Here is a 110,157-nt window from a genome sequence, read left to right as displayed (position 1 = left end):
GAATACAACACGCCATATGATTCTAGTATAAAGATAGTAGAAAATACTAGTAGAGCAATTGCACAATTTGAGTATGCTAGTACAGTAGGAAGCTTGATATATGCTATGCTTTGTACTAGACCTGATATTGCATTTGCAGTAAGTAAACTCAGTCAATTTACAAGTAATCCTAGTGCAGAGCACTCGAAGGCAATTGGCAGAGTTCTTGCGTATCTCAAGAGAACCTTTGAACTTGGCTTGTTTTACTATGATTATCCAGCTGTTCTAGAAGGGTACACTGATGCAAGTTGTATTACCGGTAATGGAGATAACAAGTCCACCTCTGAATGGATTTTCATCCTTGGTGGGGGTGCGATATCTTAGGCATCCAAGAGACAAACTTGTATATCTCACTCAACCATGGAAACCGAATTCAGAGCCTTAGCGACTGCTGGAAAAGATGTTGAATGAATCAGGAATTTATTATTGGATATAAAACTTTGGACTAGTCGTATGCCTTTAATTTCCATTTACTGTGATATTGAGGCAAATTTGTCAAAAGCCTATAGTGGTACCTACAATGGTAAGTCCAAACATATAAGTCTGAGACATGAATTTCTTAGGAAACTGATTCAAGATGGAGTCATCACTATAACCTATGTGAGGTCAAGTAAAAACTTGACTGATCCTCTTACCAAGGGCTTGGCCAGAGAATTGGTAAGAATGACAAACAAAGAGATGAGATTAAAACCCTTTACTTAGTCACCTGTAATGGTAACCCGACCTGAACTGAAAAACCATCAGTATTGGGTTTATTGGGTAACAAAAAGTTACAACAATGTGATTGATAGCACTGACATTGAGAAATTTTCCATCACAACATAAATAGTGTTGTCCGTTATGATGAGAGGTTGAGTTAAACTCTTAATGAAGTTCTGAAATGTGTTAAATAATGAAACACATAGTGGAACTTCACCTATGTGAACATAGAAGTAGTGCCGCCAGGAAAGAAGCACATGGCCATAACAGTGCTGAGCAAAACTTGAAACTCTTGTAGAGACTGGACATTTTTGTGTGTATAGGTGTTTCCGGTCTGTCTTGAGAGTAATTGGTTTAAGGTCTTACCACCAATAACTTTGACAAGGTTCTGAGATATCTATACTAACAAAAGGTTTAAGTTGATAAACACATTTTATATGCATAACTGTGTCATAATAGTTTGGATTGAGAGAGAACTATGTAATGGTCAATCAATGTGGGGGATTGTTGGATTTTAATCTCATAAGAGATTAAATCCAATGGGTTTGATTGGTCAAGTACATGAGAAACTACACCTACACTTGTTTGGAAAATTATAAGTGTTGTTTTCAGTATTTTAATAGGAGTTGATTTACACTCCTTAGAAAAAGTAGAGGAGAGTATGGTGGTTTGATACCGTGAAACGTGCGCGTGTGTGTGCGACGCAAAGAGGCGCTTTAGAGGCACAATTTGCTCGCACCCGCGTGGCTCGCGAAGGCGGCTTTGGTTTTTGGTGCAATGCTAACCGTTGATCACCGTTGATGAGATCAATAGTCATGATTCGATCGGGTGTGATCAAGAGGAACAATTCAACGTTAACAGTCATTAAATGTTAACTATTTTTTAAACAGTCACAATGTTTGAAATTGTGACTGTTCAATGTGCCTTCTCTGAATCAGCACCTACCTTTTCTTCATACCTCTTCATAAACTATTTAAGGAGCATGAATTAGATTTCAAAAACACAGATTTTCAAAATCCACTTTCTCTCTCTCTCTCTCTCTCTCTCCAGTCTGGTCTACTACAATCTCACAGAAGGTTTTTTTGGAGTTTCTTCAACTTTGTTGGTTACAGATTCTCACTCAAGGCTCTGTTGTATCCTGGGAACGGATTTGCTTGTAACCCAACAACAAACTCAGTGAAACTGAGTGGGGGCAAATAACGTTCTAAAGACAGTGTCTTCAGACGCGCCTCAGAGCTTCTCCTCCAAAGTTATAGTGACCCCATTTCCCAACACCCCTCATGTTGGAGAGTAGATTGTGATGAAGGAGAATTTGGCCCGACCTCGTGACAGGGAGACACATGGATGTGACTCAACGTAAGCGACAACTCGACGTGATCATATTGGCACGTGGACATGACTCAACACAAGTGACAGCTTAGCATGAATCAGCTTGCTACAAAGCGAGCTCGTGTAGGCAGGTACCCCAAACTAAAGTCACTTCGAGCTAAGATCGTCTTGGCACCAGATCGCGACAAAACAAAACCAAGTTTGTTTCAAATCGTACCCGGACCGATGGATCACCTCGGTCCAAGGGCACTTCGGCATACCGTTGAACAGCTTGAGGAGTTCGCTACCAGTCGGCTCGCCATCGAACAACTCGATATCCAACAGGCGAATTGCCTCCCGTTCAGACCTCCGAATGGCAACCTCAAGGAGCACACCACAGTACTCTGTATTCTACAGGGTCGTACCTCATAACGGTCACATTAGTTCACCAACTCCGCGGTTCTGACGGGAAGGGACAGTATTACCGTTGGACAGCGTGGGACAGTATTACCGTTTGACGACGTATGACTGTATTATCGTTGGACGACATTTCGCCCACCTAACACGCAAAGAAGTCCCATCACAGCTGGGATCTAATAACTGTTCCTCCAACCCACATGGACCCCAGTATATAAAGACTCTGCCCCTCGGAGGCCAGGTACGTTTTATGATTGTTGTTGTGTGTGTAATCTTCACTCCCTAGCTCTCTCACTGTTATCACCATCAAGCTCTCTACTATCATTGTGCTCTAACTTAGCCATCGGAATATCCTCACTAGGTGAGCCATCTCAGGTTCTCTGACTCATTTCTTTCAGGAAACCCAGTTTTCACTGTTGCTGGCAACCAAATCATATCCAACAGGGAGCAGCCGGATTACGCCACATCAATTGGCGTCGTTTGTGGGAGTTTGTTACTAAAAGCCTTTTTATCTCCATTTCTAAAAACCCCAAACTAAAAAATCAAACCTATGGCTTCTTCCAGCGACGCCGGACAACATAGAGGAGCAAACATCTCCGGGGGGCAACCTCAGTTCCCAACTGTTTGTGTAGGCCAGTTCACCGTACCGCTCCCCGCGGGTGGGAGCCCAGCACCTGCCGTACCTTAATTAATTGAGTTTGTGAATGCCCCACTTCCCCCTGTAGCGGGTGCAACCTCCATTGAACCATCCATAGTTCCCCCTGAAGTAGGACAAAACCAACTAAACAACCTAGTATACTGCGTATGGGCTATCTAAGCCCAAATGTAGCAGGTCCAACAGTTCCAGCAGTACCAACAACATGTTCTGCTGCACATGTACCAGCAATAGTTCCTGCCGCTGTAGTAGAACTAGCAACTTACCCCACCTCAGTGTCCAATCAACCCAAGCAAGCCTCGCCGCCAAAGCAGCTGTCCTGGCCGGGGAGAGACCTCCCAGGTCTCGTCTCGCGGTAGGAGAGAAAGACAAGTCCCTCCCATTTCTCAAGAAGTAAGCCGGTCGAGAGATACTCAACCCACCAAAATCAGTTCGCCTCGACCTTTGTGACCTGAAGGCACTCTCGTGGGAAACCAGTTCGAGGTCTTAGCTGAGGACTCCAAGCGAGTCATCTCATTCCGTAGTAGCCGATAGTTCGAATCACTCCCGATCAAAGCACCATTTGATAGTGCAGAGGTCAGCAGCACTGCTACGGAAACAGTCGTGCAGTGGCAAAGGAGGCATGCCGGAGCACCCCGGGTGGTAAATACCGGCCAGCTCACGCGATCTAGCCGACCTGAGCAGCCTAAAGGTAAAAAGGAGGTAAGCTAGGGAGTCACAAAAATCGCTCCCCTCCTCTTTGTACCCTCTCCACTATCCCCCGAGCTCCTGGCCTCCCCGATGCCAACGAACTTCAGGGTCCCCCCGGACAAGTATGACGGGTCTTTCGACCCAAATGACCACGTAGATTCCTTTCAGTCCTAGATGCACCTCATTGGGGCTGACGAATCTTGCATGTGCGTCACCTTCTCCACAACTTTCAAAGGGGTAGCCCGCGCTTGGTATAGAAACATCGCGCCTGGGACAGTTGAAAGTTGGGCGCAACTCGTACAGTTGTTCACCTCGCACTTCATCACTAGTAAGAAGTGCTCGACGTCACAAGAAAGCCTTCTCAGTATAGTCCAGAGGGAAGGAGGGTCGATCTGAATCTACATCAAACGTTTCAACGACTTGCCTACTAATCCCGAACTTAGACCCGACCGTGAGACTCGTGACAACAAAAAAGGGGATCATTCACCGAGAATTCAAGTGGCATGTGGTGGCGAACAAACCCAAAGACATCACAAAATTCCTGAAGCTCACCGATCAGTTCATTGGGATCGAGGAAGAGATGAACCAACGGACTAAAGCCCTAGCAGATAAAAGAAAGAGGGAGGACCACAACCCGAACAACGGAGGCGGCAAGAGAAAGAAAAGCAAGTCCCCCACTAGGGGAGGGAACAGGTCGGATTTTCATCCCCGAGCTCCCCCGGTTGGAAGAATAAGCTTCACACCCCTCAACGCAAAGTGAGGGGAAATTCTCATAGCAATCAAGGACGCTTCCTTTGTGAAGTGGCCACCTCGGTTGAGAAGCGACCCGACCCATAGAAATAAAAATATATATTGTCATTTTCATACAGACCATGGTCATAGCACTGAAAACTGTAAAAACCTTTACGATGAGATTGAAGAGTTCATCCGTCGTAGGTACCTGAGAAACTTTGTATAGAAAAATATTAAAGGCCAGACAGATCAGTGAGGTGAGAAAAAGAAAGACGGTCCCAAGTCCAAGAACAGTCCGAGTGAACAAAGACAATTGCCTGAAGAAAGACCAGTTCGCAGGATAATTAATACGATCACTGGCATGTCGGTTGTCGCGGGTTGTTCCACAGCAGCAGGAAAGACTTCAGTCTGTGAGCTAGAATGCGAAGAGCAGAACCCTCCAAAGCAGCCACAGCCTGAGGATCCTATATTCTTCATCGAACGTGCACGAGATTCAGTACCCCCATGATGACGCACTGGTCGTAAGAATGAAGATCAACGACTTCAAAGTCAGACACATCCTGGTAGATTTAGGGAGTTCGACTGATATCCTGTTCAAAGGCACCTTCGACAAGCTACAGCTCCGGGAAAGTGACCTCCAGTCAGCAAGTACTCCGTTGGTGGGCTTCAGCGGAGAAGTCAGACTTCTCGGGTGAATCTCTTTACCCATGGGGGTCGGTACGTGGCCCAACATCGCGAGGTTTGAATATGTCTTCCTAGTAGTCGCAATGCCTTCCCCGTACAATGCCATTGTGGGACGACCCATCACTCACGCACTTCGCACAGTGGTATCTACTTACTACCTGACCATGAAGTTCCCCCCTGACTTCGGGGTAGGAGTAGCTCGGGGCAACCAGCTCTAGTCCTGAAAGTGTTACGTTGGCGCTCTCAAAGGGAAGACCAAGCTGGAAGATGACCTTGAGTTAGAATGACTTGTGGAATACTTTGAGGAACGAGCTACGCCAACTGAAGGGACGATCCACATACCTGGTATAGATGCTAAGGTTATAATTCACAGGTTGAACACTAATCCTTTAGTTAGGGCAGTTAGATAGAAAAAACGCAACCTAGCCCTGGAACTCTGGAAGATAGTCGATAAGGAGGTCGGGAAACTCCTCGCAGCCAATTTCATCAGGGAGGTTCACTACCCGAGTTGGGTGGCTAACCCCGTTTTGGTAAAAAAGTCCAGCAGTAAATGGTGCATGTGCATCGATTACACCGACCTAAATCGATCTTTCCCAAAGGATTGTTTCCCTCGCCCTAAGATCAACTCTCTAGTGGACGTGACCTCGGGGCACGAGTTGCTGAGTTTTTTGGACGCATACTTGGGCTATAACCAGATCAAGATGGACCCCACCGACAAAGAAAAAAACAGCATTCACAACTGAGCTAGGACTGTACTATTACAAGGTTATGCCCTTTGGTCTGAAAAATGCCGGGGCAACTTTTCAAAGACTTGTCAACAAAATTTTTGAGCCGTTGATCGGCAATAAGGTTGAATGCTATGTAGACGACATGGTCGTCAAAACCCAATTTTCGGACTATTTAATAAGTGACTTGTAGTGTGTTTCTATAATTCTACGCAAGTATAGTATGAAGTTAAACCCTAGCAAGTGTGTCTTTGGTGTCACCTCGGGCAAATTTCTAGGCTACATAGTTAACCAGCGTGGAATCGAGGCAAACCCCAAAAAAATCAAGGCTATCCTAGAAATGAAGCCACCTCGCAAGTTGAAAGAGGTTCAAAGGCTGAATGGCTGCATGGCTGCCTTAAGCCGCTTCATATCCAAGTCGGCAGATCGCTGCCTACTTTTTTTAAGGCAATCAAGAAAAGCAAAGACTTCGAATGGACTAAAGAGTGTCAGCTCGCCTTCGATGAGCTAAATAAGTACCTAGTTAGTATCCCGATTCTGACCCAACCCGAGGAGGGCGATGTTTTAAATGTGTACTCTCCGCGACTGATGAGGTGGTCAGCTCGATACTGATAAAAGAAGTAGATCGGGTCCAGCGATCTATCTACTATGTGAGTAAAGTTTTGTAGGATGCAGAAACCAAGTACCCAAAGATTGAGAAGCTGGCGTACGCATTGGACACGGCGACCCAGAAGCTTCGCCCATATTTCCATGCCCACACTATCGTAGTCCTCACAAACAAGCCTCTAAGGCAAGTCTTACTCAAGTTCGAGGTATCTGGCAGACTGACAAAGTGGGCCATCGAACTCTGTGAATATGATCTCCAGTACGAGCCTCGGACGGCGATTAAGGCCCAAGCCTTAGTCGACTTTGTTGCGGAATGTACCTTCACCACCACAACCCCCGAATTGACGGAGCTCGAGCACAAAGAGGGGGCTTCGACCAGTATGACACCGGTCCTGGTTGAAGAAAGGCCAACTTGGGACGAGGAGCCTTGGATCCTCCATGTAGACGGCTCATCCAATCAACAAGGAAGCAGAGCAGGCGCTGTTCTACATGGACCAAGCGGGGTGAAACTGAAGTATGCACTTTGGTTCGAGTTTGTGGCATCCAAAAATGAGGCAGAGTATGAAGCACTACTAGCCGAGCTCACATCGGCAAAAGAGGTACAAGCAAAACACATTGTCATCTGCAGTGATTCCTAGCTCGTGGTCAACCAGGTCATTGGAGATTATGAAGCCCGCGACCCCATCATGGCCGCTTATTTGGCCAAGGTCAGGGAAGTTCTACGAAGCTTCCAGTCATACTTCATCAGGCAGATTCCAAGGTCCGAGAACGCTGAGGCCGATGCCCTATCCCGGTTTGCCAACACAAGCAGCAACACCATGAGGATCGTGCACATAGAGAGCCTACCTCGGCCCAACATTCTCGGGGGGCAAAAGAGGTCACTTCCGTTGCACAAACAAAGCCGAGCCGGATTGACCCACTCCCGAGCTACCTACTTCATGAAATTCGACCTACAGATCACAACACAACCAGAAGGGTAGAACGGCCGGCAGCCAAGTACATCATGATAGACGAACGATTGTACCGAAGATCCTATACGCTCCCCTACTAGCATTGTTTGCGGCCATCAGAGGCTGAGCTCGTCCTCCACGACACCCATGAAGGCCTATGAGGCGAACACTTGGGGGGCAGGGCTTTCACCTAGAAAGCACTACGACAAGGATACTTCTGGCCCACGATGAAGGCAGATGCACTTGAGCTCATCATAAAATGCGACAAATGTCAGAGATACGCCAACCTCCATCACCAACCTACTGCCGATCTGAAGTATCTCACCAGCCCATGGCCCATCACATAGTGAGGGATCGACCTCCTTGGACCATTCTTGCCGACGACATGATAGAGGAAATTATTAGTAGTAGTAGTATATTACTTTACAAAGTGGGTAGAAGCAGAACCATAGAAATAATCACAGCTCGAACCGTGCAGAACTTCTTTTGGAAGAATTAAGTGTGCCGCTCCAGACCGCCTTGAGTGACAATGGTAAGCAGTTTGAAGACATCAAGTTCAAGAACTGATGTGCTGAGATGGGGATACAACATAACTTCACGTCGGTATCACACCCCTAGGCGAACGGGCAGACAAAAGTCACGAATAGAGCCATACTCCGTGGATTGAAAGCCCGCTTATCCCAAGTTAAGGGGCTATGGGTAGAAGAGCTGCCCATCATACTATGGGCTTATCGAACTACCATCAAGACCGCCACGGGAGAAACCCCCTTCAACCTCACCTATGGCATGGAAGCGGTAATCCCAGCCGAAATCGAGGTACCTACATTATGCCTGGAAGCCTACGACAATGAAGGAAACGGTGACGAGCTCCGCACCAACCTCGACCTAGTAGAAGAGGTACGAGATCTTGTATACATCCGGATCGCAGCCTACCAGCAAAGAGTAGCCCGGAATTATAATGCCCGAGTTAGGAAGCGACACTTTTGTGTAGGGGACCTGGTCCTTCGGAAAATTATGGTACTTGTGCCCGGTGTAGGTAAGCTCAGACCAAATTGGGAGGGACCGGAGAGCAAGATATTCGGGGAAGGTACATACGAGCTCGAAACCCTAGAAGGAGAGCAAGTACCTCGGGTTTGGAACATCAGCAATCTAAGGCGATACTACATCTGATTACGAACTGGAAAGGCACCAGCCCCAAAAACAAGTAAGCAAGCTCTAACTCTCAGATTGTGATTTATAGCTCGCAGTCTACTATGAGAGTACTAACTTAGCCATCAGAGTGACCTCACTGGGTTGGCCACACCAGGTCCTCTCACATTTAGTTCCTTACAGGTCTCTAAGGAGCAACAAAGTTCAGGAGCGGACTACGGGTCCCTCCCAAATCATAAGGGCCACAAGAAGACCTAGTCGCTTCTACGACATGGGAAAAAAGTTTAGGAGCAGACTACGGGTCCCTCCCAACCAAAGGGCCACAAGAAGACCTAGTCACCTCTACGGAATGGGAAAAAGTTTAGGAGTGGACTACGGGTCCCTCCCAAAGCTTAAGGACCAATATTGCTGAAAGACCCAGTTGCCACTTCGGCGTGGGCGAACTTCGGGAGCAGACTACGGGTCCCTCCCAAAGCCTAAGGGCTACAAGAAGACACAGTCGCCTCTACGACATGGGCAAAAGTTTAGGAGCGGACTACGGGTCCCTCCCAAAGCCTAAGGGCCACAAGAAGATCCAGTTGCTACTTCGGCGTGGGCAAACTTCAGGAGTGGACTACAGGTCCCTCCCAAAGCCTAAGGGCCACAGGAAGACCCAATCGCCTCTACGGCATGAGCAAAAGTTCATGAGCGGACTACGGGTCCCTCCCAAAGCATAAGGGCCACAAGAAGACCCAGTTGCAACTTTGGTGTGGGTGAAGTTCAAAAGCGGATTATGGGTCCCTCCCGAAGCCTAAAGGTCGAAAATGCCGAACTGACAAGGACCTAGGCACTGCATAAGACCTGGTTACTTTGCTGGCATAAGCAAGTTACTTCCAACACCTAAGGTAAAGACAGCTTGGGTATAAACCCTACGGTGTTTATTCCACCCCGGTTATCCTTACTAATTTCCAGATCGGCACGTCGACAGGTCAGGTAACCTACACATTAAAATTGCCCAGCTCGGAGCTCACTCACACTTGGAATTATTTTGCACTCAGGATTACTCAGAAAACTATATATTTCATTAGTAAAAAGGTTTAAGTACAAGAATTTTACTAAAACTCGAGCTCAACGGCTCGGGAGAGTACATCCACAGTTCAAAGAAGAAAAAGATGAAGAACAAGAAGTCATCACACAAAAGGGTCCACCACTTCGATATCTTCATCACTCTCCTCCCTTGGAGAGTCGGGCTCCTCCTCCGCCGCCTTGGCCACCTCAGGGTCTAAGCCTGTCATCGAAATACCGCCGAGGTCGAGGTCGGAGAACTTCTGCTGAACCAAGTATCGGCACAACTTGATTCCAGATCGATAGGAGTCTGAGCCATATTCAACCTGCAGGGCCTCGAACTCCGGGGACTCCTTAAAACTCTCGATGGCATTGTTTCTTTCTTCCACGATGGAGGCCTCAAGGTTCGTGATCTGTCGCTCAAGCTGCGCCTTCTCCTCAGTCAACAAGGAGATCTGCCCTTCCTGGGTCAAGATCAGCTCCTTCTAGGCCTCAGCCCCCTTCTTTGCTCTGAGCACCTCGCTCGGAGTCAGGTCCAGCTCGCGGTGGAGTCTCTGCATCTTTGCCCTAGCATCGCGAGCTTCCTTATGCGGATCGACAACTGGTAGGCTGGTGCGTGGCCAGCAGAGTTTTCCTACCAAAAGAAAACCAGGGTCAGTAAAAAAAAGAGGGAGAGGGGAATAGAAAAGCGGAATTGTTACCACCATGCTGTGACTACTGACTAGCCCCAAAAGTCAGCCTGGGGACATCTCTACCCACTTTGTGATTTCATCCTGAAAGACGGCACCCCGGCTCTTGCGCATGGCCTGCACATGGTCCATGATACTCCCTTTCACGATAGGAAGATAACCCTCCAGAGCAATATCCACCTCCACGGGCACGAAAGAACTTTTTGGCTCCTGGGGGTGAGCTCCCTCGTGATGAACCTCGTCCTTGACCGCCTCGGGGGCAGCAGATCGTGCCTCTTCCTGGGGAGGCACAATGGAGACTGGCTCCACAATTACAACTTCAGGAGAGAGATCGGTCTCCTAGCGCAATCTCTTTGCGGTCCTCTTCTTTCCTTGGGAGCTTCTCAAAAGACTCTTTGCGTTGACTGGCATGGTAGTTGCAAAAAAACAAAAAGTGAGATTAGCCACGAACTAATCAGAATCTTGAAAAGGCAAAAACCAAGGCGTCCTACCAGGACTCAAGCTGGCCTGCACGAGCTTGTCTTCAATGAGGTAGTCCGAGCAGAGGAAGTCGAGCTCCACCCAAGACTTGAGCATCTCCCTTGTCTTCAGGTCCAGTCTAACACCTGGAACCTGAATTGCCAGCCTCCAATGGGTTGGGAAAGGCCACCCCTTGGAGCTACGGACTACGAAGTAATCCCGTTTCCAGGCTGGGATCTAGTTGGGGAGTTCATGTAACAACTTATAGCCCGGGAAAGGAGATAGGTAATAGGTTCTCCTATGCTCAAGAAGAGCACATGAAGAGTTTTTCTTTATTGAAAAAATGGTAGAAAAGATATCAAGGTCAAGGGGAAGACAGTACTCATAAAAAAGAGAAATGGTCCCTACTACATTGCGAATGGAGTTCGGGTGTAACTGGTCTATGGTGATATCAAAAGACCTCAAGACCTCTACAATTAAGGGATGCAGTGGAAGACGAAGACCAGCCATGAGCTGCTCTCCAAAAATCACGGTCTCGTTATGATTGTGTTCCCAGGAGAAGTTACCCGAAGGAAGACTATAAGAGAATTCTCTCGGAAGGTTGTGCTGGTATACTAATGCCTGAAGCCAGTCGAAGGTCATTGTCGAAGGGCCAAAGTTGTCCGACACCCGACTTCGGTGAAAAGTGGATGCCTGACTACCCGAGATCTCTCGTGCCTCCCAGGGTGCCTGTACCTCGGAAAGGACCCAAGCCACCTCTGAACCCAAAACTGCCCCACCTCGGCTTCCGACCTGGACCGAGGTACCCGCCTTAGCCTCATCAAAAAGACTATCAGAACTGGAAGAAGACATGAAGCTTAACAGAACTGAAAAGAAAGGTGAAGGGAGACTCATCAAAGAAAGACGACTGGACTGAAAGAATGTGGTGAACTAGAAAACCTTAGCTAAAGAAGCTAAACGCAACCTCGAAATCAAAGGCTAGTAAGTTTGTGACGAAGGAAATGAGTCTCGGGCTCCCTATTTATAGCCACTGTACCGGAGAAGCAGTGGTCAAGATCAAAGCAATTAGACGATTCCTAAGAAAACCAGCTGCATGACCCTCGAGATCGAAATTAGTTTAGCGCATTTTTTGGCATCCGCAGAGCCTATAGATTGCTTGGGATCCGCGTGTAAACCGCACGCAACCCATCTAATAGAGCACCTAGACTTCGAGCCAAATCCACTTGGCGTATCGTGAACTCCCCGAACAAGGTCAAGACCCCTAGCTCGAGGAGTGGGGGGCCATTGATGAAGGAGAATTTGGCCCGACATCATGACAGGGAGACACATGGACATGACTCAGCGTAAGCGACAACTCGACGTGATCAGATCGGCGCGTGGACATGACTCAACACAAGTGACAACTCAGCATGAATCAGCTCGCTACAAAGTGAGCTCGGGTAGGCAGGTACCCCGAACTAAAGTCACTTCGAGCTAAGATTGTCTCGGCACCAGATCGCGACAAAACAAAACCAAGTTCTTTACAAATCGTACCCGGACCGATGGATCACCTCGGTCCAAGGGCACTTCGACATACGTGTCAGGGCAAGTCTAAGGAGCACGAGCTCGAGGAGCTCGCTACCAGTTAGCTCACCATCGAACAGTTTGATATCCTACTGGAAACTTGCCTACCGTTCAGACCTCTGAATGGCAACCTCGAGGATCACACCACAGTGCTTTGTATCCTATAGGGTCGTACCTTGTAACGGTCACATTAGTTCACCAACTCCCCGGTTCTAACGGGAAGGGACAACATTACCGTTTGACGGCGTGTGACAGTATTTCCGTTTGACAACGTATGACAGTATTACCGTTGGACAGCGTTTCGCCCACCTAACAAGCAAGCAAGTCCCGTCACAACTGTGATCTAGTAACTGTCCCTCCAACCCGCTTGGACCCCAATATATAAAGACTCCCCCCCTCCCCCCATGGGCGAGGTACGTTCTGTGATTATTGTTGTGTGTGTAATCTTCACTCCCTAGTTCTCTCACTGTTATCATCTTCAAGCTCTCTACTATCACTGTGCTCTAAGTTAGCCATCGGAGTATCCTCGCCGGGTGAGCCACCCCGAGATCTCTGACTCATTTCTTTCAGGAAACCCAGTTTTCATCGTTGCTAGCAGCCAGATCATATCCAGTAGGGAGCATCCAGATTATGCCACATCAGATTGTATGAACCAACTTGTCAGCATGCAATCGGAATCTTTCACAACCTTTGGGTTTGGTGAACACATCTGCGATTTGATGAGTGGAATGAAGTTTGGAGGAGGCTGGACTGAATCTTTTCGCGTATGAGGTGACAATCAATCTTGATGTGTTTCATTCTCTCATGAAACAAGGGATTATTGGCGATGGAGAGAGCTACCTAACTGTCACAGAAGAGGCGAGCGGGAGAGAATGGAATACCGAGACCATTGAGAGGGTATGTGAGCCACTGAATTTCGCATGCAGTGGTGCCCATAGTGTGGTATTCTGCTTCAGCAGATGACTGGGACACAATGGCTTGTTTCTTTGATTTCTAGGAGATGGGGCTATTTCAAAGAAATATACAATAGCCGATGATTGATCATCTGGTAGAGGAACAACCACCCCAATCGCTATCATAGTAGGCATTGAGAGTGAGAGGGCTAGTGGAAGAGAGTAGAATTTCAAATCCGATGGTGCCCTTCACATAGCGTAGAACATGAAGTACGACAAACCAATGAGCTTCGTGTAGTTGTTAAAGGAACTAGATAAGGTGATTCACAACAAAGACTAAATCGGGTTTGGTAATAGTGAGGTACTAGAGGCGACCGATCAGACACCGATATTGGGATGGATCGTCAAGAAGAGGACTGTCAACTTGGTCTAATGTGCTATTATGTTCCATAGGGAAACTAGTAGGACGAGCATCGGAGAGGCCGATGTTAGATAAAATGTTCATGGCATATTTCCTTCGACGTAGGAAAATGCTATCATTATTTCACGCAACTTCGATGCTGAGAAAGTATTTCAACTGGTCGAGGTCTTTCAGGTGAAACTTGGAGTGAAGGAAAGACTTTATCTTGATGAGTGTCGTGTCATTGCCGACAACGAGTATTCCATCTACATAAACAAGAATATAAGTAAAAGAAACACCAACGTGTTGAATAAAAAGTGAATAATCAGCCTTAGATTGAGTAAAACCAGCTTCAAGAAAGGCAGTGGAGAATTTAGAAAACCAATTGTGGGAGGTTTATTTGAGACCATATAATGATTTTTGGAGCCAACAATCTTTGCACTCCCCCTCAGTGGTAAAATTGGGCGGCTGATGCATGTTGGCCTCTTGGTCGAGGTCCCCATGCAAAAAAGGCATTATTGACATTCAATTGGGAGATGGACCAGACTTTAATCACAACAACGGCCAGTAAACACCTTATAGTACCCATTTTTGCAACAGGGGCAAATGTTTTATGATAATCAGACTTGTACTTGTACTTATAGCGTTTGATGGAACCGTCAATGGCATGTTTGCAAGGAGGTAAATGAGTAACGCTCCAAGTATGATTGGTCTCTAGAGCTTGTATTTCCTTAGCCATGGAATCACGCCAATTGGGGTCTTGTACTACCTTAGAAAAGGTTGTACTTTCATGGTGAGAAGAGATGGAAGAAAAGAAAGCAAAATGAGGAGGTTAGAGACGTGAGTTGGAGAGAGAAAGGAGGGAGTACTTGAAGTCGGTGATGGCACTGGTGAGTTGGCATGACAACAATATCACTAAGATAGGTAGGTGGGCGATGATCTCTGGTGGAGCGACGTGGAGTAGTAGCGGGCGGGGTAGGTGATATGGCGGGGTCTGGTGGATATGATGGAAGGGGTGAGACAGCTGGGTTGTTGGTGACGGACCTGATGGTGGAAGGAGTAGCAGCGATATCCACCAAGGGTTTGGTTGGATGGTCATATATGGGGCACTAAAGCATTGGAGGAGGCGATGAAGGGGTAGGAGATGTTGAAGAGAAGAGAAAAATGTCGTGAAAAACAACAACGTTGAGAGCGGGAGATGATTTATCAGGGACCAAACTTGTTTGGTGGCAAATGGTTAGTAGAAGTAAAACAAAGGCAGCCAAAGGCACGTAGATGATTTATCAGGGGGGGGCTTTCCAAAACGTTTTTCATGAGGTGTAAGGCCATGAAGAAGAGACGTAAGGGTGCGATTGATGAGATATGCGACTGTGAGCACACATTCCCCCAGAATTCTAAGGGAAGGTGAGGCTGGAAGCGCATTGCATGAGCCACATTGAGAAGATGGTGGTGCTTGCGATCCACAATTCCATTTTTCTGTAGTGTGAAGACGCAACTATGATGGTGAGAAATACCCTTAGAAGGGAGTAAGCATTGCATGGGTTGGGAGAAAATTTTGACGCCATTGTCAGTTTGGATAAATTGAACATTTGTAGAAAAAATGATTGTGGATGTAATTAAGAAAATAATCAAAACAAGAAATTGTTTCAAACTTGAAATGCTTGAGGACAACTCAAGTAAAACGTGTAAAATCATCAACAATAGATGAAAAATAGCAAGTGCCAGAAAAGGAGGGAAAAGAGTATGGTCCCCATATGTCGTAGTTTATTAATTCAAATGGACGAGTGGTGGATATCATATGAGAGGGAAAGGGTAATATGGTTTGTTTAGCTAAATGACAAATGTCACAATTATCATGTAAACAATTATTTGAATTGTGAGAAAGAATATCCGATCTAAATTTATTAAGGGCTCCAGTAGATGGATGGTCGAGCCGCCAATGGTAGAGATGAAATGAAGGATAAGTGCTGAGGAGAGAGGTGGGTGATCACGAACGAAGTGGTCAGGATAGAAGGTAACAAAACAATTAAAGTGGAAGTTAATTTACTAACAGAAAGAAGATTGAATTTAAAACGAGGTGAATAAAGAACATTGGAGATAGAAAGATTGTTGATGAGGGTTACGATGCCAATTGAGGCAACCGGTGTAGTACTCCCATCACGAAGAGTAATGGGGGTGAGGTTGGTGGGAATAGGTTAAGTGGTGGACATAAGTGTTGGGTTAGCAGTCTTGTGTTCTGTGGCACTTGTATCAATGACCAAGAGGCATTATTCCATGACAATGAAGTAATTCAAGAAGGCATACCAGCCAGGTTTGTAGATGGAGAAGGAGATTTAACCTCACTGAGTAGCTTAATCAATTGGTTATATTGATCCATAATCAGAGGTAGTGGGTGCTAGAAATTGGGGTCACTCAAACTTGGAGGAGAAGCTTTGTAGCGCTTTTGAAAACACTGTCTTTAGAATGTTATTTGCCCCCACTTAGTTCCATTGAGCTTGCTGTTGGGTTACAGGCAAATCCATTCTCAGGATACAATAGAGCCTTGAGTGAAAATCTTCAACTAATAAAGTTGAAGAAGTCTCCAAAGAATTTTTTTATGAAACTGTAGTATATCAAACTGAGAGAGACAAATGTGATTTTTGAAACTTGTGTGTGCAATTGTTTGATTCACGCTCCTTAAATAATTTCTGAAGATTCATGGAGCAGAGAAAGGTGTTGGTTTAGAAAAAGCTCATTGAACAGTCACAATTTCAAAAATTGTCTGTTAAAAAGTTAGATAGTGCCTCTTGATCACACCTGATCGAATCATGGCCGTTGAAACATCCATGGTCATCCTCACACCAAAAGTCAAAGCCACACACACGCGCGCACATGCTTGCATGTGCATTGAATGGTAGCAAGCCTCCATACTCTCCTCTTTATTTCTAAAGAGTGTAAATGAGCTACTATTTAAAAACTCAAAACAAGTTTTGTAATTTTCGAATGTGGAACAAGTTAAAAACTGGCTTTAGTAAGAGAAAAAACTATTTTTCAAGAGATGTGTGCAAGTGTGTTTTTTCATGTAATTGATCAATCAAACCCCATTGGATTTAATCTCTAATGGGATTAAAATCCAACAGTGCCCCACTTTGATTGATCGATTACATAGGTCTCTACTGATCCAAACTACTATGACATAGTTAGGCATACAAAATGTGTTTTATAACTTAAACCTTTTATTAGTACAAATATCTTATAACTTTGTCAAAATTATTAGTGGCAAGACCTTAAACCAAAAACTCTAAACACATACTGGAGATACCCATACACATAAAAAATGTCCAGTCTCTACAAGAGTTTCAAATTTTGTTTAGCACTGTTATGGCCATGTACTTTCCTGGTTTCATGAACAATCCTAAGAACAAAACCAAGCTCTCATGATAAGTGACACCACTTCTATGTTCACATAGGTGAAGTTCCACAACGTATTCCATTATTTGACACATTTTAGAACTTCATTAAAAGTTTAATTCAATCTCTCATCATAACGAACAACATTGTTTATGTTGCAATGGGAAATTTGTCATAGTCAGTGCTAACAATCACATTGTTGTAACGTTTTGTTACCCACTAAGCCCAATACTGATTTTTCAGTTCAAGTCAGGTTGCCATTACAGATGATTAAGTAAAGGGTTTTAATCTCATCTCTTTATTTGTTGTTTTTACCAATTTTTTGGGCAAATCTTTGGTAAGAGGATCAAACAAGTTTTTACTTGATCTTATATAAGTTATAATGATGATCCATATTGAATCAGTTGCCTAATAAATTCGTGTCTCAGACTTATATGTCTGCATTTAACATTGTAGGTACCATTATAGGCTTTTGACAAAGTTGTTTCACTATCACGGTAAATAGAAATTGAAGACATAGGATTAGGCTAAAATTTTATATCAAATAATAAATTCCTAATCCATTCAGCATCATTTTCAACAGCCGCCAAGGTTATGAATTCAGATTCCATGGTTGAGTGAGATATACAAATTTGTATCTTGAATGCCCCAAGAGATCGCACCACAACCAAAGACAAAAATCCATCAAAAAATGGATTTGTTATCTCCATTACCGGTAATCCAACCGCATTAGTGTACGATTCTCTCAATATAATGTGATTGGTTGAATGCATAACCCTTACTTTGCTTTTTAACTTTTATTCAAAAAATAGTAGTTAATTCTCCTAAATGTTTAATTTTGAAGACAGGGGATAAGTAATTTTTAGTTTTATTTATACCAACCATATTAGTACCCACAATAAGCTTGTCATCAACATCATACAATTACACAATAATTTTAAGTAAACTTTGAATAATGCATGTATCAATACTATTGTGTTTAAAACCAAAAGCTAGAATGCAAGAATCAAATTTCTCATGCCATTGTTTGGGTGTTTGTTTTAAATCATATAGTGATTTAATCAGTTTACATATTTTTTCTCATTTTCAAGAAGAACAAATCCCTCTAACTGTTTCATATAGACTTCTTCATTTAGATCACAATTTAAGAAAGTAGTTTTAACATCCATTTGATGAACAAATAAGTGGTAAATGGATGCTAGTGCTATAAGTGTTCTAAAAGAAATTATTATGGCCACTGGCGCATAGGTGTCAAAGTAATCAATCCATTCTTTTTGATTGAATTCTTTAGCTACTAATCTAGCCTTAAAAGTTTGTGCAATTCCATCGGTGTTGTATTTTCTTCTAAACACCCATTTACATGTTGATTGGTTTTGATATTCGGGGAAAGTCTACTATAGCTTCCTTCCAAAAAGGCTGCATCTCTAGTGCGCTAGGTGAAGATGTCGGCAGGAATGTAACACCCTTCATTAAGGGCTGTTGATATCCTTTAGGTTGATGTCGGTAGGAATGCGATCTTTAGAAGCCATGCTCTAAGTGAAGATGCTCTAATACCATGAAACAAAGAATAATTCTTGCTGTGAATTCTTTATAGGAGGGAAAGAAAATAAATACAAGAGTTGTCATACAAGATAGAGAAGAGTAGAAATAGAGATAAGTAAGAGAGAGAGAGAGAGATGCATTGGTTACAACAGAGGGAGAGAGTCCTATTTGGACTCTAGTTACAACAGTAGGAGAGTCCTATTCGGACTCTAGTCGATGTGTGCATGGCGCATGCACGCTATGTGAACGATAATAAAAGGGAATTGTGGTTTTGGTATGGTGTGAAAATAATTGAAAATCCAGACTAAATTCTATGGTTGGATGATATTTGATTGAATTGAGTTAGGATCTTTTATAGGAACTATGCTCAGGTCAAGAGTTTGTAAAGCTATATAGGGTAGGGGGAGAAGAAAACTCTAGATTTTATGAGTTTGCAAAGTTATAGGATCTTTGTTTCAGTCGCATATATGTCTCTATTTTCTTGATTTTCTAATGCAGCGGGTTTGCAAGTTTATTATGTTTTTTCTTCTATTTATTTAATCAGAAATTATTAATAATTACAAATGAACTATTGTTTTTTTTCTTTTAATTAATAGTTAATAGTAAATTATCAATATTTATTGAAAATTACCAAAAACTAGTAGTAATTTTTTTAAAATACTCAGAAATTATTATATTATTGGGAATTTTCTTCTATTTATTACTTAATGGTAAATTATTTGTAATTACTATAAATTACATTTTTTTAAATTACCAAAAGTTACCTTAAATTGGTTAAGAAAGAAGAATAGAAGATAGCAAAAAATAAATTACTAGAGATTACAAAAAATTTAAGGAAGTTATTTGTAATTACCATAAACTATCTTTCATTATCAGATAAAAAATTATTTGTGATTTATTGTAATTACTAGAATTACCAAAAGTTTGTGGAATTTTTTTGTATTTACTTGAAATTATCTGCCGTCTGAACTTTTTTTATTCCCCTATCAATATACAATTTATAGAATATATTTGTCGTTTTCATTTTTAAATATTTTCTTAAATAATCTTTTTTAATCTTAACAAAGCCCGCGTATCGCATAGGTTCCCACTAGTATCAGGTATAATAGAGCAACTTAGGAAGAATGAGACAAGTTCCTTGTAATGCATGAATCACGTTGGTTTATCATTTACCACACAAATTTCCATATGTTGAAACATAGAATTGCTTTAAAGATGAGAGAATGGCCCATGCTTCCACACTTTTAACATCACAAAGAGTAGATGGAGAAACACCTGCCAATGCACTCCAGTAATCACCCACCCATGTAGTAGAATTGAGTTCATCTTTCACAGCATCATCGGTGTAAATAATTACATCTGTCTTATAAGGCAATGTTTGGTTGCAATGCAAATAAATTTGCTCTGATGCAAAATCATGGCAGTGCAAATGATTTGAATTTAAATTCTGACCAATTTTTGTTTCAAAATTTAGCTTATTTTGTTTGATTTCAATATAAATGAAGTAAATTAAGACATAAAGTAGAATAAAAAAAAATCCAAAACAAAATTAAACAAGAATTTTCATTTTTTACAATCGCATTCTCAGGCATTTGTACTAGTGCAAATAAATTTGCACTGCAAGCAAACACAGGATAAGGGACACAATTTGCCTCCACACTCCTAGGCTTGTGCTGAACCACCTCTTCCTCATGTGTTGCCATTTGTTGAATATTACGCGCCAATATCATACTTTCTCAATCTCTTGCTCCCTAATCCCCAATTCTCAATTGTATTCAAGTTTCAACAAGAAGAAGGCTTGTTTAAGTATTTTAAATTAGAAATTTGGGAGGCTTAGAAGATGTATCATTTAAAATCAAGTGGGGATTTCAGACTAGTTGATTAAGTAAGGTGCTATTAATTTTCATTTTTTAAGGTTTTATTACAAACTTTCAAAAATATTCGATTCCTCTGAAGCCACCCCTAGTGTTGTTAATAGGGGAAAGAAAAAAAATCCAACCTAGTATGGGAAATGTTTACCATAAAAGCTCTGGAGGGGAAAGAAACAAAGTTGTTTGCATGAGATTTAAGAGTGGTTTTAGTTATAGTAGCAAGCATGGTACTAGATTTGGCTAAACATATGGCCACTCATCTAAAAAATAAAAATAATAAAAATAAAACAAAAATTGGGCATGTATTTTTTTGTAATTTTGAATATTCCCAAGAAAAATGAGACAATAATTAGCTAAATATATTATACATGCTGAATAATCATTTTTATTACTTGAATAACATAGGATAGAAATATTTTTAGAACAATCAGTAAGTTCTCAATTTAAAAAGTTTTTAGAAATACAATTAGAGAAGTTGCTTTTAAATTTTTTTTATTCATATAAAAAAATTAATTTCTAGTTTATCAACTCTTAATTCTAAAATTTCACTTACATCTAATATTTATTCTTGAAAATATAAAATTAGTTATATTTGTGTTACAAATATTTTATTGATGGAAAATTGGTTTTCACAAAAAAGAATTTTAAGTTTTACAAGACTTAAATGGCCATATACTGGCCCTACAATCGCTACTAGTATATTAAACACTTTATATTCTTATGAAGTTGAAAATAAAGTTTTTTCTATTTAAAATATTTTAGAATCTCAATTAAAACCATTTTAAATGGTAAATTATTTCATAATAGATGTGTTTGTTACATCTTAAATTTTTATGTACATGATGATTTAAATATTACTTCTATTCACATGTCTAAAATTAAAAATTGTATTATGTATCTTATAATCTCAGCTACAAGAACATAAATATTTATGTAAAAGTATGCTCTAAAATATGTACATTTTGTATTAGATGTTCAATATATAGGTGGAATTCCTCCTCTTTATGTTATAGAGATGTAAATCATACAAATATATTCGTACTACTTTTTATAATGATAAAATGCCCTAAGTTTTTATAGATGTTGATGATTGAGAAATGATAATTTGTATAAAACACATTTTACAAATTTTTTTATAATACAACTAAGACATTTTTAGGTGTTTATTGAGGGGATGAGAGATCCATCATATGGATGGCTGAACCCTGTAGGAAGGTTGGGCGAAACCAAAAGGGATGATAAATCCATCATACAACTAAGATTTTTAGAAAACTGCACATTCAATGATCAATCTTGAACCTAAACCAGACCAGATATGAAACCAAAAGGTAGTGGAGGGTTATACCTGATACGAAGTAACAATGACCTCCAATGAAGGTGTTCACGCCCAAGGATAAATCCAAAGACTGCTTCCACCGAAAAATGACGGTGCAGGATGAAGCAGAATCAATAGGGTGGTTCTTCAGCAAGAATTTGATTCTTTAGCAAGAATCTGATGGAGGGCGATGAGCACGACTTCAGATCACCTTTTTTGCCAAAAGGTGATATCAAGAACCCTTTCTTAATCGCTCATAGAGTGGAGATTGAACTAGTATGGTGGCAAAAGTAGGAGAGAGAGCAGAAAACAGGAGCAGTCGAATTGCAGGTTCTTTTCTCTTTGTAACCTCTGAACTGAATTGTATGTTGGAGGTTCTCCCTGCTCCTCTATTGATAGCCTTTAAACAGAGCATCTCCTAATCCCATTAGGAATTTCCTAATCCAAATCTTGTATTTGGATCATGACTATCTTTAAAGATATAAGGATAATCCATTGTCTTATCTGTAGATAAAGATCAGCCCTCTTAATCTAATTAGGAGTTTCCTGATCCAAATCTTTATTTGGTTCTGGACTCTCTGAGTGGATAGGGACAATCCCTTATCCTATCTGTTGATCTAAATCACAAAACCGCCCCTTTTTAATTAATCTTATTAAGCCAGTTCGAATTGTGGTTTAGGCTCATTAAATCTATGTGCTCACTTAACCTCCAAATTGCTGCCCAGTTGGATATCCTTGAATTACGTGGGACCCAAATATTGATCTACACATCAGCCACATGGGTTCAACCCAGCCTTTGCTACAAGGCCTAGCCGAATTCACTGTAGGAGACAATGAACCCCTGAGCCCATCACCGTGGGCTCTTAATGGGCCCAATATTTCACTAAATGGTCCCTGGGTCAAGCCACCTTATAAAAACCCAAGGACTGTGTGCAGATGCAAGATTAGCCCATCAGGTATTACCCCCAATAGTCTTACACTTAACCTCTCAGCCCATAATGATCAAACACTTCCCGACAAGAGAGGTCATCTCCCTCGGCTACAAGGTACAATGTTGCACTCTCTACTCACTTGGATCCCGGGAATTAAAACCTTTTGCAAACATTTTGAAACAATAATATATACATATATATATATATAAATATATTTTGCAAAACAATTTTCAACGGTTGAAATCGATTGTCGGCAATTTTAGTTTCCATTAGATGGATTGCATACCCGATCATTCACTTTGTCCGACAAAGGGGCTGATCCTGTCACTATGATCACCCACTCATGAATTCTCAGACTGTCCCAACATACCCAGGTTTTGACCCCCTCTAAAGATGTCACTAATTGACATATCAAAGACAACCCAATCTGACACCTAGTGCAGTATCATAATCGAGTCTAGGGGTCAGGTGTAACATTCCAGTTTTGCCCATCTATCTCCAAGGTCTAGGGCAATACTGGAATTCTGGTATGGTTCAGGGTTTCAAGAAAACCCACACTGCATGTACCTTAGGTCTCACCCTGGCAGTTGAGACAAGCCACCCCAACCAACTTGGTGGCACATCAGTGTCAGATTTGGCAGGATAAATCTCTAAGATTTATCCAACGGCTGTGAAAATTCTAAACTAATACAAGTCTCATATGTGTCCAGTTTAAGGGTATTACACAAAAACACACGCAGATGAATTCTCTAAGGATTTCACTGATTGGCATATCAAAGACAGCTCAATCTGACACCTACTGCAGTATCATAATCGAGTCTAGGGGTCAGGTGTAACATTCCAAATTTTCCAAATTATTTCCAAGGTTCAGGGCAATATTGGAATTCTGGTATGATTCAGGGTTTCAAGAAAACCCACACTGCATGTTCCTCAGGTCTCACCATGGCAGTTGAGACAAGCCACCCCAACCAACTTGACGGCACATTAGTGTCAGCCTTGTTAGGATTAATCTCCCCAGATCTATCCAACGACTGTGAAGATTCTAAATTAACAGAAGTTTCATAAGTGTCCAATTTAAGGGTATTACACAAAAAAACACCATAATAACATGAATCAAATATGTACTTTATTCATTTACATTAAATGTCATAATGTACATCATTCTGATTGGAGCTAAGGGCATACACCATCTAACATTTATTACCCAATTTTTTATATTTTATCAAATCAATAATTTATAATTAGTGAATGTTTTTCAAGATATATAAATAATTTATAATTTAAAAAATATTATTAATATAATGGAAGTTAAGTTTAAAAAATATTGACAAAACATTTATCCTCTATATTGCTTAGCTGCAGTATTAGATCCTAAGATTAGAGATAACGGCTTAGATGTTTATTTGAATCTTAACATAAAAATATGAAAAGTGAAATTAGAATTTATAAAGATGAAAATAATCTTTCAGTATCTGAAACGTATAGTGTATACGGATCTCAAATATTAGGACATAGGAAAGCTTGTATAACTCCCACTACTAAAACCACTACTAAAACCACTAGTTCTAGTAGTGGAAAGATAGAGTTTGGTGGCTAATAAATAAAAGTCAATAATTTGTTGCCACTTCATCACCAAGTTATTTTGTTGAACTTAATTTTTATTTACAAGCTAGTTTTAATAATTAATAGATCCCGACAACTTTGATGAATTAAATAATTTTGATATTTTAGCATAGTGCAATGAGTATGAAAAAAATTGTCCAATTATTGCCAACATGTCATATGATCTACTAAGTCCTTTGGTGTCCACAATTCAATTGGAGTCTTATTTTAGTGCAAATACTATAGTTTTGGACTATATGAGAAACTACATGAATGATGAAAGCTTTGAGATATGTTTATATGTTTTAAGGATTGGCTAGATGCTGAATATAGGTTGCAAGACAAGGGACAGTATAACACTTACATGATGTTTCATGAGAAGCATATAATCTAAATCAAGATCAAGGAGGTCGAACTTGAAGAAAATATTGAAGTCAATATTTTCTTGTATACTCAATAATTGTACAACATTTTTAAAATTATTGTAAGCTTTGTTTTTCAATTTTATTTAAAAGTTATTTGTGATTTTTTCCATAGTCAATACGACTATGATTTTTTATTTTCAATTTTATTATAGTACTTTTATATTTTATTCCAATTCCATTATATATATTTTTTTCAATTTATATTTTTACTTTGTATTCATTAAATTCAAATGAAATAAAACTTCTAAAATTTTCTTTTCAATTTGTTGCCTATTTTGTATTTTGTTAATTATTTTTTTATTTTCCTAAGTCTGTTATCATTTTTTTAGCAAAACAATGAAAAAATAACAAAATAAACAAAAAAGACCTAGCTTAGTCCGACATGGCACGGGCCCGCTTGGGCTCATTCCATGAGCCTTGTTTGGCCTAACCTTTAAGGGGATTTTGGCTAGGTAGACATGACATGCTAAAGCAAGGGTGGCCCACAAAAGTTGGCCATGTCGGCCCAACCCGACCTACATTACACCTCTTTGTTTAAGTAATTTCAATACCCAAAAGTAGTCCACTCGCTAGCTTCAAATGCCAAATCATTGCAAATTAGACTAATATGGTTTGATCAGATTAAGCTGATTATGCAAATTTGAAAGCAAAAAGAGAAAATAAGGCAAATTTTGACTAAAAAATAACGACTAACAATTTTGTAAATAAGGTAAGATAGCATAAATAATTACTAACAATTTTTTTAATAGGCAAAAAATGACAAAGTAAGGAAATGTTTTGTAAAATAAAAATAACAAAAAGTTAGAAACTTAATTTTTGATTAACTAAGAAAATAGTTCAAAATTTTACTAAAAATACAATTTTTTAACACATACATTCAATGTAATATTTATCGAGAAAACATTAAAAATCAAAAAGTAATTGAAAAATAAGAAAATTAAAAATATCAACTTATTTTACACAATTAATATTAAGTAGCTTATTTATTAAAATACATTAAATAATTTAGTTTCATTAACTTGTTCTAAAATTAGTATAATTTATAAAAGTAAAAATTTAAATTATTAATAAGAGTTTACATAATAAAACATTAAAATTATTAATAAATAAATACAAGATTTAATGAAAATCAAATAAATTAATTTTTAATTAACTTGATAAAAATGTAACTCCCATTCCCTAAATTCCTTCTATATTTTTGTTTGTTTTAATTTATTAGACAATATATAAAGCAAGAATAATGTTAAAATGGATAGGTTCAAGTTTGACAATTACAAATGTGTTTTATCTCTTGTTTAAATGTCACTCAATAAAGACTATACTTCACATTTAAGAAATTAAAAGTAATAAAACTAATAAAAATTAAGACAAATTTATCTAATAACAAATAATCCAAAAATAGTATGAGTTGAAATTGATACTAATGAGGGGTAAATTGGCCCGACCTGTTAGCACGCGAACATGTGGAACGACCTGATGATTGGATGACAACTCGACATTTCTAGCCACCTCAGTAAGCCAGGTCAGCTCGGGTGCCTTGGGCACCTCGGCCAAAACTGAGGTCCGAGCAGCTTGTGGTGACCCAACCTGCCAAGGTGCCACATAGCCAGGGGAGGATTTGAGCCATGCCGAGCCGAATAGTACGAGGCTTGAGCTCAACTCACCAAGGTTGTACAGGGCTTGAGCTTGAGCTTGAGCTCGGCTCAAGCTAGAATATTGAGCTCAAGCTCGATTTGAGAAAAAGAAAGTTTTATAATATATATATATATATATATATATATATATATATATATATATATATATCAAATGTTTTTTATTTGATATTTAAAAGATTAAAATTATAACTCGTGAAGAACTTGGCTCGTGGCCACTCCTACGCGTAGCTCACTTCTAGAAGCTAGCCAGCTGTCTTCGACCTTTCCGGGGTCACGCCGTACGTCTGCAAGCCATATCAGTTCACACGAAGTCCATCTTTGGGTGCAAAACGAACTCCATGTAATGCGGGTCGAGGATCTCAGATGTGTTTCGTGAGGCCTACGGCAGCTTGCCTATATAAGGGCTTCACCTCCAACTTTACAAGGTACACGCGATATTAGCTCTCTTGCATACAAAGCTCTTCAGCTAGCACTACACTCTTCACTAATTTAAGCATCAAAGTGTCCACATCGGGTAAGCCACCTCGGGTCCTCTAATCATGTTCTCTTGCAGTTCGACCATCCACTTAAGCAGACCGACGTCTGAGTTGCCATCTAGGTACGAGCGACCAGATCGTGCACCATCAATTGGCGACGTATGTGGGAACCAGCAACAAAAGGCCAAGTTCTCACCTTTCTTCACTCCTACTAAACTCATTGACCTCTTCAAGCAACACTAACGTCAACAACAATGAGGTACCAGTCATGGGGGGCAAGAGCAGCCCACACTAAACCTAGAGGTCCCCTCTATCACAATAGGGTAGTACATGGTGCCCCTGACTCTCCCTGGAGTGGCAGCCATGCTGGACCTAGCCTTCTCACTGCCCCAAGTAAATGAACCGTTGTCGCATGTGAATGCCCCTCTCCCCATGGTAGAGCCATCAGTGGTTCCTTCAAGCATTGATGCGTGGTAGTTCTATGAGCTTGTGCAATATGGTCATAGCATGAACCTCCAAATGCGGGCATGGGAAGAAAGGTTCGACGCCTTCATGCCACCATTGATGTCGTAGCTGCCTCAACAGCCACAACGTCCATTGTCAACCCTGACCACTTGTGATCCATCAATAGTAGAATATTCAACAAAACAACCAGTAGAAACACCACCATCCATAGAATCATCATCAATAGCAGAGCTGTCAGAACAACCAGAACTGCCGTCAGCAGAACGACTAGCATCACTGTCACCAGAATGACCAACAGCCTAGAGACCAGTAGCCCAACGTGAGAAATTAGGACCCGATTTCGGGCCCATCTTACCATCTCAACAATCAGAACTAGGCCCTAGTGGAGGAAAATACCAAGGCCGTGACATTGGCAAATACAGAGGTGAATAGCACAACCGAGGAGTCGAAGAAGAGATGCTTCAGATGCACACATCATGCCACCAGAAAGAGCAGCATCACCCCCACTAACACTGTGGAGATCGAGAATGAAAAGAAAGGTGAGGTCAGCTCAATCGCTGCATAGCTGACCTCACTATCAGTAACTTGGCCCTCCCTATTAGCACTAGAGATCCTCACAACTCCACAGCCGAAGAATTTCAAGGCACCGAACCTGGAGATATATGATGGGACAACCGGTCCAATCGACCTTAGCGATAGTTTTTAGTCCCTGATGCAGCTCGATGGAGTAGATGATGCCTGCCTTTGCATGGATTTTTCAACAACTTTCAGAGGTACAACACGATTGTGGTACTAGGGACTACCCCTAGCTCCATAAAAAATTGGAACCAATTCGCGGAGCTATTCCCTACACACTTTGCCACGAGCAAGAGGTGTTTGAAGTTCATGACCAGCCTTTTGAATGTCATATAGTGAGTAGATGAGCCTCTCAGGGATTACATCAAAAGGTTCAACTTGGAGAGGCTCCAAGTTCCAAAATTTGACCCGATTGTGCAACTCACTGTGGCGGTGAAGAGAGTCCACCACCTTGATCTACGTTGGCAGCTCGAGTTGAATCCTCGAACTTCCATGGAGGTGTTCCTCATAGAAGCTGACAAGTTTACCAAGGTGGAGGGGGCTCTCGGATCTTGGATAGAGCTGCAATAGGCCAGGAAGAGAAAGAGGTCAGATGAAGAAGAAAGCAGCAGTGGCGAAGAAGAAATTCACAAAAAGGAAGCCAATCAGCTCGCAACAGATGAAGCTGATCGCCTAGAAAAAGCAGGTCGCCACGTCGGGGTTCTAGGTAATGCTGGTGATCTAGATCCCCACCAGTCCAAACCCGCAGTTACACCGCCCTGAACGCAAAGTAGGGTGAGATTTTGATGCAAATCAAGATGGCCGAGTACATCAAATGGCTGCTCAGGATGATAGGAGATCTCGTTAACCGCAACCCAAACCGATTTTGTCATTTCAACGTGACATCACTCTTGATACTAAAAGCTTTCAGAACATGAAGGATGAAATTGAGGAGTTGATCCATCGTAGCTACCTCAAACATTTCATAAAGCGCGATGATTGAGATGTTTGACCTGTTGAACAGAGCAAAGATGCAACAAAGTCAAGCAGGTGGCACGATTGCAACCAGCCACCTTGGGATCCACTAGCACTGGAGAAACCGATCCGTGGGATGATCAACATGATCACCAGAGGATCATTAGTTTCAGGTTGCAATACGTTGGGAGGGAAGATTGTAGTTCGGGAGCTCAGGCATGAAGACGAAAACTTGTTGATGCACCCTCAGGTGGAGGAAGTCATCTACTTTACCAAGGAGAACGCTCCCGAGATCCAATATCCGCATGACTACACCCTTGTTGTCAAAATGGTAATCAATGACTTTAAGGTAAAGCAGATTCTGGTCAACTCAGCGAGGTCGACGGATATACTTTTCCTGGAGGCTTTCGAGAAGATGGAGTTGGACCGGAAAGATCTACTACCAACAGAGGTGGTTCTCGTCGGCTTCAACAAAGACATGATAAAGCCCCCCAGCAGGATCAAGGTGTTAGTCACAACAGCAATGAAGCCCAACATCGTCCAGATCGAGCACACCTTCCTGGTGGTGGCCACCTCGTCCCCCTACAATGCTATTTTGGATCGGCCCATCCTGCATGAACTTCATGTGATTGTGTCGACTTATTACCTGTCGATGAAGTTTCTGACGAGGAAAGGAGTGGGGGTTGCACGAGGCAACCGACTAGAGTCTCGGAAGTGCTATGTTACGGTGTTGAAGGGAAAGTTGAAGCTGGCAGACGACATCGAGTTGGAGTTGACCCTCGAGCATACCGAAGAGAGAGCTGCACTAATGGAGGATATAGTCCTGGTTCCGGTCTCTGACCCCAAGCCCGCGAAGACTATCCAGATTGGCGCTCGCCTGAACGAACCACTTCGGTCTACACTGGTAAGTTTTTTACTTAGTAATTTAGATGTTTTTGCATGATCTGCAACGAAATGCTCTGCACTGGTCAGGCAAAGAAAGAGAATCCTCACCCCAAATAGGTCGAAGATTGTAGATGGGGAGGTTGGGAAGCCCTTTGTAGTAGAAAATTGCATATGTTCATCGACTTCACCAACCTCAACAGAGCCTGCCCAAATGATAGTTTCTCACTTCCCAAAATAAACCATCTGGTAGATGCGATCTTAGGGCACAATTTGCTGAATTTCATGGGTGCTTACTCCGGTTACAACCAAATCTGGATGGATCTAGCCGACTAGGAGAAGATTTCCTTTGTAACTGAACTTGGGTTGTACTGTTATAAAGTTATGCCCTTTGGACTGAAAAACGCTGGAGCAACCTTCCGATGCCTTGTAAACAAAATTTTTGAGCCTCTTATTGGCAATAAAATAGAATATTATGTTGATGACATGGTCGTGAAGACCCAGTTTGCAAATTCTATTATTGATGATTTAGATTGTGTTTTTCAAATTCTAAGAAAATATAACATGAAACTCAACCTGAACAAATGTGTTTTCGGGGTTATGTCGGGCAAGTTCCTTGGCTATATAGTGCACCAACGTGGCATCAAAGCCAACCCGGACAAAATCTAGGCCATATTAGATATGAGACTACCTGGGTTAATAAAAGAAGTACAAAGGTTAACTGGCCGAATTGCCGCCCTAAACTGATTTATGTATAAGTCGGCCGGTTGGTCCTTACCCTTCTTTAAGGCCATTAAAAAGAACGAGGACTTTAAGTGGTCCATGGAGTGCTATCTCGCGTTTGGCGAGATCAATAAATACCTAAGCTCACTGCCTATGTTAGCTCCACCTAAACTCGAAAGTGAGCTAAAACTCTACCTCTCTACAAGTGACGAGGTAGTCAACTCGATACAAATAAGGGAAGTAAACCGGGTCTAGAGACATGTCTACTACAAAAGTAAAATTTTGTAGGCAGTTGAGACTAGGTACCCTAACATCGAGACGTTGGCCTTCGCTCTAGTCTTAGCAGCTCGGAAGGTACCTCTCTACTTCCGGAACCACTCTGTTGTCATTTTAACTGATAGATCTTTGAGGCATGTTCTTTAGAAGATCGTGGTCTCAGGGCGTTGACAAAGTTGGAAATCGAGTTAAGCGAATACGACATTTGGTTCGAGTCACTCATAGTGATTAAGGCACAGGTCCTATCTGACTTCGTCACCGAGTGTACGTTCAGCATGTTGGCCCTTGAGGTGATTAATCCTACCAAAACGTTGGAGGCATCGACTAGCGCAACACCCATTCTGGCTTAAGATGAGGAGCCATGGATCCTCCATGTCGACAACTCGTCTAATCAGCGAGGAAGCGGAGTCGGATTCATACTTTATGGACCAAGAGAGGTGAAGCTGGAGTACGTTCTTAGGTTTGCATCTGAGGCATTAAACAATGAATTGGAGTACGGTGCATTGATAGCTAGGTTGACTTTGGCAAAGGTGATTGGCGTGAAGGACGTCGTGGTGTGCAGCGATTCTCAGTTGGTCGTGAACTAGGTGAATGGTGAGTATGAGGCTCGGGAACCCGCCATGATGGCTTACCTGGCCAAAGTGAGAGAATTGCTCGGCTTCCACTCTTGGTTCATCCAACAAGTACCAAGAATAGAAAATGCAGAGGTCGATGCACTTTCGAAGTCGAAAAGTACGAGCGACGTCACAAAGAGGACGGTGTACATTGAAGACCTATCGCAACCTAGCATTGTGAGGGCGACAAGAGTGGTTGCTCCCATGTTGATAGCAGAATTGAACTGGATTGATCTGCTTGTCGATTATCTGCTCCATGGGACCCTACCGGCAGATCATAATGTGGCTCGGAGGGTAGAGCGTTAGTCAACTTGCTATGCCCTTATTCGTGAGCGGTTGTATAGGAGATCCTTTACGCTCCCCTACATGCGTTGCTTGCGACCATCATAGGCAAGCGAGGTGCTACACGAAATCCATGAAGGTCTCTGTAGAGGACACCTAGGGGTAGGGCGCTCACCCAAAAGGTGCTATGGCAAGGATTTTAGTGGCCTACGATGAAGGGGATGCACTCGAGCTCGTCTTGAAATGTGATAACTGCTAGAGCACGCTAACATACTTCACCAACCCGTTGCCGACCTGAAGTATCTTACTAGCCCGTGGCCCTTCGCTCAATGGGGGATAGACATCCTCGGTCTGTTCCCATCGGCGACCAGACAGAGAAGAATTTTGGTCATGGCAATTGACTATTTCACGAAGTGGGTGGAGGCTAAGCCACTAGTGGCCATCGCAGCGCGGAATGTAAAAAACTTCTTCTAAAAGAACATAGTATGAAGATTCAGACTCCCGAAGGTGCTGATATCCAACAACGGGAAGTAGTTCAAGGACATAAGGTTCCAAAATTGGTGTGCCAAGATGGGGATCCAACAGAATTTCACTTCGGTTGTGCATTCATAGGAGAATGGTCAGGTCGAGGTGACAAACAAGCTAAAGTTTTTTGGGTAGATGAGCTACCCAACATCCTTTGGGCCTATCGTACTACCCTCAAGACTGCAATTAGAGAGACCCCATTCAATTTGACGTATGGTATGGAGGTCATCATCCCTGCCGAGATCGAAGTACTAACCTTGCGGTTAGAAGCATAAGTTAAGGTGGCCAATGACGATGAGCTGTGGACCAACCTCAACCTAATCAAAGAAGTCTGTGACCTGGCCTATATTCGGACTGTGGCTTATTAGCAGTGAGTTGCTCGGTAGTATAACACCCAAGTTAAGTGATGCCACTTGCGAGTTGGTGACCTTGTACTTCGAAAAGTTATGGTACCTGAGCCCGACGTAGGTAAACTGGGACTGAACTGGGAAGGTCCTTACAGAGTATGGCAGGCATTCGGAGAAGGGATGTACGAGCATGAAACGTTGGAAGGGAAGCAGGTACCTTGCACTTGGAACGTCAACAATCTAAGGAAGTAGTATTATTTGTGAGCTCGGGAGTCAAGCATCCGGTACATCTCCAAATTATTCTAAGTATGAAGGACCACACGCTTTGGCGACCTGGTCAAGTCGTATGCTGGCTAAATCATGTATAAAGAGTGGATATCGAGTCACTCTAAGCCTAAGGGCCCTTGCGTTGAGCATGTTGAAGGGATGAGAGATCCATCATATGGATGGCCGAACCCTGCAGGTAGGTTGGGCAAAATTTCAAAGATTTCTCTCTCACCAATCTGGGAATCACATTCCCTGTTTTAGAAAATATGCATTTTCAAGGATCAATCTTGAACCAAGAACCGGACTAGATCTGAAACCAAAAGGTAGGAGAGGGATATACCTGATACAGAGTAGCAGTAACTCCCAATGAAGGTGTTCACGCCCAAAGAAATCTCCAAAGACTACTCCCACTGAAGATGACACAGTCTAGGGTGGAGCAGAATCAACAGTGTTTTTCCCAAGAACCGAACCTTTCAACAAGAATTGGATGGAGGCTGTGAGCACGATTTCAGATCAGCCTTTCTCCAAAGACTGATATCAATAACTATTCTTGATCAATCCTACAAAACTGGAGATCGAACTGGCAGTAGGTGGCAATTGGAGGAGAACACAGGGAGAAGATGACGCAGTCACACTTTGTTGTCTTCTCTTTGTGTGATCTAAGATCTAATGTCTAGGGAGATGAGATGTGTTGAATGGTTTGCCCCCTCCTCCTTTTATAGACTTAAAGAGATCAGCTCCTAATCCCATTAAGAGTTTCCTTATTCAAATCCTTATATGAATCTAGACTCTCTTTAAGTGATAAGGAGAAATCCTTATCTATTCTGCAGATTAGATCAGCTCTCTCCTAATCTCATTAGGAGGTTTCCAAATCCATCTAGACTCTCTGAGTGGATAGGGTAAGACTCTATCCTATTTGCTGATCCAAATCCCAGATCCGCCCCTCTTTAATTAGTCTAACTAAACCAGTTCGAAATGGGCTTTAGGCCCAATAAGTCTTATGTGCTCAGTGGCCTTCTAAACTGTTGCCCAGTTGTGCTTCTTTGTATGGCGTGGAACCTAAACATTGATCTACACATCAGCCACATGGGTTCAACCCATCATCTGTTACAAGGACTGACCGAATACACTGTTATGGATAGTTAACCCCTTGATCCCTTCACATGGGCTCTTAATGGGCCCAACACTTACACTAAGTGGTCCCTGGGCTAAGCCACCTTACAAAAACCCTGGGACTGTGGGCAGATGCAAGATTAGCCCATCAGGTATTACCCTCAATGGTCTTACACTTAACCTCTCAGCGCATAATGATCAAACCCTACCCGACAAGAGAGGACCTCTCCCTCGGCTGCAAGGAACAGTGTTCCACTATCTACTCACATGGATCTCGGGAATTAAAACCTTTTGCAAACATTTCTGAAACCATAATATATATATATATATATATATATATATATATATATATATATATATATATGTATATCCGTATATAAGTATATTTTGCAAAACAAATTTCAACGATTAAAATCGGCTACCGACAGTGTTGGTTTCCATTAGAGAGAGTGCACCCCCGATCATTACCTTTGTCCGACAAAGGGGCTGATCTTGTCACTATGATCACCCACTCAGATGAATTCTCAGACTTTCCCAACATACCCAGGTTTTGACCCCTTTTAAGGATCTCACTGATTGGCATATCAACGATAGCCCAATCCGACACCTAGTGCAGTATCATAATCGAGTCTAGGGGTTAGGCGTAACTTTCCAATTTTTCCCATCAATCTCCAAGGTCCAGGGCAACACTGGAAATCTGTTCCAGTTCAGGGTTTCAAGTCAACCTACACTACATGTACCTTGGGTTTCACCCTGGCAGCTGAGACAGACCACCCCAACACTTGGCGGCACATCAGTGCCAGCCTTAGCAGGATAAATCTCCCCAGACTTATCCAACGACTATGAACATTCTAAACTAACACAAGTCTCATAAGTGTCCAGTTTAAGGGTATTACACAGAAAGAAACACACCACAATAACATGAATCAAATATGTACTTTATTCATTTACAATAAATGTCATAATGTACATCAATCTAATTGGAGCTAAGGGCATACACTGTCTAACACTTGTAACGACCTCGACACCACAACAAAGCCCAGTCGCTTTGGCATATGAGCAGTTTGGATACATTTTTCATCATGCCTTGTTGACGCATAGGCAGTTTGGGTTATATACCTTACTATGCCTAGTCGCCTTGGCACATAGTCACTTTGGTTACTCCCATGTTGTGCCTAGCCATTTTGGAAGTTAGGCACCTTAGGCGAACCTACACTTAGAAATTTTTGAGGGCAAGAAAAGAATAAGTATACACGATGTAAAAAAGAAAATCGATGTCATTCATTACTTTCAAGGAGATGTACATTGATGTTTAAAAAATAAAAGAAGAGAAGAACAAGGAAAAATTTTCTAGGTTGAGCTCAGAGGCTTGGTGGGTAACATTTGTACAAGGGGGGGGGTCTAAGAAAAGAGACAAAAGAGTTGTCAGGCATCATGGGGCTCCTCGCCCCCATCCTTCTCAGCAATTACGACGTCATCCTTGGCGACTTCAACTTCCATGGCATCCTCGACAACGGAGTCTAGATTGGCTTCCTCCACGACTCCCCCGTTGACCTCGTCGCTCTCCTCCTCCACAGAGTCAAGGTCCTCGTTGACCTGGTCAATCATCTTCGAAATGTACGACGAAGTAGTGATAGATCCGAGGTTGAGCTTGGAAGATACCAACCTCGGCAGCATGCGACAGAGCTTAAAGCCCTTGTGGAAGGCCATGGTATGGGTGTCCTTCACCTCCTTTTTATACGCTGGAGAAGCCTTGCATTTCTTGATGGTGAGGGCCTTGGTGGTTATAATTCCATCGAGGAGGATAGATTTGCGCTCGGCAAAGGCAACCTTCTGATCCTCGACCTCCTTCTTCAGCCTCTCTTTCTCCTCCTGTAGTTGTTCTATCTCAAGCTCCTACTTTTTGGAGCAATTGCAGTTTGCCAACACCTTGTCTTTTAATTTGCCGATGATGCCAATGGCCCTCTCTACTCGGGACTAATATTCAGCTGCCGCGACCTCTGCTCCTTCAGCTCGCTCCATGTATTGCTTGGACTACCTCATGAAGGCATGAGTAATAGAGTTGCCTAGAAAAAGAACCAAATATCATTAAGTACTAGAAGGAAAAGAGCACCTCAGTGACAACTCAACGAAGAGTTCAGGAACTTATCACCATGAGGCACTGCAGTATCTTTGCGCCCACCTCGGTAGGCTTCATCTCGGCGAACTTGGAGATGTCTTCAAGAAAAGTGGCCCCCTTGCTCTTGGTGAGGCTAGTTCGGACATCCATGATACTCCAACTCTCCTTGGGGCCTTCACCAGAAGAGCTCGCCCCGAGACGTTTGGACTAGACACCAGAAGAATGGACCACCTTGGGCTAGCGAGGCGACAACCTCTCCTCCTGGTCCTCTTCAACCAAGTTAACGATCAATACCTCCTCAGCCGAAGTGGGGGCGACGGGTTCAACAGGGGCAACAGGCTCAGTAGTTTGTGCTTGAGAAGAATCACTGCAAGACTTCCTCTTCCTCTTCTTCTATTGCATGTTGGAGAAGAGCCCCTTCACTAAGAGATCTGCCATGATGCCTGCAGAAGGGAAGCTAAAAGTCAGTAAAGACAACATAAAGCAAAAATAGTGCAAGGACAAAGTACTCGAGACTGAGGTGACAACCTACTCGGAGGACTTAGCCCGGCCTTAACCAGTTTCTCCTGGTCAAGTAATCTTCCAACTTCATGCCAAACTTTGCCAAGTCGCACATCTTGGCCTGCATTTTCTTATCCAATAGTTGTCGGTGTCCTTGATACTTTTCTCTAGTGTGTTGGGAAAGACCACCCCTATCTTGAACGATAAGAAAGTATCTATTCTTCTATGCCGGGACTTTCAAAGGGAACTCGTGGAGAAGTTTGTAATCAGGTCGGTAGGACAAGTAATAGATAAATTTGTTCTTGTTGCTAGTAGGGCTCTGCTTGATTTGGCAGACCGAGCTGAAGGTCTTCATATCTAGAGGGAGGCCGAAGTCAAAGAAAAGGGAAATTGTACTGACCAAGGTACGAACCAAGTTTGGGTGAAGTTGATCAATGGTGATGTTGTAGACTTTCAGGGCTTCAGGGATAAATGGATGAAGTGGAAAACGGAACCCGACTTTCCGGTGCTCCACGAAAACGGTTATCTCCTATTAGACAGTTGTATGCCCTTAGCTCCAATCAGTTTGATGTGCTTATAACATTTATTGTAAATGAATAAAGTGCATATATGATTCATGTTCTTGTGGTGTGTTTATGTTTAATACCCTTAAACTGGACACTTAATGAGACTCATGTTAGTTTAGAATGTTAACAGCCGTTGGATAAGTCTGGGGAGATTTACCCTACTAAGGTTGACACTGGTGTGCTGCCAAGTGTTGGGGTGACCCGTCTCAGCTGCCAGGGTGAGACCCAAAGCACATGTAGTGTAGGATCACTTGAAACCTTGAATCGGACCAGATTTCCAGTATTGCCCTGGACCTTGGAGACTAGTGGGCAAAACTGGAAAGTTACACCTGACCCCTAGACTCGATTATGATACTGCACTAGGTGTCAGATTGGGTTGTTTTTGATATGCCAATGAGTGAGATCCTTAACGGGGGTCAAAACCTGGGTATGTTGGGATAGTTTGAGAATTCATCTGAGTGGGTGATCATAGTGACAGGATCAGCCCCTTTGTCGGACAAAGGTAATGATCGGGGATGCACTTTCTCTGATGGAAACCAAGACTGTCGGCAGTCGATTTCAATCGTTGAGATTTGTTTTGCAAAATATATTTTATATGAGATATAAAAGTATATATATGTTACGGTTTCAAATTGTTTGCAAAATGTTTTAATTCCTGGGATCCATGTGAGCAGAGAGTGCAATATTGTTCCTTGCAGCCGTGGGAGAGGTCCTCTCTTGTCGAACAGTGTATGATCATTATGTGCTGAGAGGTTAAGTGTAAGACCATTGAGGGTAATGCCTGATGGGCTAATCTTGCATATGCTCACAGTCCCTGGGTGTTACAAGGTGGCTTGGCTTAGGGACCACTTAATGTAAGTGTTGGGCCCATGGAGTCCATGTGATGGGCTCAGGGGGTTCCCTGGGCTTTCTAGTGAATTCGGCTATTCTTTGCAACCAAGGCTGGGCTGAACTCTTGTGGCTGATGTGTAGATCAATGCTTGGGTCCCACGCCATACAAGGAAGCCCAATTGGGCATCAATTTGGAAGGCTAAGTGAGCACATACTATTAATGGGCCTAAAGCCCATTTCGAATTGGGCTGATTTGATCAGTTAAAGAAGGGGCGAATCTGGGATTAGATTAGCAGATAAGATAGGGTCTTGCCCTATCCACTCAGAGAGTCCATATCTGAATACAGATTCAGATCTCGAAACCTCCTAATCAGATTAGGAGAGGGCTGATCTAATCTGTAGATAAGATAAAGATCTATCATTATCTTTAAAGGGAATTCAGATCCAAATATGATTTGGATCTACAAATTTTAATGGGATTAGGAGCTGATCCCTTTAAGGTTATAAATAAAGAAGGGGGTGGCAGCTATAGAAGATCAATCACATTCAAAAATCAGAGAGAGAACACAACACCCAGTGAGACTGAGTTGATTTCTCCTTGCCGCCTCCTTCCTATCGCCGCCATTACTGCCAGTTCGATTTCCTGTTTCTATCAGGAGTGATCAAAATTGGATCTTGATATCATTCTTTGGAGAAAGGCTGATCTGAAGGTGTACTCACTACCTCCAGCGAATTCTTGTGAAGGGTTCGGTTCTTTTGGAAGAACATTGCTGATTTTGATCCATTCTACACTGCACCATCTTCAGTGGGAGCAGTCTTTGGTTCCTACCTTGGGCATGAACACCTCCATTGGAAGATATTGCTTCTCTATATCAGGTATATCCCTCTCCTGTTTCTGGTTTCAGATCTGGTTTGGTTTATGAGTCAAGATTGATCATTGAAAATGCAAAATTTCTAAAACAGGGAATGTGATTCCCAGATGAGGGTTGAGAAAATATTGGAAATTTCGCCAAACCTAACTGTAGGGTTCAGCCATCCATAAGATGGATCTCTAATCCCTTCATTTCCTCCTTGTCATGTTCCTAGGGGAAGTTGCCCAAAGGAAGACTGTAACCCTAGTGGTTGGGGAATTTATACCGAGCAGCCAGGGTACTAATCTCCTTCCCAGTCATATGGGAGGGACCAAAGTGGTCTAGTTCTCTACGACGGGCTGCCTAGAGGGAAGATGAGGCCCTTTTATGGGAACCTCACGCGGTCTTGAACTGAGGTACCCTCCTCGGCTTGACTGGACTCCACCATCTCCTTGCTAAACTCACCACCACCCGACACGATATAAAGCAAAGTAGGAAAATGAACTAGAACAGAGAAGGGTGGCTTACCTAAGGGAAGAAGACCAAAGACCGACCTCGAAGACAGAAGTTGGAAGACCAACCTGGCGACACCGAAGGCAACGCGTGACCTCCAAATGCGAGAGCTCAAACAGGACAAGGGGAAATGGGCCCCTAAGGCCCCTATTTATAACGGGTATAGCCGATCACGGACGGTTCATATCGATCAGATCCAATGGTTCCTAGAAGGGTGGTTGCTCGGTTTTCAAGGTCGAATTTGGTTGAGTGTGTGTTTGACATCCACGGAGTTTATAGCCCGTGTGACGTGCGCACATTCCCGAGACACGATCTAGCCCTAAGGTCAAGCCAGTTGGGTCAGTCAGGTCTGACCCGTAGACTAGACCTCTGCCAAATCGGAAGCTGGGCCAAATTCATCTAGACTCGTCGTGAACTCCCGCCTTGAGTTGAGCACCTCTAGCACGGGAGTGGGGGACAATTGATGAGGGGTAATTTGTCTCGACCTGTCAGCATGTGGACACATGGAACATCCTGATGACAACTCAGCATTTCCAGCTACCTCAGCTAGCCAGGTACCTCTGCTTGTGGTGACCCGACCTATTGAGGTGCCATGCAACCCACTTCTAGAAGCTAGCCAGCTGTCTCCGACTTTTCTAGGGTCATGCCGTACATTTGCAAGCCTTATCCTTATCCCACCCGGATCGGACGGACTCGATAAGACTTATTAGTTCATGCGAAGTCCATCTCCGGGTGCGAAATTGACTCTAGGTAACTCGGGGCGAGGATCTCATATGTGTTTCGTGAGGCCTAAGACAGCTCGCCTATATAAGGGCTTCACCTCCAACTTTACAAGGTACGCGCAATATTAGCTCTCTTGCTTACAAAGGTCTTTAGCTCGCACTACACTCTTCGCTAACTTAAGCATCGGAGTGCCCACACTGGGTAAGCCACCCCGGGTCCTCTAGTTGAGTTCTCTTGCAGTTCGACCATTCACTTATGTTCTCTTGCAGTTCGACCATCCATTTAAGTAGACCGACGTTCGAGCTGCCATCGAGCTAGGAGCAACCAGACCGTGCACCATTAGATACCACTTGGCCTAATTGATATTCTCATGGGCTCATTCTCTAATTTTTTTTTCTGCTTCAATCATTGATCATTCTCTAATTTCTGATGTCCAACATTTGAGCCTAGACCTATTCATGGGCCGAGCTTTGCCTCTACATTAATAGAATATGTTCAGGCCCAAGCCCGAGCTCGGCCCGACCATTGAGCCTTGGTCTTGAGCCCAAGCCCGATCCTCATTTAAAGCCCAAAGCCTGGGCCCGAAACCCAAGCCTAATTAGAAATTTGAAAAAAAAGATTTTTTCCTTTTTAATTCAATTAAAAGTTGTTTTATTTATAATGAAAGACCTCAAAACCTAAAAAGCTCATTATTACTTGGAAAAAGAGATGAAAAATATTATATATATATGCTTTTTTATTATATAAAATATATTTTTATTAATATAATACATTATCAAGTCGGGCTTGGACTCGGGCCGAGCTTTTTTGAGAAAGCCCGAGCCTGGCCCAAAAAAAGTTAGGCCTGAGCCCGAGCCCATGAGCTTGAAATCTTGTCTAAACCCGACTTAGATCGGGTCGGGCCGGGCCGACCCATCAAGCTACCCGGCCCATGAATAGGTCTATCTGGAGATCGACTTCTATTAGGGCAAACCTATGCCCACAGTGTTCTAACAGTCTTTTGCAACCTTATATTAAAAATATCTCACAATAAAATAAAGCACACAAGTATGGAAGATATTCTAATGCATGGCAATAAAGGCTGCTCGAACGTTTGCCATGACTGAAGCCGAACTCGTCTATTTGAGTCCTCCTCGTCCGGGCGAGACAAGCCCGGGTTCAACAGACGGCAGACGCGACTAAGATCTTATACACGTGCCAAGACTTGTCGCAGACACATGTCTTCACCGTCACACAAACCGACCCAAATGTAGAAGCATATTTTAGTTTCTAAGGATGTTGGGAAAGGATTGAAGGAACGAGCGACAGTCACAAGCTTCACTCAGACTGCGCATTCTCTCAGGTAAAATACTATTTGTTTACCCATTTTATTTTCTAATTAAAAAGTGGAGCATGCCTCTCTTGTGTTGGGGTTTCTCATGTTTTTTCAAGGATTTATTTTCAGAATTTAGTTATATAATTTCTTTTTTCTTCTGTTCTTTAGAAGTACTGAAATATCATTTTGTTAATGCTGGTGGGTTTTCCGTAGAGTCATTTACACTGTTCCTGTATTGCACAACTATCTGAAAGGACTTCAATTGTAGTGCCAGCAATTCTTTTCTTCAATTTGTGGAGATGGGTACTTTGCTCAGGTTGTTTTGGAACCGTTTAAAGTTCAGCACATTGTAGTGCCCGTAATTTCTTTATTCAATTAGAGGAAATGGGTGCTTTGCTCAGGTTGTTGTGGAACAGTTTAACCTTCAGCATGCTAAGATAAAGTATTGTTCAGTGCTTTTGAATAAATAGGAGAGGGGGAAGTGAAAGATTAATAAATTGGGTTCAGATTTCCAAGTGAAAGATTAATAGTTCCTCACCTAATGGGCCAATCCTATTATTATTTCATATAGAAGGATGCGCATTTCTTAATTTATTGTTAGAACATTGTTAACATTGGCATATTTAATGTTCTTCAAGGCTTTTGATGTTCTGTGTTTTAGCCTGTTGGTCACGCAGATTTTGCCAGTTTTGGAGAATGAATTGGTAATTTTCTTTTAAATGCATTAGGCCTAATGTTGGCAATAGATAATTTAGGGTTTGCTAGTTTTGAGATGTTTCATATATACATGCTAATATATTTCAAATTAGAACAGCACAATAAATCACTGTTTCTTTTCTCCTTACTTTCAATGGGCAATGGGATGGTCAAGTGTTTATGGAATTGGCATTCTATTTTTTGTTCTTTATACAAATATATCTGCATAGTTCTTTCTTTCTACCTGTTGGAAGCTTTTTTTTCATTCCTGGCTTCTATCATCTGCATGGAGGGGTATTTGTTTCTTTTTTTTGATAAATAGAGGGATATATGTTTTTTGAAAACAGTAGTTGTTTTTATGCAGTTCTTGTCTCATTTTCCCTGATTTTGCATGGAAAAGGGTTGTTGTATCTTCTTTGTTTGTGCAGCCAAGTATGAGAACCTTCCTAAATTTTATCTAATGAACTAAGTTATTATTCAATCTATGTGGGAAAGTGAGGTTTTTGCCAATCTCTCTTTTTCAATTTAAATAATACCTCCACATTTGGTAAACCTAACCTGTAGTATTTATCAACCTTGGAACTTATTTTATTTCTCATCATCTCATGTGCCATTACTGAAACTGATTTTTTCTCTTGAAACTTTTGTATGCATCTTTGCTCTGTGCATGAAGTGTTTGACATCATCTGGCTTTCTTCAGGAATATAGGTTCAACATTGTTAATGCGTCTTCTCATTTGTTGCCTCTGATGTTACTTTTAGTTGTCTTACTCATAAGTACACTCAGATCTGTTGGTAGTTGTTGAGAGTTTCATATTGTTGCCAATATTTTAAGACCTAAGTTATGAAGTGAGGCATTGAGATCTCCAGAGGATTAAAGCATAATCCTCAAGGGATGTGGTTTAATTCTTGTAAACCTTTAATTTTCCTAAAAAAGAAAAAAAGAAATAATTTGACCAAAGCTATAAAATTCAAAGAAGCAATGGAATATTTAGTAATTTAATAATTGAATGGGGAGGTCAAGTGGGTTTAAACTGGAGAGAAATGAAAGACATTGCCACTAACTTCTTTCCGGAACTGTTCAAAGAAAGCTGGGCAAGAAGACCTTTGCCAGAGAATCTCTTTTTTTTTTTTTTTTTATCAATAACAGAAACTTTTATTAAGAATAAGAATAGAAAAGAAGGATACAGCAGGAGGGAGGGGTAAAATTTCTTAACCCTCCCTAAAAGTAGAATTCAGATTACAACATTGCCCAAGAAAGATTAGCTCTTCCCACCCCTTGTTCGGCCAAAGAGTCTTCCAATGAATTGGCATTCCTCCTAGTCCACTGAAGCTGAATTTCCATGTTTTGAGCCAACTATTTAATTTTCTTTTTCTCATTTAAAAACTTCCACAAACTGAAATCTTCCTTCTGCAGCCAATTAATAGCCAGCCTAGAGTCACCTTCCACCAACATTTTTTTGTTATATATATATATTTGATTTCTTTTGAAGGGCTACACAACAGGGGTAGCCCATTTGCCCACCCCTCTAACCCAGGTGCAGGCGGGATTCAATCCCAAGTCTCTGCTACGACCAGCAGAAGACCTTACCAACTGACTGGTTGGCACCTCCCAACAATTTTCTGATACTCAGCTGCTGGGCTCTTTTAATTCCTTCCAAAACTGCCAAAATATCAGCTCCAGAGAATCTCCCCATCCAATAGGACCCGAATACATGGCAATAATTCGACCTTCTTCATCCCCGAACACTATAGATTTATTTCACTGCTGCCATCAAAGTTCAATTCGGTGAACCCCGTATTTGGAGGAGCCCAAACTGGAATAGGGGTAATTTTCAAGGGAGCTGACCAAGCCACTTCTTTCTAGTTCCTGATTATATCTCCTGCTGAATAACCTTCAAAAAACTCCATAGTCTTAACCCAATGAACCCCCCTTATAGAGATTGATTCAATGATGGCTTCCTTATTTCTTTCTTTTTCATGGAAGGTTCTTTGATTTCTTTCCTCCCACACTGTCCAACATATTTCTGCTCTTACACATCTCCACAAGATTTTACCTCTCCTTTTTAACCCCCTCATTGAAGTAGAGTTAAACAAGCTCTGCACAATTGGAGGGGAGGACCACCTGCAACCAAAGAGAAAGAAAAACCAACACCAGATTTCTGATACAAAAGGGCAGGATACCAGTAAGTGATAGCAGCTCTCACCATTCTCCTTACATAGGATGCACCAGTGTGGGGATAAACACCGATTGGGCCTTTTCATTTGAAGTAAGTCACAATTGTTACCCTTAGCTTCCTTCCTTTCACATTGAAGCCCCTTAACTTCCAGGAGTATAAGTGCTCTGTAAAACTTCCAGGAAAGCACCAAGATGGATTTAACAATTGGCAGAAATGAGAGTAGATCAGTCTCACTAACTTACACTTCAGAAACAGGTGATTAGAGGATTCTGTCTAACACAACACACTTTTTTTTTGAATAAGTAAGGTAAAGATTTATTAAATAACATCGAAGAAAATAGTACAAAGAAAGAGCTCAAGAGGCTGGGCAACCTACTAGGCCAAACTAACAAAGTACCAGACCAACCAAAGATGACAACATAAACCAATGAGCCACCAAACACAGAAACAAATGACCCAAAAAAGCCCAGGTTAGGAAGCAACCACCCACACCCAGGCTATACATAGAACAACCACAAAAGCCAATAAAGGCACGGGCTTGGGAACACCAGAGGAACCTGGGCGACACACACACACACACACACACTACACTACACTACACCGCAAAATAAATAACCAGCCCTTAGACTGCAGCATTTCTACCTCTGCCACCTCTACCCCTACCTTGGAGGCTTGGATACTTCGAGACTTCACCAACATATCACTGTATAACTTTGACAAAAATTTGGCTTTCTTGCAGCCTGAAAGACAATCCAGGCTATCAAATGACCAATTCGAAATGTCATTGCTCACAGTGGTTTGGTCATGACCATGTTCCACCTGGCCTTTCTTTGAATGTGCACGTATTTCTTGGTCCCCTAGCTCTTTCGCTTTAAGCCATTCCCACATACTTTCCTCACCCTCTGGACAAGTAATGCCGAGGAACTTCCCACCTGCATCTCTAACTCCACCCTTGTTCAATGGACTTAGGATCCAAACTCCCATCCTTGGTGAAATAAACAACTCTGTCACTCTCTTACTGAAGCTCTTTTGATCTGGCACCAAAGCAATGGTTCTTGCCTACCGCTAAATCAGACTTCACCGGAAGGGGGCCATTTGCACTAGAAGAAGCCTCTTGAAAGCCTAAACTTTCAGCATCTGCTCTGGTTGCCACACTCCCTGGATCCTCGACAGCATGTTGAGGGGAAAGTGGAGTGGGAGAACCACCACCTAACAATTTCTCAAAAGTGAGGATTGAGTCCCTTGCAGATAACTTCCAACACGTATTCTTAAAACCAACATGCTTAGAAGACCCCCTTGAGAATCCCAAGACCTTTAGGTTTTGAGAAAAATAATTAGAGAACTGGGTTATGGATTCCTTTGGCCCGTTGAGTCTGTTCCATATGGATTTTAATGGGACGACCTGGCTAGTAAGAGGTTTGGACCCAAGAACAGAGTTTGGCCCAAGAGTTTCAACATCCACATTTGCACTGAAACCCAAAACTAGATCCATACCTGTACACGATCTAAACTTTGAATTGCTTTCTCCACTTGAGTAGCTTCTTGGCACTTGTTACTAGCGGAAACTAGGTTTAAATTTAAAATTGAACTTGAAACTTTGAGTGGTGCCAATTCTTTCTCCATGATATCTGCTGTAGTTGGAACAATGGCGAGTTCCCCAGTCTTTTCGGAAGACAACGTCAAACCATCAACCACAGCAACTCCTGCACTTCCCTTGTTAAACCTATTTTTGGGTCTCCTTTGATGATGACAGCGACTATACTGACTGAACCTCACATGCTGAGATTGTGGAGGCTGAGTTCTGGCATCACCAGCCATAGTTTCTAGCCCACCTTGCTCTGTAGGTTGGTTCTGCACAAGAGGTTCAACCATCGGAGACACAACCATCCCCTTGAGAGAGGAAACCACTGGGTTCTGCTTCCTAACACTGACCTCAAAATGTTCAGGCTCTTCAACCACTAACCTTGCCAAAATCGTTTCCCCATCTACCTCTAGTGGGATGGAGCTCCAGAAAACAAAAGGAGACTGGGCCCAAATCAATAGTCTTAATGGTTGTAAAGATTGCCAATCCTCGTTTTCTGGGTTGATGCTGGTGAAACTGCTGAGAGCGTCCCCCAATTCTTTATTTATTTATTTTTTGATAAGTAAAGAAGAAATTTTATAAATGTATATCAAAAGCAAGTGATACAATAAGTTTCCTTCATAGAGGCGCAGGGTGCAGCCTCAAAATACCAAAAGATTACAATATAGCCCAGAAAAGGTTATCGCTATGCACCCCTTGCTTAGCTAGACAATCAGCTTGTTAAAGTGTGCCGAATAGGGGTAGTTTAGTCTTCTTATGCTTGTTAAGTAGCTTGCTTATGTGGCAGTGTTATTAGAGTCACTTTGCCCCACACTTAAGTAAGGGCATTTTTGTCTTTGTAAAGATCATTAGAAACTAATGAAGATTAAGGGGGTTGACTGTAGGGGTAATCTAACAGATTTCGACATACCCTTATTTTCTTTCTTCTTCTTCTCTTCTTCCTCTTCTCCTTCCTTCTCTTCCTGGTTCGGACTACTGTACCAGCATTCAAAACATGGTATCAGAGCCATGCTCCTGACCTACTTCAGTTGGTAAAGCACCTCAGCAGTGTTCGTGACTCTCATCCTTCGTTTTTGGTCAGTCTATGGAGAGAACTGGTTCGCCCTAGGTCTGAAACATCACAGGTCGTCTCTCTCTGCTGCGCATAACCTTCTTCATCAAGGAAAGTGACTTCAGCAGTGAATGGTTGGTTGATATTCTCAAAGGAAGGTCAGTTATCTCTTCTTCTTGTGTTACTGATATTTCTGGGTAGAAACCCTACAAGAAGCTGCTAGTATCGATCAGAACCTAGGGAACTAGGTTCATTGTTGCCCTAGAAAGGGCTGTGTGTGCAGTGGCCGAATGATGTAGGGGCTGCTGTAAGTTGTTGAGTGGTGTTAGGGCTGCTGTGAGTGGCCGAGTGGTGTGAAGTGTAATGCTGTGACTTAGCCGAGTTTTTTTTGTGGGTGTGTAGTGCCCTCTTAAAATTGTTAAACTAGTCTGAACTGGGTGTAACAGGTTTAACTATGTTGTGGTGCTTATGTTGCACAATCCCTATTGAGTGGATGTAAGAGGGCTTACATGTGATTAGTGAGTGTTAAATTGATGCCTATGTGGTCAGTGGTGTTGTGAAATCAGCAGTAGTGTGAATAAGAACAAGGTGTGTGTACCCACTGCTATGTTTAGGAGTTGCTATAGGTGCTAGAACATCAATATTTGAATAACAACAATCAGCTTGTTGTTGAGAATTCAGGTTAGAGGCAACTGTGAAAGAGTACAATGGCAGCAATAGGAGATGGGTATAATGATTAGAAACCTAGTGTGGTGGTTTCCTCTGACTACCTAGGTGTACAGATGACCTCAATTAAACTGAATGGGGAGAACTATGTTTCATGGGCTAAATCTGTGGAAGTTTTTCTCAAGGCAAAGAGGAAAGCAAAGCACATAAAAGATGAGAAACCATCGGCTGACTCCCCAGGGTTTGATGATTGGGAACAAGAAGATGCTCAAATCATGACTTGGCTATGGAACAGTATGGAACCCAAAATCAGTACCAACTTCATGTTTCTTGATACAATTAAGGATATATGGGAACATGCTAAGAAGTTTTATTCTGGACAAGATAATACAACAAGAGTATATCAACTTTATCAGGAGTACTTTGATTTGCAACAAGGAAACAAAACGCTAGAAGAGTACTATGCTTGCATGAAGAATATAAGGAATGAACTCAATGTCTATCATCCCCTCACTCCAGATATCAGAGTATGAACCAATTAGAGCCCAAATATTAGGGGGCTCCACCCTTCCTACACTTGAGGAATTATTCTCACGGTTTCACAGAATTTCTTTGGGACAGACAGAGAATCCCACACAGTCTGATAGATCAACACTTGTGACTGCTAAAGGAGGTGGACACAGTGCAAAGGGGGGAGGACATGCCTTCCGAGGAGGTCGTGGCAGTTCCATGATTAGTTGGGGGGTGGTCGTGACTTAGGGGGAGGCCGTGGCAGAGGGAAGAATAACTCTGCAAGGAAGTGTACTCATTGTGGCAGGGAAGGACACATAGTGAATTTCTGTTATGACCTACATGGCCCTCATTCTAAATGGGCTAATCATGCTGTAGCAGGTGAGGTTGACATCAGTCACTGTAAATAGGCAAACCAAACTCCTCCCACTACCACACTTGCCCATTCAGGTATTGCTTGCATGCCATCTAAAACCTCTCCCTGGATTATTGACTCTGGAGCCTCAGATCATATGATCGGGACTCCAGGTGTGTTTTCTTCTCTTTCTAAAACCTCCACATCACAAACTGTTCCACTTGCCAATGGGTCCTCATCTCCCATCTATGGTGTTGGTAATGTTGACATGGCTTCTGTGCCCTTATCATCTGTTTTATATGTACCTAAGTTTCCATTCAATCTTATGTCTGTTAGTAAAATAACCAAAGCTCTTAACTGTTTTGTTACCTTCTTTCCTTCCACTTGTGTTTTCCAGGATCTTAAGATGGGGAAGAAGATTGGTGGGGGGCATGAAACTGGTGGATTGTATTACCTTGATAGTGGTGGATCTTCAATTGCTCTTCAGACTTCACTTACTCCTCTACAATGGCATTGCCGACTGGGATATCCATCTCTAAAGGCTCTCAAGATGTTGGTTCCGTCATTGAGTCAGTTGTTAGTTTTGCAATGTGAGTCATGTCAGTTTGGTAAACATCGTCGTGTGTCTTTCAGTCCAAGAGTTGAGAGTCGTATGTTGAGTCCTTTTTCTTTGGTCCATTCAGATGTTTGGGGTCCAATCAAAATATAGTCTTATAATGGGTACAAGTATTTTGTCTCCTTTATTGATGATTGTTCAAGATTGACATGGATTTATTTAATGAAAGAAAGAAGTGAATTATTTTCCATTTTTCAAAAATTCCATGCTGAAATACGCACATAATTTGGTGTTCCAATCAAAGTTCTCCGTTTAGATAATTGTCGTGAATACTTTCTTACTTCATTTCAATAGTATTTAGAACAACATGGCATTATTCATCAGACCTCATGTGCATTCACCCCTCAACAAAATGGGGTTGCTGAACGGAAGAATCGTCAGCTTCTTGAAACTGCTCGGTCTATGCTTCACCACATGAATGTTCCTAAACAGTTTTGGAGCGATGCTGTACTCACTGCATGTTTTCTCATTAATCGGATGCCCTCTTTTATTCTTCATGGTCGGTCTCTCTTCTCTATCTTGTTTCCCACTTTATCTCCATTTCCATTAACTCCTCGTGTCTTTGGCTGTGTGTGCTTTGTCCACAATCTGAGTCCTGGAATAGACGAGCTAGATGCACGCTCAATTAAATGTGTCTTTCTTGGCTACTATCGGACTCAAAAAGGGTACAAGTGTTATAATCCCATTACCCAAAAGTGCTATGTCTGCCCTGATGTCACATTTTTTTAGTCTGTATCCTTCTTCTCAAGTCCTGATGCATCATTGTCTTCACCCTCACCTCCTCTTCCTCTTCCTGTCAGTGATCTGGTGCAGATGCTGTTATGGGAGTAGACTCATCACCTCATCCAACGCAGGTCACCACCGAACGACCACCAATCCGACAAGTGTATACACGTCGAACAACACCGACCCCTCCTCCAACTTCTACCTCATCTGTGGATCCTCTCATGGCTCCTACTACTGAACCTTTAGACCTTGATCTACCCATTGCCTTACGGAAAGGTAAACGTAGTTCTACCCTCCATCCCATTTCCAATTTTGTTTCATTATCTCGTCTTTTTACCTCACATCGCCAGTTTGTTTCACTTTTGTCCTCTATTTCCATACCTAACAATGTTCAAGAAGCTCTTAGTTCACCTGGATGGCGGCGGGCAATGGAGGAGGAACTCTCTGCTCTTCAACATACCCAAATGTGGGAACTTACTACTCTTCCACCTGGTAAGCATGCTGTGGGCTGTAAATGGGTGTATACTGTGAAATACTTGCCAGATGGTAGTGTGGAGCGTCTGAAGGCCAGACTTGTTGCTAAAGGTTACTCACAGTTGTATTGAGTGGACTACATGGAGACATTCTCTCCGATGGCTAAGATTGGTTCTATTCGTGTACTAATCTCCCTGGCAGTTATGTATGATTGGCCTCTCTTTCAGCTTGACATAAAGAATGCCTTCCTCCATGGTGATCTGGCGGAGGAGGTATATATGGAGCAACCACCTGGGTTTGTTGCTCAGGGGGAGGATGGTAAGGTGTGCAAACTGAAGAAGGCAATTTATGGGTTGAAGCGATCTCCACGTGCTTTGGAATGAAACAATGCCAGGTTGATCACTCAGTGTTCAGCTGACTCAGAAGCTGGGAAGATCTTATTAGTGGTCTATGTGGATGATATTGTCATTATTGGTAGTGATAAATTGGGGATTGACAAACTAAAGGTATTTTTGCAAAATCATTTTCAAACAAAAGACCTTGGAACATTAAAGTATTTCTTGGGAATAGAAGTTGCTAGGTTAAAACAAGGTGTAAATCTGTGCCAAAGGAAATATGTTCTTGATCTATTGGAAGAAACATGGCTGTTAGGTGCAAAACCGACTAAGACCCCTATGGAACCAAATGTTAAGTTGAGTAGTGATATAGGAGAAGTATTTGAAGATCCTGGAAGGTATAGATGACTAGTGGGAAAGCTGAATTATCTGACTATCACGAGACCCAACATCTCCTTTGCAGTCAGTGTGGTGAGTCAATTCATGCAGAACCCTTGTTTACCTCACTGGGATGCAGTCCTTAGAATTGTGAGGTATCTGAAAGGAGCTCCATGCCGTGGGCTATTGTATAAATCATGAAGAAAACTTGAAGTAGTTGGGTATACAGATGCAGACTCGACAGGCTCATTGAATGATAGAAGATCTACTACAGGCTATTGCACATTTCTTGGAGGAAATCTTGTGACATGGAAGAGTAAAAAGCAGGTGGTTGTGGCTAGAAGCAGTGCTGAAGCCGAGTATAGGGCCATGGCGCACACTACCTGTGAATTAGTGTGGTTGAGGAATCTCCTACAAGAAATTGGATTTTACATGGATAAACCTATGGGATTGTACTATGACAACCAAGCTGCACTCCATATCTCATCCGACCCTGTCTTTCATGAGAGAACAAAGCACATAGAGGTTGATTGCCACTTTGTGAGGGAGAAGGTCCTTGCTGGAGAGATAAATACAGAACATGTGGGCTCTAATGACCAGTGGGCAGATTTGTTTACAAAAGCTCTAAGCTCAGGGAAAGTGAACTATCTATGTAACAAGTTGGGATTATATGACATATATTCTCTAGGTTGAGGGGGAGTGTTAAAGTGTGCCGAATAGGGATAGTTTAGTCTTCTTATGATTGTTAAGTAGCTTGCTTATGTGGCAGTGTTATTAGAGTCACTCTGCCCCACACTTAAGTAAGGGCATTTTTGTCTTTGTAAAGATCATTAGAATCTAATGAAGATTAAGGGGGTCGACTGTAGGGGTAATCCAACAGATTTCGACAGACCCTTATTTTTCTTTCTTCTTCTTCTCTTCTTCTTCCTCTTCTCCTTCCTTCTCTTCCTGGTTCGGACTACTGTAGCAGCATTCAAAACACAGCTAAACCCATTTACTGATCTCCTTTCCCGTTAATCCTCACTGTTAGAAGTGAGCCATTTAAGTCACTTCACCTCTTCCCTGTAAGCCCAAACAACAGATTCCGGAGACTTGGCCAACTAATAATCAACTTGGAATCCCCCTCAATAAGTAACTTGTCAACATTCAGATCCTTGGCCAATTGTACCCCTTGCAAAACAGCTTGAAGCTCTGCTTTGGTTGAGTCTCCAACACCTAGCGGATCCAAGAACATAGCAACTATGCCGCCTTTTGCAGCTTGGAATACCCCTCCTACTCCTGAAGGCCCTGGGTTCCCCAAACTTCTGCCATCAAAATTGAGTTTAATGAATCCGTATTCAGGAGGAGCCCATTCTATCAAAGGCTTGATCTTTACCATTGAGCTCCTTTCTATTGCTCCCTAGTTCCTCCACAGATCATCATAGGAAATCAGAGAGAAAATAGCTAGTGTTTTGGCCCATAGAATGGCCTTGCTGACTGTTAGCTGATTACAAGTTGTATGTTGGATGATTACAATCAGAGAGAAAATATCTAGTGTATAGGCAATTTACATTAAGTTATATGTTGGATGATTACAAGTTGGTCTTAAGTTAGCTGATGTGTCTCTCACTTAAGTGAGGGCACAAGAGTTATTCTGATTTGTTTTTTAGAAAGGTATAAATAAAACCTAGCCGATTAGAGAGAGTAGTTCTCTAGTTCGGCTAGACCTATTTTCTCTTCTTCTCTTATTTTCCTCTCATCTCTTCTCTCTACTGTTTCTACAGGTTCCTCTTCTCCTTATTATTTCGAAATATAGGAACACTGTATACCTGAATTCTGTCATGGTATCAGAGCCACGATAACCAGTTCAGATAATTTTTTTTTCTTATATTCAGCGCACATCTTCCTAGGGTTTTGCAGATTTCTCATCGGTCGATAGGAGTTTCACAGACTAAAAAGGACTGATCGTTTTTTTGTTCCGGAGGTTTTCATGCCTCCAATGGGTAGAGTTGTTGCTGTTTTGTGTGGTTGGTAGAAAACCCTCTACTTGGCAGTTCGAAGAGGGCTGGTTTCAGGTGTGAAGTTGAGTGACGGTGCAAGTCTGGTTGGTGGGGGTTTAGATAGGTAGACTTCATGGGTGTAGCAGTGAGGAACAAATCGTGATGTGTTGCAGAATCTAATTCCCTATTTGTGAGGTGTATTGTGATGGTTTATGGTGCTGAAAGTGGAAGAAAACAGTGGTGTTGTTGCTGAAAGTGGTGAACAACAGTAAGTGTTGTTGCTGAAACCTATGATAGTAAGTACCCTAATAGTAATCAGTCGTTGGTGTGTAGTGTGGTGACTAATTAGTGAAGTGGAGTGACAGACTAGTGGTAGAATTTCTTTCATTTTCCTTGTGCAGTCATGGGAGACATCCGTGAATGCAAGTCTAGTGTGATTGGTCCTTGTTTCAGCTTGACATCAAGAATGTTTTTTTACATGGTGATCTCCTTAAGGAAGTGTACATGGAGCAACCACTAGGGTTTGTTTCTCAGGGGGAGGGTGGTAAGGTATGTAGACTTAAGAAGGCTATTTATGGGTTTAAACAGTCTCCCTGTGCATGGTTTGGCAGATTCAGTGAAGTGGTGAAGAAATTTGGCATGAAACAGTGTCAGGTTGACCATTCCGTACTTAGCTATGAGTCCAGTGCTGGGAAGATTTTATTGGTGGTATATGTAGATGATATTGTTATCACTGACAGTGATAGACCAGGGATTGATAGGTTGAAGACTTACTTGCATGATCACTTCCAGACAAAGGATTTTAACAAATTAAGATACTTCTTAGGGATATTAGTAGCGAGCTCCAAGCATGGTATTAATTTGCGCCAAAGGAAATATGTTCTTGATCTATCAGAGGAGATAGGGTTGTTAGGTGCTCGACTAGCTGAAACACCCATGGAACTGAATGTCAAGTTGAGTAGTAATGCAGGTGAGGAGTTTGAAGATCTTGAAGGTATAGAAGGTTGGTAGGTAAGTTGAATTACCTAACCATCACTCGACTTGGTATTTCATTTGCAGTTAGTGTAGTGAGCCAATTTATGCAGAATCCTCGAATTCCACATTGGGAGGCAGTTCTAAGAATTGCATGATACTTAAAGGAGCTCTAGGTCGTGGTTTGTTATATAAGAGTGGAGGAAATCTTGAGATAGAGGGATACACGGAAGAAAGCAAGTATTGTTTGGAGCTTCATCCCTTTTGCAGTATGTTGGTCTATTTGGAGGGAGAGAAACAAAAAAGTATTCGAGAATAGGGCCAACAATATAGAATACCTGGTAGCATCAGTGTCCAATCTGATATCAGAGTGGGTCCTTGGGCTCCCAGATTTTGATAAAGTCTCCAAAGTTGATTTAATGGAAAATTTCTGGGAGTTGCTTGAGTTACAACCTTGTAATGTAGTTGAATTCTCAGTTTAATGTTTGGACATGTAATTGAAGTCTGTACTTGAAGTTGTTGGTGTGTCATCTAGGCAACCAATGTAATAGGATGTAACCTTTTCTTTTAATAAATTTTCTTTCTTCTTGATTCTTCAAAAAAAAAAGAAAAAGCAACAGGGCATGAGACAAAAAGATGATAACCACTTTCACTATTGGCTTTGCACAAGATACACCAACTCGGGAAGAGACAGAGGTGCGGTCTTGTTCTCTATAGAGTGTCCATGGTATTTAACTTTCCACTAAAAACTTCCTAGCAAAGAGCACCTTGGGAGGGAGAGGGTTAACCCACACTTCCCTAGAGGGAAAGCTGGAGTCGTAGAATCCAAACACAAAGAGGAGAAAAAAGAAGCACAAGTGAAGAGGAGCCTTTGGGGTTTGGGTTCCACACCTGATTATCTGAGGAAGAGAGGTCTAGCAACAAGTCAAGAACTTTTAGTAGAGAAGCAATCTAATCAAACTCATGGTCCCTCGGGCCTCTTCTAAACCCGAAATCCCAGTTGGTATCAGTTGAGGGTGAAAAGCAAACAAAGCGTTGTATATGTTCAATTCGAAAACAAAGAGGGAGTGCTGTTGGAATGTTTTTCTTTATATTTATGATTGTATTCTGCGTAGTTAGGGTCATAAGGGTCTTCTCCCTTTTATTTATGGTGGCCCTATATATAATAACATAAGCTGGCGTTGCCAGACAGATTAGAACTCTCCAAACCTTTCTCTTCTCTTCTCCTTTCTCTCTCTCTCTCTCTCTTTCTCTCTCTCTCTCTCTCTCTCTCTCTCTTCTTCTTCTTCTTCTTCCTTATTTCTTCTCTTTTCTTCTGCTAATATGGTATCAGAGCGGTTCTGCTGGGTCTGAGAGTAGATTGAACTAGTTATTTCTTCTTTACCTTGCTGTCTTCTTCAACTGAGATCAGAGAAGTTGACCTACGACTGGTACAAGTATGCTTTACCTTTTTTTTCTTTTCTCTTGGTTGTGTACCAAGAAAAACCCTATGAAACAAGACTGCTGAATGCAGTCAGAGGAATTGTGAGGTTCAGACCTCTTTTCTGTGACTTCACTGCTTTGTGATCTCTCCTAGTAGTTGGTGTGTTTAGGTGATTTGGAAAATTGGTGGATTGGGACTGTTATACTTGTGCAGTGCCGAAATCAACTTGACATTTTTTTAAGAGAATAGGAGCTGGTCTGTGTTCAGATTGTATCCAGACCAGAGTGTGTGCATGTGGACTGCATCTCTAGTGTGTTTTTTGGACCTTTTTGGGTATTAGAAGAGATCTTAAGGTGTGTATTGAAACTGAAAAGTGTTCTTGAATCATGTCCTTTGAGAATTCTACAACTTCTGGGATTTCAAGAGGTCAAAACGGAATGAGTGGGGGGATAGATATGAGTTTCCCCATGGCTGTAATTTCCTTTGATGGACTAAATTACTGTTGGAAGATTTCGGTAATTATGTATTATATTATGTGCTATTTTAGGTAGTTGAGAGATTTGTGAGCTGTACAAATATTTTTAGAAATCAGTTTTATTTTTTTTTCCTTTATTTAGGGAGATTTGTTACCTAGTCTGTATCCTAGAGAGAGCTATAAATTTTGATGTATAGAAGCATAAAAAATCATCCCATTCTTATTATGTTTCTGTCTCTTCTTTATGGTATCAGAGAAGAAAAGACCTAGGGTTTGTTTCTGTGTTTCTGTCCCTAAAATATGTCTGAAGTCACGTCCAGTTCTCAGCCTCCTCAGCCTTCTCAGCCTGAGCCCCAGATTGTCCGAAATCTGCCTGAAAATCACCCTATTCAGATCACTACAATCCAACTAAATGGTGACAACTTTCTCCGGTGGTCACAATCTGTTCGCATGTATCTCAGAGGGAGAGGGAAAATTGGCTATATCACAGGAGACACGAAGAAGCTTGATGTGAAGGATCCAGCCTATGCTGTTTGGGATGCTGAAAATTCCATGGTGATGACGTGGTTGGTTAACTCCATGACTGAAGAGATAGGGGCAAATTATCTCTGCTATTCTACAGCCAAGGAATTATGGGACAATGTCTCATAGATGTACTCTGATTTAGGGAATCAATCCCAAGTGTACGAGCTAACTCTACAACTCGGAGATATTCGCCAAGGTGAGAACTCTGCGACTAAGTATTTTAATTCTTTTAAGAGAAATTGGCAAAACCTGGAGAGGTAGGGTGAGACTAGCTAATGGATTATTCTCCACCAGCCATTCAAGGAACCATCTACCTACCAATTTACTTTCCATTAGTAGTATTACTCACTTCTTGAACTGTACAGTGACCTTGTTTCCTTCGTGTGTGTTTCAGGATTTAGCCTCGGGGAAAACGATTAGTAGAGGAAGCATGGTGGATGGACTCTACGTGTTGGAGAATAAAGCTGGTCTTGTGGCTACAGAGTCCTTAAGTTCATCTAGTGAGAGCCATGCCTACTTATGGCATAGTTATCTTGGTCATCTTTCGTTTGAGTCTTTAAAACTTATGTTTCCCGAGTTATTTAAGTTTCTGTCAGTTAGTGAGTTATAGTGTTAGACATGGCAATTGAGCAAACATTGTAGAAATTTGTTTCTTTTAAGAACTAAAAGATCCGAATTTCCATTTCATATTGTCTATTATGATTGTTCCAAAACGCTTTTGGATGGATGCTACTATGTGTGTTGCGTATCTCATCAATTGTATGGCATCTCAGCTACTAGAGTATAAGAGCTCGCATCAACTTTTGTTTCCTACGGCTCCTCTGCTCCCTATTCGAATGCGTGTCTTTGGGTGTTGTTGCTTTGTTCATGATTTGTCCCCTTCTTGTGGTAAGCTTGATCCTCATGCCATTCCTTGTGTTTTTCTTGGTTACCCTTTATCTCAAAAGGGTTACGTTGCTATGACCCTGCCTCACGCAAGCACTATGTCTCCATGGATGTATCATTCTTTGAGAGTCAACCTTTTTTCTTGGTATCTCCTTAGGGGGAGAGTAGGGTTGAGGAGGAGAAACACACCCTGACTTAGACTTATACTTCCTCTTTTTGATCATTCTCCATTTCGTATCTTCCTTCGCTGCCATAAGAGCCAGTAGAGTTCAAGAGCCGTGGAACTTGAAACTATGCAACCAATATCATCGTACTCTCCAGAGGCAGATCCTCCTCATCAGCTAGGTACACTTGTTCCCATTGATATGCCTGGACCTCTTGATATTGATTCCCCTATTATTAATGATCTTGATGTTCCTATTGCTAAGAGAAAGGGTGCTAGATCTTGTACTATTAATCATCCTATCTCTTACTTTGTGTCCTATGGTCATATTTCACCTTCATATCGTGTGTTCCTTTCCTTCGTTGACATTGTTTCTATTTTTAAGAATGTGGCAGAAGCTTTATCCAAACCTGAATGGACAATTGCAATGAAGGAAGAAATTAATGCCATACACAAAAATGGCACCTGGGAGTTGGTAGATCTTCTTGAAGGAAATGAACTAATGGGATGCAAATGAGTGTTCATAGTGAAGCATAGGGCTGATGGTACGGTAGAAAGGTACAAAGCCGGATTGGTGGCCAAAGGGTTTACACAAGTATATGGAGTAAATTATGTAGAGACATTTGTAACAGTAGCCAAGATGAATTCTATTAGAATCCTCGTTTCACTAGTAACCAATCTTGATTGGGAACTTCACCAGTTGGATATTAAAAATGCATTCTTGAATGGTGACCTAGAGGAGGGGGTGTACATGACTCAACCTTTAGGTTTTTGTGCCAAAGGTAGTGAGTAGAAGGTATGCATGTTAAAAAAATCATTATATGGATTGAAACAATCACCTTGGGCTTCGTTTAGTAAGTTTCACTTAGTTGTACACCAAATGGGGTTCAAACAATGCTAGTCAGGTCATACTCTGTTTGTGAAGAAAGGTGAAGGGAAAATTGCAGCTTTAATTGTGTATGTTGATGGCATAGTGGTTACAGGAGACTGGAAGACTGAAATACAGAAGCCGAAGAATTTCTTAGCCACTCAATTCGAGGTGAAAGATCTAGACCCCTTATGTTATTTCCCTGGGATTGAAGTCTTCTCTCAAAAGGGCATCCTTATTTCCCAAAGGAAATATGTACTAGATTTATTAGAGGATGTAGGCAAGTTGGGGGTGAAGCCAATTGATTCACCCATCAGCTGGGAGACAGACAAGGGGGTTTTTGAATGATGTGAAGAAGTTCTAGAGACTTGTAGGGAGACTCTTATACTTGTCTATGACCAGGCCTGATATTGCCTATGCAGTGGGTGTCCTTAGTCAGTTCATGCATAACCCTAGGACAACTCACTTTAAAGCTGCAGAAAGGATCCTTAGATACCTCAAGAAGTTCCTAGGAGCTGGTTTGCCATTCTAGAAATATGGGCATTTGAAGGTTGAAGTGTATACAAATGCTGATTGACATTTATGTCCCAATTTGAGGGGGACTGTTGGAATGTTTTTCTTTATATTTATGATTGTATTCTGCTTAGTTAAGGCCTGCTTGGTCTAGTTAAAATAGACTTTTTTCCTTTGTTTATGTACTTTGACTACAATAGGGGCATAAGGGTCTTTTCCCTTTTATTTATGCTCGCCCTATATATAATAACATAAGCTGGCGCTGCCAGACAGATTAGAACTCTCCAAATCTTTCTCTTTTCTTCTCCTTTCTCTCTTCTCTCTCTCTCTCTCCTTTTCTTCTTCCTTATTTCTTCCCTTTTCTTCTGCTAATAAGTACAAAGTGGGAAACAGGTCCTTAAGAGTAGAGTTGCCAATCTAGAGATCTTTCTCGAACAAAACCTTGTCACCTATACATGTGTCATACCTCATAAAGCTTAAGAATTGTGGGAGGATACCATATATGGCTTTCCAAGGGGAAGCCGAAATTACTTGTTGAGATATACCTACATCCCAACTATTGCCTGTAGTTCCATGAATACTCTTAATCACATCATGCCAGAGTCTCTCCCCCTTCATTGGTTATCTCCACAACCACTTACCTAGGAGAGCTAAATTCTTCGTTCCTAGATTCCTATTCTTAGCCTTCTTACTTTTTCACACAACTCCCTATTTAACCAAGTGGTCTTTCCTACCTTCCCTAGGTTTCCACAGGAAATGCCTCATGATTTTTTATACCTTTAACACCTCCCATTGTGGCATCCTAAAGGTGAACATCTAGTAGATTGGTAGGTTGCTAAGGTAGACTTAATTAAAGTAATTCTTCTCCCTAAAGAAATGTAGCTTCTTTTCCAGACTACCTGCCTCTTAGCACAACTCTCTATAATTGGACTCCATAACTTGCTTTCCCTTAGGTTGTCACCTAGAGGCAAACCTAAGTACTTCAAAGGCCAATCTAGAATTGGGCACCTTAGAGAATTGACGATTGCCAACAACTCCTTGCTTTAGTTGATTCTAGCTACTCCACTCTTCTCAAAATTGATCTTCAAATTGGACTGATTGAAATACTTCACCACCCACTTCAAGTTTCTTGCCATTTGGGGATCCCTACTCTCACAAAAATGATGCTATCATCAACAAACTACAAATGAGTCAATACTATTCCCGATCTTTCTATCCTCCACTACAAAGGTGAGAGTGGATCTCCTTGTCTTAAACCTCTATTAGCTGGGAAAAAGTCCTTGACCACACCATTAACCACTACCAAATACTGGAAAGTCTTCAAGCACCCTTCAATCCATCTACACCATCTCTCCCCAAACCCTAACACCTCAAGATCTCAAGAAGGGCCAGTCCACCAGGTCATAAGCTTTTTCAAGATCCAACTTGCATACAAAATCTTTCTTCTTTATTCTTTTTAAATCCTCCACACACTCATTGGGTATTCAAATTTGTTTGGTGATCTGTCTGCCTTGAATGAAAGCCCCATGGAATTGGTTGATCAAACTTGGAAGCGCTGACTTCAACCTTAATGAAGCACTTTCGCCAGAATTTTATACATTCTTGTCACCAAGCTAATTGGCCTAAAGTCCTTAGGTTGAACAACATCCCCCTTCTTTGTTATCAAGGCTAAGAAAGTAACATTTATACTGAGGCTGATAAAATGTTCAGAAAACTCCTCAAAAAGAGCCCCGAGATCCCCCTTTGATTATCAATAGTCTTGGTAGAATGCCATTGTTAAGCCATCAGGGCTTGGGGCTTTAGATCTTTCAATCAGAAATACAACCTTCTTTTCCTCCAACTCAAAGTTTCTCGCAAAGCATCCTTACCACTCCCTCATCTAGCCTTGGCCAGTCCAAACCTACAACAAGCCTACGACCTACCTGCCCTTTGTAGACAGCCATAAAATGATCCATAAAGCACTCAGCTATCTGCTCTTGATTTGTTAGTGTTACTCCATTTACTTTTGTTAGTGTTGAATATGTAGGGTAGTTCTGTCTTTATACTTATGTTTATGTGCTGGTGTGTAAGATTATGTTAGATTTAGTGTCCCTTACTTAAGTAGGGGCACATGTGTCTTTTCCACAATATAAGTAATATAAATCAATTCTGGCCGAATGGGAGAGTGATCTTTTTCTCTCATTCAAACCAGTTCTTTCTCTCTCTTTCTTCTCTTCTCTTCTTCTTCTTCTTCTTCTTCTTCTCTCTCTCTCTCTTTCTCTTCCTTCTTCTTGACTGTTATCAACTTAATAGGATTCAAGGGCAGGCCAAATCCTAATATGGTATCAGAGCCAAACCGAGCAAATCAGACCTGCCTAGAATTCTGTTCTCTGCGCACCCAGTCTAGGGTTTTCTCTTGGTTTCTTCGCCATCTGTTGGAGATAAGGGAAAGGGCTGAAATGGAGTGGTCGCCCTCTTCCCTTGGAGGTTTCTATGCCTCTAGTTGTGTTGTGTGTGGTTGGTTTCTGTGGTTTCTAAGAAGCTCTCCCCTAATGGATGAAGAGAAGAGGGCTGATTCGTGTGGTGCAGTGGATGTCTCGTGTGGTCTGATTTTTTGGCGATCAGGTGAGAGATTTCTATGCAATTTCGTGCTGTGAATCAAATCATGAGTCTGTTTCAGATTGTATGGTGGGATTTCAGATTGTAGTGTGCTAGGGTTTATGTTTTCTTTTAGTATGATTTGAAAGGGGAGTGTTCCTCAAACAATGTGGTGGGTGTTCAGGTAGTTGTGGGGTAGGGTTTGTGGTGTAAAGAGTGCAATTTTCAGCAATACTAAGTGCTGAAACCAGTGTGTGGTGTGGTCTAGTGTGCAGTGTGCCGAATTAAGCAATATCAGAAATCAGCTATGGGAGACAGCAGTGATAACAAGACTAATGTGATGGTCCCTACTGACTACCTGAATGCCCAAATGACCTCCATTAAACTGAATGGAGAAAATTATGTACCCTGGGCTAAATCGGTAGAAGTTTTTCTTAAGGCAAAGAAGAAGGTGAAACACATAAGAAAAACCCTCCATAGATTCTCATGAGTATGATGACTGGGAAGAAGAAGATGCACAGATTATCACATGGTTATGGAACAATATGGAACCCAAGATTAGTGTAAACTTCATGTTTCTTGACACTGCTAAAGAAGTGTGGGATCATGCTAAGAAGTTGTATTCAGGTCAAGACAATACTACTAGAGTATATCAGCTGTATCGGGAATACTTTAATCTACAACAGAGTAATCAGAGTCTTGAGTACTATGCCAGTATGAGAAACATCCGTAACGAGTTGAATGTTTATCACCCCCTCACTTCTGATGTCAAAATCCAGCAACAGTAGTAACTCGATTTTTGTGGGGGGCTGAAGTCTGACTATGAACTAGTGCGGGCCCAGATACTAGGAGGATCAATTCTTCCTTCCTTAGAAGAAGTGTTTGCTCGACTTAGGATGATTTCCATTGAATCTACCGAGAACACTAGTGTTTCCGGTAGATCAACCTTTACAGTTTTGAGGGGCCATGGTGTTAGAGGTGGAGCTTGAGGAGCTCAGTTTGGCCGTAGTGGTAGTAGTGGACCGGTATATGACCGGAGTGGTGGTGGTGGACCTACCTTTAACCGTGGTGGTGGTCGTATTGGAGGTAGAGATTCAGGGGGAGCCCATGGCTGAGGACGTAGTTCGGGTCTGAGGAGGTGTAACCACTGTGGTATGGATGGACATACCATTAATTATTGCTATGACTTGCATGGTCCACCTTCAACTTGGACCAATCATGCCATGACTAGTGACAGTAGCTTCAGACAGGAGAGTCGTTTAGCTGATCAGATGCTTCCTACATCTCCTAGGAAGGACAAGTTAGATGCACGATCCATTCAGTGCATCTTCCTTGGCTATTCCCGGACCCAGAAAGAGTATAAGTGTTACCATCCTAGTTCTCGACGTTCCTTTGTGTGTGTTGATGTTACCTTCTTTGAGTCGACTCCGTTTTTCTTGGGGTCCGGTGATGTTTCTTCATCCTCATCACTTCCTCCTCTTCCTCTTCCAGCTGCGGATTCTGTTCCTCTTGTTCCAGTTGTGACCAAGGCCTTGCCTTTAGTGCCACCACCTGTTGAACGGCCACCTATCCATCAAGTGTATACACATCGCCCACATGTACCGGCTGCTCTTCCTCTAGCTCCATCAATGTCGACATATCTGGCAGTTGTCCCCACACCAGCCCCGAACTTAGTATCTGATCTTGATCTTCCCATTGCCTTGCGGAAAGGTAAACGCACTTGTACCCTTCATCCTATTTCTAATTATGTTTCACTCACTCACCTTTCCACTTCTCATCGCCAGTTTCTCTTTGTTATCCTCTATTGTTGTCCCTAAGGATGTCTAGGAAGCCCTTGCCTCTCCACGATGGCGCCGTGCAATGGAAGAAGAACTCTCAGCTCTAATTCATAATCATACGTGGGACTTCACCACTCTTCCTCCTAGGAAGCAGGCTGTCAGTTGTTAGTGGGTTTATACTGTTAAGTATTTACCTGATGGTAGTGTAGAACGACTAAAAGCTAGATTGGTTGCAAAAGGGTACTCCCAAACCTATGGTATTGACTACACAGAGACCTTCTCCCCAGATGCTAAGATAGGTTCGGTTCGTGTTGTGATCTCTCTTGCTACTATGTATGACTGGCCCCTCTATCAGCTTGATATCAAGAATGCTTTCATGCATGATGATTTGCTCGAGGAGGTCTATATGGAGCAACCACTGGGGTTTGTTGCTCAGGGGGAGGATGGTAAGGTATGCAAATTAAAGAAGGCTATTTATGGGCTTAAACAGTCTCTTCGAGCATGGTTTGGTGAGGTGGTAAAGAAGTTTGGCATGAAACAGTGCCAAATTGATCATTCAATCTTTAGTCATGACTCTCAAGCAGGAAAAATCCTATTGGTGGTGTATGTAGATGATATTGTTATTATCGGGAATGATAAAATGGGCATTGATAGGTTGAAGACTTTTCTACAGGAACATTTTCAAGATAGGAGTAGCAAGGTCTAAGCATGGTATTAACTTGTGTCAGAGGAAATATGTCATTGATTTGTTGGAAGAAACAGGTTTGTTAGGTGCTAAACCAGCTGAAACACCTATGGAAACTAACACTAAGTTGAGCAGCGATATGGGTGAAGTGTTTGAAGATCCTGGCAGATGCCAACGACTTGTAGGTAAACTGAACTACCTAACCATTATTCGACCGGATATTTCATTTGCGGTTAGTGTGGTAAGTTAGTTCATGCAGAATCCTCTGGTTCCACATTGGGATGCGGTTCTAAGAATTGTGAGGTATTTAAACGGGCTCTTGGTCGTGGTTTGATATACAAGAGTGGTGGAAAATTTGAAATAGAAGAATATACTGATGCTGACTGGGCTGGTTCTATGTTTGATAGGAGATCTACCATAGGCTATTGCACTTTTCTTAGGGGTAATCTGGTGACATGGAAAAGTAAGAAGCAGACAGTTGTGGCAAGAAGCAGTGCAGAGGCAGAATATAGAGCTATGGCATATACTACTTGTGAATTAGTGTGGCTGAAGAACATTCTACAGGAGATGGGATACACTGTTGACACTCTAATGAAGCTCTACTATGACAATCAGGCTGCAATTCAATTTTCTTCTAATCCAGTGTTTCATAAGAAAACCAAGCACATAGAGGTTGATTGTCACTTTGTGGGAGGGAAGGTGCTGAGTGAAGTGATAGATACTGCATATGTTAACACAGGGAACCAGTGGGCAGACTTGTTTACTAAAAGGTTGAGTCGGGGAAGAGTGGACTACATATGTAACAAGCTGGGATTATATGATATTTATTCTCCAACTTGAGGGGGAGTGTTAGTGTCGAATATGTAGGGGTACATGTGTCTTTATATTTGTGTTCTGTCTTTATACTTGTGTTTTTGTGCTAATGTGTAAGATTATGTTAGGTTTAGTGTCCCTTAAGTAGGGGCAAATGTGTCTTTTCTACAATATAAGTAATATAAATCAATTCTGGCTGAATGGGAATGATCTTTTTCTCTCATTCGAACCAGCTCTCTCTCTCTTTCTTCTCTTCTCTTCTTCTTCTTCTTCTTCTTCTTCTTCTTCTTCTTCTCTCTCTCTCTCTCTCTCTCTCTCTCTCTCTTTCTCTTCCTTCTTCTTGACTGTTATCAGCTTAATAGGATTCAAGGGCAGGCCGAATCCTAATAACTTCCATTTGCCAATGCATGAAAGAATTTAGTATTACTATCCCTTTAATCCATTTATTCCTTGATTTCTGTCTCAACCAGATCTCCTTTCTTAAGATTATCACTTCAAGCTCCTTCCTTAGATTCGATCTCATCCTTCTATCCTCCTTGCATAAGGAACCTAAGCTCTATTTGGTATCCAACAGTTTGAGTTGAGATAATACATTGAGTTTCTTCTCCTTTGACCTACCAAAATGATCTCTGTTCCACTCTTTGATTTTCCTTTTCGGCCTTCGAATTTTCCTATGAAGAAATACTCCCTTCTATTGGATCCCTCGCAGTTCTTCTCCCCACCACTCTTCCACCCTTTGGATAAAATCTGGATGGGTGAACCACATATTTTCAAATTTGAAGGGAGAAGGGCCACCCATAAAGACCTCCTTACCAATACTAATCAGGTAATGCCCAGAAATAACCCTCGACAAAGTGCTTACTACCAGTTCCCCCCCCCCTTGAACATTCTTCCCATTTAGTACTAAACAGAAACCTATCCAACTGAGCAAATAGGTGTTTGTAAATTGGACTAAGTGAAGACACTTTGCTGAAGAGGGATCTCTTTAAGCTCACAAAAATTCACAAATTCATTAAACTTACTCATACTAGTGGAAATCTATTGGTTAGGGCTATTTGTGTAAATTGCATTGAAATCTCCTCCCAAGCACCAGGGGCCCTCCCAGATTTTTCTAATATTAAACAATTCATCCCACAACTCTTTTCTTTCCCCATTGCTGTTCAACCCATAGATATTAGTCAACACCCAAGTGAACCCATCCGACACATTCTTAAATTTCACCGAGATAGAAACGGCTGATTAATTCCTCCATGCATTGAATCCACCACCTCATTTCTGTTAACAGTCTCAATTTCACCCCCAGTTGAAGACTTAATGAAACTAAACTTTGATGGGAGTCGTCCAGGCAACTTGGGCCCATTGGGCATGGGGGGAGGTGCTGAGAAATAAGGAAGGGATTATCATTGCACTATTTTCCGGTCTTGTGGGAGTGGGGGATTCCAGCAGGGTGGAATTGCTTATGGCTATGAGAGGGGTACAAATTGCAAGTGAGATGGGCCTAATAAATGTGGAGATTGAAGGGGACTCAAAATTGGTGATAGGGTGGCTGAAGGATCCAGAGTCTATAATATGGTGCTTTAGGGATGAGATGAAAATGTTTAAATGGCTTACCAGAAGCATGAAATTGAAATCTCTTGGGTTAGGAGAACAGCTAATGCTATGGCAGATGGGTTACCTAAACAAGGGGTAAATAGGGACAGTTTATATTGGGCTCAGTTGTAATCGATCTTTGATACTATTTTCTTTAAATTTTGTGTGAGAGGTAACACTTCGTGCCTCTTTGTGGGATGCTTGTATTGACTATTCTCCTTGATGTTTAATAAATACTTTGTTTACTTATCAAAAAAAAAAAAAAGAGTAAGGGAAATAATCAGCATAACAAGGGAGATTAAGGTGTGTTTCAAGTGGACAAGGTCTGCTAATGGGTTAGCAGATTAACAAAACAAGGGACTGCTAGGGAGAACATGGTTTAGGCAGTGTTGTGATTAAAATGTAGTTTAGGTCAACACCCTATTCTTGGGGTTGACAGTTGTACTTTGAATTCTCTTTAATGAAATTACCGTTTCCAATAAAAAGTTAGGAATCGTGGTCGAGCTGGGATTGATGGATCTTCCTCAGGGATGATAATGGCATTCTTTGGGTCTTCAGTGCACTTATTGGGGATGCTAATGGCTGTTTGCATAGCCAAACAGTTCCATCCTTCTTCCTTAGCTGTGAAATGAAGCTTTACAAAATGAAATCAGATGGTGTTAGACCAGGGGAGTCAAGACTAGGTGATTGACTTACTATTTCATTGAGATCAGGGAAATTTTGGCTGCTGGGAATGTTCAATTAGATGGATTCCAAGAGACTTGAACTCAATTGCATAGTAAGCTATAATTTTAGACAGTTATCAGTTTGGATGATGTTTTCTGTTCTATAATGTTATTAATTTTGAAGTTTGACTTTGTATGACTGTGGTTCCCTACCATCTGATGCAATAGATTGCTGTTTTAATCATCCTCACGAGTTCTGATGCAGCTATTGTTTTGTTAGGCTCATCTGGAAGGTTTCTGGAGGTGCTTGGCAGCAAGAAAATTGCTGACACAGGAAGGACTATTTTGTGTCATATTGGCTTGTTTTTGTTCTATCCATGGAATACAGTTCAGTGGAAGATGTGCATGGTACTACCTTATATATCATTTACTAAGGAGTTCATTTTAAGCTTTTCACTGACTACCAGTATGCCATTCTGTTTACTAGACTTCAGAATCACATGGAATTGGTCTTGCTATTCTTTGTAAGGTCTTCAATCAGTTTTATTTTCATATAAATTAGGAGCAGCACGAGTTGATAATAGAACATATTTGAAGTTTGGATTTTGGCAACATGTATATTAAATCATTTACATTGTATGGAAAATCCAGATTGGTGGAGAATTCAAGATGTTTACTCAACATGGTGTCATTCTTCATTGATTTTGCAATTGTTGTGATTTGTAATGCATGGAGAAATGCCTACTCCTAGACCTTTGTGCTTGAATTTTTGATGGGGCACCTTAAAGATGGGCTTGATTTAGAGTCATGTTGTGAACTTTTTTGTTTATTTCCATCGCTACCGTGCCTTTCAAAGTAACCCCTGACACAAGTGCTTGAAAAAGGTGTTTTGGTACAATCCGGATCTCCAACCCAGAAGAACATCTCCCCATGAATGGTGTTGAGTTTTGGGCTAATATCATTTGTTTTTATTTACATAGCATAGTGAGAGAGTTTGGGCACACGACCCATTAGTTTGTGTTTAAGTGTGTTTACTTAGTTTTTACAAGTAGCCAACTTACTAAGGGCATACTTGTCTTTGTATTCAACTTTTATTTGTGAGTATATAAGCTAGTGAAAGGGGCGGCTAGACCTAATTTTGGATTCTCCCGTTCTCTTCAATCTCTTCCCTCTTTTCTTCTCTGCACAAACCTTCTCTTCTCTTTCTTTTTCCCTCTTTTACACAAATTTTATATCAAAACATATCATCTGCACTTTTCTACTTGGTATAAGAGCAAGCTTAGAGACTGTTTAAGTTGTTCCATCATGTAGCCCTAGATCAACCGACTACATGATGAGGTAAAGTGCTGATCGAGGACTTCGGGTAAGCCTAGTTTTTGGATTTTTTGGTGGATTTGCAATCCCTTGTAGTTGGTCTAGGGTTTAGCATTAAAATCAGGAAGAACTAGAGAAAGGGGAAAAGTCTTGATTTAGTAGGACTCTTCAATTTTGACCTAAGAAGTGGCACTCTGGTGTTTTAGGGTCTCTTGAGGTTTTCTGAAGAGGGCGGTTCAAGTCCCATCCTTTTTGGAGGCCTTTGGAGGGAGTGGTAGCCTCTTCTCTTTCTTCTCCTGTTCTCACGGAGAAGGGAATCTTTGGAGGGAGGAGTTTCTAGAGTACCGGTGAAGAAAAGAAACTTGAGACTAACTACTCCTGGTGGGTACAGGAGAACTACGTGGTGATGATTTGGCTGTGCAATTCCATGTTACCCCATATAAGTAAAAACTTCCTATGGGCTAAACACAACTAAAAAGATTTAGGATGGAGTAGGAGAAACTTATTCACAAAATGAGAATGTTGCTAGAGCCTTCCAGTTGAGAAACCAGGTGATTGCTACTAGGTAGGGAGATAAGTCCGTTGCAATTTATTTTTCAACCCTTAAAACCTTATGGCAGGAGATAGATCATTTGGAGACTGTGATTTGGGAAAATAGCAAAGATGCAACAACTTATTAGAAGCTGGTAGAGAATAGGGTATTTGAGTTTCTAGCAGGACTTAACCCTGAATATGACATAGCACGACAACATATTGTTTCTCGAGACAGTGGAACTCTCTTTTAAGCATATGCCTTTGTGTTTGGAGAAGAGAGTAGAGGAATGTGAAGATGAGGAACCCAAGCCTTGAGTAGTCAGCTATGGTTAGCATAATGAAGCCTAAGATGAGTGGGGATATAGGTGGAAATGAACCGAGGAAGGAGGACAAGAAGGATCTGATTTGTGACTACAGTAAGAAACCTAAACACACTAGAGATACCTGTTGAAAGTTTTACCCACACCTTATACCGAGTTGACTCAGAAACAAGAAGGGAAATGTGAATGTGGCAGTGATTGGTGATTTATCAGGACCACCTACTACAACTTCTCTAGTCTGTTGTAGGTAGCCATTCTACTTCATTTACACATACAGGTAGTTCACATGCCATTGCAAATTATGCATTCATTACAATTAAGGGGGGACCTCCTTGTATTATAGACTTGGGAGCTTTAGAACATATGACCAATATTTCCACCATCTTCTCCTCATACCATCTCAGCTCTGGTAGAGATAGAGTTTCCACAGCTAATGGATCACATGTTCCTATTGCTGGGAAAGGGTCTATTAAGATAATCAATACCATTGCCCTACCTTTTGTCCTTCATGTTCCTAGGCTGAGCATTAATCTTTTATCTGTTAGTAGCTTGACAAAGTATTTGAACTGTTTAGTGATTTTTTCTCTTGGTCATTGTGTTTTGTAGGATCTAGAATCAAAGAGGACGATTGGGAGTGGTCATAAGGTGAATGAAATCTATCTTCTTGATAAGCTTCCCAGTTATCAGAGTCATTATGTCAACGGGAACAATAAGTCAGAGTTAGTGGGTTAGATTATGATTTGGCATAATCAGTTAGGGCACTTGTCTTTTGTTTCTTTGCGTTTTTTGTTTCCAAAATTGTTTAGGTTTGTTAGTTTGTCTAGCTTGGAGTGTGAAGGTTGCCAATTTGGAAAGTGTTGGAAAACGTGGGATTACTGGTGTAGGTGTATATTTGGTAGTTAGCATTTATATTTGTTAGTTGTGTAAAAATAGAATTATGTGAATATGTATTCCTAGGATTGTGGAAAAATATAATCCCTTAAATATGGGGATTAAAAAAAGGTTAGTCCCTTGATTATAGGGATTGATTAGTCCCTTAATTATAGGGATTGATTCCCTTAATTATAAGGATTGATTTAGAAAGTTTTTTTTTCTATTTATTGCAGCAGCTTACTGTATAAATATGCCGATTGGAAATGGAATGAAGCAGATCAGTTTTCTACCATTTCAAACATGGTATCAGAGCTCAAGGTTTGCCAACCTTGAGAATTTTTTTTTTTCGGCCTTCATTGCCAGTTTTTTCTCTTCGTGTTTTTCTGGTCTTCAGTGTTGATCTGTAACTAGAAGTGTTTCTTTATTCTCCTTTATTCTGGCCAGTTCTTCCCTTCTTTATTCTCCTTTCCTGCTGGCCTTATTCTTCCTCCATTAACAATGTCCGACGTGGCTGTAACAAGTGCTCCCGTCCAAACCGATGAAGGAGCAACGAATTTTCATCCTCACACTGGTGATTTGCAGAATATTTAGGCAACATATAGATTGAATGGCTAGAACTATTTGAAGTGGTCGCAACTAGTGCGTACATATTTGAAGGGAAAAGGAAAAATTAGTCACCTTCTTGGGATAGGGCCAAAGTCGGGCGAGTCAAATTTTGATGCTTGGGACGAAGAAGACTCCATGATTATGTCATGGTTATGGAGTTCAATGACACCCGAGATCAGCGATACTTGTATGTTTCTTCCCTCTGCAAAGGCTATTTGGGACGCTGTTCGACAAACCTATTCCAAAGCCCATGACACTACTCGTGTCTATGAGGTCAAAGTGAAGACAATGGCAGCCAAACAAGGGAGCAGAAGTGTTACAGAGTATGCAAATCTGCTGCAAAATTTGTGGCATGAGCTTGATCATTATCGGGTCCTTGAGACAAAGTGCCCCGATGATGCTATGATCTTGAAGAATTTTATTGAAAGAGATAGGGTGTATGATTTTTTGGTTGGACTGAATGCTGAATTTGATCAAGTCCGAATACAAATTCTCGGCAAAGAAGAAGTGCCTCCATTGAATGAAGTCATAGCCCTTGTCAATGCTGAGGAAAGCTGCCGTGGAATCATGCTTGAGCCTAAAGATCCTGAAGGCTCAGCCATGGTGGCAAGGGGAGGAAATTGCAGTGGTTCAAAGGGTGAGAACAATCACAACTTGGCTTGTGACACAACCACTCGGGACTCTAACGATAACCTCTAGTGCACCTATTGCAAGAAGCCCAGACACACAAAAGATTGCTGCTGGAAACTTCATGGGAAACCTCCCACAATCCCGCAGCAAGAACACTCAACTCAGGGGCCATTTAATGATGAAGAAATTGAAAGGCTAAGGAGTTTCCTAAAATCCTTGAAACCAGGAAGTGGTTCTACCTCTCTTGCTCTCTCAGGTGAGTCTTTATCTCTAGGATTACATGTCTCGGCTAGTGTTTTTCCATGGATTCTTGATTCTGGAACTACTGACCACATGACACCCTCTTCACTACATTTTCTCACCTATACACCCTGTCCTAGTACTAGAAAAATTTCTGTTGTTGATGGTTCTTTCACCACAGTGGCAGGGATTGGGAATATTCAAATTACTCCATCCCTATTACTTAAAAATGTGCTTCATGTTCGTAAGTTATCCACTAGCCTTATCTCTATACATAAACTCACCCAGGATGTGAACTGCAATGTTGTGTTCTTTCCTTCTTACTGTGTATTTCAGGACCAGGTTTCGGGAAAGAAGATTAGACTTGTTAAGAAAAAAGATGGACTCTACTACCTTGAAGAAACCAGCAAACCATCTCACACTGTTATGCATGTGACACACAAGTCATCCTTATCTACCTCCAATAAAGATTTAATTTGGCGTCATCACTTTCGGTTTGGTCATCCTTCATTTCTAGTTTTAAAAACAATGCTTCCTTCCTTGTTTAAAGGGATTGATGTTGAAACCTTTCATTGTGATGTTTGTGAACTTGCTAACACAAAAGGGTTTCTTTCCCAATCAGCAATAAAAGATATTCAACTCCTTTTTATTTGATTCTTTCGGATATATGGGGCCCTTCTCAAATTCCCAACATTACTGGTTCTAGATGGTTTGTCACCTTTATTGACGATTGCACTAGGGTCACATGGATCTTTCTTCTTAAGTCTAAATCTGATGTGGGTACCATTCTTCCCAACTTTCATAACATGGTCCAAACTCAGTTTGGTGTGAGAATTAAAAGGTTTCGATCTGATAATGCTACAGATTATTTTAATCAGAATTTGTCCCCATTTTTCAGAAAGAAGGCATTGTGCATGAATCCTCCTGTGTTAACACTCTCCAACAGAATGAGATAGTTGAGAGGAAAAATGGCCATCTCTTGCAAACCACCCGAGCCTTTCTCTTTCAAAACCGGGTGCCAAAACAATATTGGGGGGAAGCTGTCCTTATTGCTGCATACACCATAAATAGACTACCATCTAAAGTTCTTGACAACCGAAGCCCAATACAAGTCCTTTCTCAATTCTACCCTGATATTTGAACCTCAAATAATCTCACACCAAGAATTTTTGGCTGCACTGCCTTTGTTCATGTCCATAATAAGGGAAAATTGGATCCACAAGCAATCAAGTGTGTCTTCTTGGGATATTCCCCAACTCAGAAAGGTTATAAATGTTATCCTCTAGCCACCAGAAAATTCTACACCTCCATCGATGTCACATTTGAGGAGGGACAATCCTTTTTCACTCAACCTTATCTTCAGGGGGAGCCCTCATTAATGGAAGATAAGGCCTCGAATCTACTCTCCTTAGATGTTTTACCCTCCTCACAGTCATCCAACCGTCAAGAATCACATCCTTCTGAGTCACAATCCTCTGAGCCCCACATTCCCGAGTCTCAACAAGAGTCAAACAACCCGACCATTGAACCAAATTCAGACACTGTTAACCCCACCAATGATGTGCATGATGATGTGAGATATATGCAGGTTTACTCTAGGAGAAGAAATCCAGATCCTCAACTTGTGTAAGTCCAAGATTCAACTCCTAATCCTGGAACTGAGGGATATGCAGAACCTGAACCAGCACCTTCACAATCTTAGTATGACCTACCTATTGCACTGAGAAAAGGAACCAGAGAATGTACCAAATGCCCATTGTACCCTTTAGCCAAATCTATATCGTTCCAAAGATTCTCTAAATCCCACAAAAGTTTTCTAGCCAGCCTTAACACCATTCCAATTCCTAATACTCTAGCCGAGGCACTTTCTAATAAGGAGTGGAGAAAAGCCATGAGAGTGGAAATGGAGGCACTAGAAAAGAACAACACATGGGAAGTTGTGGATCTACCAAGAAACAAGAAGACTGTAGGTTGTAAGTGGGTGTTCACAATTAAGTACAAATTTGATGGTCATTAGAAAGGTACAAAGCACGACTGGTAGCCAAGGGATATACACAGACTTATGGGGTAGATTATCAGGAAACTTTTGCCCCAGTAGCTAAAATGAATACAGTAAGGGTGTTGCTGTCTTTGGCTACTAACTATAATTGGGATTTGCAACAGTTTGATGTAAAGAATGCATTTCTCCATGGTGATCTAGAAGAGGAGATATACATGGACATTCCACCAGGTTTTGGAGAAGGCATTAAGGGGAACAAAGTTTGTAGGTTGAAGAAAGCACTATACGGCCTCAAACAATCTCTGAGAGCATGGTTTGGAAGGTTTACAAAGGTGATGCTTAGTACAGGTTACAAGCAAAGTCAAGGTGATCACACATTGTTTATCAAACACACAGCCTCAGGGGGAGTTACTGCACTATTAGTCTATGTGGACGATATAATCATTACTGGGAATGATAAAAAGGAGAAGGAAGCATTGAAAAACTGCATTTCCATAGAATTTGAGATAAAAGACTTAGGCAGACTAAAGTATTTTCTCAGAATTGAAGTTGCACATTCTAAACAAGGCATCTTTATCTCTCAACAAAAGTCTGTTGTTGATCTTTTGAGAGAGAGGAAATATGGCATGTAAACCAGCTTCCACGCCTATAGATCCCAATCATAAACTTGGAGAAGCCAGCGAGAATGCAAGTGTAGACAAGGAAATGCTCCAAAGACTGGTTGGAAAACTCATTTATCTTGCACATACATGGCCAGATATTGCATACGCTGTAAGTGTAATAAGTCAGTTTATGCATAATCCTAAAGAAGTTCATCTGTAGGCTGCTCATCAAATTCTACACTATTTGAAAGCCAATCCAGGGAAAGGAATTTTATTTAGAAGAAATGGGGGACTGGCTCTTGAAGCATATACAGATGCCAATTATGCAGGATCTCCAGTAACTTGGACGAATAAGAAGCAAAATGTAGTGGCTCGGTCAAGTGTAGAGGTAGAATTCAGGGCTATGGCACAAAGAGTTTGTGAATTACTCTGGTTGAAGATAATTTTAGAATACCTGAAGATTCCACGAGAAGAGCCTATGAAACTATATTGTGACAACAAGTCAGCCATCAATATTGCTCACAATCCTGTTCAACATGACAAGACGAAGCACATCGAAATTGACCGACACTTTATAAAAGAGAAACTGGATAGCAAGTTGATTTGCACTCCCTATGTATCTACAAAAGGACAACTGGTCGACGTACTTACTAAAGGGCTCAATAGTACAGACTTTAGAAGAATTATAGCCAAGCTGGGAATGGAGGATCTCTATTCACCAGCTTGAGGGGGAGTGTTGGAAAACGTGGGATTACTTGTGTAGATGTATATTTGGTAGTTAGCATTTATATTTGGTAATTGTGTAAAAATAGAATTATGTGAATATGTATTCCTAGGATTGTGGAAAAATATAATCCCTTAAATATGGGGATTAAAAAAAGGTTAGTCCCTTAATTATAGGGATTGATTTAGAAAGTTTTTTTTTCTATTTATTGTAGCATCTTACTGTATAAATATGCCGATTGGCAATGGAATGAAGCAGATCAGTTTTCTACCATTTCAAACAGAAAGCATTGTAAACATTCCTTTAAAGCAAGCAATAAAAGATGTTTTTCTGTTTTTTATATTGTTCATACTGATGTGTGGGATCCATACCATATTTCCTCTATGGGTGGCTATCGGTATTTTCTTTTGTTTGTGGATGATTATTCTTGACACTCTTAGATATATTTGATGAGATCTCATGATGAGGTACCTTCTTTGGTTCAATAGTTCCATCAGGTGGTGTTGACGCAGTTTGGGGTACAAGTGGAAGTGTTTAGATTAGATAATGCCAGGGAATACTTTGAAAACAACCTGGCATCATACCTATTGTTGCATGGAGTAATCCACCAGAGCAGTTGTACATACACTCCACAACAAAATGGTGTAGTAGAAAGGAAGAACTGGCATATTGTGGAAGTAGCAAGAAGCATGATGTTGAGCTCTGCAGTTCCAGTTCGTTTTTGGGGTGATGTAGTTATTACAACAGTTGTTTTTTTTTGATTAATCGAGTGCCTTCTTGTGTTCTTGGATATAACACTCTGTTCAGCCTTCTTTCTCATGAAGGAGAGATGTTCCATATTCCTCTAAGGGTTTTTGGATGTGTACGCTTTGTCCAGGTTCTTGGTCTTCACTGCTTAAAGCTAGACCCTAAGGCAAAGAAGTGTGTCTTCCTTGGGTATACAGGAAATTAGAAGGGGTATTGTTATGGTCCAGTCTCTAGGAGTGGTATGTTACTATGGGTGTTACCTTTTTCGAGTCCACCATGTTTCTCGAGGGGTTCTGTTTAGGGAGAGTGTTTTGGGGAAGGAAGTGAGCAATCTATACCATTTCCTGTTCTAGCTCCTTTGTCCACTCCAGTGGCTGACCCACCTACTCCACCCACTTTGCCACTTCCATTGCGACTTACTTCTTAGTGTTTTACCTAACAACGCCTATGATAGCATAGGGAGGCTGATTCCACAATAGAGGAACCCACGTCACTCCTTATCGGCTCATCGGAGATTCCAGGTTTGACTGACATAGATCCAGGTATGCCCCTTGTTTCTTTTGATGGTTTAGTTCCTATTGATACCACTACCCATGCTCCTAACACCATTGCATATGACCTAGATCTCCCTATTGCACTCTGAAAAGGGAAGAGGTGTACTTCTCATTACATCTCACACTATCTTTCTTATAGTGGATCATCTCCTTCCTACTGAGCCTTCCTTTCTTCTCTTGACTTTGTGCCTATACCTAGGAGTGTTGGTGAGGCTCTCTCTAAACTTGAGTGGAAGATATCTATGTAGTTAAAGATTAGACATTGGAGATTGTGGATCTACCTGATGGCAAGGAGACAATTGGATGCAGATGGGTTTATACAATAAAGTACAAGGCTGACGAGAGTATAGATAGATACAAGGCAAGGCTGGTTGCAAAAGGATACACTCAAGACTTATGGCATAAGGAGATTTGCACTAGTGGCAAAGATGAGCTCAATCTGGATTCTTCTATCACTAGTAGCTATATACTCTTGGCCCCTCTTCCAACTTGATGTAAAAAAATGCTTTTCTTAATGGGGACTTGCAAGAGGAGGTGTACATGGATCTTTTAGCTAGTTTTTATAGTGATGTGGCTAAAGAAAAGGTATGTAGATTAAAGAAGTCTCTATATGGTTTGAAGCAATCACCTAAAGCTTGGTTTGACATGTTTAGAAGTGCATTGGTTGTATTTGGCTATACTCAAACTCAATTTGATCATACTCTTTTTGTGAAAAAGAGGGGATCACTGGTGTCAATTTCGACAGTGTATGTGGATGACATTGTAGTCATAGGAAATGATCTGAATGAGATTCATACCTTGAGGAAGAACCTGCACAAAGAGTTTGAGATTAAGGATCTTGGGGTGCTGAAATATTTTTTGGGCATTGAGGTGGCAAGGTCCAAGCATGGGATCTTCATCTCATAGAGGAAGTATATTTTGGACTTACTATAGGAGATAGGAAAACTTGGGGCAAGGGTCGCTGGTACACCCATTGATCAGAACCACAAGATAAATGCTTTAGATGGTGAGCTTGTGAAGGATGTTGAAAGGTATCAGAGATTAGTGTGCCGGATGCTATACTTATGTATGACACGACTAGACATCTCTTGTGTAATGAGTATGGTGTGTCAATACATGCTTGCCCCACGAGTTTAGCATTGAGAGGCCATTGACAGGATACTTTCCTATTTGAAGGGGCACCTAGGTAAAGGCATACTATTTGCTGACCATGGACATTTGAAGTTTGAGGCTTATACAGATGTTGATTTGGCAGGGTGCCTAGATGACAGAAGATCTACATCAGGAATTTGCACTCTTGTTGGAGGTAATCTAGTTTCATGGAAGAGTAAGAAACAATTAGTTGTAGCAAGGTTGAGTGCAAAAGCTGAATACAGAGCCATGGCACATGGTGTTTCAGAGCTCCTATGGGTCCGATCCTTGTTAGGGAAGACTAGAGTTGAGGTCAGAGAACCTATGATGCTATACTGTGACAATCAAGCAACAATTAACATTGTCCACAACCCAGTTCAAAATGATAGGACGAAGCATATAGAAGTGGATAGACACTTTATAAGGGAAAGGGTGACATCCGGAGAAGTGTGCTTACCATATGTTGCATCTGACTTGAAGCTTACTGACGTTCTTACATAAGGTGTTGCAAGAAACAAGTTGGAGCATGATCTACGCAAGTTGGGAATGTGTGACATCTCTTCCCAACTTGAGGGGGAGTGTTGAGTTTTGGGCTGATATCATTTGTTTTTATTTACATAGCATAGTTAGAGAGTTATTGCGCCCAAGGCCCATTAGTTTATGTTCGAGTTAAGTGTACTTAGTTTTTACAAGTAGCCAACTTACTAAGGGCATACTTGTCTTTGTATTCAGCTTTTATTTGTGAGTATATAAGCTAATGAAAGGGGCGGCCAGACCTAATTTCGGCTTCTCCCATTCTTTTCAATCTCTCCCCTCTTTCCTTCTCTGCACAAAATTTAACTTCTCTTTCTTTTTCCCTTTTTTACACAGATTTTATATCAAAACATATCTGCACTTTTCTACTATGGTAACATGCAAATATGTGAGATGTTCTCTATGTACAGCTGTAGTATCCCGTGGGTAGGAGATTTGAATTCATTTTGGTACATGCATTCTTGTTTATGGTTAATTCTCAACCCTAACTATAACCAAACCCAATGTCCAGTGGGCTTAGTTAAGTTATGGTGCTTTAGGTATATTGTACATGTGTTACAGTAAAAAATCTTAGACTTTAAAATTGTTACCACATGCCTACATAAATTCATGCATATTTATATAATATTTATATATGCAAATATGAATAGACATGTTGGGTTTGGGTTTGGTTGCTTAGGGTCTCAGCCCTAACCCAATCCAGCCTGAAATTAATTCAAACCTAACTGTAGCCTGATCTTCAGTCCAACCCATTTTTTTTTGGATTGGGTAGTACATAACACATTCTTCATTATGTTTTATTTTCAGCTTCTGCTTCTAGCAGAAGTTATCCCTAGACAGTGTGTTCTTGGATTCCTCCTGTTTGGATACTCATATTTGGACCAGTGTTTTAAAAGCGCAAGGGCCAATTTGTGCCTGAGGCGCAAGGCGAGGCGCGCCCCTTTTTAAGAAAGGCGCAAAATTACAAAAAAAAAGCTAAAAAATAAAAAAAGTCAGAAAATTCTAAAAAAATGCCAAAAAATTAAAAAAAAATGCAAAAACTTTTAAAAATATTAAACATAATGTTAATAAAAATATAAACTTAAATTTTAAAATAAACGATTTAAAAAATCTATTATCTAAAATTAAAATACATAAACATAACATGTAAAGTATATCCAAATGAAAATTTAAAAATAAAAGCAAACATATAAAGCATTTTCAAGCATGTAAAACCCACAATCTCTTTTTTTTTTTCCTTAATTGCATTGCTTCAAGTAGTTAATGTGATGTAAAACATATTGCACTCTTGATTCTATGAGTCGCCTTTGTAGCATGCCCCTCGAGGTAAGCCCGAACAAGTCTATGTTAGGGTCTGAAATTCTTATTTCTCACATAAAAAATAATGATTTTACAACTTTCATTGCCTTTTAAGAAGATATTTTATTGCAATGAATGAATGAACAAGTCCTAGCCATTAGACTAAAAAAAAAAAACAAAAAGCGCAAAATTTTAAAAAGGTGCATGCCTGGGCTGAGGCGTAAGGCGCATCAGGCGCATCAGGCGCATCAGGCGTGCGCCTTTGGAAAGAGGTGTGCCTAGGACTTAGGTGAGGCACATACCCCAAAATGCACCTCCCCTGTTGCGCCTAGGCGCGCCGTTTAAATCACTGATTTGGACTGCTTCTCCATCTGGTCTGTTCAGTTGTGCCTCTTTTCTTCCATGTTATTTTTCAGCTTTACAATCATGCCTTGTCTTTCTAGAAAGTTTGGAGTAGATGAGTGCTTCCTAATATTTTAGCATTTTGTTGGGAGGTGACCCTTGAGAGTATTAACACTACTTCTAACAAACTTTAGGAAAAAGACTGAGTTGGTGCTTATCTCCCCATGTTCACCTCCTTTGGAATGCAAGTGGAGATACTTATTACCAATTACTAATTTCCTATTCATTTGTGTCTTGCAATTGATAGTGGTTTTTCTTTTCTCTTTGATTTCAGTTAAACACATTATTAAGATGTTGCTAGCCTTTTCAACCTGGGCCTCATGATGATGACTAAAAAGAGAGTGAATGTGGAGATGTGCAAGGGTGTGCTGTTAGCCTTTTTCTTAAATTTCTCTCCTTCTAGGCATATTATGTGGACCTCATTAAATAATGAAGTCAAACAAAAAGAGATACAAGAAAGCATTGGGAGGAGCTCCATTGCGACTTGGGTGACCAGGGTTCAAATCTTGGAAACAGCCTCTCTGTATGTGCAGGGTAAGGTTGCGCACATCTGTCCCTCCCCAGGCCCTGTATTGGTGGGAGCCTTGTGCACTGGGCTGCTCTTTTTTAAAAGTAGATACAAGAGAGCAATGCAGCCATTTATAGATTTGCAGATACATTATAAGGAAGCCAAGAATAATTTAACACTATTAATCCCCTGTTTGGCAAGGGTATCAGCCAAACAGTTTGCAGATCTTCTAATCCATCTGAAACTAAAACTCAAATCATTTGCTTGGTACCTCACTTCTCTCATAAGTAGTCTGCCACTCCACAGACCCAAGCCTTCCATTTGCGTCCAGTTTGCAACTAACAAGCAGTCACCTTCAACCTCAAAATTTCTGAATCCTAGCCATTTGCCTCAATCCTTGCTGAAGAGCTAGTATTTCTGCCCTCAAAGAGTCTACATGGCCAAATGGTCTTGAGTACAAAGCTACCAATCTGCCTTCATGGTTTCTGAGTGCTCCACCTATTCCAGAGGGACCTGGTTTGCCATTCAAATTACCATCAAAGTTCAATGTAAGCCTGTTGAACATTGGAGGAGTCCACTCAACACCAAAGTGGGCCTCCAATTAGAAGAGGTTGCCATCACTGACCAACCACTAATAATATCATCCATTATATAATGCTTGTAGAACTCCAAGGTTTTTACCTAATGGAACTACCTAACCTACCTTCATAATAACATTTTCAATGATGGCTGCTTTAGATTTTTCCTTTTCCTAGAAAATTCTACTATTCCTATCTTCCCAAACTACCCACAAAATAGCTACTCTAGTAGCTCTCCACATGATTCTTCTCCTTTTCTTTAGCTGCCTCAGGAAGTTTGTATTTTAGCAAGGTTTTGTGGAGGAGTCCAGCTGCAACTAGAGAGAAGAAAACTATTCTCATATACAAGATACAAAAGCACAAGAAATTAGTAATTGGGCTGCAGTCTCAGTACTAGCCTTACAATGGATGCACATGTGAGGGGAAAGGCACCAAAAAGGCCTTGTGATTTTTGAAGCATGCCACAAGTATTGATCCTATTTTGAACTACCTCCTAGCAAAAGCCTCGACTTTGTTCTTGAGTAGTATACCTCTACCCGGGCATCTCTTCAAGTATGCTAATATTCTCTCTGCCGCAAGAAGATGAGAAGTTCTAGGGGAGTGCATGTACTGGCTAACAACACTAACTGCATAGCTGATATCTGGCCGAGTGAGGCAGAGATATAGGAGCTTTCCAACCAACCGTTGGAACATAACTTTGTCTTCAAGAGGCTCCCCGCCCTCTGCACTAATCATGTGATTTTGTTCGATGGGTGTATCAGCCGGCTTAACACCCAACTTTCCAGTTTCTGCCAACAGATCTAGAACATATTTTCTCTGAGAGATAAGAATCCCCTGCTTGGATCTAGCAACCTCAATACCCAAAAAGTACCGTAGTGCACCAAGATCTTTCACCTCAAACTCTTGATGGAGCTGTTTGAGGGACTCAATCTCATGACTATCATTTCTTGTCACCACAATATCATCAACATATACTGCAAGTAGTGTTAGAGAGGACTCCACCCTCTTGATGAATAGTGTATGATCTGACTGGGCCTGTACATAACCAAACTTTCCAAGGGCTAATATGAACTTATCAAATCAGGCTCTAGGTGACTGCTTCAAATCATACAATGCCTTGTTCAGTCGGCAAACCTTCTTACTTGTCTCTGTATCATAGAATCCAGGAGGCAACTGCATGTAAACCTCTTCCTGTAAGTCTCCATTCAGAAAGGCATTTTTAACATCCATTTGAAACGGGGGCCAAGAATGATTTGCTGCAAGGGATAACAGAACTCGGATGGTGGTCATCTTGGCTACTGGGGCAAAGGTCTCCAAGTAGTCTATACCATAAGTCTGAGTGAACCCCTTTGCAACCAGCCGGGCTTTGTACCTTTCATTAGAACCATCAGCATTATTCTTCACAGTGAACACCCATTTGCATCCCACAGGTTTCTTTCCTTTTGGTGGGTCAACCAGTGCCCAAGTATTATTCTTCAACAGGGCATCCATTTCGACTTGCATTGCATCTTTCCATTCTGGAACTAATAAGGCTTTTTGCACTGTTCTTGGAATAGGGACATCGGCAATGGAAGTGAGATACGACCGGTAAGATGGAAACAAACGATCATAGGATAAGAACTGTGAGATGCTGTGAGCTATAGAAGTGGTGCAATGTCGTTTCCCTTTGCGAATGGCAATAGGGAGATCAAGGTCATCCACAAGAGGGGAAGTGGCAACAGTGAGAGGTATCTCAGTAGGCTCTGGATTTGGAGCCGCAGAAGGAATCGGAGCTGGTCGGGACTGCTGATGACTAGGATCAACCTGCTTGCATCGCCTGTGATAGACTCTCAACTCCGGCTCCCTCGGACCACCCTCACCACTATAGCCTTCATTATCCAGTAGAATAGGTAAAGGAACAACCCCACTCAAAACAGCCCTACTTCTACCAGCCCCACTTCCACTCTCACTGCTCTCCCCCTGAGGAAAGAAACTCAAAACAGCCCCACTCTCACTACTCTCCCCCTGAGGAGAAACCGTAGGATAATAGGGTGTCTCCTCAAAGAAGGTGACATCCATGGAGACAAACTGTTTCCCTAAAACCGGATCATAGCAGCAATAACTCTTTTGAGTTTGTGCATAACCAAGGAAAATGCATTTGGAGGCCTTAGGTTCAAACTTGGAATGATGAGGCCCGAGAAGCTGAACGAAACAGGTACAACCAAAGGTTTTAAGGGGAACAATGAACAAATCCTCGTCTGGGTATAGAAGGGAAAAGGGGGTTCTCATATCAAGAATTCGGGAAGGAACTCGATTAATGAGATAAACTGTCGTGAGGATAGCATCACCCCATAAGCGAATAGGTACATTGGAGGTAAACATAATGCTTTTGGCCACCTCCAAGATATGCCTATTCTTCCTTTCGGCAACGCCGTTCTGTTGTGGTGTATAAGGGCAAGTGTTCTGGTGAATAACTTCATGGCTAAGAAGCTAGGAGGTCAATGGTTAAGTAAAGTATTCCTTTGCATTATCAGATCTAAGGATTTTGATTTTGGTCCCAAACTGAGTGAGAACCATCTAATGGAAGTTTTGTGTCAGAGCAGGAACCTCATCCCGAGAACGCATAAGATAGACCCAAGAAAAACGGGTATGGTCATCAACAAACAGTAGAAAATATCTGTACCCACCCATAGAAGAGATATGGTATGGCCCCCAAACATCAGTATGCACAATATCAAAAGAGGAATTACTCCTTTTATTACTTAAAGAATAAGAGGTTCTACAATGTTTGGCAAATTCACAACTCTCACACCTCAACTTTGATAACTCTACAGACTCAAATAAAGCAGGAAACAAACTCCTCAAAGACTTAAAAGACAAATGACCTATGGCATAACCGAACTCACAGACTGGGAAACAAAAGACTTCTTATCCACTAACTCCTCCCGACGAGAACTCTCTCCAAGCAAATAGATCCCGTTCGTCTCACAACCAGTCCCAATCACCTTCCTCGTCTCCAAATCTTGAAAAACACATCGATCAGGGAAAAAGGTTACTGAACAGTTCATGTGTTTGGTAATACTACTAACTGAAAGCAGGTTAGTATCAACCTTAGGAACATGCAAGACAGAAGATAAAGAGATAGTATCTGATAGCTTGATGTCCCCCTTGCCCGAAATGGGAACAAGAGAGCCATCAGCAATGGATACTCTATCTCGGCCAGAGGACAAGTGATAAGAAGTGAACAAAGATGGCAAGCTAGTCATATGGTCAGATGCACCTGAATCTATGACCCAGCAGTGGTCAGTATTACCTGGAGCTGAAGCATGGTAAGCTGAGGCTCGAGTACCTAAATGTGCAAATGTAGATGTGGCAGGAGCTGATGGTGACTGAGATGGCTGAGCTGAACTCCCAACTTCCTTTTCCAACTGTATGAGGGCAGCCCGAATAGCAGCTAAAGTCTCTAGGGATGTGCCTGATGAGGATGCTGAATCAGTGTTCACGGCCACATGAGCATTACCCTTCTTATTCCTTATTTTGCTGGGACCAAGTGAGGATGTAGCTTCCAAAAAGTATCTTTTGTGTGCCTGGGTTTCTTGCAATGTTCACATTACCAGATCCCGTTTATCTTCCTTGTTCCGGTCCCTTTCTGAGTCACCCCCTGGCTTAGGTTTAACAGCTGTCAAGGCTGGGAAAGAGGGTTGAGGTTGCATCATGACTTTCCTCTTGGTCTCTTCACTATGCACTAGGGAGTATGCTTGAGGAAGGGTCACACTATCTCTTGTCAATATTTGTTGTCGCACAATGTCATATTCTGAATTCAAACCAGCCAGAAACTCAAGTACCCTATTCGTCTCGACTTGCTTTCTGTGAGTCTGTGCATCTTTGGGACTCTCCCACTCAAGGGTCTCTAAATGGTCAATCTCATGCTACAAGGATTTCAAGGTAGAGAAGTAGACAAAAACTGACTTCTCTCCTTATTTAAGGCTGTTCACCTCACACTTCAGTTCATAGGCTCTGGCAACATTAAGGGGTTGGGAATATGTTTCTTTCACAACATACCATATCTCTTTGGCTGTCTTTGCCCACAAGTAATTTCGGCTGATATGTAACTGCATAGAATTACATAGCCATGCCATAACAAAAACTGGCTTCTTTCACATTTCCCAAGAGGTAACCTAGTTTTCCCCTTCCTCCAATAGCCATCATGGCTGATTGAGCCCACTCCAAATAATTTGACCCATCAAATCTCACAGTTGTAATCTGAAACCCAGTTTCAGATACACTACCATAGCTGTGGTTTCCAAAACAACTTTCTCCCTGACCCTTAAACTTCATTTTTGATCAAGATTCAGTGGCTACAAACTGTTAGAGCCACTATACCACAAAACAGAGTCAAACAAGCAGGTCTGAAATCTGATCCGAAACCAACACAAATCTGATATGATCTGATCCGAAATCTGGTCTGAAACCAACCCAAATTTGATCTGAAATCAATCGCCTATCACAGTATAGTCAAGGGATCAACTCAAATCTGATCTGAAATCAATCAGCATGCACAGTACCAGGCAGCTTGTCAATCTGAGATGCTATTTTCTGAAATCACTACTGTGGGGCCCACTGTTGCGAGAGCAAAATTTGGGTTTCAACTGTAGGTCTGAAATAAGTGCTCAGCTGCACTCTCCAAGCAGTCCGCACAAGTGGGACTTGTCGTAGGGCAATATGAAACCTAAAACTAATCACCTCTGAGAGGGGGGGTTTCGGCCCAACATGTTAGATAGTTTTGTATGCCCTTAGCTTCAATCTGATTTGATGTACTTTTGTTGTTTAGTGGAAATAAATAAAGTGCATGTTTGATTCATGTTGTTTGGTTTAATTCTGTGTAAAACCCTAAAACTGGACATTTATAGAGACTCATGTTAGTTTTAAATGTTCACAGCCGTTGGATAAGTCTGGGGAGATTTATCCTGCCAAGGCTGATACTGGTGTGCCACCAAGTGTTGGGATGGCCTGTCTCAGCCATCAGGGTAAGACCCAAGGCACATGCAGTATGGGATTACTTGAATCCTTGAACCGGACCAGATTTCCAGTATTGCCCTGGACCTTGGAGTTAGATGGGCAAAACTGGAAAGTTACACCTGACCCCTAGACTCGATTATGACATTTCATTAGGTGTTGGATCAGGCTGCCTTTGATATGCCAATCAGTGAGATCCTTAGCGGGGATCAAAACCTGGGTATGTTGGGGCAGTTTGAGAATTCATCTGAGTGGGTGATCATAGTGACAGAATCAGCCACTTTGTCGGACAAAGGGTAATGATCGGGAATGCACTCTCTCTGATGGAAACCAAACTGCCGGCAATTGATTTCAATCGTTGGAATTTTGTTTTGCAAAGTTAATATATTTATATATATATATGTTCGGTTTCGAATTGTTTGCAAATGGTTTTAATTCCCGGGATCCATGTGAGAGGAGAGTGCGGCACTGTTCCTTGCAGCCGAGGGAGAGGTCCTCTCTTGTCGGGCAGTGCTTGATCATTAAGGGCTGAGAGGTTAAGTGTAAGACCATTGAGGATAATACCTGATGGGCTAATCTTGCACCTGCCCACAGTCCCTGGGTTTTTATAAGATGGCTTGGCCCAGGGACCACTTAATGTAAGTGTTGGGCCCATAGGGTCCATATGATGGATTCAAGGGGTTCATTGAGTTTTTCAGTGAATTCGGCTGGGCCTTGTATTAAAGGCTGGGCCGAACCCATGTGGCTGGTGTGTAGATCAATGCTTGGGTCCCACGCCATACAAAGAAGCCCAACTGGGCAGCAGATTGGAAAGTAATTAGACACTGAACACTTAATGGGCCAAAAGCCCATTTCGAGGTGGGCTGATATGATCACCCATCCATGGGGCGAATTTGAGATTAAAGTTAGTAAAAGGATTGGGCCTTTTAGCCTTATCCACTCTAAGAGACCAAATTCAAATTAGATTTGAATCTGGTAACCTCCTGATAAGATCAGGAGTAAGCTAACTCTATCTGCAGAAAGGATTAAGATTATCCCCTATCCAAATACTGATTTGGATTGGGATAACTCCTAAAACGGAGGTTTCTTAATCAAGAAAAAAAGGAGGAGATTTCGAACCACCTTGAAGAGGTATATGATACCTCCTGCGAATTTAGATCTGATCTGATTCATACTCTCCAGAAAAACAGAAAAGCAGTTCAGCCTTTTTCTTTTGGAAATCTCCTCCTGCCGCCGCCATCTGCCATTGCAAGATTAGATCTTTGCAGAGAAGAAAGTCAAGAAATCTGTTCTTGACATCAGTCTTGCAAGAAAGACTGAAAAGGATTCAGTGTTTAGTACTTCCAGAGGATTCTTGTGAAGGATCCAGTGTGTAGGACGCACCCTGCTGGTTCTGTTCCATTCACAGCTGTGTCATCTTCAGCAGGAACGGATCTTGGAGCATTCTTTGGGCGTGAACACCAACTTTGGGAGATACTGCTTCTCCGGATCAGGTATATTCCTCCCATTTATCTTTTGGTACAGATCTGGTTTGATTATGGTTCAAGTAGGATCCTTGAATATTGTATTCTAAATTTAGGGAATATGATTCCCAGTTGAGAGAAGGTTGGAAATTTTTGAAATTCGCCCACCCTTTCCGCAACCTTTATGGCGTCCATTATTTGGATCCTACCATTCTATCACAACAGTCAAACCCTAGAAACAAACTTAAACACAGTTCAGCAAGTCAAACCCTAGAAACAAACTTGAACACAGTTCGGCCCCTCCTTCTAGATAGGTCCAACCTATCTCGACTGATTGTAGTCTCTGAAACTCAATAAAAAAACTTACTTATGTACTTCAGTTTACTGTCTTCTAGGGTTACCTGAACCCTAACCTTCGCTGCTTCTTCCTGATTACCAACTCTCTGCAAGCCGCGACAAGTCTTCAACTGCTGCGAACCTCTCCTGGTAATCTCCAAGATTCAGCCACTGAATACTTCTTCAAAGCTTCCAGCCCTAGCTAGTCCTCATGTGGTCGGATGGACTAGACACACATGAGAAGCCCTAGATAGGCTCTGATACCAAGTAGAAGATCAAGACTATAATCAGTCTTGAATCCTAATAGGTTTTAGGTTTACAAAATAGAAGAAAAGTGAGAGAAAGGAGAGAGAATAGAAGAGAAACAGGAGAACACAAGTGGTTGAAAGGAGGGACAGATTCTAACAGATCTGCCGCCGCCACTTTCTTATTAATTATAGGTTATGTTTAGTACATAATGGAAAGGACACATCTGCCCTTAGTACTTACATAATAAATAAAGTAAATAAAAGCTGAAATAAATAACTGAATTAACAAACTGACTCAAACTGACATTACTATAACTGAAACAAATAACTACACATGCTGTCCTACGAACACAGTGGGGACCACTGTAGTGGGGCCCACATCAGTGTTCTCTACACTCTGCTTTTCATCAATATCATACGTGGGAACTCACCAATCTTCCCCCAGGTAAGTATGTTGTTGGTTGTGAATGGGTGTATACTGTTAAGTATCTACCAGATGGGAGAGTGGAATGCCTGAAAGCCCGTTTAGTTGCAAAAGGGTACTCTCAACTTTATGGTGTAGACTATGTAGAAACCTTTTCCCCTGTTGTGAAGGTTGGCTCAGTACGTGTTTTGATTTCCTTAGCTGTCATGCATGATTGGCCTCTATTTCAGCTTGATATTAAAATGCCTTTCTCCATGGTGATCTTCTAAAGGAAGTGTACATGGAGCAACCACCAGGATTTGTTACTCAGGGGGAGGATGGTAAGGTGTGTAAGATCAAGAAGGCGATCTATGGGTTCAAACAGTCTCCCCGTTCTTGGTTTGGCAAATTTAGTGAAGTGGTGAAGGAGTTTGGAATGAGACAATGTCAAGTTGACCACTCAGTATTTAGCTATGACTTTGAGGCTGGGAAGATCTTGCTAATAGTTTATGTGGACGACATAGTCATAACTGGCAGTGATAGAATTGGGATTGATAGATTGAAGACATTTCTACAAGATCACTTTCAGACAAAAGATCTTTGAAAGTTGAAGTATTTCCTAGGTATAGAAGTTGCTAGATCAAAGCAAGGCATAAAACTTTGTCAGTGGAAATATGTTCTTGACCTATTGGAAGAAACATGACTACTAGGTGCTAAACCAGCTGAAACTCCCATGGAACTGAATGTGAAGTTGGGAAGTGATACAAGTGAATTATTTGATAATCTTGGAAGGTATAGAAGGCTAGTGGGAAAACTGAATTATCTATCACTAGGCCTGATATCTCATTTGCTGTCAGTATCGTAAGCCAGTTTATGCAGAGTCCTCGAGTGCCTCAATGGGATATAGTTCTTAGGATTGTGCGGTATTTGAAGGGGGCTCCAGGTCGTGGGTTACTGTACAAGCCAGGTGATCTTGAAATAGTTGGCTACATTGACGCAAATTGGGCTGGCTTTGTATCGGATAGGAGATCCACTACCAGTTATTGCACCTTTCTTGGAGGAAATCTTGTGACATGGAAGAGCAAGAAGCAGACTATGGTAGCAAGGAGCAGTGCGGAAGTAGAATACGGGGCCATGGCACACACTACATGTGAGCTAGTGTGGTGGAAGAATCTATTGTAGGAAATTGGGTTCTCAATAAGAAAACCCACGAAGCTATACTGTGGCAACTACTAGGCTGCAATTCACATCTCATCCAACCCAGTTTTTTACGAGAGAACAAAACACAAAGAGGTAGATTGCCATTTTGTAAGGGAAAAAGTCCTCAATGGTGTGATAAGCACAAGAGTTGACTAAAGAGGGGTATTCTAGTCTTTTCCATCTAAGTAATCTGTTAGTTATATGTCTCATACATATGCAGGGGCATTTCTATCTTTGTATACTATTTTGTTAAATTTAAATAGATGGTCTACTGGGTTAGACTATGTCTTCTCAGTTCGACACTTTTCTCTTCTTCTTCTCTCCCTTCTCTCTTTTCTATCTCTGTTCTCAGTTCGACTGGACATCTTTCACAAATATGTATGGACGTTTTACACAAAAAACAATGAAGTATATTGAGTTTTCTTCAGCTTATGCCTAGCTATGGTGAGTGATTCCCATGCCCTAGAGTGATTCTAGGCACCAAGTGAGTGATTCCAGGTATTTTCTCTCTTCTTTCTCTCCCTATTTTCTCTCTTATTCCTTTAAGAAGCCATTACAGCCATCGACAACCATAAAATTCTGATCCATGAAGGCCATTCAACATTCTCTAAGGACTAGAACTGAGCTGGTCCTACATCAGGGGGGACTCCAAAAACCCATATCCATTAGTGGCCAAATCTTCTCCTCTGTTACTTGAGACTTCCCATTGGAGTCCAAAGTGAAAGAAACACTGTTAAGCCATGACTTTCCCAAGTGCAGAGCTTGACTGCTTAAGTCTTAGACGAGAAATTGAGAAGCATCTTGTTTCCTCCTAAACTTTTCGTTTATCAGTTGGTTTGGACATTTTATCCTTTTCTTATTGGGCCCAAATGGACTTTTCTTTTTAATTATTATTTAGTCTTTTAAGTAGTCACATGAGTGGTCAGGTGACTCTTATAAGTTCTGGCCACCTCACAAGGGCCTTTGGTGTAATTTCTTTCTTCTATTTCAAAACTATAAAAGTTGGGGACTCATTAGACCCCACGATCATTTCCTCTTCTAAACCCTTCTTCCTTCTCTCTTTTTCTCTCTTCTTCTATTACATAACTACTGTGAACTAACCATAGCACCCTCTTTTACCTTTTTTCTTGCTGATTTGCTAAGTTTTATAGCTTTGATTGCCAACTTGGTATCAAAGCACTTGGCCCTTTTTTTTTTTCTCTTCTTTCTAATCCCATACACACTCGGGTCAACAGTGTGTATGGATGAATTATGTGTTGACAATCCCTATCATTGCTGCCCAATTGGTAAAGGTTTTTGGAAACCATTGAATGCTGCTTGGAAACCCAGAATTGAATTTGGAGAGTGCTGCCCAAAAAATAGAACTAATTGGAGACGAGGAGGCTTACCTTGATTCGGAGTAACCAGGGTGTTCCATGTTTGAAGCTGGTGCTTAGGGTTTTTTAGATCCTATTTGCAGCTTTATTAAGACCAATCCACATTGGAGAGGTTTCTGGAATCCCTAGAAGGAGTGGCTGCATTTTTTTCCTTGCTCTCGGGTTACAGGGTTGTTGAAATCCTAGCATCTGTGTGTTGAACCGACTGTAGGCCAGTGGTTTTAGGGCTGTTATATCCTCTTCTTGTTTGCAGTGACCTTCGAGTTGAGAATTTAGATCAATGGAGAAATCTGAAGCTGAAGGGAAACAGTACATGGAGTCAGGGATTGGTACAACAGGGTTTGTAGACACTCTTTTGAATGCTGTGACTACAATTAAGCTGGATGGGACTAATTATCCAACTTGATCTCAGTTTATATGCATGTATGTTTGCAGAAGAGGAAAACTGGGATATGTTTTTGGAAGTAAGAACAAGCCAAAGGAGGAAGATCCCACATATGAGAAGTCGATGCAGGAGTGTTACACAGTTATTGGATAGCATGTGAACTCTATGCAACCACATATCAGTCAATGTTATCTATGGATGGGTTCAGCCAAGGAGATATGGGATAGTGTGACTGGAACTTACTCCTAGAAGATGAATGTTGGTAGGGCATACAAGAAGGTGAAGTTAACAGTCTTAGATAGGGGGAGAAGCTTTGGCTGTCTATTACTCTATTATGCTAAAATCCTTGTGGTAGGGGATTGATCTATTAGAGATTGTTGTCTGGTAGAGTACTAAAGATATGGAGGAGGGAACTTGTGTAGAGAAATACGGTTTTCAAGTTCTTGACTTAATCAGGAATATGGTATCATTTGGCAGAACATTCTGGCTAAGGATACTCTATGGTTAGTAGTGAGGAGATTAGGAGACGGGTACAGGTTTAGGGAGCATTTGTAGAGATTTATGCACATGCTAGGGTAAAGGCAAATGCAAAAGATGAGCAGAAAGAAGTGTCTGAATTCTGCAAGAAACTGAAGCATACTATAAGGAGACTTGCTAGAAACTACATCCTCAGCTATGCAAACAAGATTTAGAAATAACAATAATAAGAAGGTTGGGAATGCTAATGTAGCTACAGTACTAGAGAGTAATGAGGGCTCAGTTGAAGACAAACCTACTAAGGAGTAGTTGGCGCCTGTTAGAGCAGAGTTTGAGAAGTATGGTAGAATTCTAAATCATTTGGAGACTACAATGGCATCCAGTTCAGCACCCACACCCATAGGCAACTAAGCATCTATTGGCTTTGCCCACTTGAGTACTTGTGCATATGCTAATCATGCAACCATTTTAGGTAATTGTAGTATTCCTTGGATTATAGATTTTGGTGCTTTTGATCACATGACTAGCATGTCTTACCTTTTTTTACTACCTATCAACTTCTCCTTGGCTGTGATAAAATTTCACTCGCAAATGGATTCATGGATCTCATGCTCCCATTTTTGTAAAGTGAGACATTAGATCCATTGAAACCCTTACCTTGCTGCTTTTTATCCTCCATGTACCTAAGCTAAATACAAACCTTCCTTCGGTTAGTAGCCTAACTAAATCCTTAAACTATCGTGTGACCTTTTTCTTCTTTTTTCTTCTTATAGTCTATTTCAGGACCTAGAGTCTCAGAAGGTGATTGGGAGTGGCCATGAGGAGAATGGGATCTACTTGTTAGATGTGCTAGGCGAATGGGATCCACTATGTCGAGTCTCACAATCATGTTGTGTCTTGTCTTTTTCAGTCAGGTCACTTGTCTTTTGTGTTGTCTTTTACTTAGAAAATTATTTAAGGGTGTTAGTTTGTCTACTTTTCATTGTTAGTCATTTCAACTTGCAAAGCATTATAGAAGCACTTATTCTTCAAGAAATTAAACATCTAAATTTCCTTTTGATGTTGTTCACTCTAATGTGTGGAAGCCATCATATTGTTGAGATGGCTAGAAATATGCTATTCTTATTACAACGTACTTGATTAATCACATGCCATCTTTGGGTTTTTGGTTCCAAAGCTCCTCTCAATTTTCTTTACCTAGACATAAAATTATTCTCCATTCCTCTGTGTATTTGGTTGTATGTGTTTTTGTTCATATTCATAGTTCACAACAACATAAATTTGAACTCAAAGCTTGAAAGTGCATTCTCCTTGGTTAATTGTTGCTATGATCTTGGTTGTGACACTTGTTTTGTTTCCATGGATGTTACTTTTGCCGAGTTTATCCCCTATCAATTGGTTTTATCTGGGGGGATTATGAATTATTTAATACCCCTTTCCTCCCCTAGTTGCCCCCTCTCTTGTGTCACCTTCACCTCTTGTTGAGTCTCCTATTGTCCCTCCTTCACCTTAGCTGAGGTTCCTATTACTTCTCCTTCCCCCAATGGAGCCTACTTTAGTTATGGGACTATCTAACATCCAGAGGGTATGGGTCTATTAGTAACATCACTGGAATAGGCATGGACATGTTGCTCCTTCATCACAACCTCTTCCACAACCTGAATTTCCAGACTTTGACCTCCCCATTGCTGTTTGTAAAGGTAAACATAAGTTTACAAATCATTGTATCTCAAAATACCTTTTTTTATAGCCCTTTGTGCCCTTCATGCTTTTCATTCTTAGTCTCTATCTCTTCTCAGTCTATCTCAAAAACTTTATCCAAATCAGAATGGAGTGATTCTATGAGGATTGAGATGGATGCATTAGAAAAGAACCATATATGGGACATTGCTGATTTGCTAGAGGAAGGAGCCAGATGGTTGTAGGTGAGTGTATACTATCAAGTACAATGCAGATGGGTCCATTAAGAGATGTAAAGCTTGCCTTGTGGTGAAGGGGTATACCCAGTTGAAATATTGCTGACTATTTGGAGACTTTTTCTCTTGTGTTGAAGATGATCTTTGTTTGTGTTCTATTATCCTTCTTGCTTACTTTTATTGGTTGCTATGTCAGTTAGATGTCAAAAGAGCCTTCTTGATTGGGGACCTTCATGAAGAGGTTCATACGTCTCTCCCTCCTGGAATGTGTGGTAAGAATATGGAAGAGAAGATGTGTTAGTTGACTATTGTGGAAAAGTTACATGTGCCCCTACTTAAGTTAGGGACATTAGATCTAACATAAACTTACACATCAGTGCCTAACCATAAGCACAAAGGCAGAAATATCCCTACATACTCGACACTAACACTCCCCATCAAGCTGGAGAGTATATATCATATAATCCCAGCTTATTACATATGTAGTCCACTCTACCCCGACTTAGTTCTTTAGTAAACAAATCTGCCCACTGGTTCCCTGTGTTGACATATGCAATGTCTATCACTCCACTCAACACCTTTTCTCTAACAAAGTGACAGTCAACCTCTATGTGCTTGGTTCTCTCATGAAACACCGGATTAGAGGAAATATGAACTGCAGCCTAATTGTCATAATAGAGCTTCATCGGAATATCAACAGTGTATCCCATCTCCTGTAAAAAGTTCCTTAGCCACACTAATTCACAAGTAGTATGTGCTATAGCTCTATATTTTGCCTCTGCATTGCTTCTTGCCACAACTGTCTGCTTCTTGCTTTTCCATGTCACCAAATTATCCCCAAGTAAAGTGCAATAGCCAGTGGTAGATCTCCTATCAGATACAAAACCGACCCAATCAGCATAAGTATATCCTTCTATTTCAAGTTTTCCACCACTTTCGTATATCAAACCACGACTAGGAGCCCCCTTTAAATGTCTCACAATCCTTAGAATTGCATCCCAATGTGGAACCAGAGGTTTCTGCATGAACTGACTTACCACACTAACTGTGAATGAAATGTTTGGCCGAGTGATGGTTAGGTAGTTCAGTTTACCTACCAGCCGCTGGTATCTACCAGGGTCTTCAAACACTTCACCCATATCACCACTCAGCTTAGTGTTTGTTTCCTTAGGTGTTTCAGTTGGTTTAGCACCTAACAAACCTGTTTCTTCAAGCAAATCAAGAACATATTTCCTCTGACACAAGTTAATACCATGCTTAGACCTTGCTACTTCTATCCCCAAGAAATACTTCAATTTACCAAGGTCCTTTGTCTGAAAATGTTCCTGCAAAGAAGTCTTCAACCTGTCAATGCCCATTTTATCATTTCCAGTAATGACAATATCATCTACATACACCACCAATAGGATCTTCTCTGCTCGAGAGTCATGACTGAAGACTAAATGGTCAACTTGGCACTATTTCATACCAAACTTATTTACCACCTCACTAAATCTGCCAAACTATGCTCGAGGAGACTGTTTAAGCCCATAAATGACCTTCAGTAGTCGGCACACCTTACCATCCCCCCCCTGAGCAACAAAACCCGGTGGTTGCTCCATATAGACCTCCTCGAGCAGATCACCATGCAAGAAGGCATTCTTGATATCAAGCTGATAGAGGGTCCACTCATACATCGCAGCAAGAGAAACCACAACACGGACTGAACCAATCTTAGCAACCGGGGAGAAAGTCTATGTAATCAATACCATAGGTTTGGGAATACCCTTTGGCAACCAGTCTAGCTTTCAGCCGCTCTACACTACTATCAGGTAAGTACTTAACCGTATAAACCCACTTACAACCAACAGCTTGCTTACCAGGAGGAAGAGTGGTGAGTTCCCATGTATGATTATGGGCCAGAGCTGAGAGTTCTTCCATCGCACGACACCATCCTGGAGAGGCAAGGGCTTCCTGGACATCCTTAGGGATAACAACAGAGGATAACAAAGAGATAAACTGGCGATGGGAAGCGGAAAGGTGAGTCAGTGAAACATAATTAGAAATAGGATGAAGGGTACAACTGCGTTTACCTTTCTGCACGGCAATGGGAAGATCAAGATCAGATACTGGGGTTGGTGTTGGTGTGGGACCAACTACCGGATCTATCGACGATGATGGAGCTGGAGGAGGAGCCGATACATGTTGGCGATGAGTATACACGTGATGGATAGGTGGTCGTTCAACAGGTGGTGGCACTGGAGGCAAGGACTTGGTCACGGTTGGAACAAGAGGAACAGAATCCACAATTGGAAGAGGAAGGGGAGGAGGTGATGAAGAGGAAGAAACATCACCGGATCCCAAGAAAAATGGAGTAGACTCAAAGAAGGTAACATCAGCACACACAAAGGAGTCGAGTGCTGGGATGATAACACTTATACCCTTTCTGAGTCCGGGAATAGCCAAGGAAGATGCACTTAATAGATCGTGCATCTAACTTGTGCTTTCCTGGCCCCAGATTATGAACGAAGCAAACACACCCAAAAACCCGAGGAGAAAGGGGAAACGGAGACAAGGTAGGAAAGCAATGTGGTGAATGGAGAATGACCATCAAGTATAGACGTGGGCATCCATTTAATCAAGAAGCAAGAAGTAAGCACTGCATCACTCCAAAAAGATTTGGGGACATTCATGTGATGCATGAGGGATCGAGCTGTTTCCAAAAGATGATAGTTCTTTCTCTCAGCCAGCCTGTTTTGTTGTGGGGTGTAGGTACACGAAGTCTGATGGATAATGCCATGTTGGTCTAGGTATTCTTAAAACGATGAAGAGAAATATTCACTGCCATTATTGGAACGAAAAATTTTAATGTGAACACCAAATTGGTTGCGAATCTCAGCATAAAATTTTTGGAAAATGGTAGACAATTCACTTCTTTCTTTCATTAAATAGAGCCACGTCATCCTTGAATAATCATCAACAAAAATGACAAAATATTTATATCCATTGTATGACGTTACTTTATAAGGATCTCAAACATCTGAATGAACCAAAGAAAAATGACACGACAAATGGTTATCAACTCTAGGACTAAACGGAACACGATGATGTTTCCCCAACTGACACAATCACAATCCAAAACAGACAGATGACTCAATGAAGGAACCAAAGACTTCAAAACTTTCAGTGAAGGATGACCAAATCTAGTGCCACTGGAGAGGAGAAAGAGATGATTGCAGAGCTGTTGATGTACTTCCACCACCATCAAGATAATACAATCCACCAACTTCATGCCCTCCATCAATCTTCATCCCCGTCTTGAGATCTTGAAAAACACATGAAGAGGGGTAAAAGGTAATGGAGCAATTAAGAGACTTGGTCAACTTACTAACTGACATAAGATTAAAAGGAAATTTAGGGACATACAAAATTAAGGATAAGGATACAGGGTCCATGTTAACATTTCCAACACTACAAATGGAAGATGTGGAACCATTAGCAAGGGTAACAGATTGTGATGTTGGGCAATGAGAGAGGGAAGATTGGCTGTGGATGCTAGAATGTTGGGCAATGAGAGAGGGAAGATTGGGTAACAGATTGTGATGTTAGGCAATGAGAGATGTGGAACCATTAACACACCTGGAGTTCCAGTCATGTGATCGGAGGCTCCAGAATCAATAATCCAGGGATTGGGTGTGGATGCCAGACAAGCCATACCTAAGTGTGCGAGAGTGGCCGTGTTCTGATGAGATGTGTCCTGAACAAACCTCTCATACTCATCATGGGGAACACTCATCATCTCCTTCCCAGTAACATCTGTGGATGTAGAAGATATCTGATCAGCTGAATGACTCTCCTGTCTGAAGCTACTGTCACTAGTCATGGCATGATTGGCCCAAGTTGAGGGTGGACCATACAAGTCATAGCAATAATTAATGGTATGTCCATCCATACCACAATGTCTACACCTCCTCGGATCCGAACTACGTCCTCTGCCACGGGCTCCCCCTGAATCTCGACCTCCAGTACGACCACCACCACGGTTATATGTAGGTCCACTACCACCACTCCGGCCATATGCTGGTCCACTGCTGCCACTACGGCCAGACTGAGCTCTCCGAGCACCACTTCTAACACCACGGCGTCTAGATACTACAAAGGCTGATTTATCGGAAACATTAGGATTCTCGGTAGATCCAATGAAAATCCTCCTAAGTCGAGCAAACATCTCTTCTAAGGAAGGGAGAGTTGACCCTCCTAGTATCTGATCCTGTACTGGTTCATACTCAGATTTCAGTCCCACAAAAAATCGAGTTACATCAAGTTGTTCCCTCTGTTGCTGAATTTTGACATCAGAGGTGAGGGGTTGATAAACATTCAATTCATTACGAATGCTTCTCATACTAGCATAGTACTCCTCAAGACTCTGATTACCTTGTTGTAGATTAAAGTATTCCTGATACAACTGATATACTTTGGTTGTATTGTCTTGGCCCGAATATAGTTTCTTAGCATGGTCCTACACTTCTTTGGCAGTATCAAGAAACATGAAATTTACACTAATCTTGGGTTCCATACTATTCCATAACCATGTGATAATCTGTGCATCTGCTTGCTCCCAATCATCATACTCATGAGAATTGGTGGAGGGTTTTTCGTCCCTTATGTGTTTCACCTTCTTCTTTGCCTTAAGAAAGACTTCTACAGATTTAGCCTAAGGTACATAATTTTCTCCATTCGGCTTAATGGAGGTCATTTGAACATTCATGTAGTTAGTAGGAACTATCACACTAGTCTTGCTATCACTACTGTCTCCCATTGCTGAATTCTGGTATGGCTGAATTCGGCACACTAGACCACACTACACACTGATTTCAGCAAACTGCACTCTTTACAGCACAACCCCTACCTCACGATTACCTGAAACTTTACCACACTGTTTGAGGAACACTTCCCCTTCGAATCACACTGAAAACTGTACAAACTGTAGCACACTAAAATCTGAAATCCCACCATACCACCTGAAACAAACTTATCATTTAATTCACACCAAGAAAATGCATAGAACCTCTTACCTGATCACTCAAAAATCAGACCATACAAAGCACTCACTGCACCACACGAATCAGCCCTCTTCTCTTCATCAATTAGGGGAGGGCTTCTTAGAAAACGCAGCAACCAACCACAAACACCATAACTGGAGGCATAGAAACTTCCAAGGGAAGAGGGCGATCACTCCTTTTCATCCCTTTCCCTTATCTCCAACTGATGGCGAAGAAAGCAAGAGAAAACTCTAGACTGGGTGCGCAGAGAACAGAAGTCTGGGCAGATCCAATTTGCTCAGTTTAGCTCTGATACCATATTAGAGTTCGGCCTGCCTGTTAGACTGATAACAGTCAAGGAAAAGAGAGAAGAGAGAAAGGAGAAGAGTAGAAGAGAGGACAAGGAGGAAAAGGTCTTCGAATGAGAGAAAAATCAACCCTCCCATTTGGCTAGATCTGTTTTATATTACTAAAATATTGTGGAAAAGTCACGTGCCCCTACTTAAGTTAGGGACATTAGATCTAACATAAACTTACATATCAACACCTAACCATAAGCACAAAGACAGAAATACCCCTACATACTCGACACTAACACCCACGATCAGCTCCTCTTCTAAACCCCTCTTCTTCCTTCTCTCTTCTGTTACATAGCTGTGAGATTACTACAACACCCTTTTTTTACCTTTTTCTTGCTGATTCACTAAATTCTGCAGCTTTATGTCCAACTCTTTTGATCTTTGTCTTCAAACAGTTTTGCCAAGAGTGGGAGGCCCATTTGCAAGAGAAAATCTTTCGCTCTCTTCTCTCTCTCAAAAAAAAAAGTCTTGTTCTCTAATCCCATCCTCCAAAACAAACTTTGTTGTGAGCACTGAAAACTCGAACCCTCGCTCTCTTGTCTCTATCCCTTCTTAAAACAAAGAGCGAGGGGTGGAAATAGAGAAGTCCCTCTCTTATTTAAATAAAAAATTATCTTGCAGGTCAGTGGATGGTATGAAGGGACCTTATACAAAATTTAGGGCCCATTTGGATCGTGGGAATAGGAGTCTGGAATCGGAATCAGAATGGCCCATTCTTGTTCCAACCGTTTGGTTGAGCGGAATAAGAATCCCATTCCTATTCCTGGTGGAATGGCATTCCCCCATTTGAGGGAATGACCATTCCCTCCTCCCTTGGGAATGAGATCCCATTCCAGCTGATTCCAATTCCAATTCCCATCTGAACCAAACAGGTTATGGGAATAGACCATTCTGGTTCCGATTCTAAAGGATTTCAATTCTGATTCTGGCTGCAAACCAAACAGACCCTTAGATTATTGATTGTGTATGATCAGTATTTGGGGGGGGGGGTGAAGTAAGATATCTCAATGTTTTTAAGAGGATTGATCTCATATACCAATAGTAAGACTGTATGTCTTTTAAAACTTTAGGAAGGGGGCATTGCACACTGGAGGCCTACTTCCGTGTCAGCGCCTTCATCTCCACCTGAATTTGAGGATGTGTTGGAAATCAAAACAGCCATATTTGTCTTATTGTTAGATCTTTACTTTCTTGTAAAGATGATTTGATCTATGTTGGAAGGCCTGTGATTTTAATTGAAGTGGAGTTTGAGAAAATTCCTTGAAATAACCTTTAAGTAGGGCTCTAAGATAATGCATCAAAGCAGGCACGTATGAGGTCCCTGCCCCAATTGCTATGAGGCTTACGTAGTTCTATCACTATAATATTTGATATATTAGTTTGAGAAATACTTTATCATCACATCAAGCTTAAACAAACTCTTTTTTAATTTTTAATTTAGTTGCAGGAAAAATTTTGGTTATTATCTTTAACATATTTGTCATTTTAGAAATCTTTGATGGCTTTGTTTTGCACTATATCAAGGGTTTTGGTGCTTCTAAGTTCTAGCTAGTAAGTTTGACAGTCAAAAGGTGTAATCTCTTTATTATTACTTGTTAAAATTAAAATCCACGATTTTGCTTTGTTTTATAATTTCATGAAATGCGCTTCAATATATAAAACAGGGGGTTAGTTTTGATTTAGGCATTTTTTTGTCTCTTGTGGTGAAACCTCGATAAGATTATCATCTTTATCATCTCTCTCTCTCTCTCTCTCTCTCTATCTATCTATCTATCTATCTATCTCGACTATTAACTGTTTTATAAGGCTTTTTTTCTACTTCTGCATCAGATAAGAATAAAGACGGCATGCAAAATGAAGTAGTAGAATCTGATGATCAAGAGATGAATGTGGAAGATGCCCCAAGAAACCTATCCGATGTCAAAGATGTTGAAATTAACATGATGGATACCGAAATTGAGGACAGTGTTGCAGGTAATGCTGCATTAGGGGAAGGGGATACTCTGGGGGAAGTAAACATGGAGGCCTCCATAATGCCTGATGATGTTATCCGAGCTGGTGGCTTTGGAGCCCGAGATGACATCAGTAGCTTTCTTCCCGTCGCAATTGATTCAACTGATTTTGAAGCTTCTCTTCGTGATGCCCGAGATTATGAAGAACCACAAGGAGAAATATGCAGGCCAGGTCTAGGGTGGAAAGATGCTTCCGAGACAGAAGAGAGTTGATGCTGTTGTTTATTTAACCAAGGTTCAGTGAGTTCTGGTTTTTGTTGTATATAAAACATGCAAGCAATTGTCAGATTTCAGTCGTCTAATGACTTCTGCTTTTTGTTGCCTTTGTCCTTGGAAGTATACTTATATTACATGATTATATAAATTCGGTTTGCTTAAATCGTCCTAAAATTTTTCTGTTACAACTTCTTGGTAAGCTAATGCAACAGATTGTATTACATTTGTTCTCTGGAGACGTTAGGCTGTGTTTGGTTTGGTAAGAGACAGAAAGTTGAGGTCAATAGCCTTAGGGAGCGTCAATTTTAGAGTCCTGTATGCTTTGAAAGGTCAACTTATTTTGTAAGCAACAATTTACAAGTTTGGATGCTTTTTGATCCTGTTGAAGGTCAAATAACTAATTTCATATTTGAAAATTTGGTCCATGCAACTTGTGAACAAAATGCCAAGCAGTAGTCCCACGGTCTCTCCTCTTTGCTTACAAGACTACAATTGTCGTAGGGACCCGGGAAAGAAAGTATGAATTTGATTTATTAAATTTACACTTGGATCTACCTATTCAAGTGCCGTAGGCCTGTGTTACGAGAAGTTGGTAGCCTTTTTGAATATTTTCTGGCCGGGAGCAAGAATTGCTAAAGGGTCGTAAGCAGATTTCCTCTGTGCAAAGACTTCCCAACGAGGGCCAAAGTGGGCTCGCCACTCTTCCTGAATGGTGTAATGGGGCAGATACTGCTTCATCCCATTTTGGGTTGCTTCACAGAAATCTAGAATTCTCCTGTGCTGAAACAAAATGTGCTCTAAGCCCTCCATCCTTGTAGAAGAAGGTGCTGCAGAGGAAAGAAACGCTACTAGGTAGAAAATATCTTCGTTTGGAATAACTGTAGATGTTCTGTTGTTCCACCTGCAAAAAGGGGAGGAAAGAAGTAGCAGCAGCAGGTTAGAAATCTGGAATTTAATTATGGCTTTTCGTGAATTAATGATTCGTGTATAGTTAGTACTTGGATCTGTTAAGCGGATAGATGAGGACGGGACCATTGCTTGTGTCTGTAAGAATGTTGCCAAACACCTCAGCAGCGAATTCCTGGATTTTGCTTCTGGGGATGAGAAGATTGAGCCATGGGTGTGGAACTTCCCACAGCCCTTTTGATTGCAGTTTTAGCTCTGACACATGCACTCTGTCTAGGAACTCAAGGTATGAGACTTCTGACACGAAAAGTGTTGACGGAATGTAATTCAGCTGAGACAACAGGCTCTCAACTTCCTGCAACCAGAGGGCATGGGGAAGAGATGATGATCAGATGAGATAAGCATTCATTCTGCATGTTTTTTCTGGAGTATATGATGCGGGGTTCCATTTCTTACCTGGTTCATGGCATCAGTCTCATCTGGGTTGAAGTTTTTGGTCATTTCCAGGCAGAACAGAGTTCTCCCATCGGAGTTGAATCGGCTGGCTTGAAGTGAGTCTTGGGGATTAAAGGAAGATCTCCAGTTATTTAGGAGACCCGTTCTGTTTATTATTACGAAACCTTCAATATAGTCGAATGTATTCTCAGCGGAAATTAGATACTCCTGGTCCTTGACAAATATAGAGAAGTCGGAATAGAGAACTCTAATCCATTTAACCTGTCGAAAGTGATAAACTGTGTTAACAAAAATAGCCATATTCGAATATTCTTTCTGCATGCACACCTTTCAGGAGAAAGGATATTCAGCTGTTACCATTTTAGGTGCAGGTTCAAGGGCAATTGTAGCTCGGGTGATGATCCCGAACTGGCCTAGTCCCCCCAGAACACCGTAAAAGAGGTCTTCATTTTGATTCTCAGAACAGCTTACCACTTCTCCTTTTCCTGCAGGCAGAGTTTGGAGTCAAACATATTGATTCTAAGAACAAGTTACAACTTGCATTTGTCTGCCTTTTTTTTTTTTTTTATTTGTTGAGACAAACCTGTAACGACCTCCAGCTGGTAGACATTACTGATCTGGGGCCCATGCCGGAACGCCTGCCCACTTATCCCAGCATTGGACAAGGTGCCGCCGACGGTGAGATGGAGGTAGTCTGTCCAAGATTTCGGTGCAAGCCCATGTCTAAGGGTCTCATGCAGAATATCTATCCACAGTTCTCCGCCAGAAACATCTACAAACGGGAGCTTTCCAGCGTGAACCTTCATTTTTCGTCTCTGAAGCGACTCCATGTTGATGACTATACCTTTGTGGGCTTGAGCCTGGCCTTGGGTTGAATGGCCATGGCCTCTGGCTGCAACTGTAAGCTTTGAGCTGGGACCCAGTTGCAAGACATGCTTTATAGTTGTGGCAATATCTGAAACAGACTTTGGACGTAGAATTGCTGATGGCAGGAAATTGTATTGGTTGCCAAAGTCTCTGGCTGCATGGTGAAGGTCATCAAAGCTGAAATACCCATCAAGAGTCAATGCTTTGAGTGAGGAAAGGATGTTGGAGGAATCCGAGCCTAAGACAGTTGGAATGGTTGAATGAAGGTTGGAGGAAACGTTGGTTCTGGCAGTGATACAGCTCAACAACAGGACCAGGAGACATCTTAGCAGTATAGTGTTGTTTGATCGAAGGAAACCAAGAGGTGGTGAATTCATATTTTCTTGCAGGAAGATAGTAGGAGAACAGTAGAGGCAGAGCTCTTACTGGGTTGTTTACTAGTGAAGCTAAGAAAGGGAGAGGTATGGAAGGGCCAAGAGAATGAAAGGTTGGGGAGTATTTAAAGGGAAGGTTTGGACGGCTAGTCAATCCCATCTTCAGTAGTGAGACTCCGTAAGAAGACTGTCTACTTGGGTGGAGGGGAGTACAGGAATTTTCTTTCAGTTCTCCTTTTTGGGTTCTTTTGTTAATGGAACTATACAAGCCAAACTTGAAGTGACAAAGCCCCAATTGCCAGTTAGTAAGTTAGGCGTATTCCTTTCACTGTGGAAGTGAGTTTGTGTACCAGATACCGAACGAAACCTGCTGGCCCCTTCAACAAGTAGCCAAAGAAAGCAGAAATAAACTAAAAAAGAGGATGGTAAAAGAAGGTCTAAGAAAGAGAGATTTCACATTTCCCATGCACAACTGTGCAACCACATTCCTTCCTTTTCCATCAAAGACAAACATGTACCAATTTAAGAAATTTACCAGTCGACCTTATGGGGGATAGTTTTGCCATTTTGGAATAAAGATATTTCAAAGGTAGGCATCTATTTTTGGTGGCAAATTTAATTTCCATCTGCAATGACCTTAGACAACCATGAAACTTCCCAACTATTACGGGTATGTCCCTCAATTGCATCCACTGTTGTCAGAAATGATACATGATGCATCAATTTTCCAATCGGAGAGTGATCGGTGGGTTGGCCCCCTCTCATTTGCATGAGGAAAGAGTTAAGTGTGGGTGGGGAGGAGTCATGGAGGTCAGATCTAGCTCAGTGCACGTGATTTTCACATGGGAGTGTGAATGTAGGTGTGGAAGTGGGTGGGTGGGGGTGAAGGGAGAGAGAGAGTTCGAGAGATATTTTTAAGAGTGTGTAGGGGCCTGCGTTGGGCCTTTCTGAAGGACTAACAAAGCAGAGAAGTGGATATGAGAGATGACAGTCGGAATGGAGAAAATACTAAAAGGCTAGCTATTCTAATCTATTTACTTAATGGGCAGTGGAGCTTCAGTTCCCAGCACCGAGACAAGCTAGAATGCACCCTTTCTATGTTGATATATGTCATGCTGAGCGTTTTGTGGAAATTATTACACCATTTTGCTTTGTTTACGAGGTTTAAGTGACCCTTTTGAATTTTGCAGCTCTTGTGAGCTGTAATTTGGCCTAAACCCTCAAATTAGTGAGTAAATCAGATGGTTGTTTGGCAAGTATTTTTTTAGAAGATCTTCTGGCTGACCTGATAGTCAAAAGATGTTGTGAGCTTTTAGAAGATCTTCTGGCTGACCTGAAATGGGCTTTCTGCGTTTTTTCCGAGGCTGCAGTTTTTGGCGGTTAAATCTTTTTCCAACCAAAACAGGAAAAGACGAAAACATGGGCTGCTAGGCTTCTAAAAAGCCAATAGCCTATGCGAAAAGACACACCAAATGGGGCCTAGTGAACTAGTCTCTCATTTGTGCTGAAGAACCAAATCTTGGTTATTATATGTCCTCTAGAAGGAAACTGACCATAAATTAAAAAAAGGGCAAATTACAAAGACCCCCTTGTATTATGGGTCAGTGACAAAGACCCCCTTGTACTTTAATTTGCAACAAAGATGCCCCTGAACTTTAGCCATTAGATAAAAACCCCTTCCATTAGTATTCTATCAGTTATATAAATTAAAAAATAGATTTTCGTTTAACTATTCGATGTTTTTTAAATTCCCAAATTACCTTTTTTTTATTTTTTCTAAATCACCAATCTAAAAACACTAGAAACCCCATACGAAAGGGAAAGACTCCATGTACATAGCATCGAAGCAGATGAAGGGTTGCAAGGATTTCAACGATTTCGATATATCATTCAAAGGGAAAGAGTGGAGCTTTCCCTACATTTGATCTTCAAGCATGACTAGCTATGAGATATTGGAATTATTGGATTGGATTGATAAATTAGGAGGAAAGTATTTTTTTTAAGGGAAAAAAGGCTTTTTTAAGTGAGAAGGGCAATGAAAAGAAAATTCAGAAGGCCTTGATAGGTATTTTGGTAATTTAACACATTCCGTCATCTGACTTAACAGTTAAGGAGGTATTTGTCACATGATTAAAATTTAGGGGGGGATTTGTCACTGACACTATAGTACAAGGGAGGTCTTTCTAATTTACCCCTAAAAAAATAAGGGTAAAGTGAAGTGAATAAGACAATAACAAATCAATACCATGACCATATCAACAGTCCTGATGGAATTTGATTGGCTAGGGTACATAACAAACACCCAATAAAAATAGGTCAAGTTGGTCTGGTGCCACTTGGTTGCTCATGATCGTCCCAACAGCCAAGTCATGAGCCCATCATCATACCATGGAGACTAAGGGCCTAGATATCGAGGTTGGTAGGACAGAATTGATCTAGAATCCTCAAACCTATAAGATTATAAATAATAACATATTGTTCTTATCATGTTCCCTATCCCACTTACATTCCACTCTAATCTTGTCCTTCTGTCTCTTGCCACCCAAAAACCCACTCTCTTCTTACCCATGTTCCCCTGCTCTTATCTTCAATGCTTTCATCAAGTTGCTTAAGTTGTTCAAAGACACCATTAATCAAAATTAATTACTAGAAATCTATTCCCCAGATTATTAGAGTGTAACTTTTCTAAAGTATATAATTTTCTTAGAATTGGAGACTGGGGGAAATAGTTGGACCAATTGATGGAAGAAGAAAGGCACCACGCAGCATCTTAATAATGAGAATGTTGGAGACAATCACAGTGAAAATTTAAGAAAGAACGGCTATTGGAGACTGAAATTAAGGAAATTGTTTCCAATATTATAGACCATAATTACTATAGACAGCTTTGATCATGGGATCCACTGCTTAATTAAGAAGCCTCGTTTAGATAATTTCCTATATATATATATTCTATAGAAAATCTCCTAGAGCCTGTCAGATGATAGTGAAGCACCAATTAATTCATATTCTTGTTTTGGATGGTGCAGAGAATTTAAAAATGGTGAAATAATTCTTGTCGGGCATAGACTGTCTTAATAAGCCAAGCTTTAACTTGCCTGGTTGGGGCCCTCAGCTCAGGTCACCACGAGTCTAACAAGAGCTAAACTGCTTTTTCTGGAATTAAGCTCGTTTAATTTAGACAAATCAGCTGGGTCGACTACAACTGGGGGTCTCGGGCTTTTTCTTTTTTTGGTTGGATTCAGCTGTGAGGAGAGGTAAAGTTGATCTCAGGTTCAGTTACTGATGACCAGCCTTAGTTTTACCGAACTTTCCTATATATGTGTAAGCTTTTTATGGATAGTGTTGGTTGAAAAGTGAGACGGTTGGCATCTCTCCAGACAAGGACGGGAATAAGCTTAGGAGCTAACTGTTTGCAATCTAGCTTTTGTTTTCTTTTTCATTTGTTTATTTTAATGGGTATGAAGCCAGGTAGGGACCCTCATCAAATACGATTCTCAGCCCACTGAAATGTGTTGCTTAAAATACAAAAGAAATCAGATACCATAAACTATTCTTGTGTCTTGGTCCGTGAGTTGGAGGGTAGCTAGTCTCTCTCAGGGAGGCCCGGCCGGCGGCCATTTATTTGGCTGAACTGATCAAGAAGCCTTACTTTCAGTCAAGAAGAAAAAGACAACCAATGATTCCTGTGGCTACAAGGAAAGCAAGCAGAAAAGGTTTGTTAGAGAATGGTGTAGTAATCAGATCTACGTCGCTTTTAGTTCTTCTAGTTAATTAGGAGTTTAGTGGATGCACAGAAGAAGGACCACACGTCTCCCATGTCAACCTCTTCTCTGGTGTGGCAGATTTCAGCCCAGAAAAGCCTTGCCGTGTAGGGAAGAAAACTTGGCTCATGATTCTGGATTAGTTAATTAATTGTTCTTGATGACAAACATATATTTAATTATCAATATTAATTGTCGATATATAATGGGTTTTTAAATTTAATATCGTGAGTGTAAGGGCTTGTTCATTTTGTCTTAACTCTTATCTCTTAACAAGAATTTTATAACTTTAGGAGGAAAATGGGTGTTCATTTTCTTGTATCTCTATCTCTTAAAGTTGATTCTTACAACTTTTTGTTTTCTAATGATACTCTCAAAACACCAATAAAGATTCTCATATATGTAATTAAAATGAACATTTAACAATTTTCAGAATTCAGAATTAAGAATAAAATTCAGAGTTCAGAGGAAAGAAAAGTTTGCCAATACTAATATACCTCTTAATATAATTATTACACTTTCAGATGTCAGACATTAGACCAGACCAACATGCCATATATAAGTCGAATAAATTACCATCATGAATTTGTACTCATGTTGGAGAGTAGGTTTCTGCAGCAAACTAACAATCCTCTGAAACGTTCAGTTTTTACCCGTTCTGAAGATTTTTAACGGCAAAAATCAACTGTGTTAGACAATTTCATTAACAAAAAGATTGCATCAACTTTTTGGACGGTTGAAAAACATGGATACCCTCTTTAGAAAATGCTAATGGTTAGAGTTATAGGAGCTAATTAAACCTTTTTTCTGTTCGGTAGATATCATACATGAATTCTACTACTTTCATGTTCATGTTCAAAAAGATTTCCCACTAATTGTCTATACTAGGTACTAGGCTACTGCAATTTTCTCTTAAAAATGAAAAGCTTCGAGGACAGTAGAGTTGAGGCCCCCCTCCCACCGATCAAAAGAGAAAAAAATAAAAGAAAGAAGACAGAAAAAAAGGGAGAATATAGATGATATGAATTGACTACAGAACCAGTCCTACTCTAGAGGATCCACTGATGTAGCCAAGTGATTTGAGAGCTGATGTGGAAAACCTTTATGAAAGGAAGTAGAGCATATATATATATGCTTTTAATGATTTCAGATAATAGAATTTAGTGTATAATACACACAATGTAAAGACAAATGCCAAATATTTACAGGTCAGGATCTCAGTGGGCCGGCCTTTGGGGTCTAGCAGACTTCTATAGCAACAGCTTCTTATAATTAAGCGAAACCACTCATGCAAGGAGGTTTTAGTTTTATGCATGGCTATAAAAGACTAATGGGGGAGGTGAGGCATAAAATCAGATAAAATGTATTAAATATAATTTTTATATATTCCAGTGCATTAGCTCTTGAATTTTTTTTTTAGTTTATTTTATGGTTATAACCCTCTTTTAATCATCCATGTAAAATAATATATTTAAATAGTTTGCATATTTCTTAGTTTATACATATAAATTATATGTATAATAAATTTATTTATATAATTTCTTTATATTTTTTGGACAATTAATTTTCGTAGTCACTTTATTATATGTAGCTAAATGAAAGAATTAACAGGAGCAAAAGGGGGTTTTGTCAGAAAGGACCCCAAGTCCAAATGGTTTGTGATTTTTATTTTTACATTTTCCATAAAATGCCTATATAGGGGTATTTTGGTTGATTATAATTAGATTAGGGAATTTATAAGAACTAAATAGCTTGTAAGTAGTTGGGAGTGGATAAAATTTTTTTGAAAAAGTACGAACAGACCCAATATAGATTTCTGATTTCCATTGTAGATCTATAAACATTCAAAATGTGAACAACCCACTCTATGCACCAATGCTCGCCCATGACTTGGCATCAATTCCGAGCTGGCACCTACCCCAATGGTACTTTGGGCTTAGAAGTGTAAAGTGGGTCATGTCGGGCCGGCATGGCATAGCTAGTGGGCCGTCATGGGCCATGCCACCCTCCCGATGAAAAAATTTGGGGTCAACCCAGCACAGCCCATGGCCCAAGCCCATGTGGGCCCATTCTGTGCCGTGTCGCGGGCTGAGTTGGCCGGTGGGTCAAGCCTTGGGCCAGGTCGGGTTGTGCATTGGGCCAAAGCTATTTATTTAAAAAAATTGACAAAAAACTTAAAATTTTAATTTTATATGAAATTTGTGTATACAATTGCTTATATATACAATAATTAAATAAATTAGTATAATAAAATAAAAAAATTATTTATTTTATTAATATATTATATACTATATATTATTATATAATTATAATTTATATGATGTTATATAAATGTATATAAATATATATAAAATATATATAAATAATATATATGGGTCGTGTCAGCCTGTAGGTTGCGGGTGGTACAACCCGCTCGGTTGTGTCGTGCCGTGCCAGCCCATGGACCTAAAACTCCAGGCCCAACACATCACAAACCATCGTGTTGGGCCTAGCATGGCCTGCAGGCTGTCGTGTCGTGTCGGGCTAGGCCAGTCCAAATTCGTATCGGACCATGGGTGACACGACCCAATTGGGCTGAATTGTCTTTCTCTCAAAATTATTTGGCAAAATTGTTTTTTTATATTGATATTTTATTTTTAATTTTTATTAAATAAAATTCATAACTATTATTTTTAGTTTGTAAATTGGTGGGTCCTGCCATTTTTTCAGGTTGGGCCAGCTTTTGCTTTGTACTTCTTTCTTTTTCTTCTTTAATAAAATTTTCATTTACTATGAATTTTTTTTTGTGTTAGAAAAAATATTTTATGAGAGATTTTTGACTTTAAATTGTTTTGCTTTTTTTTTTTTAATATTTAACTAAATAACTAAGCTTTCTTGAATTTTAGAGAGCACTGTAAATTTATGATTAATATATATTATTTTTTTTTCATTTTTTTTTTAATTTTGTAGCCCTTTG

The 110,157-nt window shown here is 41.2% G+C and overlaps 2 protein-coding genes and 1 pseudogene across 4 annotated transcripts; 2 read left to right on the top strand and 1 right to left on the bottom strand.

The window, feature by feature from the left end:
- Positions 1–41,079: 41,079 nt before the first annotated feature.
- On the top strand, positions 41,080–101,008 carry LOC148872270 (uncharacterized). 3 transcript variants are annotated; one of them, XM_088968239.1, is made up of 4 exons: positions 41,335–41,380; positions 41,567–41,669; positions 67,113–67,240; positions 100,437–101,008. In XM_088968239.1, exons 3-4 carry the CDS (start codon positions 67,210–67,212, stop codon positions 100,829–100,831), a joined length of 426 nt encoding a protein of 141 aa, XP_088824365.1. In that variant the 5' UTR covers positions 41,335–41,380; positions 41,567–41,669; positions 67,113–67,209; the 3' UTR covers positions 100,832–101,008. The 3 variants fall into 3 exon arrangements, with proteins under 3 accessions (XP_088824364.1, XP_088824366.1, XP_088824365.1); XM_088968238.1 differs by lacking the exon at positions 41,567–41,669 and having other exon boundaries at positions 41,080–41,380; XM_088968240.1 differs by lacking the exons at positions 41,567–41,669; positions 67,113–67,240 and having other exon boundaries at positions 41,259–41,380.
- Positions 101,009–101,216: 208 nt separating this feature from the next.
- On the bottom strand, positions 101,217–103,849 carry LOC148872269 (cytokinin dehydrogenase 1-like). Its single transcript, XM_088968237.1, has 5 exons — positions 102,780–103,849; positions 102,554–102,681; positions 102,197–102,457; positions 101,833–102,095; positions 101,217–101,735 (listed from the first exon to the last, which is right to left on the bottom strand). The coding sequence occupies exons 1-5, from the start codon at positions 103,438–103,440 to the stop codon at positions 101,414–101,416; spliced, it is 1,635 nt and encodes a 544-aa protein (XP_088824363.1). The 5' UTR covers positions 103,441–103,849; the 3' UTR covers positions 101,217–101,413.
- A 2,930-nt stretch (positions 103,850–106,779) lies between these two features.
- LOC148872268 (U6atac minor spliceosomal RNA) lies at positions 106,780–106,877 on the top strand (annotated as a pseudogene).
- Positions 106,878–110,157: the final 3,280 nt, after the last annotated feature.

The sequence above is a fragment of the Nelumbo lutea genome, chromosome 2 (genome assembly GCF_056320005.1).
Source record: "Nelumbo lutea isolate HS-2025 chromosome 2, American lotus-T2T, whole genome shotgun sequence".
Classification (NCBI taxonomy): domain Eukaryota; kingdom Viridiplantae; phylum Streptophyta; class Magnoliopsida; order Proteales; family Nelumbonaceae; genus Nelumbo; species Nelumbo lutea.
This window is presented reverse-complemented; position numbering and strand designations above follow the sequence as displayed.

What these genes read in the sequence shown, in the direction of transcription:
- LOC148872270 (XM_088968238.1), top strand. Translation starts at nt 67,210, where the DNA reads ATGGAATACAGTTCAGTGGAAGATGTGCATG. An exon ending in TTCAGTGGAAGATGTGCATG is followed by an intron (nt 67,241 to 100,436) that starts GTACTACCTTAT and finishes CTTCTGCATCAG; the next exon opens with ATAAGAATAAAGACGGCATG.
- LOC148872269 (XM_088968237.1), bottom strand. Translation starts at nt 103,440, where the DNA reads ATGAATTCACCACCTCTTGGTTTCCTTCGATCAAACAACACTATACTG. An exon ending in AGACTGATGCCATGAACCAG is followed by an intron (nt 102,096 to 102,196) that starts GTAAGAAATGGA and finishes CTCTGGTTGCAG; the next exon opens with GAAGTTGAGAGCCTGTTGTC. An exon ending in TATCCGCTTAACAGATCCAA is followed by an intron (nt 101,736 to 101,832) that starts GTACTAACTATA and finishes CCCTTTTTGCAG; the next exon opens with GTGGAACAACAGAACATCTA.